General features: G+C 44.2%; 4 protein-coding genes across 8 annotated transcripts in view; 2 read left to right on the top strand and 2 right to left on the bottom strand.

The window, feature by feature from the left end:
* LOC132834014 (nectin-2-like) overlaps nucleotides 1–12,657 on the bottom strand; it is a 76,458-nt gene extending 63,801 nt beyond the window's left edge. The window contains exon 1 of one of the 2 annotated variants that reach the window (XM_060852727.1): nucleotides 12,362–12,657. In XM_060852727.1, the coding sequence (XP_060708710.1) occupies nucleotides 12,362–12,413 (52 nt within the window). In that variant the 5' untranslated portion in view covers nucleotides 12,414–12,657. The remainder of the gene's footprint in view (nucleotides 1–12,361) is intronic. The other variant, XM_060852726.1, reaches the window with a different exon arrangement.
* A 29,165-nt stretch (nucleotides 12,658–41,822) lies between these two features.
* Nucleotides 41,823–43,727, bottom strand: dhrs4 (dehydrogenase/reductase (SDR family) member 4). The gene has a single exon (XM_060852490.1). The coding sequence runs from the start codon at nucleotides 43,521–43,523 to the stop codon at nucleotides 42,759–42,761; it is 765 nt and encodes a 254-aa protein (XP_060708473.1). The 5' UTR covers nucleotides 43,524–43,727; the 3' UTR covers nucleotides 41,823–42,758.
* Nucleotides 43,728–43,910: 183 nt separating this feature from the next.
* Nucleotides 43,911–94,187, top strand: LOC132833880 (uncharacterized). Of its 4 annotated transcripts, XM_060852535.1 has the most exons (15): nucleotides 43,911–44,915; nucleotides 46,005–46,077; nucleotides 68,008–68,161; nucleotides 72,592–72,705; nucleotides 74,676–74,789; nucleotides 76,762–76,875; nucleotides 78,434–78,535; nucleotides 80,939–80,986; nucleotides 83,064–83,139; nucleotides 83,257–83,458; nucleotides 88,145–88,273; nucleotides 90,439–90,601; nucleotides 90,692–90,789; nucleotides 92,099–92,168; nucleotides 93,477–94,187. In XM_060852535.1, the coding sequence occupies exons 3-15, from the start codon at nucleotides 68,014–68,016 to the stop codon at nucleotides 93,488–93,490; spliced, it is 1,392 nt and encodes a 463-aa protein (XP_060708518.1). In that variant the 5' UTR covers nucleotides 43,911–44,915; nucleotides 46,005–46,077; nucleotides 68,008–68,013; the 3' UTR covers nucleotides 93,491–94,187. The 4 variants fall into 4 exon arrangements, with proteins under 4 accessions (XP_060708518.1, XP_060708516.1, XP_060708515.1 ...); XM_060852533.1 differs by having other exon boundaries at nucleotides 43,911–44,090; nucleotides 92,099–94,187; XM_060852532.1 differs by having other exon boundaries at nucleotides 92,099–94,187.
* A 15,139-nt stretch (nucleotides 94,188–109,326) lies between these two features.
* LOC132833970 (uncharacterized) lies at nucleotides 109,327–133,381 on the top strand. The gene is made up of 4 exons (XM_060852675.1): nucleotides 109,327–110,092; nucleotides 113,051–113,200; nucleotides 130,919–131,162; nucleotides 132,930–133,381. Exons 1-3 carry the CDS (start codon nucleotides 109,327–109,329, stop codon nucleotides 131,149–131,151), a joined length of 1,149 nt encoding a protein of 382 aa, XP_060708658.1. The 3' UTR covers nucleotides 131,152–131,162; nucleotides 132,930–133,381.
* The last annotated feature ends 10,798 nt before the right edge of the window (nucleotides 133,382–144,179 follow it).

Genomic DNA, 144,179 nt, shown 5'->3' with positions numbered 1-144,179 from the left:
GAGACTGTCGACAACTCAAAAGGAAACAATGTTTATATATATCTTTAGAGCACCAATTGGAGCTGGTTTCAAGATCTTTTACTGGAAAGGGGCAGCAGGTCAGGCAGCATCCAAGGAACAGGCAATTCGACGTTTCAGGCATAAGCCCTTCTTCAGGAAATTTCTAGCTACGAGGCACATTGTAGCACAGAAGTAATGGGCTGGGTGCTGGCAGGTGGGACTAGATTGGGTTGGGATATCTGGTCAGCATGGACGGGTTGGACCGAAGCGTCTGTTTCCATGCTGTTCTATGATTCTAAATTTAAACCTAACGTTCGAGCTCTCACCTCCTTCTCTCTAGCTGCTCCAGCAACACACCCAACTGATCAGACTATAGTTCAGTTCTGGATTAAAGTGCTCTGGTGAAGAGCTGCGAAAGGGTTTAATCATGTTTAAAGAAACTACTTAAATGCAAACGTTGTAGCAGAAGTAACAAAAAGATCGGAGGCTAACACTACAGCTACTTCAACCAAAAATATCCAATCTAGTCACGTGGAGAATAACAACATGACTACCTTCCCAATTTTAATCATCGAGTCCAGTACCCGATTATTATAGCAACACACTGCACAGCTGCACGGTCCGTTTCTGTGCAGAAAATATTTGTGGAATATTACGCTCACTCTTCCCCAATTTCCAAAAGTGGAACTGGGTGGTTGAGAAATACACTCCTCTGTTGCACCAAACAGATTTAGCAACAGTCCACTTACAGAACACTCCAACCAATGTGGTCAGTGATCACTTTGGTTTGATTCTGCGAAAGGGGACCGAAGGTGGCTTCCTTTAAAGTGATACCAGTCTAACAGTAGCATTAAAAAGGACCACTGGGGGTAACCGCAGATACGTCTCTCTACCACAACATTGAGGAGAAAGTGAGGTCTGCAGATGCTGGAGTATCAGAGCTGAAAATGTGTTGCTGGAAAAGCGCAGGTCAGGCAGCATCCAAGGAACAGGAAATTCGACGTTTCGGGCATAAGCCCTTCATCAGGAATCACCTGATCATCATTCCTGATGAAGGGCTTATGCCCGAAACGTCGAATTTCCTGTTCCTTGGATGCTGCCTGACCTGCTGCGCTTTTCCAGCAACACATTTTCAGCTCTACCACAACATTACCAAGCAGCAGTAGCAGCCCGGAGCCAGACTGAGCCGCAAGATCCCAAACTCCAGCCCCTGGGAAATTTTGAGAGTCGGGGTGTGCATGTGGCATGAACGGAAGGAGGTAATGCAGAGAGAAAAAGGGGAAATGAGCCGGGCATTTGTTGGAATTCTGAAATGGCTGCACTCCTCTCATTGAGATGAAGCAAACTGGTTTGACAGGCAGTGCAAGTTTGGGTGTGTCTGCTTGGGGTGGAAACACAATGTTACCTCATGAGCATACAATAGATATAGATCTATTACTGCTGCTTAATGAGAGCTGGAAATGTGGGACACAAGAACTTTAACAGCAAGTAGTAAATCTGACCAGAGATGGCAACAATTAAAACTTCAGTGAGTGTAGAAAGGAGAGAGCGCGCAGAAGAGCACTGTCAGGTTTCGCTCAATGCACACTCCCTCCTCAGCACTCACTCCAATGCTTTGAGCATGGAAACCTGGCAAAACACATTTCAGTCCCATACCACTCAGCTGGGTCAATCGTTCAGAGGAGACACTAAAACAGGGCTCAGAGAGAATGGCATAAACGCTGGGCTGCCCACAGTGAAAAGGTTAATCCTTAACCAACAACCCAAAGCAATGAGCCAATTGTTCGATTGATTCCTGTTTGTCAGAGGTTGCCATCTGCCAATTGGCTCCCATTTGCCTCCTCGAACCAGTCCCCTCACTTTGGAAGGTCTTGGGGATAGCCCCGGGCTGGGCTATACAAACCGCAGGCATGGCCCACTCCTTCAGCCAATCACATGATGTGGCCTGCTTCAGTCAATCACTTCAGAAAGCTCCCAACTGCAGCACTCAATGCTGTCTCAACAATTACCACAGTGCCTGTGGGCTATCAAGGGATGTGGGCTGGTGGGTCTTGTTGAGTGACAAGTCACTAACAACACAGATGAATAGCCTTGAGGAGCCCCATTCTCTCTCAGTGGTGTCTAACCACCCAGCTTCTTACACCTTGCCTTCTGATTTTCATTGTCCCACCTCCAGTCCTCATGGTTTGGAGGCCTAAGCTCACCTTATTCGCTTTCACAAACCTCTCTCTATTTCCTCTCTTAAAATAGATTCAGAACTGACTGGTGTTTTGCTAATATTAACCCACACTAACATCACTTGTGGCCCAGAATTAGATTGCTCTATGACAGGTTCAAATGCATTGTACAAATGTCAGCCAAAAACCCTGTACCTTAATTGCATTTGGAGAGCATCAGAAACCACACCAGTAAGCGTCAATAAACAATCAGACTTTCATTATTTTTTAAAACAAGAGCATCATGTGTTAGACCTCTCTGTCCAGGACAACGTGTCACGTTCACAGTACAGGAACCATGATGTTAATCAAAGTTCCTCAAGTCTTTACAGGTTAGGAAGTTCAGCTAGGTTGATTGCATAACATTCAAAGCTGAAAATGTGTTGCTGGAAAAGCGCAGCAGGTCAGGCAGCATCCAAGGAACAGGAGAACTGAAGAAGGGCTCATGCCCGAAATGTCGATTCTCCTGCTCCTTAGATGCTGCTTGACCTGCTGCACTTTTCCAGCAACACACTTTCAGCTCTGATTTCCAGTATCTGCAGTCCTCACTTTCTCCACATAACATTCAATTCCACTTACCTACCTTTAATTTTCATTCCTCTTATTGATCAAAAATCTGTCTATCGCTGCTTCAAATATACTTAACAACCCAGCCCTGGCAGTCCCAGGTGGTGAAAAATGCCACACATTCACCAATTCAAGTCACAGTCTTACTAGACCATAGGGCTGCTTTCTCATTAGAAAGTGATGACTGGTGGTGGTGTAACCCGAGTGTCATCCTTCCTCAGGTGAGGGTAGAGGTTGAGGAGGAGAGCCCTTCATGGCAACCTCAGTCGGTGTGGGAATTGAACCCATGGTGTTGGAATCAAACCGCTTTGCAGACCAGCTGTCTGGCCGACTGAGCTAAACCAAACCCCTACCCCAGACATTCGCCATCCTCAGAAGAAATTCCTCATCTCTGTGGGGCCCTTAGCTTGAGATGGTGCACTCTGTTCCTCAAGTCTCCCGCAAGGGGAAGTCAACCTCTCCGCACCTACCCAATCACACCTCCCAAACATCTTATGTTTCAATAGAATCGCCTCTCATTCATCTAAACGCCAATGAGTAACTGGGCCAATCAACTTCTCCTCCATAAGATGGTCTCTCTGTATCCAGGACCAGCTGATCCTGATCCAGAACCTTCTTCAGACTGCCACCAATGCCAGTCTATCTTTCCTTCAATAAAGGAGACCAGAAGTGATCAGAGTTTCCGAGCTGGGGTCGGGACGGTTTCCGAGCTGGGGTCGGGACGGTGTTTTGTACAGTTTTAGCAAGACCTCTTCATGATATACTCCATTCTCTTTGTAATAAAGGCCATCATTTTATTTGCCTTCCCTATTAGCCGCTGAACTTGGATGCTAGTTTTTTTTAATGATGCACGCACAAGGACTCCCAGTCCCTCTATTTAAATAATATTCAGTTCCTTTCCTCTACCTGCCAAAAAGTGTGTAACGTCACATTTTAACTCCGTCAGCCAAGCATTTGCCTGCTCACTGAACCTGCCTTTTTCCTATTGTAAAAATCAAAAAGAACTGTAAATCAGAGACAAAACAGAAATTGCTAGAAAGACTTAGCAAGTCTGGCAGAATCTGTGGACAGAAATCAGAGTTAGCGTTTCAGGTAGGGTGATCCTTCCTCAGAACCCTCAATTCCAGCAACTTTGGTCTTTGTTCTACTTGTGTCACCCTCATCACTTGCTTTTCCACTATTAATGTCATCCACAAACTTGACGACACTTTCATCATCCAACTAATATACAAGACAGAGACAGACAGAGACAGACAGAGACAGACAGAGACAGACATTTAAAAAAAGGTGACCCTTAGCACTCATCACAGGTTACCAAAATCCAAAAAATGCCCTCCTGAGCTCAACTCCCTGTCTATTAGTTAGCCAATTCACTATCCTTGCTAATATACCAACCCCAACATTATGGTCCGTAATCTTATTAAGTAGCCTGATGTGTGGTAACTTATTTAACACCTCTTTAGAAATGAAACTCTAGATTTACTAATTATGCTTCATCTATCTAGATTGTTACCTCGAAAATGAAGCGAGTGAATTAGTCAGGTAATGCACTGTCACCAATCATCTGGAGAGGACTATAAAAGCAGGGATATACTTCGGAGACTTGATAAAGCTCTGGTCAGAGCACATTCAGAGTATTAGGAGCTATTTCAGGCTCCATACCTCAGGAAAGACGCATTGGACCTGGAGCAGGTCCACAGGAGGTTCACCAGAATTGGGAAGATGTTTCCAGTGGGTGGAGATTGAGAGAAATGTCTCTGGCCAGAGAGTGGTGAATCTATGGAATTCAATGCCACAGAACAGTGTGGATGGCAGATCATTGAGTATATTTAAAACAGAGGTAGACATGTTCTTGGTTGCCATGGGGATCAAAGGTTACGGGGAGAAAGCTGGAAAATGGGGTTGACTTATTAGATTTTTAAAAATTAGATTCCCTACAGGCCCTTCGGCCCAACAAGTCCACACCGACCCTCCGAAGAGTAACCCACCCAGACCCATTGCCCTACACCTAACACTACGGGCAATTTAGCATGGCCAATTCACCCTAACCTGCACATCTTTGGACTGTGGGAGGAAACCGGAGCACCCGGAGGAAACCCTCACAGACACTGGGAGAACGTGCAAACTCCACACAGACAGTTGCCTGAGGCAGGGATTGAACCCGGGTGCCTGGCGCTGTGAGGCAATAATGCTAACCACCATGCCACCCACTGAGCCACCGTGCCGGGGCAAATACAATGGGCCGAATGGCCTAATATCTGCTCTTATGATCATACGGTAAGATTTTCCCCTCATGAAACCATACGGAATCTGCTCAAGTTTATCATGTACAGGTATCCCCCGCTTTTCAAAAGCTCATTTTACGCCACTTCACTTTTAAGACCTACATTAGTACCTGCTTTCACAAACAAAAAGAAATCCGAAGAGGATTGTAGCTTTTATGAGAAAAAGCAAACTTTTTTCCCATATAAACTCATGTTTATTCACTTTACGCCATTTCAGTTTACAGAAGGTTTCATAGGAACACTCTGTGGGCAGGGTGCATTTCTAACATAACTGCTCTGATATCCTTTTTATTTTCCATTTACATTCACCCAACGACAGAGGTTAAGCTAAGTCAGCCAGGACGGTTGCACAATTGTTGGCACTTTATTCCTTCATTAGAGACGTGGACAAATTCATCCTTTACCGTTCAATTTCCTCCTTGAGACTGAATGGGACTGCACTCAAAAAAAAAGTTGCATTTTTAAACAGAGAGTCCTTTGTGACCTCAGAACATTCCAAGGGATTTCCTATAAAAAAGACTAAGTTAAGTGCATTTGAGGTGTCCATCACTGCTACGATGCAGGAAATGCTGCAACCAATTTACGCACAGCCAACTCCAGCAAACTGCAATTGGACCAGATTGTCCATTTAGCAATGTTGGTTAACGGGGTGAGGGCACAACATCCACTTTCTTTCCAGAGGGATTGTCCTTATTTATCTCGTGGTGGGGTAAGGAATATGTGTCTCAACGTCACATCTCACCCTGCAAGACAACATTCCAGTCCTATAGCTCTTTGTCCAGCGTAAGCAATAGCTTACTTGGCCTATCTGCACTGGTTAAAGGCATAACATGAACAATATCCCAAACTGCAGTTTGTCTGCTATTCCTGCAATGTCAGTTTATCGCCCCCATCTGTGAATCAAAGAGTGAGGGTCACCGCGGTCAGATCAAACAAAGTTATAGTGAAAATAACTGCATTTTAAAAAAGCAGTTCTCAAAGTGTTATGGTGTGATGGCATTACACACAATACAAGGCTACAGGGAGAGAAGGTAGTGCTGAAAAAAGGGCCGAATTACCGCCTCCTGTGCTCCAACACTGCTGTCATAGCAATAAAAAAGGAGAAATCTCCTCCTTCCTCCCAACAGATACAGAAACCTGTTCACAGCGTGAGAGGGAGGGGATTCTCTCTGATGATTAAACAAACATTCCTTGGGACAGCAAAAAGGGCTGCTCCCCCATGATTAGATTAGATTAGATTACTTAGTGTGGAAACAGGCCCTTTAGCCCAACAAGTCCACACCAACCCGCCAAAGCTCAACCCACCCATACCCCTACATTTACCCCTTACCTAACACTACGGGCAATCTTTGGATTGTGGGAGGAAACCGAAGCACCCAGAGGAAACCCACGTAGACACGGGGAGAATGACTGTGTGGAGTTTGCACATTCACCTGAGGCGGGAATTGAACCCAGGTCTCTGGCGCTATGAGGCAGCAGTGCTAACCACCGTACCACCATGCTGCCCATTGATAAAAGCATCTGCTTGGAGGCAGATTCATCCTGATTGCCATATGCTGTTCACCGTGAAGAGGTCAGGCCTTGGTCAAATTGTGGAGGAAAGGAGCTTCATACAGATAAATATATTAAATATACTCAACGATCTAGCCTCCACAGCATTCTGTGGCAATGAATTCCACAGATTCACCACTCTCTGGCCTAAGAAGTTTCTCTCAATCTCCATTCTAAAAGGTCTTCCCTTTACTCTAAGGCTGTGCCCTCAGGTCCTCGCCTCTCCTCCCATTGGAAACATCTTCTCAATATCCCAGGCTGTTCAGTATTCTGCAAGTTTCAGTCAGATCCCCCCATATCCTTCCAATATTATATGTAGCCCCAGAGTCCTCAAACGTTCCTCATGTGTTAAGCTTTTCATTCTGGTCAACCTCCTCTGGACCTGCTCCGGGGCCAATATATCTTTCCTGAGGCATGGAGCCCAAAATAGCTCCTAATACTCTAAATGTGGCCTGACTGGAGCTTTATAAATCCTCAGAAGTATATCCTTGCTTTTATAGTCCTCTCCAGATGATTGGTGACATTGCATTACCCAATTAATTCATTCACTTTATTTTTGAGGTAACAATCTAGATAGGTGAAGCATTCATTTATGTTTCCCCTTTCATGAGTTAAGCACTTTACAATCAATGCAGCACCGTTTTTTTCTGTAGGAGCGGTGGCCACAACTGTATCGCAGGAAACACAGTTGTAGGTCTGAAGGGGTCAAAGACATTTATTTTTTAAAAGCTACCGGAGGCGCTGGTGTTTTCTTTCCTTCAAACTTCTGTCCACCCCCATAGAGGATGGTGAGATTCTGAAATGGACTGCCAGAGGTAATGATGGAGGGGAGTACAATTTCATCATTTATGAAACATTTGGACAGGTCCATGGATGGAATAGGTATAGAGGGATGTGGACCCAATGCAGGGAAATGGGATTAGGTTAACTGCGAAAATTGATTGGCATGGACGAGTTGGGCCGAAGGGTCTGTGATTATGACTACACAATCATGACCAGGAGCTCAGTATCCCAGGATGATGAAGAGCCAATCGACAGGGGTCCTGGTGTCAAAGGGAACCTCAAAGCCCCTCTGCTCTTAAATATACAAGATCCAGAAGGAACCTATCAGATTGGATGTTAAATGGACATGAACTTGTCTACAATTAAAAATTAAAGGATTCTCCTTTAAAGACAAAATTATTTTTCACTCTGCAAGTGTAATTACTCTGCAAAATCCTATACCCTAAAAACCAGGAAGTCAGAGGTAATAAAAAAACTGATCAGTCAGTTTGTTCTTGGCTTGCAGAACAACTTAATGATCTTTTGGTCCTCCCAGTCTGTATTCTTCCAATAGCAGCTGTTGGATTATTTACACTAATCTGAAAGAGCAAGGTCATAGAAACCTTACACAGTGTTGAAGCAGACCATTTGGCCCATCGGTTCCACACCGACCCTCCAAGGAGCATTTTACCCAGACCCACCCTTTCCCCGTAATCCCACATTTCCAAAAGGTCAATCAACCTAACCTGCACCTCTTTGGACTGTGGGAACACCTCGAGGAAACTCCTCACAGACACTGGGAGAACGTGCAAGCTCCACATAGAGAGTCACCCCCAAGAGAGGAACCGGGAGACAGCAGGACTAGCCACTGAGCCACTCAGTGGAGGCCTGACACAGCAGTGAACCTGAATTCTATTCGCTGTCAGGGAGCTCGATCAGGAGCTAGTGCTATCCAAATGAAGCAAAGCCAATACTCGAAACATCTTAGAAAGCAGCCTTTTAAAAAGGGAAAAAAAAATTCCCACATGCTCCAGCCTTCCTTATCACACTAGATTAGATTAGGTTAGATGACATACAGTGAGGAAACAGGCCCTTCGGCCCAACAAGTCCACACCAACCCGCCGAAGCGCAACCCACCCATGCCCCTACATTTACCCCTTACCTAACACTACGGGCAATTTAGCACGGCCAATTCACCTGACCCGCACATCTTTGGACTGTGGGAGGAAACCGGAGCACCCGGAGGAAACCCACGCAGACACAGGGAGAACGTGCAAACTCCACACAGTCTGTCACCTGACTCCACCGGTTTACAGGAAGATGAAAGGGCACTCATCATAAACGTATGCTAGCCAGAATTCCTCAACGGCACAAGAATGCTGTTATCTTTAATCACGTAATCGCTCCCATTCTCTCTCTCCCCGATTGTTTCCGGGATGGGAGAGTGGTTTCTGGGAGGGGAGTGGGGTTTCTGGGAAAGAAGAAGTGGTGAATTGGGTTAAGTTATTTCCAAAACTAACCACATGAGTCATGTCAGAGGTGACGTATGGAGACTGCAATAGATTTAGAAGGAACTTTGGGCCTATGACCTCCGAGCACAGGAGGGGCTTTCCATCCTGTGAGAGTGAGTCTTCTGCAGGTTGACAGATAATGATGACAGAGAGAAAAGGGATTATGGGTAATAACTCTATTATGTCCAAAGTCCAAAAATATGCAGGTTAGATGGATAAACCAGACTAATTTGCCCCATTATATCCAGAAATGTATAGGCTAGGTGGGTTAGCCATGGGTTACAGGGACAGTGTAGGGGGTGAGTCTGGGTCGGATACTCTTCAAGCGTTGGTGTGGACTCAATGGGCCGAATGGTCTGCTTCCACACTGTAGAGATTCTATGATTCTGGTTATGACATGAAAGCTAGATACTGAACAAAGTTAAATCTCCAACTCCAGTTTCCATTCATTCAGAGTTCACAGAATTGAACTAAGTCATTTTAGCCCCTCTGCAGCTGTCTTTTACCCCACCCTTTATTGCTACTTGCATCCTCTCTACTGAAAACCTCTCTTCCACATTAAAGGCTATGAACACCCAATGCCAGACTTGGTAATCTTTCAGAACTGTTGACTCATTTCTTAAAGTATCGACATAGAGAAACACAAGAAATAGAGGTATGCCCTTTGACCCTGTATCGCCATTCAAAGAGGTCATATTGATCCAATTGTGGCTTTAATTCCACATCACTTTCTGTCCCCAAATACCAATTTAAAAGAAAGAAATCTACCTAACTCATGCTTGAATATGATCAATGGCCCATCTTTTACTGCTAACTGGGGAAAGAGGAATCCAAACATGAACGAAATCATTCCACACTCCCACTTCGATCGGGAGGCTACTAATCTGTGGCCCTTCATTGCAGACTTTCCCACAACGGGAAACATCATCCTAGTAACAGCCCCAGGATTTTACTTTTCAACGAGATCATCTCTCCTTCTTCAAAAAGTTCAAGTTATTTAGATTAAATTAGATTACTTACAGTGTGGAAACAGGCCCTTTGGCCCAACAAGTCCAGACTGACCCGCTGAAGCGCAACCCACCCATACCCCTACATTTACCCCTTTACCTAACACTACGGGCAATTTAGCATGGCCAATTCACCTGACCCGCACATCTTTGTGACTGTGGGAGGAAACCCACGCAGACATGGGGAGAACGTGCAAACTCCACACAGTCAGTCGCCCGAGTCGGGAATTGAACCCGGGTCTCAGGCGCTGTGAGACAGCAGTGCTAACCATTGTGCCACCGTGCCGCCCAAATGGGAATAGGCCCCAACTGCAGCGATTCAAGAAAGCAGCTGATCACCACTTTCACCAAGGGCAACTAGAGACGGGGCAATAAATGCTGGGGCCAGCTGGAAAAGTGAATAAAAATAAACCATTAGACCTGTTTCCTATGAACTAACCCCTTCATTGCAGGTCTGCATCAAACTGCTTTGAATTCCACTGCATCCTTTCTTCAATAAAGAGATGAAAACTGTGCACAATATTCCTGATACAATCTCACCAAGACTCTCATTTAATCACATCCTGGGGGAGATGTAGACTGGCAATTCAGAATCCCAGGGTTAAATGTTCCTGGGGGTTGGTTTGAATCCCAGCAGTGGTGGCTAATTCTGAATCCAGTTTAAAAACCTAGATTAAAATGACAGCCTAATGATGAACAAACCATGTCGAACTTCATTAAAAAAAAAACTCAACTGGGTCCTTTAGGGAAGAAAGCTGTCATCTTTATTGATCTGTCCTACATGTGACTCCAGATCCACAGCAATGTGTTGATTTTTAACTGCCCCCTGGGCAATATACACTGGCCCCAACAAATGTCCACATCCCATGAATGAACACAAGTAAAGCAACAACCTAACTTGATATAGTGCCTTTAGCTTCGCTTAGTTTCTTACAAGGGGGAGAAATGCTGGAGATCAGACTCGAAAAACTGTGGTGCTGGAAAAGCACAGCTGATCAGGCAGCATTGAAGGAGCTGGAAAGGCGATGTTTTGAGCATAAACTCTTCCCCAGGAACGTTTCTCACAAGGGCACCAACCATTTGACATAGAGCCCAAGGTATTAGAGCTTAGTCAGAGGCAGTGGTTGTAAAATGTGTGTTGTAACCAGGGACAGGGGTGGATAAGGGAGGCATGTTCATAGCACAGGACCCCAAGTGAGTGAAAGCCATGCCTTCCCATGCTGAACGAATGCAGAAGCAGAGAAGGTTCTGGAGCTGGAGGAGGTTACAAAGACAGGGACGGGCAAAGCAAAGAATGCATTTGAAAACAAGGATGAGAATTTTTTTTTTAGTTAATGAAAAGAGGAGGCAATGGTTCACCAAACACAGGAGAGTATGGCGGTGTGGGGAGCAGAGGTAGAAAATGAGCAGAGTCTCAGACCCCAATCTGAGAGTAAGGGGACAAGACAAGGCGACAGAATGGGAGGGTGGGGGTACTGGGTGTAGGTGTGTTTATTTAATAATAATAATGCCTCTATCATAATTACTCTCCATTGACAACAACAACTCCACCCCAACTGCACCAGGATCTGGTTCCCTTCTGTTCTAACACAGTCAGGACTCTAGACTTCTCACACAACACACTCCCACCAAACTAATCCTCCAATTGTCTCCCATACGCTCTCTTTCTCTCTCAAAAACTGAAAGAAGCAAAAATGCAAAACAATCACCGGCCAATTCAAAGGCTTGTATGTTAAAACAAAAACATTAAAAAAACAAACTCCCTTGAACTGTGTAAACCTGCAGTGAAAACTAAGTTACCCGAAGGAGGGAGGGTCTAAGAGACAGATAAAAGTGCACTTTGGAAATCAGATATTCTCAAAGGTCCACGCCCTTTTACCCGTCCAGAAAAATACCTTTGTTTCTGGAGGGCTGAGACACACAAAAAAGAGACGACGCCTAATTCCTTTTAAAAAAAACCCTTTCTCTTCTGTTTTGAAATGGCGAGGGCTGGAGTTGGATTTTAAAATTAATTCAGTTGGTTGTGTGTGTGTGTGTGTTATGGGAAGACAGAAAAAGAAAACCTGAGCTCTTCCCTCTGGGTAATCCGAGCTCAACCTTTCGCTTTAACTTTATACCAGGAAAAAAAAAGCTCCAGTTCAGCCGTGACCATAGAGAGGGGGCAAGGAATTTAACTACAACTGGTTTAAGACGAGAGAGAGAGAGAGAGAGACATATCTCGGCAGAAGGACAAAAGTGTAGACATTTCAAATTTAATTCCCTCTTTCCCAATTTGAAATCATTTACTAAGGCCAGTGAACATACACAGACCTCCCCATCTAGAACAAGCCACACCTAAATAATGGCGATCTTAAAACAGGGGGCCCCTTTTTTTCTCTCTCTCTCTCTCTGCTAGGACAGCGTGTTACTTTTCCTAGGAAGCCAAATCTAAATGTGCTACAGTTAACGTTGCGAATCCTTACCACTCCAGGTTTGAAGTAACAAGACGAAGGGAATCAGATACAACGTAGCCATTGCTGAAGGAAATGTGCAGGTCGATAGATTTCACACGACAAGAGCTTCCAATGAAATCGACTCAGTCCTTCTGAAGATCTTGATCGGTCTGTCGCGAATCTCCCCTGTTCCTTTTTTTCTGTAGTGCTGCACCCTCGATACTTCCCAATTAAAAAAACCCTTCGTTTCCCAGTATCGATTAAAAAGACTCCTCCCTCTTTAAGGGCTGTCTCTCTCTCTCTCACTGACTCAGACACGATTTGTCCTCCCCACCCCCCTCAGAAACCGAAAGCAGGTTCCCCACTGAACGAAGGAAGATTTTTCAATGTATTACAGAGAAGGGAGTAGGGGGGTGGGAGGTTGAGTGCAGTGAAATGGGAGTCACCACATTCCGAGCTGAAATCTCAGTGTTTCTAGTTAAACAGGCTCGTTTCACAGCGATTTATGTCCAGAGCTGTGTTCACCAGTTGTCACAGCTTCCAGCACCCGCTGAGGGAGCACTGCACTGCCATTGGCACCATCTTAGAAGTGGAGGAGAAAGTGAGGGCTGCAGATGCTGGAGATCAGAGCTGAAAATGTGTTGCTGGAAAAGCGCAGCAGGTCAGGCAGCATCCAAGGAGCAGGAGAATCGACGTTCTGGGCATGAGCCCTTCTTCAGGAATGAAGAGAGTGTGTCCAGCAGGCTAAGATAAAAGGTAGGGAGGAGGGACTTGGGGAGGATGCGTTGGAAATGCGACCTGAGGTGTGCAGTGAGAGAGGGAGGAAGAGAGCTTCTTCAAGGAAGGCATCCTTGCAAGAGGATTCGCAATAGGTTAAAATCTTCAAGGGGAAAGTGAGGACTGCAGATGCTGGAGATCGGAGCTGAAAATGTGTTGCTGGAAAAGCGCAGCAGGTCAGGCAGCATCCAAGGAGCAGGAGAATCGACGTTTCGGGCATGAGCCCTTGGAATGACATTCCTGTTTCAGGCATGAGCCCTTCTGTCATTCCTGAAGAAGGGCTCATGCCCGAAACGTCGATTCTCCTGCTCCTTGGATGCTGCCTGACCTGCTGCGCTTTTCCAGCAACACATATTCAACCATCTTAGAAACGCAGTGTTAAAAAGAGTGTTCGACGAGGCTTGTTTCGTTATTCCTCGGCCAGTTTGGAGTATGAAATGGGAAGTTTCTACATATGTCATGGAGAAAATATTTATTCTTCAATCAGCAGCACTTAAAATATTCCAGGATGTGGTATGTTGCTACTCCTCCCACATTACCACAGAAAGTACACTTGGCAAAGAAATGTCTTTGGCTCTGCCAAGTTTTGTGGCATCCTGAGATGTTGAAAGGTGCTATAGAAATGCAGCTTAATCCTCTCCTGGCGCCAGTGTGATTCCAGTTTCCTGGAAGTTACGAGTGTTTGTCCCAGTTGGTGACGTCGCTGGGCGTTGCCTTATAGATGCTGTAAAAGTCAGATTGGATTGTGTCATTTATAGCTGCTTGGCCATTCAATGTGATCGTACCTCCTGAGATTTCAGCGCACATTTCTTGGCTGACCTTGGAGTGGTAGCACTGAGGGAGTGCTGCACTGCTGCCTCTCCCTCCTTGGACGTGTTGTTAAACCAGGGCCCCGTCTTCCCTCGGATAGTGTGTCCTAGTTTACTGTCCAATGTCTTATCTGTGCAGTTAGTGTTCCTGGCTGTGGGATCTTTCTGTACGAGAACGATGATGAATCCACAAAACAACTCCATCGTTTGGCAAATGCTTCGGGACGTCCCGACGTTAGGAAGGGTGCTATGTGTCATTTTATGATTCACAATGCTGCATCTAAACTCGAAACCAAGAACTGCTGGAGATTCCGGAGCAAAAGCAGAAATTTCTGGAGAAGCTCAGCAGGTCTGGCAGCACCTGTGCGAAGAAAGTTATCGCTTTCAATCCAACGACTGATGAAGACTCTGCTTTTGACCCCACTGATGCTGCCAGACCTGCTGAGTTTCTCCGGCAATTTCTGCTTTTGTCCCATGTTGCCTTGTTCCCGAATGACTGAGTTTTCCCAGCCTTCTGAGGGAGTGAATCCCAAAGATTCACACCTCTCCCCGTGAAAAAGAATTCTGTCCCCTCTTGGTCATAAATGGGCTTAAACCTGAGACTGCGACTTTCACCTCTTCCCCTAGTCCTGAATTCTCAAGCCAAGGGTGAATAACATCTGAACATCTATCCTGGAACTGCCTCAAATTATGGCTCCAAGCCCCTCATTGACCTGTAGTGATTTTGATTCAGCAGTACCTCAATTTTTAAACAACATTTATTTGTTCCCAAAACCTCCGTCTCCCTCAAGTCCTCCAGCCTTACAAACCTATGTTCTCAGCATGCCCTCTTCCCATTTCAAGCTGTTGCATATTTCTATCACTCCCAACGTAGGAGGGTGTAATGTAGCCCATCTGTGCTTGTACTGACAAAAAATGACTGTTTCAAATCTACATTCGGGTCATAGAGATAGAGAGTACGGAAACAGACCCTTCAGTCCAACCCGTCCAGACCAACCAGATATTCGAAATTAATTCAGGGTGAGCCCAGGTAGCTCAGTCAGTAAACCATCAGAATTTTAATGCGGGTGTCCAGGGTTCATGTCCCTGCTCAGGCTGTTGTTTTTGAGATGGTTCAATGGTTAGCACTGCTGCCTCACAGCAGCAGGGCCCTGGGTTCGGTTCCAGCCTCGGGTCACTGACTGTGTGGAGTTTGCACATTCTCCCAGTGTCTGTGTGGGTTTCCTCCGGGTGCTCTGGTTTCCTCCCACAGTCCAAAGGGAGGGTGAATTAGCCATGCTAAATTGCCCATAGTGTTCAGGGATGTGTAGGTTAGGTGCATTAGTCAGGGGAATTTATAGGGTAGGGGGAATGGGTCTGGGTGGGTTACTCTTCTGAGGGTCGGTGTGGACGTGTTGGGCCAAAGGGCCTGTTTCCACACTTTAGGGATTCTGTGGAATCTAGTCCCATTTGCCACCATTTGGCCCACTCCCTTCCTGTTCATGTATCCGTCCAGATGCCTTTTAAATGTTGTAATAATACCAGCCTCCATCACTTCTTCTGGCAGCTCATTCCACACATGTACCAACCACTGCATGAAAAAGTTGTTCCTTAAGTCCCTTTTATACCTTTCCCCTCTCACCCTAAACCTATGCCCGCTGGTTCTGCACTCCCCACCCTGGGGAAAATATCTTGTCTATTTATCCTACCCATGCCCCTCATGATTTTAAAAAACCTCTCAGCCTCCGACCCTTCAGGGAAAATGGTCTCAGGCTCTCCAAACCCTCCCCATAGCTCAAACCCTTCAGCCCTGGCAACATCCGCGTAAATGTTTTCTGAACCCTTTCACATTCCTATAGTAGGGAGACCAGGATTGAACTCAGTATTCCAGAAGACCCACTTTCATATCCTTGAATATTACAACATTTCAAGTGTTCATCCAAGTGCTTTTTAAATATTGGGAAGTTTCCTGCCATAACTACTTTCCCAGGCAGTGCAGACCAGACACTCACTACCCTCTGGGTGAAATAAATTTCCTCAAATTCCCTCCAAACCTCCTGCCTTTCACCTTTAAAATTAAGGCCTTTAAGATGCTTAATAAAGCCTACTGTCATAGAGATGTACAGCACGGAAACAGACCCTTCGGTCCAACACGTCCATGCCGACCAGATATCCTAACCTAAACTAGTTCCACCTGCCAGCACCCGGCCCATATCCCTCCAAACCCTTCCTATTCATATACTCATCCAGGTGCCTTTTAAATGTTGCAATTGTACCAGCCTCCACCACTTTCTCTGGCAGCTCATTCCATACACGTACCACCCTCTGCGTTAAAAAGTTGCCCCTTAGGTCTCTTTTATATCTTTCCCCTCTCACCCTAAACCTATGCCCTCTAGTTCTGGACTCCCTGACCCCGGGAAAAGACCTTGTCTATTTACCCTGTCCATGCCTCTCATGATTTTGTAAACCTCTATGAGGTCACCTCTTAGCCTCCAAAGCTCCAGGGAAAACAGCCCTTGCCTATTCAACTCTCTCTACAGCTCAAATCCTCCAACCCTGGCAACATCCTTGTAAATCTTTTCTGAACTCTTTCAAGTTTCACAACTTCTTTCCGATAGAAAGGAGACCAGAATTGTACGCAATATTCCAACAGTGGCCTAACCAATGTCCTGTACAGCTGCAACATGACCTCCCAACTCCTGTACTCAAGACTCTGACCAATAAGGGAAAGCATACCAAACGCCTTCTTCACTATCCTATCTACCTGCGACTCTACTTTTAAGGAGCTATGAACCTGCACTCCAAAATCTCTTTGTTCAGCAACACTCCCTAGGATCTTACCATTAAGTGTATAAGTCCTGCTAAGATTTGCTTTCCCAAAATGCAGCACCTTGTATTTATCTAAATTAAATTCCACCTGCCACTCCTCAGTCCATTGGTCCATCTGGTCCAGATCCTGTTGTAATCTGAGGTAACCCTCTTCGCTGTGCACTACCCCTCCAATTTTGGTGTCATCTGCAAACTTACTTACTGTACCTCTTATGCTCACATCCAAATCATTTATATAAATGACAAAAAGTAGTGGACCCAGCACTGATCCTTATGGCTGCCTTTCCCTTCTGTAGCTCTTTTTCGATATTTGTGGTCAGTTCCCTGTGAAGTGCTTTGTTAAAAATGTAGTCATTCATGGGATAAGGGTGTCACTGGCTAGCTCAGCATTTATTGCCCATCTCTAATTGTCCAGAGGGCAGTAAATAGTCAACCACATTGCTGTGGGTCTGGGTGTAGGCCAGACCAGGTAAGAATGGCAGTTTCCTTCCCTCAAGGACGTTAGTGAATCAGGTGAGTTTTTCCAACAATCGACAATGGACTCATGGTCATCATTAGACTTTTTAATTCCAGATATTTATTAAATTCAAATTCCACCATCTCATGTGGCAGGATTCAAACCCCAGTCCCCAGAGCATTATCTGCATCTCAGGACTAATAGTCCAGCGATTATATCATTGTGGGTCATTGCCTCTCCAACTGCATGCTACCCGAAAAAGTGACTTCTCCACCTCCTGATGCTGCCTGCCTTGCTGTGTTCTCCCAGCCTCCTGCCTGTCCCTCCTGATGCTGCCTGCCTTGCTGTGTTCTCCCAGCCTCCTGCCTGTCCCTCCTGATGCTGCCTGCCTTGCTGTGTTCCTCCAGCCTTCTGCCTGTCCCTCCTGATGCTGCCTGCCTTGCTGTGTTCCCCCACCCTCCTGCCTGTCCCTCCTGATGCTGCCTGCCTTGCTGTGTTCCCCCAGCCTCCTGCCTGTCCCTCCTGATGCTGCCTGCCTTGCTGTGTTCTCCCAGCCTCCTGCCTGTCCCTCCTGATGCTGCCTGCCTTGCTGTGTTCCCCCACCCTCCTACCTGTCCCTCCTGATGCTGCCTGGCTTGCTGTGTCATTCCAACCCTCCTTCTTGTCTACTTTGGATTCCAGCATCTGCAGTTTTTTTTCTCTCGAACTTAAATGCAAGGATCTCTCTCGACTGCGAGCCCCTGTCATTGCCACTTTCAGACCATTGGAGCCCTCCAACCCCCGAAAGCTGTGGTGTTTGTGATGGAGTGAGAGCATTGATTTAAAGGCGCTGCTTGAGTTTTGGCTGTGATTAGGTTTTCTCTCATTGACAGTCAGGGTGGAGGAGGGGCTGGGCTGGAATGGGCTGGGCTGGGTAGACTGAATGGAGGTTTGTGATTGGGGCTGGCTTTGTATAACTCCTGGCAGCTCAACACTGTTTCTTTAGGATTCATGGCTATGCAGCTATCTGACTGCTGTTGTACCCGCCTGTCTCATTGTACAGACTTTATTTAAGCCTAGAGCTCTTTCGGTGTGTTTAAGAGTTTTGTTTTTGACTCATTCATGGGATGAGGTAGGTCAGCACTCACGGTCCATCCCAGAGGGCAACCCACGTTGCTGTGGGTCTGGAGTCACATGTCGGTCAGGTTGGGCCAGAATGGTAGTTTACTTCCCTGAAGGCAACATCCTTCTGCTGCCTCTGCCACCTCAACACGACCTGACCCTCCACCTATCTTTGTGTCATCTGCAAATTTAGCAAGAGTGCCCTCATTCCTTTTTCCAGATCATTCATGCGTGGCGTGAATAGTCGTGGTACTGACACTGACCCCTGCAGACGTCCACGGGCTGCCAGTCTCAAATAAATACCAAGAGGTTAGATTAGATTACCTACAGTGTGGAAACAGGCCCTTCAGCCCAATAAGTCCACACCGACCCGCCAAAGCGCAACCCACCCATACCCCTTCACCTAACACTACGGGCAATTTAGCATGGCCAATTCACCCAATCGGCACATCTCTGGACTGTGGGAGGAAACCAGAGCACCCGGAGGAAACTCACGCAGACACTGGGAGAATGTGCAAACTCCACACAGTCAGTCGCCTGAGGCAGGAATTGAACCCGGGTCTCTGGCGCTGTGAGGCAGCAGTGCTAACCACTGTGCCACCGTGCCACCCTTTATCTCTTGATCTCTGCCAGTCAGTTGATCCTCCATTCAGGCCAGCATAGTAGGCCTCCCGCCGTACCCATGGGAGAAATGTTCCAGGACCTACTGCAGAAGCTCAAAGCCGTGGATAGGAGTGAACACATTCATTTAACTGAGAAACGTACCTTCCCGGCAGCCTCCTGGTCCCTGGTTCTGGAACGTTCCCTCTTATATGTTCTGGCCATGGTAAAACATGGGTAAGTGAAACCATGAAAAATGATTCCGTGGTTACGGGAGTTGCCCTGTACGTCGCCCCTAACACCGTGGGCTTTTATTTAGCAGCCTCTTGTGCCCCACCTTGTCGAGGGCCTTTTGGAAATCCAAATAGATCACATCCACAGGATTTCCTTTCTCTAACTTATTCATTACCTCCTGAAAGAATTCTACCAGATTATCAGGCATGATATCCCCTTAACAAAGCCAAGCTGACTCAGCTCTGTTTTACTATCCACTTCCAAGTGCTTTGCAATCCCATCCGTAATAATGCACTTTAAAATCTTACCAACAACCGAGACCAGGCTAGCCTGCCTATCGTTTCCTATTTCTATCTCACCATTACATTAGCCATTTTCCAGTCCACTGGGACCCTCCCTGACTCCAGTGATCACCACCCATGTCTCTACAATCTCTTCAGCTTTCTCCTTCAGAACCCTGGGGTGTAAGACCACAAGACCATAAGACATAGGAGTGGAAGTAAGGCCATTCGGCCCAGTGTAGTCTATCTGTTTCGGGTGCTTTATCCACCTTCAGACCTTTCAGCTTCCCCAGCAACTTAGTGATGGCTACTCCGCTCACCTCTGTCCCCTGACTTCCTTGAAGTTTTCCCAACTGTGAAAATTCATGCAAAGCACCTGTAAAATTCCGTCGCCAATTCTTTGTTCTTTGTCCACTTTTGCATTTCTCCTAGTTTCTAGATTTCTAAAATATCTTCTATTTTATTACAAGCTCATTTATCTACTCCCCCTAAGTGCTTTTTTTTTTAGCTATTCTCTATCAAATTTTAATGGCCCCTCAATCATCAAGATTCCCACTCATCTTCACCACGTTATCTGGAGGAAATATCAGGGATTGACAGAGATTTCAGGACTGGAGGAAGTTACGGAAATAGGGAGGAATGTAGAAACTGGAGGAGGTTACAGAGATAGGTGGGGTGAGGGGGCTGAAGGAGGTTGCAGAGATAGGAAGGGATGTAGGGGCTGGAGGAGGTTGCAGAGATAGGAAGGGATGTAGGGGCTGGAGGAGGCAACAGAAATAAGGAGGGATGTAGGAGGTTATGGAGATATGGAGGAATAAAGGGACTGGAGGAGGTTAGAGATAAGGAGGGGTGTAGGGGCTGGAGGAGGTAATAGAGATAGGGAGGGATGGAGGAGCTGGAGGAGGTTACAGAGATAAGGAGGAGTGAAGGGTCTGGGGGAGGTTAGAGATAAGGGGTGTAGGGGCTGGAGGAGGTAATAGAGATAAGGAGAGATGTAAGCACTGGAAGGGGTGACAGAGATAGGGAGGGGTGTTGGTGTTGGACGGGGTTACAGAGATAGGGAGGAATGTAAGGGCTGGAGGAGGTGACAGTTAGGGAGGTGTGTGGGGGCTAGAAAAGGTTACTGACCTGAGGAAGGGGTAGGGGCTAGAAGAGGCTTCAGAGATAGGGAGAGTGTCAGAAAGTGTTAGAGAGATAAGGAGGGATATAGGAGCTTGAGGAGCTTACCGAGGTAGGGAGAGGTGTTGAGGTTTGGGAAGGTATAGGGAGAGTGAGCTGATGGATCAGTGATGGAATGATTTCAGCAGGACCTGCCAATGCTGAACTGTGGGTCAGTGTCGATGAGTGGGACAGGGAGATGTTGAGTGAAAGGGAGTTGATTCATGTTCAGCACACACCAGGGGCTCTGGAATGTGGACGATGCCTGGAGACTACTGGAGTTATTGAATCTGGAGGAAACCAATCCAATGGATTCATACAGTTCAGTAGAACCACAGAATCATACAGCACAGGAGGAAGCCATTCAATGCACCGTCCCTGCTCTGGCTTGATCTTAGACCTCTCCCATTTGTTCCACTCACCAAAGCTCTGCCCCCATTCTATCCCCATAGTCCTGGGAATGTTTTCCCTTCCAGTATTTCTCTGGTTCCTCACTGCTGAAAGCTCCTGTTGAATCTGTTCGCACTGCCCTTTGAGGCCCGCATCACAACAGCTGGCTGGGTCAAAAAGAAACAAATTTTCCTCCTCTCCCCATCTCTGGTTCTTTTCCCAATTCCCTTCAATCCCTGTCCCTCTGGTGACGGAACCTCCTACCCCGGGATTGGTGTCTCCATCATCGACTCGATCTAAACCCTCCCTCAGTGATTGTGAATGCCTTGGTTAAATTTTGACAGAATAAGGGTTAAAACAGACGGAAGGGGGATTAGAACCTAAGTCGATAACAAGCTCTCGGTAAAACCTACAAAAGCAGTATTTTTCAACTGACAAAGAACATGGTTTCCCCCCCCCCCCACTATGCTGTGTAATTGCTGACAAAGTTTATATGCAATTATAAAGGAAGCAGATGCAGAATTCCTGAGCTGATAACATCAGATAAGGGAAAACCACAGTCTGATAAAGAAACGCTCAGTCCTAAGACTCATTGTCTTCCTGAATACAAATCCTTAACCAAACAGATCGGGCAACAAAAGATCAAGTCACTGTAGTCCTGCCCTCTCAGTAGAAGGTCACCACACCCCAAGCTGGAATGTAGGAACTTTGTGGTCACTTCAGCTGGTGTGGGAATTGAACCCACACTGCTGATGTCACTGTATCGCAATCTAGCCAGCTGAGCGTGTACCAAAATACAGTGAAAAGTGTTCGTTTTGCCTGTTTTTCGCAAAGAGTTGCCATGCTCTGAAGCCATCTTGAATCTGTTTATATCGCCCACCATTACAGCGATAGCTCTGATATTTGGAACTCTCTTCCAAAATCAGTTGTTAATTTTAAATCCGAGATAGTCACACTTCTGTTAAGCAGAGGGATATGGAACAAAGGCACGTCTATGGAGTTAGGCCTCATGATCTCATTGAATAGCAGAACAGGCTCAAGGGGCTTCTCCTGTTCCTCTCTCACTCACATGGGATAATAATCATTGATTGAATGGCTGTCTTCCATTTTAACACCTTAGCACCAAGAAGTATTATTAAAACATCTCAACATAGTTTGAATGATTAGTTTGGTCAGGGGAGAGAGAGGTTAATGTCAGTCACTTATGTATCAGATGACTGATTCTAAACCTCATGGGTCTCACTGCCTTGGGATAACACCTTTGATGTTTGACTCTGAATTTATTTTAAAAGTCTCCATCGTCCCGTTATCTCATCATAGAGAGAGAGAACTGGTGGTGAGTTTAACCTGTAGGTCACTACACCTCATGCTAAGAGGGGGGGATGTGGAGAAGGTAGGATATTTTGGTAACCAATCAGTCATTGGAAATGGACCCACACACTGCTGGCATCACTCTCTATTGCAAACTAGCTTTCCAAATCCCAGTCTCTTTTTTTGAAGAATTGTATGATATAGAATTTGACTCTAGGATTCTCTTTCAGAAATACAAGGCAGTTGTCGTTTTGTGACATGATTCAACTTTGCAATTTATATTTTTTTGTTCAATCAGCAAAATTGAATAGTTTGAAGCATTAAATTAAAGGACTAATTCAAATTTGAATTGCCTCATCAAGTTTTCTGTATCAAATGCTCAGTGAAACTTAACCTCGTATCTGGATAGTGTTCATTATTTTCACCCACACCCTAATGATATCCGGGGAGATTGCAATCTAGCGACAAAACAATTGCATTTTAGGCCATCAGAAAGAAGGCAACACTTTCAGAGGATTTTCTTCCTCTGAATTAGGGGCTAGTTAGACACTGCAAGCCCACATTAGATGTTATACAGTCTATCTCGTCTGCCTTAGGTTCTGGGGAGTTATTGAGGTACTGCTAATCCGACTCAGTTATGTTTTTAAAAGACACCACAAATTATCACCCTAAACCTTTTCTGCTCTGAGATTAAAACACAATCCCAGATTCGTCAATCTCTCCACAGAATTTGTGGTCCCTCTTGCTTCATACCATCCAAAGGAATCACCTCCACACCTAAACTTTGATGGGATTTGGGGGATTGTCAGAGTCCAGGGAAAGGGGATGTTGACTGAACTCGAGAGGGTGGCTAAGAGTGAAGCATCATTGGTGATTCTGAATTCTCACTTTCACCTCTGTACATTGCGTACTGAACATCGTAATCAACTTTGCAAAGCAGTAATTATACCCATTGCAAAACAGGAGTAGCAGAAGGCTGGGTGATAATGTGTCAAAGTCAGCTCCCAAACACTATATGATTTGCTGGAATGATGATTACAGCAGAGGTTTTCTGTCCATCTGGCAGCCAAACCGGAATTTAAACAAAGTATAACTCATGTTGTTGCAGCCTCCAGACTTCTCAAAGTGCCTCAGGTCTCATCAGGTAATTTGTTTTGAAGTTTAACTGTGATGTCAGAAACATGAAGGCCTAGCTGTGTTAAACAAAACACTCAAAAATCACACTGTGGCCATCTCTCAGACATGATTTGGAGGTGCCGGTGTTGGACTGGGGTAGACAAGGTTAAAAATCACACAACACCCAAGTTATAGTCCAACCTGATGAAGGAGTAGCGCTTTGAAAGCTAGTGCCTCCAAATAAACCTGGTTTTGAGTGATTTTCTTTTAACCTTCTCCCAGACAATTAGCTTTTTCAAAGGATGATGGTTTTGTGTTAACTGGTGACCCCTGAGAGACTGTACCAACTCTTCCTCACATTAGTGGTCTTAGGACGTTTCCATTGTTTCAGTTTCACATCTCATTCAGAAGATAGCTCAGACAAAACCAAGACACTGACAGTGCGTCGCTCCCTCAGCACTGACCCTCCAACAGTGCAGCACTCCCTCAGTACTGACCCTCCGACAGTGCAGCACTCCCTCAGCGCTGACCCTCCGACAGTGCGGCACTCCCTCAGCACTGACCCTCCGACAGTGCAGCACTCTCTCAGTACTGACCCTCCGACAGTGCGGCACTCCCTCAGCACTGACCCTCCGACAGTGCAGCACTCTCTCAGTACTGACCCTCCAACAGTGCAGCACTCCCTCAGTACTGACCCTCCGACAGTGCAGCACTCCCTCAGCGCTGACCCTCCGACAGTGCGGCACTCCCTCAGCACTGACCCTGCAACAGTGCGGTGCTCCCTCAGCACTGACCCTCTGATAGTGCGGTGCTCCTGCAGTACTGACCCTCCGACACTCTCTCAGCGCTGACCCTCCGACAGTGCGGCGCTCCCTCAGCACTGACCCTCCAACAGTGCGCGATTCCCTCAGCGCTGACACTCCAACAGTGCGGCGCACCCTCAGCACTGACCCTCTGATAGTGCGGTGCTCCTGCAGTACTGACCCTACGACAGTGCGGCACTCCCTCAGCACTGACCCTCCGACAGTGCGCTACTCCCTCAGTGCTGACCCTCCGACAGTGCGGCACTCCCTCAGTGCTGACCCTCCGATACTCCCTCAGCACTGACCCTCCGACAGTGCGGCGCTCCCTCAGCACTGACTCTCTGACAGTGCGGTGCTCCTGCAGTACTGACCCTACGACAGTGTGGCACTCCCTCAGCACTGACCCTCCGACAGTGCGCTGCTCCCTCAGTACTGACCCTCCAGCATTGATGTCAATAAGAGACTGAAATCTCTGCAGTGTGAGTTGTGACCTCCTGACTTTGAGATGAACATTATATCCTGTAATTCACAATTGAAACAATGAATCACATGTTTATTATTTCCTGTGAGGTTTCCAAACGTGATATTTGATTTGTGTGAACGATGAAACACAGCAGTGTCTGTTATGGAAGGCACGATATTTACTGTGTCCTATCATTAATATCTGGACATTGGAACACGAGTCAGACAATACTTTCCCATCTCGTCAGAGATTCCAATTGTATCTACCTCACACAAGTCCAATTCCTGTTTACCCTGAAAAGGAAAGACTTTCTCTGAGGACAGTCAGAGATGGTCTTACAGAGAATAAACACCAGTCTCCAGCTGCAGTTGTAAATAGCACAGTATGTTCACTGTTATTATTAATCAATACGCAATATTAATGAGGCATGATGTTCCAAAGTGATCTATGGGCAGGTTATGAGAGAAAGTAACTTCTTGCTACACATAATGATCTCCCAACAGCAAATTCTGTTCAAAGTATTCACTGTCCCAGCATACATTACTACTGACTAGAGATGAGGTTTTGATTTGTGTACATTGTTTGTGAGATGATTATTTTGCTTCTGAGATGTTTTTTTATTCACTGGATGTAAGCTTGGTTTGCCGCTGTGTAACCCCCTGGACATGTGGGGAATTAATTTCATACAGGGTCAGGTGATAGAGGTGGACTCTGAGCAACTGTTTGGATGAGAAGAAGGTGTCATGGGCTGGAGAGGAATAAAGTCTTTCGATAGGATAAAGTGAATGGGCCAAATGGCCTGAACGATGTTCACAGAATTTCGTTCTGATCTGGAATGGCTATTGGAAGCAACAAGAGTGCTGAGGGAGCACCACACTGTCAGAGGGTCAGTGCTGAGGGAGCACCACACTGTCAGAGGGTCAGTGCTGAGGGAGCACCACACTGTCAGAGGGTCAATGCTGAGGGAGTGCCGCAGTGCCGGAGAGGATCAACGCTGAGGGAGTGCCGCACTATCGGAGGTCAGTACTGAGGGGGCACCACAGTGTCGAAGGGTTGGTACTTAAGGAGCGTTGCATTGGCCGAGGGGCAGTACTGAGAGAATGCTGCACTGTCGGAGTGTCAGTGCTGAGGGAACACCACACTATCAGAGGGTCAACACAGTGCAAGAGGACCAGTACTTAGGAAGTGCCGCACTGTCGGAGGGTCAGTACAAAGTGAATTCCGCACAGTTGGAGGGTCAGTACTGAGGGGGCACCACAGTGTCGAAGGGTTAGTACTTAAGGAGCACCGTGCTGGCCGAGGGGCAGTACTGAGAGAATGCTGCACTGTAGGAGGGTCAGTGCTGAGGGAGCACCTCACTGCCAGAGGGTCAGTGCTGGGGAGCACCGCACTGTCAGAGGATCAATGCTGAGAGAGTGCCGCAGTGCCGGAGGATCAGTGCTTAGGAAGTGCCACACTGTTGGAGGTCAGTACTGAGGGGGCACCACAGTGTCAAAGGGTTGGTACTTAAGGAGCACCGCATTGGCAGAGGGGCGGTACTGAGAGAATGCTGCACTGTCGGAGGGTCAGTGCTATGGCAGCGCCGCACTGTCGGAGGGTCAGTACTGAGGGAGTGCCACACTGTCAGAGGGTCAGTACTGAGGGAGTGATGCATTGGCCGAGGGTCAGTGCTGAGGGAATGCCACACTTTTTCTGTGTGGTGTGACACTGTTGCCCGTATCTGTCCCTTCTGAGAGAAATGAAAGATGCATTGATTTGAAGGAGAAAAGAGTTGTTCTCCCCATTGTTGTGTGGTTAATATTAGAGAGCCAGTACCTGCAAGTGGTTTATGGAGTTTGCCATTTCATAGCAACCTTTCCTACTTTACAACAACAAGCATGCTTCAGAACAGCTCTTTACAAGCTGTAAAGCACACAGGGATATCTGCTGGTAGTGGAAGGTGCCATAGAAATAGGAGGGTCAGTACTGCAGGAGCACCGCACTATCAGAGGGTCAGTGCTGAGGGAGTGCCGCACTGTCAGAGGGTCAGTACTGAAGGAGTGCCGCACTGTTGGAGGGTCAGTGCTGAGGGAGTGCTGCACTGTCGGAGGGTCAGTGCTGAGGGAGTGCTGCACTGTCAGAGGGTCAGCGCTGAGGGAGTGCCGCACTATCGGAGGGTCAGCGCTGAGGGAGCGCCGCACTGTCAGAGGCTCAGTGCTGAGGGAGCGCCGCACTGTCAGAGGCTCAGTGCTGAGGGAGCGCCGCACTGTCAGAGGGTCAGTGCTGAGGGAGTGGGCACTGTCGCAGGGTCAGCGCTGAGGGAGTGCTGCACTGTCGGAGGGTCAGTGCTGAGGGACCGCCGCACTGTCAGAGGCTCAGTGCTGAGGGAGCGCCGCACTGTCGGAGGGTCAGTGCTGAGGGAGTGCTGCACTGTCGAGGGTCAGTGCTGAGGGAGTGCCGCACTGTCGGAGGGTCAGTACTGAAGGAGTGCCGCACTGTCGGAGGGTCAGTGCTGAGGGAGTGCCGCACTGTCGGAGGGTCAGCGCTGAGGGAGTGCCGCACTGTCGGAGGGTCAGTGCTGAGGGAGCGACACACTGTCAGTGTCTTGGTTTTTTCTGAGCTATCTTCTGAATGAGATGTCAAATTTGGAGGCAGTGAACTGAAGACCCCTGTTTGGGTAATGATGTTCTTCATATTCAATGCAATCCGATTCATAAATATCCGAGAGACATATGCTCAGTTTCATAAGAAGAGTCAAGTAAACATTAAAGAGCGTTTTAAATACAGAATATAAGAGCATGGTGTAGATTTGTGGAAGTATTATGAGCAAAAACATTAAAAAGTGGAATTTTTGCTCCCAATTTTGAAGTCTGAGAGATTAATCTTCCTCACAGGAACCAAATTCAGTTGACATTCTGAAACTCATAAATGGTGGGCAGGTAAAACATCTAATCAAGAACAAATCATCAAAAAGCTAAGGGGAGTTCGTCTTTATCTGGGGTGGCATGGTGGCACATGGTGCCAGGGACTCTGGTTCAATTCTAGCCTCGGGCAACTGTCTGTGTGGAGTTTGCACATTCTCCCCGTGTCTGTGTGGGTTTCCTCTGGACGCTCTGGTTTCTTCCCACAGTCCAAAGATGTGCAGGTTAGGCACGTTGTGTAGGTTAGGTGGATTAGCTTGGGAAATGCAGAGTAAAAGGAATGGGGTAGGATTCTCTTTGGAGGGTTGGTGTGGGCTGAATGGCCTGTTTCAACACTGTATGGTTTCTATGTGCATCTTTCTTGGATTTGAACAATAAAGCATTAATGTTTTACTTAATTTATACAGGGCGACAGTGAGACCACATTGTGAATACTGTGAACAGTTTTGGACTCCTTATTTAAAGGATGTAATTGGATTGGAGCTGGTTTTGGGGATTCCCTGGAGTGAGGGAGTCTCCTCCAAGGAAAGTGTTGGGCTGAGAGTTTGTTTCCCCTGGAGGTTAGGGAGTGAGAGCTGACATAACTGAAGGGAGCAAAATCCTGAATGGTCTAACCAAGGTGGATGGGGAAAAGATGTCACGTCTTGTTAGTCAGTCCAGAACTGGGGGGAGCTATTTTCAAAGTGGGGGTCACCTTGTCAGAGATGCAGATAATTGAATACTTTTAAGGTGGAGTGAGACAGATTCTGGATAGGCAGTGGGGTCAAGGGTTATTGGGGTTCAATGGGAATGTGGAACTCAACACACAAGATAATCAGTTATGATCTAATTCTGTGGCACAGTAGGCTTGAAGGGCTGAAAGGCCCTTCTTAGATTAGATTACTTACAATGTGGAAACAGGCCCTTCAGCCCAACAAGTCCACACCGACCCGCCGAAGCGCAACCCACCCATACCCCTACATTTACCCCTTTACCCAACACTACGGGCAATTTAGCATGGCCAATTCACCTGACCTGCACATCTTTGGACTGTGGGAGGAAACGTGTTGCTGGTTAAAGCACAGCAGGTTAGGCAGCATCCAAGGAACAGGAAATTCCACGTTTCGGGCCAGAGCCCTTCATCAGGCTCTGGCCTGAAACGTCGAATTTCCTGTTCCTTGGATGCTGCCTGACCTGCTGTGCTTTAACCAGCAACACATTTTCAGCTCTGATCTCCAGCATCTGCAGACCTCACTTTTTACTGTGGGAGGAAACCGGAGCACCCAGAGGAAACCCACGCAGACACAGGGAGAATGTGCAAACTCCACACGGTCAGTCGCCTGAGTCGGGAATTGAACCCGGTCTCTGGCGCTGTGAGGCAGCAGTGCTAACCACTGTGCCACTGTGCCGCCCACTGTGCCACCATGCCGCCCACCATATCTGGTTCATATCTTTGTATAAAAACAGAACGAGAGGGGCATAGGTTTAGGGTGAGAGGGGAAAGATATAAAAGAGACCTAAGGGGCAACTTTTTCACGCAGAGGGTGATGCGTGTATGGAATGAGCTGCCAGAGGATGTAGTGAAAGTTAGTACAATTACAATGTTTAAAAGGCATCTGGATGGGTATATGAATAGGAAAGGTTTGCAGGGATAAGGGTCAAGTGTTGGCAGGTGTTCCGAGATTGGGTTGGGATATCTGGTCGGCATGGACGAGTTAGACCGAAGGGTCTGTTTCCGTGCTGTATGACTCTGTGACTCATCAGGTCTGGCAGCATTTGTGAAGAGAGAGAAACAGAGTTGAAGTTTCAAATCTGATATGCTGTTGCTCAGAACTGAAAGGGGCTGGACAGTGGTGAGTTTTGTGCCGTTGGAACAGATTGTGAGAATGCCCAGTGCTAAAGACAAAGGGAGTGTTAATGGTGGTTAAGGAACAGTAGAGATGTAAAATAAATGTTAAAGCAAAGCCCACAAGACACAAATAAGATCCGGCTAGAAGAGGGTGAGAGATGGATGAGAAATGGAAGAGAGAGTTTATATCCTGATGTTGTGAAACTCAATGGTGAGTGCTATTTAAAACTGTTTCCAATTTAGATAGCAGATTTAGAATTGGAGACCAAGTGTGTGTCAAAGATCGCAGATGGCACTAAGATGAGTAGGACAGCGAAGTGTGCAGAGGACACTGAAAGTCTGCAGAAGGATATATGTTAAGTGACTGGGCAAGGATCTGATGGATGGAGGACCATGTTGGTAAATGTGAAGTCGGCCATTTTGGTAGGAACACAACAAAATGGACTATTATTTAAATGGGGAAAAATTGCAGCATGCTGCTGTGCAGAGAGATCTGGATGTCCTTGTGCACGAATCTCAAAACGTTGGTTTGCATTTGCAGCAGGTAATTAAGAAGGCAAATGGAATATTGTTCTTCACTGCGAGAGGGATGGAGGTTAAAAACAGGGAGGCTATGCTGCAGCTGTATAGGGTGTTAGTGAGGCCACACCTGGAGTAATGTGTACAGTTTTGCTTTTCTTACTTGAGAAATGATGTACTAGCACTGGAGAGAGTGCAGGGGAGGCTCACTAGGTTGATTCCGGAATTGGGACATTTGGCTTATGAGGAGAGATTGAGTAAATTGGGACTGTACTCATTGGAACTTATAAGGAAGGGGAGACATTATAGAAACAAATGCAGATTATAAAATGTTGAAATGGAAAATGAGCTTGTGCTTGTTCCTTGAGCTTTTGTGTTATATTTCATCGGAACATAGCAACAGTCCCAGGACAGAAATCATGGCATGGGAGCAAGGTGGCTTATTGAAATAGCGAACAACCAGGAAGTCAGGGTCATTCCAACAGACACAGTGGAAATAGAGTCATAGAGTTGTACAGCATGGAAACAGACCCTTCGGTCCAACCCGTCCATGCCGACCAGATACCCCAACCCAATCTAGTCCCACTGGCCCATTCCCTCCAAACCCTTCGTATTCATATATCCATCCAAATACCTCTTAATTGTTGCAATTGTACCAGCCTCAACCACTTCCTCTGGCAGCTCATTCCATACACATACCACCCTCTGCGTGAAAAAGTTGCCCTTTAGGTCTCTTTTATATCTTACCCCTCTCACCCTAAACCTATGCCCCTCTAGTTCTGGACTCCCCCACCCCAGGGAAAACTTTGTCTATTTATCCTATCCATGCCCCTCATAATTTTGTAAACCTCTATAAGGTCACCCCTCAGCCTCCGACACTCCAGAGAAAACAGCCCCAGCCTGTTCAGCCTCTCCCTGTAGCTCAGATCCTCCAACCCTGGCAACATCCTTGTAAATCTTTTCTGAACCCTTTCAAGTTTCACAACATCCTTCCAATAGGAAGGAGACCAAAATTGCACACAATATTCCAACAGTGGTCTAATCAATGTCCTGTACAGCCGCAACATGACCTCCCAACATGACCTCTCAACTTCTGTACTCAAAACTCTGACCAATAAAGGAAAGCATACCAAACGCTGCCTTCACTATCCTATCTACCTGTGACTCCACTTTCAAGGATCTACGAACCTGCACTCCAAGGTCTCTTTGTTCAGCAATACTCCCTAAAATCTTACTATTAAGTGTATAAGTCCTGGTAAGATTTGCTTTCCCAAAATGCAGCACGTCGCATTTATCTGAATTAAGCTCCATCTGCCACTTCTCAGCCCATTGGCCCATCTGGTCCAGATCCTGTTGTAATCTGAGGTAACCCTCTTCGCTGTCCACGACACCTCCAATTTTGGTGTCATCTGCAAACTTACTAACTGTACCTCTTATGCTCACATCCAAATCATTTATGTAAATGACAAAAAGTAGAGGACCCAGCACCGATCCTTGTGGCACTCCACTAGTCACAGGCCTCCAGACTGAAAAACAACCCTCCACCACCACCCTCTGTCTTCCACCTTTGAGCCAGTTCTGTATCCAAATGGCTAGTTCTCCCTGTATTCCATGAGATCTAACCTTGCTAAATGTTCCATAAAATGGTCAATCTACTTTGATATTTAAAATGATGCCATGTGTGGTGACATTATGCACTTTTCACTGTACTTGAGTACATGTATAATGAAATCTAAATCTGAAATAACAAATTCCAACCAATTTGTTCAGAGATTTTATCTCCTATCTCTGCAGCAGGTGAGGCCTGAACTTAGACCTCCTGGTTCAGACGTAGAGACACTACCACTGCACCATTTCGATTAGATTAGATTCCCTACGGTACGGAAACAGGTGCTTCGGCCCAACAAGTCCACACTGAGTCCCCAAAGAGTTATCGACCCAGACGCAGTCCCCTGTTAACCCCTGACTAATGCACCTAGCACTATGGGCAATTTAGCATGGCCCATTCACCTGGCCTGCACATCCTTGGATTGTGGGAGGAAACCCACGCAGACACAGGGAAGAATGTTCAAACTCCATGCAGACAGTTGCCCGAGGTGGGATTCAAACCCAGGTCCCTGGAGGTTTGAGGCAGCAGTACTTGCCACTGTACCACCCCACAGTAGCACTAAGATGAGTGGGACAGCAAAATGTGCAGAGGACACTGAAAGTCTGCAGAAGAATATAGGTGAAGTGAGTGGGCAAGGATCTGATGGATGGAGTCCAATGTTGGTAAATGTGAGGTCATCCATTTTGGTAGGAACACAATAAAATGGACTACTATTTAAATGGTGAAAAGTTGGGAGTGACATGGTAGCTCAAATGGTTAGCACTGATGCCTCATAGAACCAGGGACCCAGGTTTGATTCCCGCCTCGGTGATTGTGTGAAGTTTGCATATTCCTCACGTGTCTGTGTGGGTTTCCTCCTTTCAAAAATATACTTTATTCATAAAATAATTTGATGGTCTGTACAGTTGGTCATGCCATACATATGTAATTACATATGCATTCAGGGATCAGAATTTATCATTTGTATATACAGGTCTGTATGTTTATCAATCATATGTCCATATATTTAGCTGAGGCGTCAGCAGAGCCTAAAAGACTGCGTGGGCCCCCTGTTCTTCTTAGGCAGGCAGATGTTACACAGTGGTCTTTCCCCACCTCACCCTGGCAGCAGCTGCCCCAGGCTTGAGCACGTCCTTCAACACGTAGTCCTGGACCTTGGAATGTGCCAGTCTGCAACACTCAGTCTGGGTCAACTCCTTCAGCTGGAAGGTCAACAGGTCTCAGACCGCCCAGAGAGCGTCCTTCACCAAGTTGATAATCCTCCAGGCACAGTTGACGTTCGTCTCGGTATGCGTCCTGGGGAACAGACCGTACAGCATGGACTCCCGCGCCACGGAGCTGCTCGGGACGAACCTCAGCAAACACCACTGCATAATCCAAGATGTGTAGGTCAATGAAATAGCACTGCTAAATTACCTATAGTACTAGGTGCATTAGCCAGAGGGAAATGGGTCTGGGTGGGCTACTCTTCAGAGAGTCAGTGTGGATGTGTTGAGCCAAATGGCCTGTTTCCATACTGTAGGGAATCTAACCTGCACCACAAGAACCCATACTAGTAAAAGAATGATTTTTGTGCAAGAGAAAGCAATGAGTGCCACTATGGAAACACTTAATGTTGAATAAATAAACCCATGAGCAGCAAAATGATGCAATGGAATTAGCTGCTTTGGTGGTACAGCACCACCATCTGGTGGAAAGCTTCAATTGCATATTAATACAGATGATGTGGTGGTGCCGGTGTTGAACTGGGCTGGACAAGCACACAGCAGGTTATAGTCCAACGAGTTTATTTGTAAGTACTAGCTTTGGGAGCACTGCTCCTTCATCAGGTAGTAACCTGATGAAAGTGCAGTGCTCTGAAAGATAATGCTTCCAAATAAACCTGTTGGACTGTAACCTGGTGTTATAATTTTTAATATTAAAGTGCACTTTTCACATGGTGTCCCAACGAACCTCCACCGCCAAGAATAGGAAATAGCCAGGGGATTGTTAGAAGAGTCAGGACCAGAGCTAACAGAGGCAGAGTTGAGCTTAAGCAGGGGAAAAATTACAGTGATGTTAACGGATTTGGGGATTATTTTAGAGATGGTACAAAAAAGGGGAAAGGAAATTGGTTTGGGATCAGATGAAGCAGCAAGGACATATTGCTAAATCCACAAGGACTTAACCACTTTAGTGAAAGTGCAGACAAAATTTAATAAAATATTGCCAAACCTGGAAATTGAGAGCTTTTGCCCAAAACGTTGATTTTCCCACTCCTCAGATGCTGCCTGACCTGCTGTGCTTTTCCAGCACCGATCTAATCTAGACTCTGGTTTCCAGCATCTGCAGTCCTCACTTTTGCCTGAATATTGAAACATGTCCTCATAGCTACAACAGATTCAAGAACAGCTTCTTCCACACTATTCTTGGACTTTCAAATGGACTTCACAAATATTAAAGTTAATCTTTCTCTGCACTTTCCCTGTAGCTGTAACACTATATTCTGCATTCTGTTCTGTACTCATGTAAAGCACGATTTGCCTGGATAGCATGCAAAACAATATATTTCACTGTATCCCAAGACGTGACAGAAATAAATCAAATCAAAAATGACTGGTGAGGTTGGGTTTGTTCTCCTTGGAATAGAGAAAGCTGAAGGGTGACAAGATTGAGGTATACAAAATTGTGAAGAGTACAGATAGAGTGAGACAGGAGGAACCTATTTCCCTTGGCAAAACTAGGGGTCATAGATTCAAGCTAAATCACAGAAGAATTAGAGGGGACATGAAGGAAAACCTTTCCACGCATGCAGACGATGGTGAGTGTCTGGAATTTGGTGCCGGAGTTGGTTGTACAGGCAGGACCCTAAATTTTTTTTTAAAAAGTACATGGATCTACATCATAAGCACAGGGCAGTAGGCCATGTGCAGGAAGATGCGGTTCAAAAATTACATCTCGGTGTCTTTGGACAAGTTGGGCTGAATGAGCTCCTCCTGTGTTGTATCATTCCTGTGGTTCTATGGTTGTAATCTCAGGGTTAGAGTGGTGCTGGAAAAGCACAGCAGTTCAGGCAGCATCCGAGGAGCAGTAAAATCGACGTTTCGGGCAAAAGCCCTTCATCAGGAATACAGGCAGAGGGCCTGAAGGGTGGAGAGATAAATGAGAGGAGGGTGGGGGTGGGGAGAAAGTATCACTCTCAAACATTCCAGTAGATTCCCTCGGCCTCTGGAACTGCTCGGACGCCATTAGCCATGTGGCTGGTGCAGCCATCATCCCCACGCTGATTGATGATGTCACTTCCGCCCCCAACATGGCCACTTCCATAGCCACTTCCGCCCCTCACAATTCCTTATGCACCACACGTGACATCACTTCCGCCTCTCAGATCATCGCTAATATCACACGCTCAGTGACTTGTGCCCCCCCCACTGCCGTGTTTGCCACCACTTCCGCCCCACCGCCACTCACCTGCATTCTGCTGACATGCCCCCCCACAGATCCTACTGTCAGCATCCCTGCCCCCCAGAACCCTGAGGGGAACACCACCCCTGCTCATGACTCCACCCCCGCTCATGACTCCACCCCCATCCCCCCAACCACCACACCCACTCCAGTTACTGGCTCCGCCCACACTCTCAGCTCCACACCCACAACAGATCCCAGCTCCCAGCCCTACCATGTTTTCACCATCCCTCCAGACCTCCCCCTCACTAAGGACAAACGATCAGTCCTCAGCAAAGGACTCACCTTCATCCCCCTCCGTTCACGCATCAATGAATTTAATACACGCCATGACGTTGAACACTTCTTCTGCCACCAAGCTTATTTTCATAATCAGGACTCCCGCCCACCTTCAGAGCGCCCCTTCGCCCACCTCCAACACATTGCATCCACCTGGACACCTATTACCAGCCCTCGACCTCTTCATTTCCCAACTGCCACCGGGATATTAACCGCCTCAACCTATCTAGCCTCATCCCCCACTCCAACCTCTCACCCTCACAATGCGCAACCCTCCAATCCCTCTGCTCCAATCCCGACCTCACCATCGAGCCAGCAGATAAAGGGGGTGCAATGATAGTCCGGCACACGGGCCTCTACACCACTGAAGCCAGACGCCAACTTGAGGACACCTCTTCCTACCGCCCCCCCCCCCCGACCATGACCCCACCCCCCATCACCAAACCATCATCTCCCAGACCATACAGAACCTCATCACCTCAGGAGATCTCCCATCCACAGCTTCCAACTTCATAGTCCGGGACCCCGCACCGCCCGGTTCTACCTCCTTCCCAAGATCCACAAGCCTGACCACCCTGGCCGACCCATTGCCTCAGCATGCTCCTGCCCTACTGAACTCATTTCTACCTACCTCGACACTGTCCTATTCCCCCCTAGTCCAGGAACTCCCCACATACGTTCGAGACACCACCCACGTCCTCCAAGACTTCCGTTTTCCCGGCCCACAACGCCTCATTTTCACCATGGATATCCAGTCCCTCTACACCTCCATCCGCCATCTCTAGGGCCTCCAAGCCCTCTGTTTCTTCCGCTCCTGACGTCCCCAACAGTACCCTTCCACTGACACTCTCATTCGTTTGGCTGAACTGGTCCCCACCCTTAACAATTTCTCCTTCAAATCCTCCCACTTCCTCCAGACCAAAGGGGTAGCCGTGGGCACCCGTATGGGCCCCAGCTATGCCTCTCTTTGTTGGCTACATAGAACAGTCCATCTTCCATAGTTACACCTGCACCACTCCCCACCTCTTCCTCCGCTACATTGATGACTGCATCAGCACCACCTCGTGCTCCCACGAGGAGGTTGAGCAATTCATCATCTTCACCAACACATTCCACCCTGACCTTAAATTTACCTGGACCATCTCTGACACCTCCCTCCCCTTCCTGGACCTCTCCATCTCCATTAATGACGACCGACTTGACACCGACATATTTTACAAACCCACCAACTTCCATGGCTACCTGGATTACACCTCTTCCCACCCTACCTCCTGCAAAAATGCCATTCCGTATTCCCAATTCCTCCGCCTCCGCCGTATCTGCACCCAGGAGGACCAGTTCCACCACAGAACACACCAGATGACCAGATGGCCTTTTTTAGAGACCGCAATTTCCCTTCCCACATGGTTAAAGATACCCTCCAATGCATATCATCCACATCCGGTACCTCCGCCCTCAGACCCCACCCCTCCAACTGTAACAAGGACAAAACGCCCCTGGTGCTCACATTCCATCCTGCCAACCTTCGCATAAACCAAATCATAGAACATAGAACAGTACAGCACAGAACAGGCCCTTCAGCCCAGATGTTGTGCCGATCACTGATCTTCATGTATGCACCCTCAAATTTCTGTGACCATATGCATGTCTAGTTGTCTCTTAAATGTCCCCAGTGACCTTGCTTCCACAACTGCTGCTGGCAACGCATCCCATGCTCTCACAACTCTCTGTGTAAAGAACCCGCCTCTGACATCCCCTCTATACTTTCCTCCAACCAGCTTAAAATTATGACCCCTCGTGTTAGCCATTTCCACCCTGGGAAATAGTCTCTGGCTATCGACTCTATCAATGCCTCTCATTATCTTGAATACCTCAATTAGGTCCCCTCTCCTCCTCCTTTTCTCCAATGAAAAAAGTCCGAGCTCAGTCAAGTTCTCTTCATAAGATCAGCCCTCCAGTCCAGGCAGCATCCTGGTAAACCTCCTCTGAACCCTCTCCAAAGCATCCACATCTTTCCTATAATAGGGCGACCAGAACTGGACGCAGTATTCCAAATGCGGTCTAACCAAAGTTTTATAGAGCTGCAACAAGATCTCACGACTCTTCAACTCAATCCCCCTGTTAATGGAAGCCAAAACACCATATGCTTTCTTAACATCCCTGTCCACTTGGGTGGCTATTTTAAGGGATCCATGTACCTGCACCCCAAGATCCCTCTGTTCCTCCACACTGCCAAGAATCCTATCCTTAATCCTGTACTCAGCTTTCACATTCGACCTTCCAAAATGCATCACCTCGCACTTATCCAGGTTTAGCTCCATCTGCCACCTCTCAGCCCATCTCTGCATCCTGTCAATGTCCCGCTGCAGCCTACAACAGCCCTCTACACTGTCAATGACACCTCCAACCTTTGTGTCGTCTGCAAACTTGCTGACCCATCCTTCAATCCCCTCATCCAAGTCATTAATAAAAATTACAAATAGTAGAGGCCCAAGGACAGAGCCCTGTGGAACACCACTCACCACAGACTTCCAGGCAAAGTATTTTCCTTCTACTACCACTCGCTGTCTTCTGTTGGCCAGCTAATTCTGCATCTAGACAGCTAAGTTCCCCTGTATTCCATTCCTCCTGACCTTCTGAATGAGCCTACCAAGGGGAACCTTATCAAATGCCTTGCTGAAGTCCATATACACCACATCCACAGCTCGACCCTCATCAACTTTTCTAGTCACATCCTCAAAGAACTCGATAAGATTTGTGAGGCATGACCTGCCCCTCACAAAGCCGTGTTGACTGCATTTAATCAAGCCATGCTCTTCCAGAAGGTCATAAGTCCTATCCCTCAGAATCCTTTCTAACACCTTGCAGACGACAGACGTGAGACTTACTGGTCTGTAATTGCCTGGGATTTCCCTATTTCCTTTCCTGAAGAGAAGAATTACATTTGTCTCTCTCCAATCATCCGCCAATACTTCTGCCACCTCTAAACGGACCCCACCACCATGGATATATTTCCCTCCCCACCCCTTTCCGCCTTCTGCAAAGACCATTCCCTCCGTGCCTACCTGGTCAAGTCCACGCCCCCCCTCCCCCCCGTCCTGGCACCTTCCCCTGCCACCGCAGGAATTGCAAAATCTGCACCCACACCTCCATCCAAGGCCCTAAAAGAGCCTTCCACATCCAAAGTTTTACCTGCACATCCACCAATATCATTTATTGTATCCGTTGTTCTCGATGCGGTCTCCTCTACATTGGGGAGACTGGACGCCTCCTAGCAGAACGCTTTAAGGAACATCTCTGGGACACCTGCACCAAACAACCACACCGCCCTGTGACCCAACATTTCAATTCCCCCTCCCACTCTGACGAGGACATGGAGGTCCTGGACCTCCTTCACCGCCGCTCCCTCACCACCCGACGCCTGGAGGAATAATGCCTCATCTTCTGCCTCGGAACACTTTTATGCTACTTTCTCCCCACCCCTACTCTCCTCTCATTTATCTCTCCACGCTTCAGGCAATCTGCCTGTATTCCTGATGAAGAGCTTTTGCCCGAAACATCGATTTTCCTGCTCCTCAGATGCTGCCTGAACTGCTGTGCTTTTCCAGCACCACTCTAACCCAGAATCTGGTTTCCAGCATCTGCAGTCATTGTTTTTACCTGGTTATAATCTCAGATGGCTGCCAGGGGCAAGTCTTCAATGAGGGTCAGGAGAATGCTGAACAAAAGAATGGGTTACATTATCCTGCGAGTGACAAACTCTTTATTGATCTTGCACTTACCTAGACATTGTCCATTGTGTTTTTGAAATAGCACATTACTGACAGTTCAGAGGCCCAAACGGCACTGCATTTTCTGCAGGGTGTTTTGGAAGTGTGTGAACAGCGTGCTCTGCCTCCTTCTCCAATCAGTTTGAATGAACAAAGTCAAAACCAGAGATTAATTAGAATATTTATATAAGGCCAAAAATAGATTTGACTAAAACCTCGATGGTGTTGGAGAAAGCAGGACACTGCAGGAAGATTTGGTGGAACAACATTCAGTCTGCAAAAGTGAGACTCATGGAGTCAAACAGCATGGGAACACACATTTCGAATTCATCCAAACCAATCAGATTTCCCAAACTGAATGAGCCCTATTTGCCTCCATTTGGTCCATATCTCTCTGAACCTTTCCTATCCATGCACTTGTCCAAATATCTTTTAAATATTGTAACTGTATCAGCCACTACCACTTTCTCTGGCAGCTTATTCCACACACGCACCACACTCTGCATGAAAATGTTGCTTTTCCGGTCCCTTTAAAGTCTTACCCCTCTCACCTTAAACCTGTGCCTTCTCGTTTGAACTCCCCTACCATTGGAAGATGACCTTGGCCGATCACTTTATCTATACCTCTCATGATTTTATAAACCTCAATAAAGGTCACCCCTCAGCCTCTGAAGCTCCATTGCCACAGCCTAGACCCCAGCCTCTCCTTATAGCTCAAACCACCCCCCCCCCACCCAGTCCCAGTAATTGGAAGGTTTTACCATACCCTTTCTGGTTTAACATCATGTGGTTAGTACGTTTGTCACATGGGATCCAGGAATAGCCAATTGGATACAAAATTGGCTTGAATGCATTTTGTTGAAATTGCACATAATCTGGAGGCAGTCAGTCAATGTAACATTTTATAAAATACCTACTTTGGAAATAAAACCAATCTGACTCCAGGATGGGACAGACTCTAACCTCATATCCTTAATGCATTGTCTGAGTTGAGATATCAACTTTTTATGAAATAACTTAAAGTCGTATCAGTATATCTCGGGGCAGTGCTATGAAGAAAATTCTGGGATTTACATATTAATCAATCGAAACCTTCATCCCCATTCTAAGTGATTAAAGACTTAACAGCCACCTAGGTTTGTCTAATACATTGCAAGATTTGTATTTCACTTTGGTTTTTTTACTATAAATCGTATCCTATTTATCCTGTCCCACTAGCTACCTGACAAAGGAGCAGCATTTCTTTTTTTGAAAATTTGTACTTTTAAATAAACCTGTTGGACTATGATCTAGTGTCATGTGATTTTTGACTTTGATGGTAGAAGAGAGGGAGGATAGGGCCCTCTCTGAGCACAGAGGTTGTGTCCCTACCATGTGCTCAAACGGTGCCGACTGAAAGGACATAGGCAAGACGATGCACCAGATGGGATCACTGTTCTACAAATTCAGTACTGTCCACGCAAGGGAATAACTTTCTACCAACCATTCTAAAGTCAGCGATAGTGCTTTTGGTGACCTTATGTGATCGATCTCAAGGGGGTGGACCATGTTGGGATCCACACTGTCTATTGAAGGCAGAAATAAAAGGTGGATTGCAGTGAACCACTTGGTCCAGAGAAGCCAAGCCACTACGTGGGAACAGAGCATAAAGCAGAATGAAAGCTTCTGGAAGCTCATACTCATTAATTGGTGCTTGGATTTCTTGGAATCTATAGGGCACAGAAAGCAGCCTCTCATCCCATTGTGTCTAAGCCAGCTAAGAAAAAAAAAACAACCAGCCTAATCCCCCATTTTCCCCAGCCACGGTATTTTCCTTCCCTTCACCGCAGCACTGCTCCCCAGTGGATCCAAGCAAAGGCAACCCACTCTTGGCTTGATATCAATTACTGTCTTTAAACTGGCTGATCGCAATGTCAATCACCACCAGGGCACTGGAGACCCTGCTCATTCCAACAGCTCAGCAAGTAAAGCTCCCATACACAACATGGTCGTTTGGCAGAAATGACAACAAGCCCGGGGGTGTGGTCGGGCTGCAACAAAATAAGACATTTAAAGTCAGCACCTGAAAAGGAGATTAACGAAGGCAACGTTAAATTCTTCAATAAAATCAGAAGAATAAAGTTGGAAATAATCAAGAAAGTAGATTGCATCTGCACAGAGGAAAAAACTGAGTCAACATTTTTGACTGACGACCCTTCATCAGAAACAGTTCCTCCAGTGTTGGTTTTAGGGATACTATTTCTCAGAAAAGGACAAAAAAAATGCAATTCCTTCATTAACCAACACGAACAACAGAAGCCATTGTGTTACCAAATGGATGAAGCATAGAGATGTTTGTACTTAGAAAGATACTCCATTGTAATGGCAAATAAATGATGTTGGAATGTATATGACACAGAAAGCAGCCTCTCGCCCCATTGTATTAAAAGAAAGGCTTCTGTTAATATAGTACTCTTCACAACCTCAGGACATTTCAAACTGCTTTATAGACAATAAAGTACTTTTCCCAAGTGTTGTTCTTGCCTTAATGCAGAGAGTTACTCCTGGGCAATCAAACATTTGACTGTCTCTGACTCAGACGGCAACTAAGTAACCCAGGGAAACATCCATAATAGAGAGCAGCTAGTAGGACAGAATCATTCTTTTTAGAAGGTAAGAGGGATAAAGCAATGTCTACCATGAAACTTATATTCATATTATGTAGCATCGGTTTGTTCGGGTTAATATTTGGGATTGTATAGACAACACCTTTCATAAGGGTGAAAAAAAGAGAATTGATATTTAAGAATTGAAGGGAGAATGATCAGACTACAACATTGTAAAATCCAGTAAAGTGAGTGATTTATTGTTCCTTCAATTTAGAACAAATTAGTTGTTTAAATATAAAAATATAACACTTGGTTAATTCCTGTATCAAACATTTGTTTGAATGGTGTGTAAATAATATTGTTTTGTAGCCAATCTACTTTGTACAACATACTTGAAAATGAAAATGCTTTTTTGGATTAAATAGCTCATTCAATTCCTTCTCCAATCCCGACTGAATGGAAGCAAGATTTTAATACATTGTAGTAGCAAACCTTCAGCTGATTATGGTTTATGTTTATGTTAGGAGCTGAAAGATCCTCAAGATCGGATGAGTTGCACTCTCAGGTTCAAAGAGGTAGCTGTAGAGATACATGCACTTGCTATGATTTTCCAAAATGCTCTATATTATAGAATACTCTGAAGGAATTGGAAATTTGAAACAATTGATTTGCCCAGCCATTTCAGACAGCAATTAAATGTTATACAGTTTTAAGACTGGAATCACATATTACAACATATTTCGATAACCTTTAACATTGTAAAATCTCAGGCAATATTTTACAGGACAAAATATCAGATACAATTAATTAACCAACCCCTGCCACCCCCAAGATGATATCAGGAGAAGCCATTGAAAAGTAGGTACTGACGAGCATCTTAATGAAAGAGTAAGAAAAGAGTTTTTGGGAGGGAATTGCAGAAGTTAGACAATTGGAGGCACAGCCAACAATGGAAGAGGTGAGGAAATTCAAATGCTCAGAACAAGCGGATTGAGGAATCTCAGGATTGTAGAGGCATTGATTTGAAGGGGTTGAGTGAAGGATTGGTGTAGGAGTACAAAAATGCATTTGTGTTTTTTTTAAGACAAGCAGAATGTTATAAAGATGAGAGAAGCATGAATATGCCTGGAAGGCAACTGGAATGAAAGTTGAGGAAAGTATTCCTATAGCCCAAACATTAGTTTAAAGACGACAGTGTAAACCTCCAGCTACTACTATTGTCTCCCCAGTGATGTATGCTGCATCCTGTGAACAGAGAAAGGAGACTGTGCCAGCACACTCCTCTGGCTCCCCAATCCGGCGCATGGCGATAGTTCCCTCAGACTCTTGGCGCAAGCTGTCATCTGACCATAACGCAGAGCTGAACTTTGTCTTGATGATGCCTGGGGCCAAGCAGTTAACGCGGATGTTGGCAGGGGCCAGTTCAGTGGCTAACACTTTGGTTAGGCCCAGGAGAGCCGTCTTACTGACACTATAGGGCCCAATGGTAGCGAAGGGTTGGTAGCCAGCAGCAGAGCTCACCAGCACAATGGAGCCACCGCCTCGTTGCTCCATGTGAGGCACAACCAGCTTGGCCAGGAGGAAAGCTGCTTTCACATTAATTTCGAAAATTTTATCCCAGGCTTCCTCAGAGCAGTCAAGGGCCTTCCCTGCAAAGGGATTGGCTGCGGCGTTGGACACCAGGATGTCGATGGCTCCATGGCGCTTCAGCGTCTCGCTGACCAGGGCCTCGCGATCCTCCCTCTTGCCCACATGGCAGACAGTGCCCGAAACAGAAAGACCCTCCGCCTGCAACTGCCCCACCGCATCGCAAACACTTTCCTTCTTGCGACTGCTAATCACAACCTGGGCTCCATCCCGGGCTAAGCGCCTGGCAATGGCCAGTCCAATCCCTTGGGTAGAGGCAGTGACCATGGCCACCTTGCCACTCAACACCCCGAGTTGCATGGTTTGAAGCTTTGGGAAGGAAAGCAGGAAGTGCTCCAAATGTCCAAGCTACCCAATCCAATATCTCTCCCTCTGCAATGGTCAGGAAGTAGGATCCCAGGCACGGCGGCTCACGTGACACGGGGTGAAGTTCACTTTAGAGGTCACGTGCTGAGCGTATTACCACTCCTCATGTCCTCGGGGAAAGTCTGAGGCGAGGAAGCGAGTGGGAGGGGCGGGGCGCACAGTCCAGCCAATCGGAGCCCTGATTAAAACGCGCGGCCAATCAGCACATGAGTCGGGCTGGTCCACGGTCACAAGACTGGATTTCGGTTCAACGATTGGTCCAGGGACAAAGAAGGTGGTGGGGGGGCGGGGAAACAAGAGACATCACGGAGTCACCGGCGGTTGGTCAATGAAGCGGAGGGGCTGGATTGGGGGAGGTGCGGGATACTCTGACCCCCATGGTACTCTCTTGGAAGGGCTCGCGGCGTTCCGGTCTAATTAGCATAACCGTCGTCTCGTTAACATAACGGTCACCCGATTAGCATAACAGTCGCTGATTTGCATAACGGTCGCTGGGTCCAGGTGAGGTTTGAGTCTGAGGGAGATGTTTCTATTGACGCGAGAAAGTACCGAAAGGAATTGAGAAAAAACGCAAGACAAGCCGGACTAACATCTCCATTTTTGGTTTTTATACACATTTTCTTTTTTTCTCGCTCTAAAATATGGGAATTTCCTACACATGAACCTCGGCGATTTAAGAACCATCTTCAGTTCATGGATACGCTGTTTCGACTACTTAATGAGACGACAATTCCTTCTTGGATGCTGTTTCTCCACTTGGAGTGACTCAAACCAGAAAGACAGGAATGAATGGTGCACCAGGAGATGTGTTATCGTTGTAGGGGGTGGGCACTGGTTTTTACCAAACGAGAATGAGCTACAACAAACAGAAACAGTAATTCCTGTGGGTGGGGGGGGGGAGGAAGTCAGGCACCAACAGTGGAAAGACAAAAAAAGTTAACATGTCCATTCCAGTGACCCTTCTGCAGAAGTCACTAAAATGACCTACCACCAGTTTGGCCATTTGTCTTTCAACTTCTACAATGATCATGACATAAAGTAGAATGCACAGAGTTGATCTTCCTGTACAAAGTGTTTGAAAATGGCTGTATAATTTTTTTGCACCAGAGCGTCCACTGCGTGTTGGACCTATGTATATTGTTGGTGTGAAAGAGATGCTTGTTGCTGTAGCGTTGTGTAGCTCACCTTTCCTCCAGGCCAGCATAACTACTGTTTATTGAAGGTACTACCTTGACTGAGAACTCTGAGGCATAGAAAATGATTTATCTTGTGCCAGGTTTGCCCATGTCTCAGTATTAAAATGACATCCTCCCCTGAGACCTTCGAGTATCCTTGAAATATTAACTTTGGTCTCTCTGTGTCAACACTCTTCAATTAATTGCTGCAGAAGAGCTTTTTCGGACGAGCCCTCATCTGACAAAACATCCTGTCCCAATTCTTTGATTTCTCTTTAGTAGCTTGTTGGGGATGTCAAGCAGGGTCAGAGGCTGAATTGTAGGAGAAAATGAGGAATGCAGATGCTGAAGAGCCAGAATTGAAAATTGTGGTATTGCAAAAAGCACAGCAGGTTAGGCAGCATCTGAGGAGCAAGAGAGTCAACATTTCAGGCTTGAGAGACCTTCATAAAGTCTGTAAAGGGGGAGGGGGACTGAGAGATAAATAGTAGGGTGGGGCTGGGGGAAAACTTGGTGTGATGGCAATAGTTGGATGCAGGCAGGAGGTGATTGTGGTAGGTTGGTGGGAAAGGTGGAGCAGATAGATGGAAAGGACTTGGACAGATAGGTCAAGAGCCCTGATGAAGGGCTCTGGCCCGAAACGTCGAATTTCCTGTTCCTTGGATGCTGCCTAACCTGCTGTGCTTTAACCAGCAACACATTTTCAGATAGGTCAAGAGGACAGTGTGGGGTTGGAGGGTTGAATCTGGTATGAGGTGGGGGTTGGGGAGATTTGAGGTGGTGTATTGCTATTTGATCTGGGATAATCATAAAGATGTACAGCACGGAAACCGAACCTTCAGTACAACTCATCCATGCCGACCAGACATTCTAAATTAATGTAGTCCCATTTGCAAGCATTGGCTCATATCCTTCTAAACCCTTCCTATTCATATATCCATCCAGTTGCCTTTAAAATGTTGTAATTGTTCTAGCTTCCACCACTTCTTTATTCTCAAAAGGTTACTGTTTTTGCATGCCTATCCCTCACAAGCCTGCAAGATCATGGGGAAAAAAGTTCTTCCAGAACAGTACTGTCCCTATCTTTTGCGTGAAAAGCCAGAATGCGTCATAACATGTCTGAAGAGGTGATTTATAAATATCAGAGTGTAGGAAGAAAAACCATTCTGTATATTTTGTCTTTCTGGGGAAAAAAAAACAATTCCTCGTTATCCTTAACAGTGTTTTGTTGCCTCTGAAGCAATATAGTAATTCTGACGTTGATGTCCAGATCATTGTGAATAACTCTGGAGAGAAAGAAGAGTACTGCTGAGGTTGGTTAATTTGTCAATAGCTTCTGGTCTTGGACTAATTTCTGTACTAGTTGACTTTATGTATTACTTCTATGTGATATCGTGGTCAATATTTTTCAATAATTGTGAGGTAAAAGTTATGTATAGATTTCCAAATACCTGTAAATGTGCTGGGATTTGCAGATGGTGGCGAAAAATACACACAACAGATGATCAGGATGATTACATTGAATGGTGGAGCTAAATAACCTGTTCCTGACAAATGCTGAGAAATGATTTAGGCAGCTTCCAGAAAACACAAAGAATATCATCCTTTATAGGACAGGACGAAACGGTGGGCGGCACGGTGGCACAGTGGTTAGCACTGCTGCCTCACAGCGCCTGTAGACCCGGGTTCAATTCCCGACTCAGGCGACTGACTGTGTGGAGTTTGCACGTTCTCCCTGTGTCTGCGTGGGTTTCCTCCGGGTGCTCCGGTTTCCTCCCACAGTCCAAAGATGTGCGGGTCAGGTGAATTGGCCAAGCTAAATTGCCCGTAGTGTTAGGTAAGGGGTAAATGTAGGGGTATGGGTGGGTTGCGCTTCGGCGGGTCGGTGTGGACTTGTTGGGCCGAAGGGCCTGTTTCCACACTGTAAGTCTAAGTCTAAGTCTAAGACGGCCTTGCTTCACTCCATTCGTGATTAACAAGTCTTTAGAAAATTCTTCACTCTTTAAGGTGCTTACAATCATGTGGAATTTGATGGGGCTTCTTAACTGCTGCCAATCACCCACTATCACAATGCAGGAAAGAACAACACCATGCACACAGTAGTACCAAAGAAGTCTGCTCAAGAGTCTGAGGTTCAGAACACTGGCACATTGGGGAAGGAGAAAGTTACCTGAACACTTTTTTGTTTTGTTTCCGCTATGGTTAAACACTTCAAATTTAGTCCGTGACTAAGGCAGGCAGGTTGACAACAAGTACGGGAATCCCGAAAATGGCATTTGTCCAATAGACTTGAGATTTTTGGAGCCTTGGGAAGAATGGGCAAACTAACAACTGTATGTATTAGAGCCAGTTCAACTATTATGACCATTCTGAAATTGTCTGCATTTGTAGGGGACCGTCAAATTACAGGAAGAGATAATCTTCTCTCCAGCTGGGAATTTCAGTCCTGAAGTAGGGATGACTTGCCCTGTGCCAAGGCTGAGAACATTGCAAGGTTGGAAAGGAATTGGGAGCGGTTAGGGAATGATCCACATGGATCCAATGATCCACAAGACTAATAACTTTAATTTACAATAAAAACAGACTAGAACAGTGGTAATCTGCAGATTGCAACAAATAAATTGGCATAGAGCAAAAAAGGTTAGAGTTCAAAGATTGATATGGGAGAAATGGTTTCCAGTGTGATATTGATGCTAGCACTGAGGAAAGAAGGTGCTGATACACTGAGACAGGCTTAACTTGAATCACAGTAGGTCGAGTCTCTTAACAGAATGTGTAACTCGAATAACAACGAGGGTTTTTTAATTGGAAGGGTGGCAAGGGTGTTCATGTGAGAGAGGATTATTAACTTTCTGAAGAATGATCAAGGCATTAGTGCAGAGTTTCAATATGCATAAAGACAGAATGTGAAAGCAACAGAGCATACAAACATAACCGAGCATCAACCAACAAGACAAACAGGAAAAATGTTGAAAATAGAGTTAAATGCTCTTTGAATGCAGATGTTGTTCATAGCAAGATGGATGAAAAAGTAGGACAACTACAATTAGATAGATATAACATTATACAATTGCTGTGACATAGTTGTAAGGTGACCTCTGCAAGGAGTTGAAATGAATATCATGATGCAACAGAATAGGATTCAACAGCGACATGGCATCTTCCTGATCCTTTGAATTACTGATTGTAGATTTATCCACTACTGGATGCCATTGTACCTTTGCTGGCTTTTTGGTAAACTTACAATCAGTTCCAAAGCCCAGCTCTTACCCATAGTTGTATAAATAACTTTTATGAAGGAAAGGAGACAAATAATTATCAATGATGCCGGTTTGAACACGTTGTAAGCAATGCATGTCAGATCATATTCTTGACCCAGACATAAGACTTCTTGAGTTAGAGATATGTGGGGCTGTCATAAGATCTTTTTCCAAAAAACTTCTCATTCCTGCCTCTGATACATTTCCAGTTATTACAGGAATCTATTAATCTGTAACTTCATTGCATAATCTGAAGTGCTATCTTTGTGACATTGTGGAGAGCATAATGGACTGACCATCTTCTTGCTCCACATGTAGCAATACCATCTAGGACACAACAAAGGCTACCTTGATGTTAATGTTGCCCCAGGCCTGTTCTGGACAGTCCAATGTTTCTCCTCCAAAGGAAATGATTGCAGCTTTTTACACTAAAATGTTGATGATTCAACAGAACTCAGCAATTTGTTACTCTGTACCTCCTGGCCCTCCCTCTTACCCTCATGGAAGGCAGTACCCAGATGCTCATGCTACCCATCTCTGGTCCTGTCTCATAACCCTACTTGCAGATGTTGACCACTATTTGGGTATTGACCTTGGCCAGATACAGTCAATTCTGCTATCCCATGTTTATTCAACATGATTGAAAAATTTAGACCGTTATTTGGAGAATGCAAATTTGAATTGAATTGAATTTATTGTCATGTGTACTGAGGCACAGTGAAAACCTTTGTCTTGTGAGTGATACAGGCAGAGCACATCGTTAAATAGCATGGATAAGTAAATAATCGGTAAACAGCAGCAAAACAAAAACACAGTACAGATGATTGCTAAGAGTTTGTGAGTCCATCCAGTATTCTAACAACAGTAGGGTAGAAACTGTTTTGAAACCAGCTGGTGCATGTGTTCAGGTTTCTGTACATTCTTCCTGATGTTAGAGGTTATAGAAAAGCATTGCCAGGGTGGGATGGATCTTTGAGAATACTGACAGTCTTTCCTCGACAGCGGGCCTGGTAGATGGATTCTATAGATGGAACATTGGCCTATGTGATTGTCCGGGTGAGTTCACCACTTTCTGTAACCATCTCTGATCTTGAATGGTACAGTTGTCATACCAGGTAGTGTTACACCCAGATAGAATGCTCTCGATGGTGCTCCTGTAGAAGTTGGCATTTGCTGTCATGCCAAATTTTCTCAGCTGCCTGAGGAACAAATGTTTTTGGGCCTTTGTAACCAGTGCCTCCACATGAGTCCAAGAAAGCTTGTTGTTGATGACCACTCCCAGGAGCTTGACAATCGCCACTCATTCCACCTCTGTGCTGTTAATGTTTATGGGGGCATGACTAACATCCTGCCAAAAATCAATAATGAGTTCTTTGACTTTGCCGGCATTGAGAGCTAGGTTGTTCTCTACTGAATGGAAGCAAGATTTTAGCTGAATCTTTTCTGTCAATGTTAGAGGTGAAAGATGCTCAGGGTCTGATGATTTGCATCCTAAGGTTCAAAATGAGCTAGCTGTGAGACTTCTGCACTTAAGATTTTCTAAAATTCCCTGTACTTTAGAATACTGCCATGAGTTTGAACAAATCAATTGTTTAAAATTTCCAATCATTTCAGAAAGCAATTAACTATCAGCTATCCTGTTTTAAGGCTGGAATCGCACATCACAACACAGAATCATAGAATCCCTAATATATGGAATCAGGCTCTTTGGCCCAACAGGTCCACACCAACCCTACATAGAACATAGAGCAATACAGCACAGAACAGGCCCTTCGGCCCACAATGTTTTGCCGAACATTTGTCCTAGCTTAAGCACCTATCCATGTACCTACCCAATTGTCACTTAAAGGTCACCAATGATTCTGGCTCTGCCACTCCCATAGGCAGCGCATTCCATGCCCCCACTACTCTCTGGGTAAAGAACCTACCCCTGACATCCCCCCATACCTTCCACCCTTCACCTTAAATTTATGTCCCCTTGTAACACTCCGTTGTACCCGGGGAAAAAGTTTCTGACTGTCTATCTATTTCCTTGATCATCTTATAAACCTCTATCAAGTCACCCCTCATTCTTCGCCGTTCCAATGAGAAAAGGCCTAGCACTCTCAACCTATCCTCGTACGACCTATTCTCCATTCCGGGCAACATCCTGGTAAATCTCCTCTGCACCCTCTCCAAAGCTTCCACATCTTTCCTAAAGTGAGACGACCAGAACTGCACACAGTACTCCAAATGTGGCCTTACCAAGGTCCTGTACAGCTGCAACATCACCTCACGACTCTTGAATTTAATCCCTCTGCTAATGAGCGCTAATACACCATAGGCCTTCTTACAAACTCTATCCACCTGAGTGGCAATTTTCAAAGAGCTATGAACATAGACCCCAAGATCCCTTTGTTTCTCCACCTTACTAAAAATCCTACCATTAACTCTGTATTCCGCATTCTTATTTGTCCTTCCAAAATGGACAACCTCCCACTTGACAGGGTTGAACTCCATCTGCCACTCCTCAGCCCAGCTCTGCATCATATCTAAGTCCTTTTGCAGCCGACAACAGCCCTCCTCACTATCCACAACTCCACCAATCTTCGTATCGTCTGCAAATTTACTGACCCACCCTTCGACTCCCTCTTCCAAGTTATTAATAAAAATTTCAAACAGCAGAGGACCCAGAACTAATCTCTGCGGAACTCCACTTGTAACTGAGCTCCAGGCTGAATATTTACCATCTACCACCACTCTCTGACTTCGACCGGTTAGCCAGTTCTCTATCCAACTGGCCAAATTTCCCACTATCCCATGCCTCCTGACTTTCTGCATAAGCCTACCATGGGGAACCTTATCAAATGCCTTACTAGAATCCACGTACACTACATCCACTGCTCTATCCTCATCCGCATGCTTGGTCACCTCCTCAAAGAATTCAATAAGACTTGTAAGGCAAGACCTACCCTTCACAAATCCGTGCTGGCTGTCCCTAAACAAGCAGTGTCTTTCCAGATACTCATAAATCCTATCCCTCAGTACCCTTTCCATTACTTTGCCTACCACCGAAGTAAGACTAACTGGCCTGTAATTCCCGGGGTTATCCCTATTCCCTTTTTTGAACAGGGACACAACATTCGCCACTCTCCAGTCCCCTGGTACCACCACCGTTGACAGTGAAGACAAAAAGATCATTGCCAATGGCTATGCAATTTCGTCTCTTGCTTCCCACATAATCCTAGGATATATCCCGTCAGGCCCAGGGGACTTGTCTATCCTCAAGTTTTTCAAAATGCCCAACACATCTTCCTTCCTAACAAGTATCTCCTCTAGCTTCCCAGTCCGTTTCATACTCTCCTCTTCAACAATACGGTCCCTCTCATTTGTAAATACTGAAGGAAAGTACTCATTCAAGACCTCTCCTATTTCTTCCAACTCAATGCACAGTCTCCCACTACTGTCCTTGATCGGACCTACCCTCATTCTTGTCATTCTCATGTTTCTCACATACGCATAAAAGGCCTTGGGGTTATCCTTGATCCTACCAGCCAAAGATTTTTCATGCCCTCTCTTAGCTCTCCTAATCCCTTTCTTCAGCTTCCTCCTGGCTGTCCTGTATCTCTCCAACACTCTGTCTGAACCTTGTTTCCTCAACCTTATGTAAGCCTCCTTCTTCCTCTTTACTAGACATTCAACCTCCCTCGTTAACCAAGGTTCCCTCACACGACCATCTCTTTCCTGCCTGACAGGTACATGTATATCAAGGACACATCATATCTGTTCCTTGGAAAAAGTTCCACATTTCAGCGATATCCTTCCCTGACAGCCTATGCTCCCAACTTATGCTCCTCAGATCCTGTCCTGCAGCATCGTATTTACCCTTCCCCCAATTGTAAAACATACCCTGTTGCACGCACCTAGCTCTCTCCATAACCAAGGTGAAAGTCACAGAATTGTGGTCACTACCACCAAAATGCTCACCCACTGACAAGCCCATCACTTGTCCCGGTTCATTACCAAATGCAATATGGCCTCCCCTCTGGTCGGACAATCTACATACTGAGTTAGAAAAGCTTCCTGGGCACAATGCACAAACACCACCCCGTCCAATCTACTTGATCTAAAGAGCTTCCAATCAATATTTGGGAAGTTGAAATCGCCCATGACTACTACCCTGTGGCTTCTGCACTTTTCCAAAATCTGTTTCCCAATCTGTTTCTCCACATCTCTGCTGCTATTGGGGGGCCTATAGTAAACACCCAACAAGGTGACTGCTCCTTTCTTATTTCTGACTTCAGCCCATACTACCTCCAAAGGCAGATCCCCCTCGAACTGCCTTTCTGCAGCCATTTTACCATTTCTAATTAGCAATGCCACACCCCCTCCTTTTTTTTTTACCACCCTCCCTAATCTTACTGAAACATCTGTAACCAGGAACCTCCAACAACCATTCCTGTCCCTTATCTATCCACGTTTCCATGATGGCCACAACATCGCAGTCCCAAGTACTGATCCACGCCTTAAGTTCACCCACCTTATTTCTGATACTCCTTGCGTTGAAGTATGCACACTTGAAACCATCTCTGTGTCCGCAAGTATTCCCTGTCAGTGCTACCTTCTCCACAGCCTCCCTACATTCTTGGACATCTTGAAAAACAGCTAACCTACTTGCTGGACTACAAGTCCGGATCCCATCCCCTTGCCAAATTAGTTTAAACCCTCCCAAAGAGTGCTAGCAAACCTACCTCCTAGGATATTGTGCTCTTCTGGTTCAGGTGCAACCCAACCCTCTGATCAGTAACCCACCCTGACCATTCCCCTACCATAATATCCTATATTTACCCCTGACTAATGCATCTAACCCACATGTCCCTGAACAGTATGGGCAATTTAGCACAGCCAATTCACCTAATCTGGATATCTTTGGATTGTGGGAGGAAACAGAGCAACCGGAGAAAACCCACACAGACACAGGGACAACATGCAAACGTCGCACAGTTAGTCATCTGAGGTTGGAATCAAACCCAGATCCACTGTGTTGTGAGGCAGCAGTGCTAACTGCCGTGCCACTCATATCTCGTCTTAAACATTGTAAAATCTCAGACAACATTTTGCAGGAGAAATTATCAGACAAAATGAATTACCACCACACATTTATATCAGGAGAAGTAAGAGCTTTTGGGAGGGAATTGCAGAAATTAGATAATTGGAAGCTCAGGCAGCAATGGAGGATGTGAAGGAAATTCAAATTCTCTGAACAAGAGAAATGGAAATCTCGGAGAATTATAGGGACATGGAGATAGTGGAAAGTGAAGGAGTGGTATTTACGTACAATGAATGCATATATGTCAGTTATAGAGCAGCAGAAGCCTACAAAGGTGAGGGAAGAATCAATATTTCTGGAAGACAACTGTATTGAAATACGAGGAAAGTATTCCCATAGACTGAACATCAGCTCAAAGCCAGTAGCAAAAACCTCCAGCCACCATGACTGTCTCCCGAGTGATGTATGCTGTGAACAAAGAAAGGAGACATGCCAGCACACTCCTCTGGCTCACCGATTCAACCGTCCCCTCAGTCTGTTGGCACTTGGTCTTGTCTGACAACACAGAGCTGAACTGAATCCTGATGATAGCTGGGGCCAGGCAGTTGATATGCTTATTGGCAGAGGACGGTTCATTGGCCAGTACCTTGGTTAGGCCCAGCAGAGTCATCTTATTGATGCTGCAGGGCCTAATGACAGAGGAGAGCTGGTAGGCAATAGTGCCACTGTGTCGTCACTCCATTTGTGGCAAAGCCTGCTTAGCCAGGAGGAAAACTGCTTTCATGTTAACCTCAAATATTTTGTCCCAAGGCTTCCTCTGAACAATCCAATGCCCTCCCCAGAAAGGGCTTGACTGTGGTGTTTGAAACCAGGATGTCAGTGGCTCCATAGTACTTCACCTTCTCACTGACCAGCGCCTCATGGTCCTCCCTCTTGTCCACGTGGCAGGTGGTACCCAAAACACAGAACCTCAGCCTGCAACTGTTCCACAGCCCTATCACATTAGCCTCCTTGCTGCTGATGATGACAACTATCTGTGCACTGTCCCAGGCCATGCAAAAGATGATCACCAGCGTGATCCTCTGTGTCGAAGCAATGACCACAGCCACTTTATCACTCAGCAAACCCACCTCTGCCATGTGAGGCAATGGAGAGGAATACAGAAAATGCTGCAACTATTCAGTAGATCTAACAAGATCTATGAAGGGAGAAATCAACACAAGAGAGAAAGTTTCCAATCGATTTTGCCTGCCCTGCCCTGACCAGGAAGGAGAATTCGGTGCTTGCTTTACGTGACTCTAATATGTTGGATTTTGGACCTATGTGCATTGTTGATGAAAAAGCGATGCATGTGGCTGTGAAATTGTGTAGCTCACCTTTCCTCCAGGCCATTGTAACTGCGCTGTTTATTGAGAGTAGAATCTTGACTCAGAACTCTGGGTGAGTTATCTAGTGCTAAGTTTGCCCAAGACCTAGTTCTAAAGGTGAAATTCTTCCCTGAAGCCTTCATGTATTCTTGAAGTACTTAACTCTGGTCTCTCCATGTTAACATCTTCCAATTAACTTGCCATAGAAGAGGTTTTTATGGCAAGCCCTTGTCTGGCAATATATTCTGACCCTATTCTTAGATATCTCTTTCGTAGAGTATGGGTATTGGGTATGTCAAGCAGGGCAAGAGACTCAATTTTGGGAACCAAATAGTGCCATTTTATCTGGCGCATTCTCAAAAGGTTGCTTTTTTGCATGCCTGTCCCTCAAAAGCCTACAAGATAATAAGGAAGGTCCTTCCAGAACAATACTGTCCCTACATAGCAGCAGGAGGAGGCCATTCAGCCCTTCAAGCCTGCTCTGCTTTTCATCACGATCATGACTGATCATCCAACTCAATAACCTAATCCTACTTTCTCCCCTTAATCTTTGATCCTTTCGGCCAAAGTGCTATATTTAACCGCCTCTTGAATACATTCAATGTTCTGGCATTGAACTACTTCCTGTGGTAATTAATTCCACAGGTTCCACTCTTTGAAGACGGAAAATGAAAGATTAACATAAAATTTGTACTGAGCCTTGTTTTGCAAACTATAACGTGAGACTTGCTGCAAACAGACTGTTGCAGGAGGACCTGAGACAGCCATAACTTCTGCTTGTTATTACTAAGCAAAACCACAAGGCCTTCTGAGCTCAAACTGCATGTGTGTCATGTGATTATCTTGTGGTTCTGTATAAACCTTGACACTTGCATGTAATCTGCAAAAGCCGAGGTCTGACTGCAATGTGATCAGATGCTTATGCTCTCCCAAAGGACTTTGTTCACTAAATGACTTCTGATTGACATCTAAATTTGTAATGTGGCATTATTGTACTTACAACAGTGTGAAGAAATGTCTCTGCATCTCCATCCTAAATAATCCAACCCGTACCCTTAGACTTGGTCGCTTGCTTCTGGGTGCACCCACAATAGGGCACATCCTCCCTGCATTAACCATCCAGTCCTGTGAGAAATTTATAAGCCTCAATGAGATCCTCCCTCAATCATCTACCTTTTGTGTCCGAAGCCAGAATTCATCATAGCATGCCTGAACAGGTGATGTAAAAATACGTACAAGAACATAGGAAGAACAACCATTCTGTATACCTTCTATCATCTCTGGAGAGGCCAATTCCTAGTTACAAATGACAACGTTTCATTGTCTCTGAAACAATGCTGGCATTAATACAGTAATTCTGATATTGATTTCCAGATCATTGTGAATAACTGGAGAAAAATAGAGTGTTGTTGAGGTTTGTAACTGTGTCAATGGCTTCTGATTTCTGTACTTTTTGACTTTACATATTTCTTTTACGTGACACAGTGGTAAATATTTTTCAGTAATTTTGAACTGAAAACAAAATAGAAGTTATCTATAGATTTCTATATACTCATCTTGTGGGATATTGAGAGTGTGGTGCTGGAAAAGTGCATCAGGCCAGCAGCATCCAAAGAACCGGAAAATCGATATTTCAGGCAAGAGCTCTGCATCAGGAATGCGACTGCCTCATTCCCGATGAAGGGCTCTTCCTAAAACATCTACTCTGCTGCTCCTCAGATGCTGCCTGACCTTCTGTGCTTTTCCAGCACCACGCTCTTGACTCTGATCTCCAGCATGTGCAGTCCTCACTTTCTCCTATGCATTCTCCTATGAATTAGAACATTACATTGGACAGACGGGCAGGAAACTAGCCACCAGGACACATGAGCACCAACTAGCCACCAAAAGACATGACCAACTATCACTAGTATCCATACACACAGATGAAGAGGGGCATCTGTTTGACTGGGACAATACATCCATCTTGGGACAGGCTAAACAAAGATACACAGGAATTCCTCGAGGCCTGGCATTCAAACCTGAACTCCATTAACAACCATATCAATTTGGTCCCCACTTACCAACCTCTCAGAAAAAGAACCAGAAGTGATATCACCCGCCACAATAGATCAAGATACACAAATAGCAAGCTTCATCAGAGGCTTCATCAGAGGCTCATTGATGTTACCTAGCATAGTGACAAAACGTCTGAGAACAAACTACTAGCTCAGCAAGCAAACTGACTATCTGATCCACAACCTGAGCTACAAATCTTCTCTAAAATTGCAAATGTAGATGGTGTTGAGGAAAAAGACATGAAAGCAAATGATCAGACTTGTTTATATTGAATGGCAGAACAGGATTGAGAAGCTGAATTGCCTGTTTCTATGCTCCTTACACATGCTGAGACATGGTCTATGCATCTTCCCGAAAACACAGCAAAGACCATCATGCTGAACAGGATAGGACAGAACAGATGGCCATTCTTCACTATCCAGAATGCTTGCAATCAATCCATATGGCATTTGATGTATTTTTCAGTTCTTATATTTTGCCATGAGTTGAAGTTTTTTTTGCAATAAAAACATTGTGTTGATAGTTGGGGGAATTATGACATGCGGGATCTGTGTTTTAATATTGAAATAAATGCTTAAATTTTATTCTTTGTTTAGTAGGCAGCTGCTTCACACGAGATCAGTTGCTATGTTCAAAGTACTGGGAGAAGTCAGTTCATGGCAGATGAAGAGCACAACAAGTGAGCAGCAGGGAATGATCAGGGATGCCACCAGGGAGCTGGATTTGGAGTGAGCAACTGAGAGGGTATACTGACATTAACCCCTTTTGTGAGGGCAGGTGGCTCGCAGAAGAAGGAAGATAGCAATCCAGGTTGAGGAAAGGTGGAAAATATTGAAATATCCATCGTGAAATTTCTATAAAAATAAAATTTGTAAAAGGGAAAACTAAAATCTAGATTTGTCGGCTCCACTGTGAAAATTGTGAAGCCAGAAATAAATTGCTGCTGCTGTTTTGTTGCTTTGAACTAAGTGAATGGCCACAATTAGACTTGCAGAGAACTGGGTAATTATTGGTGGTTCATGAGAAGGAAAGTTCTACCAATTTATATTTAAACTAAGTAAATGATCAGAAGCAACCAAAGCTTGTGATCAAAGGTGGTTGAGGTAGAGTATTTCATTTGAATTTGAGAACTAATTTACAGTGAAAAGATATATGAACTGAATAGAAGAGCAGATTTGCCTCTAAGTCAGGAGGCTTGGTGATCTTATCACTCAACTATTAATCCAGAGACCCAGGTAATATTCTGGGGTTCCAGGTTCAAATCCTGCCACAGAAGATTGTGGAATTTGAATTAAATTTTTAAAAATTCTGGAATGAAGAATCTACTGATAACAATGAAATCATTGTTGATTGTTGGAAAAATTCATCTGGTTCATGGATGTCCTTCAGGAATGAAAATCTACTATCCTCACTTCACCTGGTATGGCCTATATGTGACTACAGATGCACAGCAATGTGGTTGACTCTCAATTGCCCTCTGAAATGGCCAAGCAAGCAATTCAGTGATACCAATTGCTACAAAGTCTCAAGAAATGAAAGTGGATGGATCACCTTCCATCAAACTAGGCACTGGAAAAGACAACAGCAGAAAAGGCCCCAGTGACCCTGAAAAGTCCACATCACTAACGTCCAGAAGCTAGTGCCAAAATTGGGATAGTTGTCTCACAGACTTGTCAAGCAATAGTCTGACATAGTCATACTCACAGAATGATACCTTGCAGTCAATGGCCCAGACAATACCATCACCATCCCTGTCTCACTGGCAGGACAAACCCAGCAGAGGTGGTGGCACAGTGGTATACAGTTGGAAGAGAATTGCTCTGGGAGTCCTCAACTTTGACTCTGGACCCCATGAAATCTCATAGCTTCAGGTTAAACATGGGAAAGGAAACCTACTGATTACCATGTACCATCTTCCCTTAGCTGATGAATCAGTATTGCTCTATGTGAGCAACACTTAGAGGAAGCGCTGAGGATGGCAAGGACATAAAATGTACTTTGGATGGGAGTTTCCCATGTCCATCACCAAGAGTAGCTCAGCAATAATACTACTGATCGAGCTGGTAGGGTCCGAAAGGACAAAGCTGCAAGTCTGAGTCTGTGGCAGATGATGAAGAGAGAGAAACATGCTTGACCTCATTATTATCAATCTGTCAGCTGCAGATACTTCTTTCCATGACAGTATTGATAAGAGTGACCACGGCACATTCTTTGAGGAAATATATTTATAAAAACCCTTTAGATTCTCCTTAACCCCAACAGACATCTGAATGGATATATGACTAGGAAGACTTTAGAGGGATATGGGCTAAATGTTGTCAACAACAGGAATGTTGTCAGTAGCCTTTGCAGTATCCAGTGCCTCCATTTCTTGGTATCACATGGACTGAATGGAATTGGCTGAAGACTGGCATCTCCAAGGACCACAGGAGGAGGCTGAGATGGATCATCCACAGATTACTGCGAAAGCAATTCACATTGAGAATAACTTCCATCGTATTGTGTTACATCTGACCATGCTAAATGAGACAGACTTCAAACAGATTTAGCAATTCAAGACTGGGCATCTATGAAGCATGGGAGGCCATCAACAGCAGCAGAGTTGAACTCCAGCACAATCTGTCACCTCATAGACCAGCATATCCCTCACATATACATTATGGTGGGTCAATGGTTAACACTGCTGCCTCATAGCACCAGGGACCCAGGTTTGATTCCAACCTCGGGCGACTGTGTGGAGTTTGATTTTTCACTCCATGTCTGCATGGGTTTCTGTCAGGTGCTCTGGTTTCCTCTCACAGTGCAAAGATATGCAACTTAGATGCATTGGCCATGCTAAATTGCCCATAGTATTCAGAGGTGTGCAAGTGAGGTGCATGTGCCATAGGAAATGCAAGTTTACAGGGATAGGGTAGGGGGATGGGTCTAGGTGGGATGCTTTTCGAAGGGTGGGTGTGGACATGTTTGGTAAAATGTATGGCTTGGTCAGGAGTTGGTTAATAAGGAAGTGCCAGATCTCTAGAATTTACCTGTGTGGGTATGTTAAAGTACTTATTTGAGATGGCTTGGGAATCCCTGATGGACCTGACCTATAGCCTCTCTTGGTTCGTCCCAGCATTCGTACTCTGTGGCAGTCCGGAATATAAAACTCTTAGACAGTTTAGTTTAAATAATTACCTTTTATTTACCAATGGCATCAATGTTACACGAGAACATAGATACCTACAAGCCAGTCTTGAGTTAAGGTTCCAAAACCATTAGCAGAGTAGTGGCACAAGCTCTTACCCCTAAGAGGTCTCTCAGGCTACTCTCCTTATTGCTGCAAACAAGCTGTCAGTATGCAGAATTTGGTATTAAAATTACAAAAATGACACATGTCCTTAATCAGATGAGCAGCAATAAAATGGTTAAAGTTTGCAGAGGAAGAGAAACTCATTGACAGGTCAGTGTACACTTGACTAATTAAGCTACATGCAGATCAAAGTGAGAAACTCTGGATCAGGCCAGGCCAGATTAGTTAATTGCTTTGGCTCGTGCATCATAGCGAGAGACTAGTCGAGCTGAGAATGAAGCCAGGTTGTATAGGAATATTGTACAATGAAGTTAATTAGAAATGGGGAAAGATACAATGTATTTGGAAATTGAATAATCGAGTTACAATGATGCTGATTGAAAAACAGTTATTGGAAGAATGTCCTGATTATCGATACAATGTAGCGTCCTGATAGTATCAATGAGTTTGATGGAATCAGGAGATTCAAGTTCTCCTTGCAGGTAGGTGAGAATGTCTCTTTTGAAACAGTAAGGTGTTCCCATTTTTTCTGTCCTGGGTGCAAGGTCCTTGGTGGTGCCTCTCCATCTGACCTGTTCTTTGTGTAGCTTTGGTACTGCTGTGTTATGAGACTGCCCTCGAGGCTTTGGGACAGCTGTGTAGACCTGGTATTGTTAGTGTGTTGTGGGAAGTGTATTCCCTTGTCTGCGAATGCTGTCTGGTTTCGCTTGTCAGCCTGTTTGGTCACTGCTGAGGCATTCTGGGCGTATCTGGTATAGTTTGGCCAAGTTTGTTTTCTTATGTTCTGTGTGAGCCAGGGTGGCAGATCTTTTCCCCACACCTGAGGGGTGACTTTATAGAGGTTGATAAAATTATAAGGGGCATGGATGGGATATACAGACAAGGTCTTTTCCCTGGGGTAGGGGAGTCCAGAACTAAAGGACATAGGTTTAGGGTGAGAGGGGAAAGATATAAAAAGGTTCAAAGTTTGTGCGAAGATTTGTAGCTCGGGTGCTTGTTGTAGTGGTTCTGTTCGCCGAGCTGGAAGTTTTTGTTGCAAACGTTTCGTCCCCTGGCTAGGAGACATCATCAGTGCTGTGGAGCCTCCTGCGAAGTGCTTCTTTGATGTTCCTTCAGGCATTTATAGTGGTCTGTCCTTGCCGCTTCTGGGTGTCAGTTTCAGCTGTCCGCTGCAGTGATTGGTATATTGGGTCCAGGTCGATGTGTCTGTTGATGGAATTTGTGGATGAATGCCATGCCTCTAGGAATTCCCTGGCTGTTCTCTGTCTGGCTTGCCCTATGATAGTAGTGTTTTCCCAGTCGAATTCATGTTGCTTGTTGTCTGAGTGTGTGGCTACTAGGGATAGCTGGTCGTGTCATTTCGTGGCTAGTTGGTGTTCATGTATGCGGATTGTTAGCTGTCTTCCTGTTTGTCCTATATAGTGTTTTGTGCAGTCCTTGCATGGTATTTTATACACTACATTAGTTTTGCTCATGTTGGGTATTGGCTCCTTTATTCTAGTAAGTTGTTGTCTGAGCGTGGCTGTTGGTTTGTGTGCCGTTATGAGTCCTAGGGGTCGCAGTAGGCTGGCTGTCAGTTCTGAAATGCTCCTGATGTATGGTAGTGTGGCTAGTCCTTTTGGTTGTGGCATGTCCTCGTTCCGTGGTCTATCTCTTAGGCATCTGTTGATAAAGTTGCGCGGGTATCCGTTTTTGGCGAATACCTTGTATAGGTGTTCCTCTTCCTCTTTTTGCAGTTCTGGTGTACTGCAGTGTGTTGTAGCTCTTTTGAATAGTGTCCTGATGCAGCTTCGTTTGTGTGTGTTGGGGTGGTTACTTTCATAGTTTAGGACTTGGTCTGTGTGTGTTGTTTTCCTGTGTACCCTTGTGGTGAATTCTCCGTTCGGTGTTCTCTTTACTATCACGTCTAGGAATGGGAGTTGGCTATCCTTTTCTACTTCTCTCGTGAATCAGATGCCTGTGAGTGTAGCGTTGATGATCCGGTGTGTTTTTTCTATTTCCGTGTTTTTGATGATTACAAAAGTGTCATCGACATATCTGACCCAGAGTTTGGGTTGAATTTGTGGTAGGGCTGTTTGTTCTAACCTTTGCATAACTGCCTCTGCTATGAGTCCCGAGATTGGTGATCCCATGGGTGTTCCGTTGATTTGTTCGTATATCTGATTGTTGAATGTAAAGTGTGTAGTGAGGCATAAGTCCAGTAGTTTAAGTATGCCGTCTTTGTTGATAGGTTCCGCCTCCTGTTTTCTGTTATGTATGTCCAGTAGGTTGGCTATTGTTTCTCTGGCTAGGGTTTTGTCAATCGAAGTGAACAGTGCAGTCACGTCGAATGAGATCATGGTTTCTTCTTTGTCTATGTGTGTATTCCTGATGGCATCCAAGAATTCCTGTGTTGATTGTATGGAGTGTTTGGATCCGCTGACCAGGTGTTTCAGTTTCTGTTGTAGTTCTTTGGCCAGTTTGTATGCTGGTGTCCCTGGTAGTGATACTATGGGTCTGAGTGGGATGTCTGGTTTGTGTACTTTGGGTAGTCCATAGAATCTGGGGGTGTTGTTGCTTTCCGGTTTCATTCTTCGTAGGTCCGCTTTGGTTATCTGTCCGTTTTTTTGTAGATTCCTTAGAGTGTTATTTATTCTATTAGTGAGTTGTGGTGTGGGGTCCGAATCTCGGATACCCGCGCAACTTTATCAACAGATGCCTAAGAGATAGACCACGGAACAAGGACATGCCACAACCAAAAGGACTAGCCACACTACCATGCATCAGGAGTGTTTCAGAACTGACAGCCAGACTACTGCGACCCCTAGGACTCATAACGGCACACAAACCAACAGCCACGCTCAGACAACAACTTACTAGAACAAAGGAGCCAATACCCAACATGAGCAAAACTAATGTAGTGTATAAAATACCATGCAAGGACTGCACAAAACACTATATAGGACAAACCGGAAGACAGCTAACAATCCGCATACATGAACACCAACTAGCCACGAAACGACACAACCAGCTATCCCTAGTAGCCACACACTCAGACAACAAGCAACATGAATTCGACTGGGAAAACACTACTATCATAGGGCAAGCCAGACAGAGAACAGCCAGGGAATTCCTAGAGGCATGGCATTCATCCACAAATTCCATCAACAGACACATCGACCTGGACCCAATATACCAATCACTACAGCGGACAGCTGAAACTGACACCCGGAAGCGGCAAGGACAGACCACTATAAATGCCGGAAGGAACATCGAAGAAGCGCTTCGCAGGAGGCTCCACAGCACTGATGATGTCTCCTAGCCAGGGGACGAAACGTTTGCAACAAAAACTTCCAGCTCGGCGAACAGAACCACTACAGATATAAAAAGGACCTAAGCGGCACAGAGTGGTGCATGTATGGAATGAGTTTCCAGACGAAGTGGTGGAAGACACGTACAATTACAACAGTTAAAGGTATCTGGATGGGTATATGAAAAGAAAGAGTTCAGAGAGACATGGGGACAAGTGCTTGGAAATGAGAATAGATTCGACAAGGATATCTGGTCAGCATGGACGAATTGGACCAAGGGTCTGTTTCCGTGCTGTATATCTCTATGACTCTATAACTCTAAAAGAAAGAATTGGTCTAACATTAACTTTATTAGAAAACTTAACAGAATAATAGATTACTTAATTACAAACCGGCTTCTGTTCCAATATAGTAATGTGCCATAAACACACCCTTGGCAAAGGCAAATTCAGTAAAACAGATTGTCTCACATGCAGGATTTCTCCAATCCAGGAGAGAAGAGCATCAGGAGAAAAATCTGGCAGAGGGGGAGCTCAAGCGTTTTGCTGTGGAAGGGAGAGATGTATGGCAGCTTCAAAACCCCAACAATAACTGAAGGCTAAACTAAAACCCTGGTTTTGTGGGAGACTGACTCTACCCATTCATACTGCTTCTATTACATCACTACAGCACAGTACAGGCACTTCAGCCCTCTATCTTGTGCTGGCCTTTTATCCTACTCTGTGATCAGACTAACCTACACACCCTTCATTGTATTATCTTCCATGTACCTATCCAAGAGTCGCTTAAATGTTCCTAATGTATCTGACTCTACTACCACCTCTGGCAGTAAATTCTATGCTCTCACCACTCTCTGTGTAAAGAAACTACCACTGACATCTCCCCAAACCTTCCTCCAATCACCTTAAAATTATGCCCTCTCGTGATAGCCTTTCTGCCATGGGAAAAAGTCTCCAGCTATCCACTCTATCTCTGCCTCTCAACATCTTGTATACTTCTTTCTGGATTAGTGGTGCTGGAAGAACACAGCAGTTCAGGCAGCATCCAAGGAGCAGCGAAATTGACGTTTCAGGCAAAAGCCCTTGCCCGAAACGTCGATTTTGCTGCTCCTTGGATGCTGCCTGAACTGCTGTGCTCTTCCAGCACCACTAATCCAGAACCTGGTTACCAGCATCTGCAGTCATTGTTTTTACCTCGTTTATCTTGTATACTTCTGTCAAGTCACCTCTCATTCTTCTTCATTCTAATGAGAAAAGCCCTAGCTCCCTCCACCTTTCTTGATAAGTCATGTCTTCGAGTCCAGGTAGCATCCTCGTAAATCTCCTCTACACCCTCTCTAAAGCTCCCACATCTTTCCACATAATGAGGCATCCAGAATTGAACACAATATTTCAAGTGTGATCTAACCAGGATTGTATAGGACTGCAGCATAACCTCATGGCTCTTAAACTCAATTCCCTTGGTAAATGAAAGCCAATACACCATTCACCTTCTTAACAACCGTATCAACTGGGTGGCAACTTTGTGGGATCTATGGACTCCAAGATCCCTCTGTTCCTGCACACTGCTAAGAATTCTGCCTTTCACCCTGTATTCTGCATTCAAATTCAACCTTCCAAAGTGAACGACTTCACACTTTTCCAGGCTGAACTCCATCTGCCACTTCTCAGTTCAGTTCTGCATTCTGTCAATGTCTCGTTGCAACATACAACAGCCCTCCACACCATCCACAACTCCACCAACCTTCGTGTCATCGGCAAACTTACTAACTCACCCTTCCACTTCCTCATTCATTTATAAAAATCACAAAGAGTAGAGGTCCCAGAACAGATCCCCGTGGAACACCACTGGTCACCGAGCATCAGGCTGAATACTTTCCATCTACCACCACACTCTGTCTTCTGTGGGCCAACTCATTCTGACTCCAGACACACAGGTTTCCCTCTATCCTATGCTCTTTACTTTCTGAATGAACCTAACATGTGAACCTTATCAAATGCCTTGCTAAAATCCATGTACACCACAACTACTGCTATATCTTCATCAAATGTTTTGTCACATCCTCAATGAATTCAATAAGACTCATGAGGCATGACCTGCCCCTCACAATGCCATGCTGACTATCTCTAATCAAATTATGGTTTTCCAAGTAATCACAAATCCTGTCTCTCAGAATCCTCTCCAATACTCTGCCCACCACTGAACTAAGACTGACTGGTTTGTAATTCACAGGATTATTTCCTTTCTTGAACAAAGGAATAACATTTCCCACCCTCCAATCACGTGCATTACTCCAGTGGACAGTGAGGACACAAAGACCATTGCCAAAGGCACAGCAATCTCTTCCCTTGCTTCCTGTAGAAATAAAGGGTATATCCCGTCTGGCCTACGGTATTTATCTATCCATACATTTTTCAAAATTTTCAGCACATCCTCCTTCCTTACATCAACCTGTTCTAGCATATTAGTCTGTTTCCCGCTGTCCTCGGAAACGTCAAGGTCCCTCTCAGTAGTGAATACTGAAGCAAAGTATTCATTAAGGACCTCCCCTACTTCCTCTGACTCCAGGCGCTAGGTCCCTTAACTATCCCTGATCGGCCCTAACCTCAATCTGGAAAACCTCTTGTTCCTCGCATAGGTTTAGAATGCCTTAGGGTTTTCCTTAATCCTACAGTGTGGCACAGTTGCTCAGTGGTTAGCCCTGTGGCCTCACAGCACCAGGGACCTAGGTTTGAATCCAGCCTCAGGTGACTGTCTGTGTGGAGTTTGCACCTTCTCCCTGTGTCTGTGTCGGATGCTCTGGTTTGCTCCCACAATGTGCAGATCAGGTGAATTTGCCATGCTAAATTGCCCTTAGTGTTAGATGCATTAGTCAGAGGGAAATGGGTCCAGGTGGATTACTCTTCGGAGGGTCGGTGTAGACTTGTTGGGCCAAAGGTCCTGTTTCTGCACTGTAGGGAATCTAATCTACCTGCTAAAGCTTTTTTATGCCTCCTTCTAGCTCTCCTAAGTCTATTCTTCAGTTCCTTCCTGGATACCTTGTAACCCTCTAAAGTCCTGTCTGATCCTTGCCTCCTCAACCTTAAGTAAATTTCCTGCTTCCTCTTGACTAGATGTTCCACATTCCTTGTCACCCAAGGTTCTTTTAACCTTCCATCCCTTCCTTGCCTCAGTGGGACAAACTTGTCCAGCACTCTCAGCAGGTGCTTTGTAAACAACCTCCACATTTCTGTTGTGCATTTCGAAGAATATCTGTTCCCAATTTAGGTGCCCCAGTTCCTGCATAATAGCATTGTAATTCCCCATCCCCCAATAATTTCCCATACCCATCTGCTCCTATCCTTCTCCATGAATATAGTAAATGTCAGGGAATTGTAATCACTATTACCGAAATGCTCACCCACTGAGAGATCTGACATCTGGCATGTAAGTATTCTTCCAACTTTAAAAGAAACCAAGGCCTCAAGTTGTTTATTGGCTTGGAACAGAGCAATCATTACATTTGTCTCAATCTCTCTTCATAAAAACAAATAAGACAAAGTAAACCTCTTAAAGCCATAATATTGTCACGTTCCCTCTGGCCTGACTTTCCAACAGGCCCAAGGCAACCTTGTACATGTGACATAAATATAATTCTTATGAGTTCTGCATAAGCAATAATTTGAGAGTTCTGAGTTGTTGAAGCTCAGACCACATCTGCAAACTACAATGGAAGTATTAACATAAAAAATGTGGATGCATAAGTCAGGGTAGGGGAATGGGTCTGGGTGGATTACTCTTCGGAGGGTCGGTGTGGACTTGTTGGGCCGACGGGCCTGTTTCCACACTGAAGGGGATCTAATCTAAAAAAAAATGCATTATTTTAGCAGGTTACAGGTGTGCAGTGCCACTTTTTAATCTTACTTTTTATTTTTATTTGCTCATGGGGTCTGGTTGTCACAGATAATGCCAGCTTTTGTTTCCATACCTAACTGCTGTTCAGAAGACATTACTGAGCTATCTTTTTGATCCACTGCAGAATATGCCATGCAGATACTCTCAGTTTTCACAAGGGAATGAAGGATTTCGGGTGTAGATTTGCTCGCTGAGCTGTAGGTTTGATATCCAGACGTTTCGTTACCTGGCTCGGTAACATCATCAGTGACGACCTCCAAGTGAAGTGAAGCTGTTGTCGCCTGCTTTCTATTTATATCTTTCTCCTGGATGGAGTTCCTGGGGTTTGTGGTGATGTCATTTCCTGTTCGTTTTCTGAGGGGTTGATAGGTGGCATCTAGGTCTATGTTTTTTTTGGCGTTGTGGTTGGAGTGCCAGGCCTCCAAGAATTCTCTGGCATGCCTTTGCTTAGCCTGTCCCTGTGTTGTCCCAGTCGAAATGGTGGCTTTTTTCATCCATGTGTAGGGCTATGAGGGAGAGAGGGTCGTTTTTTTTTGTGGCTAGCTGGTATTTGTGTATCCTGGTGGCTAACTTTCTTCCTGTTTGTCCTATGTAGTGTTTGGATATCAAACCTACAGCTCAGTGAGCAAACCTACACCCTAAATCTCAACCTGAGCTACAAACCGTCACAAACCTTGCAAAGGAATGAAGGATGTTTCACTGATTTGCCCACACTGTACTTCTATAAGGAAGAATAGGAGGTTTCACTGGTTTACACACAGTGCCTTTGTATCAGGTCCAGTTGTGTTAATATCAAATTCCACGAGCATAAAATTGAACTTGATTAATAATTTATTGAAAATTCACTCACTACCCTAATTTTGTACTATGTTGTCATTTCTTCACTGTCCCTGGGTCAAAGTTGAACTATAACCTGGTGTCATGTGACTTGTATGGGTCAGAGTCTTTGTGTTCTATTGCCAACATACGGGTCAGAAATCACAAACTTTCTGAGCATGTACAGGGCAGGTAGTCACATGACTCAGCCAATATTATCTATATCATACATTGTAGGGAAGGATGCCCTCAGGCATGATACATTGGCGAGACCGAGCAGAGGCTGCGGCAACGGATGAATGGACACCTCACAACAATCATCAGCCTGTAGTGTTCCTTCCTAGTTGGGGAATACTTCAGCAGTCCGGGATATTTGGCCACAGACCTTCAGGTGACTATACTGCAAGGTGGACTTCGGGATAGGTAACAATGCAAAGTGGCTGAGTAGAGGCTGATAGTCAAGTTTGGTACCCATGGGGATGGTCTCAACCAGGACCTTGGGTTCATGTCGCACTACAGGTGATCCCACTGCACTGCACTCTCACACAAGCGCACGTGCATGCATCCTACATACCCACATACCTACGCAGACCCTTTCTCTTACACAAGCACTCTCTCATAGCTCACACATACACCCCCCATACTTGCAAGCGTACATGCACCCTCTCAGACTTATACCCCATTTCATTCACACAGTCTCTCACAGACACTCAAACCCCTCACCCCACCCCCTCCCACACACACATAAATTTGTGGGGTGAATTTGTACTTACAGAATTATATTTTATTTTGTAAAAAAAATGCAAAAATCCATGTAAAATTCTGTAAATCCCACTTCAGAAATAGAATTAGTCTGACCTAACATTGGATCATGGACAAACTTTAACTCACACCTTCAATGCATGATCTAAGATAGCACTCATTGCTAAAAGCTATCTTGAGAATGTAACTTTTAAAAAAGTTCTGGGATTTAGATATGAAGAAACCAAAACTAACATGATCATTCTCAAAGATGAAAGACTCAGGTTAATTTTGTTTAATATTACATTCCATGACACTACAATCCTGTTGGTATAAATTCTGAGTCGTACGATTCTGCTCCACAACTATCTGATGAAGAAGCAGTGCTTCGAAAGCTACTGCTCCAAATAAACCTGTTGGACTACTAATTGGTGGTGTGTGCTTTTTGACAATGAACACTGCTACTTGGTCAGGTGAAGGAATCGGGCAGGCCACTTGCCCCGTATCCAGCCTCGACAGACAATCAGTGATTGGCCGACTTGCCTCTGAAGGACAGTTTTCCTGTCCAATGAAAGAGGTGTTATGTTCCTGCTCTGTGACATTCGAGAGGAAGAGAGTTGCTTTCACTTTTTGATGTTCATGTGTGTCTCTCGGACTTGGAGAAACAGGTATGGGCAGCTCCTCCAGTACGGAATCGGACCAGTCTGCCAATTGCTCCCGGTCGGAGGTTCAAGGTAGGTGAACGTATCTGGGACCCCGATCCTGGAGAGATGCCTCCGCGGTTCTGCCGTGTGACCCGATGATGGGGATAACTACTCCTGTCCTGATGTAACTGTCCCTTCCCCGAATTACCGGTGTGACCCAGCGACGGTCTCTCTCTCTCCAACCCCGCCCCCATTGCCGGTGTGACCCAGCGACGGTCTCTTTCTTGCCCCCATCATTCCCGGTGTGACCCAGTGACGGTCTCTCTCTCTCTTCCCCCCCCCCCCCCCAATTCCCGGTGTGACCCAGTGACGGTCTCTCTCCCCCCCCCCCCCCCCCAATTCCCGGTGTGACCCAGTGACGGTCTCTCTCTCTCTTCCCCCCCCCCCATTCCCGGTGTGACCCAGTGACGGTCTCTCTCTCTCTCTCTCTATCCCCCCATTCCCGGTGTGACCCAGTGACGGTCTCTCTCTCTCTCCCCCCCCCCTTCCCGGTGTGACCCAGTGGCGCCTGTCCCTCCCACTCCCACTGTGACCCTCCACCTTCACTGTTACCTTTCCTCCTCAGTAACTGCCAGCAGCGGTCGGTGCAGTTATTGCGGAAATAGACGAGGAGTTTCTCCTCTGGTCTCTGCATGAGAGTTAATAACCACTACAGAAGGCAATTCCGGAAAACCGCTGAGTAATTGTGCAACAAAGAAATCTGCGATATAAATTACTGTCCGGTATTCTCCCGCCACGATTCCCTGTTCATCCCCAATGTTCCGCCATCACATTCCGCTTTTTTTCAAAAATTACCCTCCCACCATCCCATCATGGCTGGACGTAGAACTTCGCTTGTGCTGATATTCCCCGTTGGCAGGCCAGGTCAAAATCCTCTCCAGCACTTGCTGTCTCTCTGAAGAAAGGATGATATCTTTTGGCAGATGGACAGACAAACAGAACTATTTCAGAGAAACACTCACTATGCATGCGAGAATCCGGTAATAGAACCGCAAGAGGGTTCAAGAGAAAAGGTGTCCCCTCCTCTATTTGTCTTTCTTGGCGTGCTATTTCCACACAATAGCAACATCACAGCTGGAGGGGGGAATGGAAGTTGTTAGTGGTAGGATGGGATATGGGATGGGTGAGAAAGCAATACAGAACAGTACAGCACAGCTAAACAGTTATCCCAGGATGAAGTGTTCTCTGTTACACTTGAATCAGGTTACACACAACTCCGACCAGAATGTTATGAAGGAGTTTGCCTAGGTGTCCCACAATACCAAAGTGATCAAATGAAAATGAATACACACCAGTACCAATACAAAATAGTCCCAACTTTAGGAACAAAGTTACAGTAATCTTTAACATGAAACTAAGCTTTAATACTATTTCGCATGTTACAGTTACTTGCCTAGTCTCTTGTAGATTTACACAGTTGCTGTCTCTCTGGCTCTACCTCTGGGTCTGTGAAGCTGTTTTCTTGTTCTGTCTCCCACTCGCTCTTGCTCTCTGGATGAGCAGGGCTTGTCCATGTCTTCACCCAGATACATTGCACAGCCATGGGGATCCAATTTGCATCCCAATATGACAACATTTTTGTGCACAAGTTCAAGCAAAACCTCTTTGCTGTGCCGGATCTCAAACAGATGCTATACATCAGATACTTTGACGACATTTTCTTCCTTTGGACTCACGGTGAGAAATCACTGTAATAACTACACAATGATACAAATAAGTTTCATGCCATCATCAGACTTACCATGTTCTACACATCAGAAATCAGTGTCATCTTTGGAAATATACACCTCCATCAAAGATAGTCACCTCAGTACCTGATTTTACTGCAAGCCCACAAATAACCTCACGAGGGTGCACTTCTCTAGATTCCACCTGAAACATGTTAAAGAAGCCAGCCCCTATAAACAAGTCCTGTCCATACACAGGATCTGCTGAGATGAGGAAAGCGACAAACACCTGAAGATGCTGAAAGACACCCTTACCCAAGAACGGGATACGACGCTCAACCATTGATCGCCAGTTCAGACTGGCCAAACCGTAGAAACCACAATGACGTCCTCAGAAGACAGACACAGGATACACTCGATAAGAGTACTCTTCATCCTCCAGTAATTCCCCAGAGTGGAGAAACTATGCCATGTTCTTCGCAGGCTTCAACATGCCATCAGTGGTGAGAAATATCTCAACAAGATAGCCCTATGCCTCCACTTAATGCCATCAAACAACCACCAAGTCTGAAACACACCATTGTTTATAGCAAACTACTCAGCCTCCAGATAAACATAAACCACAACAGCACACGACCGTGCCACAGCAACCTCTGCAGGACTTGTCAGATCATTGACATAAATACTACCATCACACATGGGAATGTCACCCACCACATACATGGCAGATACTCATGCGATTTGGTCAATGCTGTCTACCTCATAAGCTGCAGGCAAGATGCCCCAAAGTATGGTATATTGGCGAGGCCATGCAGATCCAATGACAATGGATGAATGGACAGCACACAACAATCACCAGACAGGAATGTTCTCTCCTAGTCAAGAAACAATTCAGCAATCATGGACATTCAGCCTCTAATCTTTGGGAAAGTGGCCTTCAAGATCCATAACAACACAATCACTGAGTGAAAACTGATAGCCAAGTTCTGTACCCATTAAGACGGCCCCAACCATGATTTTGGGTTCATGTCACGCTAAACGTGACCCCACCAAACTGTACTGTAGTTGTAAAATCTTCCTTCCTGTCCTGTTTTGACACCATTACTTTCATAACTCATTATGATCTCTCTAATTAGCTTGTACAGTTATAGATGACTTGTTACTTTGGCTAGAGCCTTGGGCGTGCGACTCATACCTATCATATTATTTCAACCATTTGGTTTCTTTGGTCTTACCTGCTGTGCAGCTGTTGACGCTTTACTCATGCCATCTGACACTCTTGATTATCTATAGAGATCTATTATTTGGCTTGTCAACACTCTAATCACACTATTTGTATGTCCTTTTGATCTCTCAGATTATGAATTCTGTGTCTGAGTGCTTCTCTTCACTTCACCTGATGAATGGGCAGCACACAGAAAGCTTGAGATTTCAAATAAGCCTATTGGACAATAACCTGTTGTGATTTCTGACCTTGTCCAATCCAGTCCAAAACCAGCACCTCCACATCAAGGCTCCCAAAATATGGTCACTTGAGACATCTAAAAACTGCCTGTACCAGCCACCTTCCAGTTTCTGACACTTGTGTATTTCCTCTGGTAACAGAGTTGTCAGAGAGATAGAGAAACTATTGTTCTCCATAACTACCAACTGTATCCACAACAGGCAACCAGCAAGTTTGTAATTAATGCCTGCTTCTTCATTCACAGATGAGTCTCTGACTGATCCCTTCAGACTAGACGGTGATTCTCAGTCGAACTGGTGGAAAGTGTCGACTGATTCAGAGGACAGCTCAGAAAACAACGATGCTAACCTGGATAAATGTAAGTGAGAGCAGAGTGTGCTGAAGTTGGGGCTCTGTGATGGGACTAAGAAGCATACACCAGAGGGTCTGGGTCACCAGTGCAGAAAGCTCTTGTTTGTGGTGTTGATGGATACCTATGGCTTGAGTGTCATTGTTTGGTGCTGGGAGCTCCAAAGGTCTCAGTGCACTGAAACTTCCATCTGTACAGCTCCATGGAGTTCCCTTCCTGATCTAGTACGGGGTTTCCCTGTCCCTTTGTGACCTGGTACTGGTTCTTCTACTCCTCCCAGTGCCAGTGTGTTCTGATGATAATCTTTCTAGTCCTTGTTGTGTTGCCTCTCCAGCTACCAAGAACAGTTGTTAAAACTTCTTTGGAAAGTGAGTGGTTCCCATCCTGAAACAGTACAGTGTCCGAGACAATTAGAGGATCCGTAAGAATAGGTCAAGGTAATGGTATTCTGGTCCACAGTGGCTGTCCAGCCACTGCGTGAATTAATGCTGAGGAAAATGGTTCCACAATGTGATTGGGAGTGTTTCACAGTTGGAGGTGGAAGTTGGGGAGACTCAAGAATTCAATACCCCATCAGTTATCTTTCCTGGAGGAAAGGTGGGCTCCCAAAACTCCAGCGGACCCTGAAATTGATTTGGATATCCAGATTCAGATACCTGAAAAATATATGATGAGGAAGTAGGAGAGAAATCAGGTAAAATACAACACAGCATGTGTCTGCTCAGAATAGAAAACAGAGGAACCTCTATTATCTGACCGAGATGGGCGGGAACTATTTTGTTGAGATAATTGAATATTCGGTTAATTGATTCAATGCCTTTCCTCTGGGTCTCGGAGTTTCTGTTAGGTCTGGTCCCCGTTCAGGACACTAGGCAGCAGCACACTGTACGAGCCTTCTGCCCCATCCAACCCTGCCCCCCAACCCTGTCCAACACCGCCCCCACCCCAGCCCTCTAACCTCGCTCGTCGCTCAACGCCTCCCTGCCTGCCTCCCGACCACCCATAGCCCCTCTCCAGGGCAGCCAGACTGGACACCAACATAACTGCCTTTTGGGGGTTGAGTTTCCAAATAGCGCGCGCGCGGACACAACTTTATGACAGGTTCCGTCTTTGCCCTGTACACGACAATGTTGGAGAGAATATTTGGGGAAGGGGGGTTGAGAGTACACATCTGTGTAGAACTCAAGGGAAAGTGTGCGAGGAGAGAGAGGGCGGAAAGTCAGTCATTTGGAGACGGTCCCCGGGTTCCCATCACTCCAGGACTGTTCCTGGCAGCATTTCAGTAAGCCCAGTTCAGATTTAATCACTGTAAACAAAAGATGCCAACAGTGTTGGAAACACGTCTTTGATATAATGTTTCTATCGAGACCTCGCGGTCTCCTTTGCATAATCCGATATTTGGATAATACATGTTCGGATAATCGAAGTTCCTCTGTAATGATAAAATATACGGGATAAATCCACAATGTACTGGTCTTCGAGAGATATAAAAACTGCTCTGTTTGTCCCCCCCTGCCATTTTCACAATGCCCAGCCATAACATTTCTCATTGAAATACACTTCTTTCAGATATAGAAGATCTTCAACACTCTAATCACACTATTTGTATGACGTTTTGATCTCTCAGATTATGAATTCTGTATCTGAGTGCTTCTCTTCACTTCACCTGATGAATGGGCAGCACACAGAAAGCTTGTGATTTCAAATAAGCCTATTGGACAATAACCTGTTGTGATTTCTGACCTTGTCCAATCCAGTCCAAAACCAGCACCTCCACATCAAGGCTCCCAAAATATGGTCACTTGAGACATCTAAAAACTGCCTGTACCAGCCACCTTCCAGTTTCTGACACTTGTGTATTTCCTCTGGTAACAGAGTTGTCAGAGCGATAGAGAAACTATTGTTCTCCGTAACTCCCAACTGTATCTGCAATAGGCAACCAGCAAGTTTGTAATTAATGCCTGCTTCTTCATTCGCAGATGAGTCTCTGACTGATCCCTTCAGACTAGACGGTGATTCTCAATCGAACTGGTGGAAAGTGTCAACTGATTCAGAGGACAGCTCAGAAAACAACGATGCTAACCTGGATAAATGTAAGTGAGAGCGGAGTGTGCTGAAGTTGGGGCTCTGTGATGGGACTAAGAAGCATACACCAGAGGGTCTGGGTCACCAGTGCAGAAAGCTCTTGGTTGTGGTGTTGATGGATACCTATGGCTTGAGTGTCAATGTTTGGTGCTGGGAGCTCCAAAGATCTCAGTGCACTGAAACTTCCATCTGTACAGCTCCATGGAGTTCCCTTCCTGATCTAGTACGGGGTTTCCCTGTCCCTTTGTGACCTGGTACTGGTTCTTCTACTCCTCCCAGTACCAGTGTGTTCTGATGATAATATTTCTAGTCCTTGTTGTGTTGCCTCTCCAGCTACCAAGAACAGTTGTTAAAACTTCTTTGGAAAGTGAGTGGTTCCCATCCTGAAACAGTACAGTGTACGAGACAATGAGAGGATCCGTAAGAATAGGTCAAGGTAATGGTATTCTGGTCCACAGTGGCTGTCCAGCCACTGCGTGAATTAATGCTGAGGGAAATGGTTCCACAATGTGATTGGGAGTGTTTCACAGTTGGAGGTGGAAGTTGGGGAGACTCAAGAATTCAATACCCCATCAGTTATCTTTCCTGGAGGAAAGGTAGGCTCCCAAAACTCCAGCGGACCCTCAAATTGATTTGGATATCCAGATTCAGATACCTGAAAAATATATGATGAGGAACTAGGAGAAAAATCAGGTAAAATACAACACAGCATGTGTCTGCTCAGAATAGAAAACAGAGGAACCTCTATTATCTGAACGAGATGGGCGGGAATTATTTTGTTGAGATAATTGAATATTCGGTTAATTGATTCAATGCCTTTCCTCTGGGTCTCGGAGTTTCTGTTAGGTCTGTTCCCCATTCAGGACACTAGGCAGCAGCACACTGTACGAGCCTTCTGCCCCATCCAACCCTGCCCCCCAACCCTGTCCAACACCGCCCCCACCCCAGCTCTCTAACTTCGCTCCTCGATCATCCCCCATGGCCTGCCTCCCACCCACCCATACCCCCTCTCCAGGGCAGCCAGACTGGATACCAACGCAAGACTGCTGCTGCCTTTTGTGTTTTGAGTTTCCAAATAGCGCACGCACACACAACTTTTTGACAGGTTCCGTCTTTGCCCTGTACACGACAATGTTGGAGAGATTATTTGGGGAAGGGGGGTTTAGAGTACACACCTGTTAGAACTCAAGGGAAAGTGTGCGAGGAGAGAGAGGGCGGGAAGTCAGTCATTTGGAGACGGTCCCCGGGCTCCCATCACTCCAGGACTGTTCCCGGCAGCATTTCAGTAAGCCCAGTTCAGATTTAATCACTGTAAACAAAAGATGCCAACAGTGTTGGAAACACGTCTTTCATATAATGTTTCTATCGAGACCTCGAGATCTCCTTCGCATAATCCAATATTTGGATAATACATATTCAGATAATCTAGGTTCCTCTGTACTGATAAAATATACGGGATAAATCCACAATGTACTGGTCTTTGAGAGATATGAAAACTGCCCTGTTTGTCCCTCCCTGCCATTTTCACAATGCCCAGCCATAACATTTCTCATTGAAATACACTTCTTTCAGATATAGAAGATCTTCAACACTCTAATCACACTATTTGCATGTCCTTTTGATCTCTCAGATTATGAATTCTGTGTCTGAGTGCTTCTCTTCACTTCACCTTGAATGGGCAGCACTCAGAAAGCTTGTGATTTCAAATAAGCCTATTGGACAATAACCTGTTGTGATTTCTGACCTTGTCCAATCCAGTCCAAAACCAGCACCTCCACATCAAGGCTCCCAAAATATGGTCACTTGCGACATCTAAAAACTGCCTGTACCAGCCACCTTCCAGTTTCTGACACTTGTGTATTTCCTCTGGTAACAGAGTTGTCGGAGAGATAGAGAAACTATTGTTCTCCATAACTACCAACTGTATCCACAACAGGCAACCAGCAAGTTTGTAATTAATGCCTGCTTCTTCATTCGCAGATGAGTCTCTGACTGATCCCTTCAGACTAGACGGTGATTCTCAGTCGAACTGGTGCAAAGTGTCAACTGATTCAGAGGACAGCTCAGAAAACAACGATGCTAACCTGGATAAATGTAAGTGAGAGCAGAGTGTGCTGAAGTTGGGGCTCTGTGATGGGACTAAGAAGCATACATCAGTGGGTCTGGGTCACCAGTGCAGAAAACTCTTGGTTGTGGTGTTTATGGATACCTATGCTTGAGTGTCATTGTTTGGTGCTGGGAGCTCCAAAGATCTCAGTGCGCTGAAACTTCCATCTGTACAGCTGCATGGAGTTCCCTTCCTGATCTAGTATGGGGTTTCCCTGTCCCTTTGTGACCTGGGACTGGTTCTTCTACTCCTCCCAGTACCAGTGTGTTCTGATGATAATATTTCTAGTCCTTGTTGTGTTGCCTCTCCAACTACCAAGAACAGTTGTTAAAACTTCTTTGGAAAGTGAGTGGTTCCCATCCTGAAACAGTACAGTGTCCGAGACAATGAGAGGATCCGTAAGAATAGGTCAAGGTAATGGTATTCTGGTCCACAGTGGCTGTCCAGCCACTGCGTTAATTAATGCTGAGGGAAATGGTTCCACAATGTGATTGGGAGTGTTTCACAGTTGGAGGTGGAAGTTGGGGAGACTCAAGAATTCAATACCCCATCAGTTATCTTTCCTGGAGGAAAGGTGGGCTCCCAAAACTCCAGCGGACCCTCAAATTGATTTGGATATCCAGATTCAGATACCTGAAAAATATATGATGAGGAACTAGGAGAAAAATAGGGTAAAATACAACACAGCATGTGTCTGCTCAGAATACAATACAGAGGAACCTCTATTATCTGAACGAGATGGGCGGGAACTATTTTGTTGAGATAATTGAATATTCGGTTAATTGATTCAATGCCTTTCCTCTGGGTCTCGGAGTTTCTGTTAAGTCTGGTCCCCATTCAGGACACTAGGCAGCAGCACACTGTACGAGCCTTCTGCCCCATCCAACCCTGTCCCCCAACCCTGTCCAACACCGCCCCCACCCCAGCTCTCTAACTTCGCTCCTCGCCCAACCACTCCCCCCGCCTGCCTCCCACCCACCCATACCCCCTCTCCAGGGCAGCCAGACTGGACACCAACACAAGACTGCTGCTGCCTTTTGGGGGTTGAGTTTCCAAATAGCGCGCGCACGCACACAACTTTTTGACAGGTTCCATCTTTGCCCTGTACACGACAATGTTGGAGAGATTATTTGGGGAAGGGGGGTTTAGAGTACACACCTGTGTAGAACTCAAGGGAAAGTGTGCGAGGAGAGAGAGGGCGAGAAGCCAGTCATTTGGAGACAGTCCCTGGGCTCCCATCAGTCCGGGCAGCATTTCAGTAAGCCCAGTTCAGATTTAATCACTGTAAACAAAAGATGCCAACAGTGTTGGAAACACGTCTTTGATACAATGTTTCTATCAAGATCTCGAGATCTCCTTTGCACAATCCGATATTTGGATAGTACATATTCAGATAATCTAAGTTCCTCTGTACTGATAAAATATACTGGATAAATCCACAATGTACTGGTCTTTGAGAGATATAAAAACTGCCCTGTTTGTCCCTCCCTGCCATTTTCACAATGCCCAGCCATAACATTTCTCATTGAAATACACTTCTTTTAGATATAGAAGATTTTCAAATGACTGACTCAATATTGCACATAAAACCACAGGATCTGACTGAAATGGGGGTAAGAGTGATACCGGAGACCGTTGTGAATGAAGGTAAGTAATATACGGGGGGGGGGGGGCGTGGTTTGGATTTGTTATCTTGTATTTTGGGCTTGTTGTTAGGGTTTGGAATGGGGCTGGGCACTTCTCATTTGGTTTGTCACTGGCTGATGTAACATACCATGGCTATGCTTTGGAGACAGGTTAATGTCTTGATGAGTTGATGAATTTACCTGCTATAATTTTATGGAAGCCCCTGTTTTGGTGCCTATCCCCATCACCACCCCTGTCTGACACAGACCTGTTCCTCAGTTATGATCGAGTGACATACTCTACCCAACTTCGCTGGGAAGGAAATTGTAAACTGGGAGGCAGCAAATTAGAATTAGGTTTGTAAAATTGTAAAAATTGTAAAATGCTAAAGGGGTGTGAGTGGGGGGAGCATAATGTGGGCCATTTGAAAGATGGTGATTTTTCTATGTGTGGGGATTTAAATGTATGAATGTATGTGGCCGTACAGTTAGCAGGCGAAGCAACGATTTTTACCAAGATGCCAGTCTTTTCAATTTAGCCAGTTTGAACTAGATACTTAAGATACCAAAAGCCTATTAAATTTAAATCTGATGGTTTTGACAACATAGGACTATCCTATTGTAAGAAATATTGATATGTCATCACGGGTATAAAAGGAGGAGGCAGTTGGACATGGAGCCAAGTGCTAACTGTCATCTTCAAGAATTAAACACAATCAGTGCTTGAAATAGATGATTGTGCGAGCCACTGATTCTGTGTCTTAGAAGAAGGACCATCCAAATAACAATGGTACCAATGACAGAGGAGGCATTCCTGACAAAAGAATCAATGGAAAAGGCACAGAACATGCTGGAAGACACATAAACTGGCTGTAATTTTGAGAGACTAAATTCTATTGTTTTGTTTTATGAGTGGGACTTGTATTTATTGGAACAGTATACCGTTAGATTACTTACAAATAGTTAGTAGTTAGAACAAATTTATTTGGTTTGTTAATAGCTTAGTTAAGTTGTTCATTGGTAGAGTTAGATAAATGAATTGTATTTGTTGATTTATTTTGTTTCACTACTTGAAATTGCTGAAAAGCAGGTTACACCACTTTTCAAACACTGTTTACAGATTATAGGGAGAGGTACCCCTCCTTGGATGTTTCAGTTTTTTTAAAAAAGAGGGAGTCAACCTCTGCTTTATAATACAGACCCAGTGAGCAGTCTCCCATATCTGTTGTTTCTCTTTGTCAATCTTTGCAGCTTTTTTGGAAAGGTGAGTGGTTCCCATTCTGGCTTCAGCTATACCGAAGTGGTACACAGTCAAGACAGGTTAACAATTATTCTAGTTCATGATCTGCCTCCACCCAGGGTGTGGGTTATTATCAGGGTAAATGTTTCCACACATTAATGGGGTAGATTTAATGTGACAGCTGAAGATCAATATTTGTAAATCAGCACAGAACTGTGCACCTGGTCAACTACCATTCAGCAGAAAAAGGAGAATACTGAAAACTTTAAGCTCTCAAATTGATTTTGGTTTTCTTGGGATGTCAGCCTGTGCTACTCCTGATTCTGATATTTTGGTCTCTCGTCCTAGACTCTTCCACAAGAGGAAACCAACTTATCCACATTTACTTTGTCAAGTTCCCAAAGAATCTTTTATCTTTCAATAAGGCCTCTTCTCATTGTTTTAGACACTAATGAGTACAGATCCAACCTGTTCAACATCTCCTCATAAGCCAGTTCCTTTATTCCCAATATCAGCCTCGTGAATCTTGTCTGCAGTGCTTCCAATGCCTGGATATCTTCCCTTCAATAATGGGCTGAAATTGTTCTCAGTATTCCAGCTACGGTCTGATTAGTTCCTTGTGTATTTTTAGAAAGATATTCCCATTTTTAAACTCCATTCCCTTTCCATTTGCCTTTCCTATTACCCTCTCAACTTGGATGCTCATGTTCAGTGATTTCTAATTGCTGTCTGCTCCTCAATCCAGTGGCTTTCTGGATGTTTCCAGAAGCTAGTTAAGAATCATCCACAATACCGTGGGCAGTCTGGAGTTGCCATTAGGTCAGAACTGGTAAGGATGACCCATTTCTTCCTAAAGGATATGAGTAAGTCAGATTTTTAAAATGGCATCAGTTGTCCTAGTCACCAATACTGAAATGAGTTTTTCATTCCAGATATTATTAATTGAATTTAAATTCCAACAGCCCGCATGGTATATTGGGACTTGAGTCAAATCAGGAAAAATACAAAAAAGCAAATGTTTACTAAGAGTTGAGGGCACCTTTTAAATTACACAATAAAATTCCCAATACACTGTCATTATTGAGGCAAAAAAACTGCCCTATTCTCCACAACTACCAACTCTTGCCACACGTCTCAGCAACAGCTTCCTAATTCACATCTGCTTCTTCCCTGAATCTCTGACAGATTCGAGCTGGGGCGAAGACTCAACTGATTCTGAGGTCAGCCTGGAAGGTAAGGTGGAAATCTGGATGGACATAAGTGACAAGAACAACAAATGTTGCTTGGATGTTGAATAGATTCAGAGGGCTGGGATCCCAGTGCTGAAAACTCCTGTTATTGTGCTGCTTGATAAAGTTAACAGTAATGTTCATATTACCAGCTCAATTTCTGGCCAATTTTAAGATTCAGTATGACATGCAACCTCATAATTTCTGTTAAATGATGACCTAATCACCACTGTGGAGACAATTGCTAAAATATTTGTTCATTTGAGTGTTATAACCCATGCAGAAAGAGAGAGGGACATTGGTATGGGTTCATTCAGAGAGAAAAAGTCAACAACAGTACAGCTGCTTTTAGTTTAGCAGTCTCCAAATAGTCAGGGTAGAAGGGAGAAGTCCTGAGTTACTCAGAAAAAAACTCCAGAAGCAGACGGCCTTTGTGGTGTCAGAAAGGAAGAAATCCTCTCAGGATGTTAAGGTGAGTTTAAGCGAACCTTGACTGATATGAATACTGAGCATAGGTGGCAGCTTGTTTAAATGTCACTGGGGAGAGACATTAATTGAAGATAATTGCATTAAATGAGTACACAGAACCTTGTGAGAGTGGAAACTGCTTACAGCCAAACAAATCAGGAACTTTTAGCATGGAAATACAGATGACCCTTTACTGAGTTTGAGTGTCTATAAGGTGTTTAAAGAGTTTGTTTCAAATACTTCTTGGATAGCTTCGCATTCTTGTGTAATTCTTTTATGTAATCATCTTTGATGTCCTTTTGTTAAAAGTCCTTTGGAAACTTCTTGTGAATATGTTCAGTGACTGACTCGTAAGTAAATGAAAGGTAAACCTATGATCTATCAAGCTAAGTCTTGTTCTGTGATCTGACTTGTCCAGTATTATCATCAGCTGAGATCATACTTGCATAAAAGAAAAACATTTGAAAGTTATTAAATATCTCTTTAAATATCTGCTACTCTTACGTTCTAATCTGTGTTTTCCAGTCCATTTTAGGACCTCAGTATTCTTTGAATTACTGTATCTTTATTTATGTTTGAGACACCAGTTTTGGCTGAAGTTTCTCATGGTCAAACTGAGTGTGAAATTGTACAGCGTTGTGATCATTTATACATGGTGGGAATTTTGCTAGATGGTTAATCAATTCATTTGTATCATATTCGACCAGGTTTAAGATGTCTATTCCCCAGTTGGTACTAAAACATGGTATTCTGAGAAGCTGTCCTGGAAATACACAATGAAATTGTCCTCAAGATTACATTTGATCAGTCTGATTTTTATGGAGATTAAAATAGCCCATGTTTGCTCTTGTTCCTTTCTTACAGGTTTCCATTATTTTTTGAAATAAGCTTTGAGGCCCAATAAACTGCTCACACCAGTGCCTAGATTTCCTTGGTATTTCCCATTTCCACCCAAACTTAATCGCACATTGTCACCTTCTGAGTCATTAACAGTTCTCACTCCAAATCATTCTCTTAATGAACAATGATTTTTTTCTTTATTCTTCAAAAGGATCAAATAACTTTTGAATATTCAATTTCTAGTTTTGGTCACTTTGCAACCATGTCTCCATAATGGCTACAAAATAATAACAATTTATTTGTATTTGCACAAAAAACTCGTTAATCTTGTGATGAATAACATAATTGTGTAATAATTTCCAATTGTTCTCAAACAAGCTCAATCTTGGTCAAATTTGCGAGTCAAAGCACTGGATACTAATTCTATGTGCATCTACAATTATGTCAATCATGGCGAATATCTCTGAGAAAGCTGCCTGATCTACACAAGTGCGAATTCTGCCTGCTGGAGGCCATGTGCCTGATAATGTCACCCTGTGAAATATGCCTGGACATAAATTGCAGTCCATTGTCAGCGTCATTTCTAAAGGGAAAATTAGTATTAAGTCAATTTGAATTATTTCAAAGCCTGGACACAAGTTATTTAATTCTTTTGCATGTTATGGATTTTGTAATTATAACTGAATGCTGACGTGGGAGGTTGTAAGTGTGCTGTTTCTGCATCCCACTGATATTTAAGAGGTAGAATTTAACGTAATAAATTTTAATTTCAGATTTTTCAAAGCAGAAACATCCACCTACTTCATATCCAAGGTATCATATTGTTCGCCGTTTAACTAGTAACCATAGGTAAGTTGCCTTGATCAGAAACTGTGTTTCCAAACCAGATACAAGAAGAATAATGTTTACTTTATTTGAACAAATTCACCCTAAGATCTAACTCCTTTGATTCTTGTTCTTTGACAGTGTCTTGGAAGCTCTGAGGTGCCATCTGTGTACATACAACCCTCCCACAAAATGTGGGCACTGTGTAAACATCTTGCTGGTTGGCTTGGTGGGAGCTGGTAAATCAGCCACCATTAATACATTTCTCTCAGCTCTGAATCCAAATAGAAGAACTATAAGCTGTGTCCCAACTGGAGTCCATCCTGATTCTTTCACAACCAAGGTACCCTCTCCCACCTATTTTTGAAATTAAATCCTTAGAATGTGGGCATTGTAGCCAAGGCTGGTACTTAGTGCCCACCCTTTCTCACCCAGATACAACTGGGGGACAACTAGGTCTCCATAGTTAAGAATCAACCAATTTCCCTTCACTTGGCCCGTATTTTTCTAAACCTTTCCTCTCAATATATTTGTTGAAATGCCTTTTAAATGTTGTCACATCGAGACACGGTCCTGTCCCCCTTAGTCCAAGAACTCCCCACCTATGTTCAGGACCACCCACGCCCTCCACTTCCATGATTTTCGCATCCCCAGCCCCCAACGCCGTGGACATCCAGTCCCTATACACCTCCATCCCTCATCACGAAGGCCTCAAAGCCCTCCGCTTCTTCCTTTCCCGCCGACCCAACCAGTACCCTTCCACAGACACCCTCCTTCGACTGACTGGACTGGTCCTCACTCTGAACAACTTCTCTTTCCAAGCCTCCCACTTCCGCCAACCAAAGGAGTAGTCATGGACACCCGCATGGGCCCCAGCTATGCCTGCCTCTTCGTCAGATATGTGGAACAGTCCATCTTCTGCAGCTATACTGGCACCACCCCCCACCTTTTCCTCTGCTACATTGTTGACTGTATCGGCGCTGCCTCGTGCTCCCACGAGGAGGTTGAACAGTTCACCCACTTTACCAACACCTTCCACGCCGACCTCAAATTTACCTGGACTGCCTCAGACTCCTCCCTCCCCTTCCTAGACCTCTCCATTTCTATTTCAGGCGACTGACACAACACGGACATTTACTATAAACCGACCGACTCCCACAGCTACCTAGATTACACCCCCTCCCACCCTGCCCCCTGTAAAGAAAAAAACGCCATCCCATATTTCCAATTCCTTCGCCTCTAACACATCTGCTCCCAGGAGGACCAATTCCAATACTGAACAACCCAGATGGCCTCCTTCTTCAAAGACCGCAATTTCCCCTCAGACATGGTCGACAATGCTCTCCACCGCATCTCCTCCACTTGCTGCTCCTCCGCCCTTGAACCCCACCCCTCCAATCACCACCAGGACAGAACCACTGGTCCTCACCTACCACCCCACCAACCTCCAGATACATCATATCATCCTTCGTCATTTCCGCCACCTCCAAACAGACCCCACCACCAGAGATATATTTCCCTCTCTCCCCTATCAGCGTTCCGGAAAGACCACTCCCTCCGCGACTCCCTCGTCAGGTCCACACCCCCCACCAACCCAACCTCCACTCCCGGCACCTTCCCCTGCAGCCGCAAGAAATGCAAATGGCCTCCTCTACATTGGGGACACAGGCTGCCTACTTGCGGAACATTTCAGAGAACACCTCTGGGACACCCGCACCAACCAACCCAACCACCCCGTGGCTCAACACTTTAACTCCCCCTCCCACTCTGCCAAGGACATGCAGGTCCTTGGCCTCCTCCATCGCCAGACCATGGCAACATGATGCCTGGAGGAAGAGCATCTCATCTTCCGCCTAGGAACCCTCCAACCACAAGGGATGAATGCAGATTTCTCCAGCTTCCTCATTTCCCCTCCCCCCACCTTATCTCAGTCCCAACCCTTGGACTCAGTACCGCCTTCTTGACCTGCAATCTTCTTCCCGACCTCTCTGCCCTCACCCCCTCTCCAGCCTATCACCCTCATCTTAACCTCAGTCCACCTATCGCATTCCCAACACCCCTCCCCCAAGTCCCTCCTCCCTACCTTTTATCTTAACCTGCTTGGCACACTTTTCTCATTCCTGAAGAAGGGCTTATGCCTGAAACATCGATTCTCCTGCTCCTTGAATGCTGCCTGACCTGCTGCGCTTTTCCAGCAACACATTTTTCCACTCTGATCTCCAGCATGTGCAGTCCTCACTTTCTCCACATCGAGACCCGGCTTGGAAAGAATGACAGTTGCCCTTTCCTTCGGGCAGATTAATGACACGGTTAGATAATTAACACAATCCAATAGCATCAGTTACTGAGACTGGCACTTAAAAGATTTTTAAAGCTGATGTTCAGTATTAAATTGGGTGATTTTTACCCTTTGAAACTTCATATTCTTGTGATTCGGTCCTTATCAGTGCAAGATGAAAAGCTTTAATGGCATATCTGTTCTCTTTGAACAATATAAAAGTTTGAAATGACCAAGGGTATTTTGCTCAATTTGGAAAGTGTGATTTGAACTCACAGCTTTTGCATTATTAGAGAGTCCACAGCAAGGAGACAGGCCCTTTAGCCCAAAATGGTCCATGCCAACCAAAATGTCCATCAACACTAACCCCAGTTCCCTGCACTTGGCCCATATTCTTCTAAACCTTTCCTATCCATGTATTTGTCTGAATGCCATTTTTAATGTTGTTAATGTACCTGCCTCAACCACTTACGCTGGCAGCTCATTCCACATGCGTACCACCTGCTGTGTAAAACAGTTGCCCCTCAGGTTCCCTTTTATTCTTTCCCCTTGAACCTTAAACTCTAGTCCTTGATTCCCCGACCCTGGGAAAATGTCTCAGCGCATTCACCCTATCCATGCCTCTCATGATTGTATACACTTCTATAAGATCCCCCTCTCAGTCTCGTACGCTTGAAAGAAAAATGTTCTAGTTTGTCCAACCTCTCCTATAACTCAGACCCTTAAGTCCTTGCAACATCCTTGTAAATTTCTTCTGCATTCTTTCCAGTTTAATAACATTTTTCCTGTAGCAAGGTGACCAAAACAGAACAGAATCCTCCAAATGTGGCCTCACCAATATCTTTAACAACTGTAACATAACTTCCCAGCTTCTATGCTCAGTGTCTTGACTGATAACTACAGACCAGTAAGCCTGACATCAGTGGTGGGAAAGTTGCTGGAGAAGGTACTGAGGAATAAAATCTATTTATATTTGGAAAAGAATTGGCTTATCAGTGATAGGCAACAGTTTTATGCGGGGTAGATCGTGCCTTACCAACTTAATAGAGTTCTTTGAGGAAGTGACCAAGTTGATAGATGAAGGAAGGGCTGCAGATGTCATATACATGGACTTTAGTAAGGCATTTGATAAGGTTCCCCATGGTAGACTAATAGAGAAAGCAAAGTCACATGGTGTGCAGGGTGTTCTGGCTAGGTAGGTAACAAACTGGTTGAGCAACAGGCCACTGTTGTTTGTAATATACATAAATGATCTGGAAGAGGGCATTGTTGGTCTGATCAGTAAGTTTGCAGGTGACATAAAGATTGGTGGAGTAGCAGAAAGCATAAGGGACTGTCAAAAAATACGGGAGAATATAGATAAACTGGAGAGTTGAGTGAAGAAGTGGCAAATGGAGATCAATCCAGGCAAATGTGAGGTGACGCATTTTGGGAAGTCTAATTCTAGAGCAAACTATACTGTAAATGGAAGAGCCTTGGGAAAAGTTGATGAGCAGATAGATTTGGGAGTTCAAGTCTATTGCACCCCAAAGGTGGCTGCACAGGTGGATAGAGTGGTCAAGAAGGCACATGGTATGCTTGCCTTCATCGGACGGGGTATTGAGTATAAGAGCTGGCAGGTCATGTTAAAGTTGTACAAGACATTAGTTAATCGTATTTGGAATACGGTGTACAGTTCTGGTCGCCACATTACCAAAAGAATGTGGATGCTTTGGAGAGGGTGCAGAAAATGTTTATGAGGATGTTGCCAGGTATGAAAGGTGCTAGCTATGAAGAGAGGTTGAGTAGGTTAGGTTTGTTTTCATTAGGAAAAAGGAGATCGAGGGGGGACCTGATTGAGGTTTATTAAATCATGAAGGGTATCGACAGGACAGATAGAGATAAGCGTTTTCCCAAGGTGAAGGATTCAATACCGAGAGGTCATGCTTTCAAGGTGAGAGGTGGAAAGTTTAAGGTGGATATGCTTGGCAAATATTTTACATAGAGGGTGGTAGGTGCCTGGAATGCGTTGCCAGCAGAGGTAATGGAGGCAGGCATGGTAGATTCATTTAAGGTGCATCTGGACAGATGCATGAGTAGGTGGGGAGCAGAAGGATACAGATGCTTAGGAATTGGGCAATAGATTTAGATAGTGGATTTGGATCGGCTCAGGCTTAGAGGGCCGAAGGGTCTGTTCCTGGGCTGTAAATTTTCTTTGTTCTTTCTGATTAAGGCCAGTGTGCCAAAAGCCTCCTTTACTGCCCTGTCTACCAACCCTGCACCTGAACTCCAAGGTCCCTTTGTTCCACGACACTCCTTAAGACCCTGTTATGTAGCTTGTACATGATCCTATCCCTAAATTTGATTTTTATACGTATAGTTATTTTTATTGAAGCAGTGCATTAAGCCAGATGTTTGAGATTTGAATTCTGTTTCAGCAGTTTGAATATTAATTCAGACACTTCCAATGAAGTGTCATTTTTAGGAAAAGATGTTAAAACAAACACTACAGAAGCCTTCACTGATCCCACAGCCATTATTTTGAATAGCAGAGGTGGTCATCCTAATGACTCGGATCAATATTTGTCCTCTGACCATGTTGAAAACAAATGATTTGTTATTTAACTCATTGCTGTTTGTGGGTGAAATTGATTCTGATATTTTATGTATAGCAGCTGTGAACAGATTTCAAAATGTTGCTTCACTGACAGTAAAGCTAAGGATGTGAGAGGAACTGTATAATTGTAAATCTTTTTCAAAATTATTTAACAGCTCAAATCCTACAAGTCAAACTCACTGCAGTTCTGGGATACTGCTGGCTGGGATTCATTGAAAGATGTGGACAAGAGAAAGGAACTATTAACAATGATACTGGAAGGAAGGGTGCCACCAGGAACCGATGTAAGTTTACAAAACAATTTCATACTTGTAAAACTTCAGACAATTTCACTAAATTCAAGCTCTTCTTTGGAATGAGAGGCAATGTTTACACATCAAAGCTTCGTATCTGACAGCAGAAGCTAAACTGGTAGCACTTCCATCTCACAGCAAGTTGGTTGTGTGCTCACTTTAACTTCAGAGACCAGGGCACATAGTGCCAGAACTGAAAAAGTGTTGTATTTCTCAAAATACTAAAGCGATACTTCTGTCAGCCTTTTCCACTTTGTAAACTATGCACATTGTTAGCCTGTGGCATGTAGCACCATGCATTGTTACAGAATTCTCCAAAGTACTCTCCGGTACATAGGGTCCCTCATTTTGTCACTCAAATGAATTCTGCACATTAATCATTTTAACCAATGACTGTGATCTATCCCACATTCTTGGATACCGTACAGACCAACAATGCGCAGGTCTACAAGTACTATCTGACTCTGTGGTGGTGCCAGTGTTGGACTAGAGTGGATAAGGTCAAAGTCACATGATACCAGGTTATAGTCCAACAGGTTTATTTGAAATCATAAGTTTTCTGAGCATTGCTTCATCACCCTGATGAACGAGCAACACCTTTGGAAGCTTATGGTTTCAAATAAACCTGTTGGACGATAACCTGGTGTCATGTGACTTCAGGTCTTCTTAATCCCCTCATACCAAAGGCTTTACTTTAGACTGAAAGGAATATCTGTCAAAACAAAGTATGTGCTCAATAGCCCAAAACACAAAGGTTATTATAAAGCCAAGAGTCAATACTGTATTGGTAGGTTCTCAAGTTAGAATATTATGTTTAACAATGCAGAAAGCACAACAAATTCCTGCAAAACAGGAAAGTGATAAATCACTAAATTGTTGTTTCAAACTGCTGATGGGAGCCTTGATTTAATATTTCACACAGAAGATGAAACTAAGCCAAGTCTGAAAGTAAGAAAATTTTGCATAAATCTACTGCTACAATAAACTACGTCAATACAATGTACAAGAATGAAATCAGTTAAAGAGATTTGTAACTGGGTATATACCGAAATATCTGAAGAAAATATGGAAGAGCAATGCTATATGTAAAAAATGTATTTATTCTGAGACCACAGAAAATTGAAAATACCTTTTCAGACTCCATGTTAAAAATGAATAGTGAAGCATTTGAATTAAGCATTCCAAGATAGATCTGTACGTCAAAATATATCAGTGGAAAATGTGTAATTAATGGAAAAATCAAAAGTAAACACAACATTGGAGCTGGGGAGGCAGTGGTACGGTGGTAACATCACTGGATTAGTAACGCAGAATCCCAGCTAATGTTCTGAGGATATGGGTTGAATACCTTGGAAGATTCAATAAAAATCTGGTGTACAAATCTAACCAAGGGCAATCATGTGATCACTTGGTTTACTAATGTCCTTTTAAAAGGAAGGAAATTTGCTGTCTCTAACTGGTCTGACTGACATGTGATTCAAAACCCACAATGTGGTTGGCTCTCATCTGCCCTCTAGGCAAGTAGGGATGAGCAATAGTTGCTGGCCTAGCCAGTAATGCCCATTTCCCTTGAATGAATTTTAAAACCCTGTAATAGAAAATTCTAGAGAATAATCGAAGAATAATGCATAGGATAGCGTGACTAAACACAGAATAGTCCAAGAATAACACACAAGGACAGAGTATTAAAGAACAGACTAAGCAAAGTAACCGAAGAACATATAACTGAAATGTAAAGAATCGTCTAAATGCACAAAGAAAATGAAACATGGAAAAATAAATCTATTGTGAAGAATACACTGTTCTGGTTTCATGGAGAGTGAAGGCAACCCTTTCAGTATGGGGTCAATCTTGATTTCAGTAAGATTGGTGAATAAGATGAATGGGTCTTGTATGACACAAATGGGAGAAAGTGAGGATGACAGATGCTGGAAAGTCAATCAAAATGTGTGGCACTGTAAAAAGCACAGGTCAGGCAGCATCTGAGGAACAGGAGAGTTGATGTTTTGGGCATAAGGTCTTCGTCAGGAATGTTGTGGGGAAAAAAAAGAGGGGCTGATAGGAACCCCTTCAATCAGCATTTTCCTTAATAGAGAATAGTTATGAACATTTATGGTAGCTTTCAGTATAAAAGGTTTATTTTTCTTCACCTTTAGTTGCAGGATTTCAATCCTTATTCAGATGGTGCACAGAATCCAGTCATTCCAGAAAATGTAATTCATGCTGTTGCATTCATTTTTGATACTTTCACTATGGAGGGCATTAATATGGATTTGATGAAGCAATTTCAGGAACTACAAACCATTGTATCACAGAAAGGTAAGCTTATTTTGCTGTCTGCTGATAAACCTTTGTTATCGCTCCGTTTTACATTGAACATTCGTATTTTCAACTATTGTCTCTTTTCAGGTATTTACAATATTGTGATTGGGACCAACTTTGATCGATTGAGGATACCACAGAGAAGCTATAATCGCATTTATGAAAACAGAAAACTAAAACGGAAGGTAATTGAAGGGTTTTCATTTCTAGAATCAGGTGCACTATACAATCTAAGAACATATAAACAGGTGTGATGACAGTAAAAGAAGAGTTATACATTTCCTCATAAGATTTTAAGGATTGGAATATAGAAGACAGAAAATTTGGGATACAGAGGGCATTTCCAGGAAGGTTAAATCTGGAACGAGTGGTGTGTCATAGGAATCAGTGCTGGAGTAACAATTATTGACGCTATACATCAATGACTTGGATTAGGAACGTGAATGTCCGATCACCATGTTTGCAGATGAGACAAAAATAGATGGGATGGCAGAGGGGTAGGCACACAAAGAGAGTGACAGAATCAAAATGATATTACTGAAGGGAAGCTGTATCAACAAACTTTTGGGGAGCTTACGTCATTTTTATTCTTTCATGGGATGTGAACAACAAAGCATGGCTAACATTTGTTACCTGGCCCTAACTGCCCTTGAGAAGGTGTGGTCAGTCACGACCTTGAACAAAGTCTGCACTCTGTGTGATTACATCTGAAGTACTGCTTGGAAGGGGGTTTCAGGATTTTGACCCAGTGTCATGATTCAAAATGACTTAGAAGTCATGAGGCTATACAGCACGGAAACAGGCCCATTGGTCCAACTCATCCACACTGACTAGACCTCCCAGTCTGATCTAGTCCCATTTACTAACATATGGCCAATGTCCCTCTAAACCCTTCCTATTCATATATCCATCCAGATGCCTTTTAAATGCTGTAATTGTACCAGCCTCCACCTCTCCACTGACAGCTCGCTCCATTCACAGTACCACAATTTAAATGAAAAAGTTACACCTCAGATTCTTTTCATTCTTACCCATTTCACCTTTAAACCTATACCCTCCAATTTGAGCCCCCTACTTTAGGGGGAAAACAAGACACTGCCTATTTACCCTATCCATAGCTGCCATGATTTTATACACAAGGTCAACATTTCAGCCTCTAATCTTCCAGCGGAAAAAAGCCCCAGCATTTTCCAGCCTCTTCCAAGATCTCAAACCTTCCAGTTCTGGTAACATCCTTGTAAGTCTTTCCCACACCCTCTCCAGTTTAACAACAGACTTAAATGAGAATTGTTTTCATAATCTCTGCATTTCCCAAACATTTCACAGCAAGTTGCAATACAGGAAACACAGCAGCCAGTTTGTAGACAGCATGCTCCCTCAAGCAGCAATAAGCCAATGATCAGCTAATCTCAGTAAGTTTTATGGGTGATGTAGAATATAATCACCTCAACCCATTTGGTATCAATTTACCTGTCTCCTTTTCTCTTTCCTTAGTTTGCAATGTTGTCCGATTATACTGGGATGAAAAAACGCACCATGTTTGCTATTTCGAATGAGTGGAAAGGTGATAAGATTGAGAAGACAAAATGTATTCTTGCTTTGTACGCTCTGAAAAATATAGTCAAAAACATAGACCCATCGATAAAGCTTAAAAGGCAAAATACTGCAGAGGCTGGAAATTTGAAATGAAAACAGAAAAATGCTGGGAACACTGACAGCAGCATCTTAAAGCCATATTTCAGGTTCAGAAGGACTATTCTTCAGAACCTCCAGTTCTCCTCCTTGACTCAAAACATTTACTCTGTTTCTCCCTTGACAGATGCTATCGGACTGTTGCGAATCATCAGAATTTCCCAGTATTAATTGATTTAAAGATGGTTGGCATTTGAAGGCCTAATGTATAAGTACTCTGTATATTCTTGATCCACAGTGGCTGCAGTCACAGAATCAGTTAGCATTGAAAAAGACCATTCCGTCCCCTTGTATGTGCTGGCGCGTTGAAAGATCCATTCAATCAACTCCACTCCCAATTGCCTCTTCCCCATAACCTTGCATATGTTTATTATCCAAGTATTTATCAAATTCACCTTTGAACGCTCCTCATGTATCTGCTTCCACCACTCGTGCACACACTGCATTCCAGATCACAGCAACTCATTATGTAAAGAAAACAAACAAAACATTCTCATTTCCCCCTCTCGTTGTTACATCTACAACTGTCTGGGTAGCAACCATTTTGCCACTGGAAACGTTTTCTGCTTATTTAGCGCTGCTGAAAAAAAGGCAAATTTTGCTGAACCTTGTCCCTTGCATTCATCAGGTCAATTTTCAAGACAGACAAATGTCAGTTATATCTTTTGTGGTATCAAAATCACACCCTGCTCCAGGTGTCTAATTTTCCCCTGATTTCATGATTCCTCACGTGAGTATCACTGACCAGGCCAGTATTTGTTTCCCATCCCTTGTTGCCTTGAGAAGGTGATGATGGGCTGCCTTCTTGAAGCACTGTGATAGGAAGACCCACACTGCTTTTTGGAAAGGTGAGAGTGTTCCACATTTTTGACCTGGCAGCGGTGAAGGAACATTGATATTTCTAAGTCAAAATAGTACATGACTGTGAGGGTAGCCCAGCAGTGTCATCTTATAATGGCGTCACAAGATTGGTAGTCTTATGTAATAAATAGTTTAGATGTGTTTTGCTCTCTATTTTATTTTCATTCTTTGTAAAACATAAAATTTTAATTATAAAAGCAATACCTGGTGCTAATTGGATGGATGCAAAGCATGTTTAATAGTAAGGTAAACTCAATGCTGCAATCGAGTCAATGAAGTTTTGTCACAAACATATTTTTTTCTGTGATTTTCATTGCAGTATGGACACAGTAGATCCAGTGGCCTCCAGTGCTACAATTGTTCCATGATTCTACTGGCAGAGTCCAGCAAAAAGTTTTCAGTTCAATTAGTATCATTGTACATTTAAGAGGGACTGGTTCTGTCCTCTTTCTCTTTAAGAGGGGTATTGTAAATCTGGTGCCAAGGTTTCTGCTGCTTGGAAAATCAAAGTCTGGAGCATTTTTTTTCAGTTTAAAAATGAATGTGTGTGTGTGTGTGTGTATGTATGGAGTCAGGCTCAAACAACCCTGGATTTTAGTTTTGCTTTCAGCTATTGACGTTGGGGTTGTTGGAGTTGAAAATACCAGACACAACTCTCTCTCTGCTGCTAGATTCTTTCTGACAGTGTTCCTTCTCCTGGACTGGAGGAGATAGGAAAGGAGGGAAATCGGTTTTGCTGAATTTGCCTTTGACAAGGCATTGTTTATGAGATGCTGACATATTGGATCAGTTGATAACTAATAGTTAAATCATCTATTACATTTGTTAACTATTTTGATATAATTAAAGTTATGCCAATTCTTATTATAACTGTAGTGTAAGGATAAATTTTATTTTGCTTAAAATCTAGTAGTTTGACTAAACAAATCACATCTGAAATGCAGTGCCTTACATTTGCCTTTTAAAAAGGATAAGAGAGAGAGGATTGGCTATGTTTTGAAGGGGTTTGGTCTGGTCCATAACATCACTGTAACAGTTTTTCTGTAATTAAAGAATAAAAATCATGTATTTAGAAAGATGAACAGAATCTAAACTTGTTTGTTGTCAATATGCACTGGATAAGAAACAGCTGTTCCTTATGAGTGTTTGAAAATTCTAAATTCATGATCTGCTTAATTATTCCAAAGCATATGAAAATGTTTAGACTTACAAAAGGTGCAAAAATATTGCAAAAGGTGGTGCAAGCTGAGAAGGTATTGAATGTGGGTTTACATCTCCTGAAGTAGACAACCATCATCCAAAAGACTCAATTTAATTGCTGCAATCCAGTGGGAAGAGCATATGTTTTCTCAACTGGGAAGTGATTGAGTTACTGAAAATGCATGCTACGATCAAATGTTGTTTATCTTGTATGATGTGTACGAGCGTCAATAATTATTTGCTTTATCCTTCCGAGACTACATGAAATCTCTTATCAACAAATTTTTTTTTGTTCATGGTTAAGGGTTTTATTGTCAACTTTGCCTTTGATTTTGCCATTTTAGGAGGGGAAGCCAAACTCCTGGAGTAAAGGATGAGTACGTGCTGGCAAGTGCTTTTTGATAAAATTGCTTTAACTCTGAGGAAATATATTATTCTTATTCACGACAGCATTGCACATCTTTCCATTTTTGAAACATCTTCATCTGACTAATAGAAATTATGAATGTTGTCACAATGCAAACGCCTGAGAAATAACAGAAACAGTAAACTGTACGACCCCTCAAATTTATCCAACTATTCAACACAATCATGGTTCATCTCAGAGTCATAGAATCATACAGCAGACAACCAGACCTTTCAGCTTACCATGTCTTTGTCAACCATCAAACACAATAATCCTATTCACCTGCACTTCTTTCTCTGACAAAAAAATCTCAATTTCCTGATTCTACCATCTTCTCCCAAACCACCTGCCATTACCAAGTTGTTCAGGGGCTGGGAAAATTTAGCCCCTGACAAGCAAGAAATCGGCATCAAAATAGCACCTTTTGCAATCTCACAATGTCTTAAAGCTTTTCAATAGACTAAATGTACTCAAATTGTGGTCACTTTCCCTGATATGGTCACCCACTGTCACTGACCAAACAGATGCAAAGTATTTATTCAACTCCCTGACTGTTCCTCATTACTATTTCCTCAGCATCGTTCTCAAAGTGGCCTCTTTTCACTATGGCCTCTCCATTCCTTTTTATAGACATTTAGGGTACTTTTACTGTCCATTTTTACAGCCAGTTTACACTAAAGTTTATTTAACAAACCATGGCTCCAGAAAGCATTACAAATTGTTCATCAAAACCCATGATACACACAGGTCCCAAACCCACCTCCACTAAATCAAATTTCAAACTCTAAAATAAATACATATAAATCTCACCTTACCCGACAGCCTCCAGCTCTCCAGTTACAGAATTTGCTCCCTAGGCTGCTTGCATCTTGAAGTTGTTCCTGATAAACTATGTTTGAAGATAGTTCCTTTCCAACTTATTAAATAAAACAAATAAACATGACTTCCTTACCATGTGGCTTGTCGTAGTTTCAATTCTTCTTCCAAATATGCCTCTCCCTGCATCCCCCATCCTGGATCATTGTTTGATTACATTCACTTTGAGACAATCATCATTTCTGTTGGAGAATGACCCATTCGAGTCAGAAATATCATTTGGATCTTAACAAGGAATGGGAACAGCAATAGTTACCATTTGCAATTTATTTTTGGTCTTCTTCAGACAGGGCGACCGTTTCAAAAACGCAGATGAAGTCATATATCACTGGAATGGCACTCTACACCGCTGAAGCCAGACGCCAACTCGAGGACACCTCTTCCTACCGCTCCCTCGACCATGACCCCACCTCCCATCACCAAACCATCATCTCCCAGACCATACAGAACCTCATCACCTCAGAAGATCTCCCACACACAGCTTCTAACCTCATAGTCCGGGAACCCCGCACTGCCCAGTTTGACCCCCTTCCCAAGATCCACAAGCCTGACTACCCTGGCTGACCCATTGTCTCAGCATGCTCCTGCCCCACTGAACTCAGTTCTACCTACCTCGACACTGTCCTATCCCCCCCTAGTCCAGGAACTCCTCACATATGTTCGAAACACCACCCTCGCCCTCCACCTCCTCCAAGACGTCCGTTTCCCCGGCCCCCAACACCTCATCTTCACCATGGATATCCAGTCCCTCTACACCTCCATCCGCCATGACCAGGGCCTCCAAGCCCTCCGTTTCTTCCTCTCCCAATGTCCCCAACAGTACCCGTCCACCGACACTCTCATTCGTTTGGCCGAACTGGTCCTCACCCTTAACAATTTCTCCTTCGAATCCTCCCACTTCCTCCAGACCAAAGGGGTAGCCATGGGCACCCATATGGGCCCTAGTTATGTCTGTCTCTTTGTTGGCTACGTAGAACAGTTGATCTTCTGTAATTACACCGGCACCACTCCCCACCTCTTCCTCTGCTACATTGATGACTGCATTGGCGCCACCTCATGCTCCCGTGAGGAGGTTGAGCAATTCATGAATTTCACCACACACTCCACCCTGACCTTAAATTTATCTGGACCATCTCTGACACCTCCCTCCCCTTCCTGGACCTCTCCATCTCCATGAATGATGACCGACGTGACATCGACATCTTTTGCAAACCCACCGATTCCCACAGCCACCTGGATTACACTTCTTCCCACCCTACCTCCTGCAAAAATGCCATCCTATATTCCTAATTCCTCCGCCTCCACCGTATCTGCTCCCAGGAGGACCAATTCCACCACAGAACATTCCAGATGGCTTCCTTCTTTAGAGACCACAATTTCCTTTCCCACGTGGTTAAAGATGCCCTCCAACACATCTCGTCCACATCCCGCACCTTCGCCCTCAGATCCCATCCCTCCAACCGTAACAAGGACAGAACATCCCTTGTGCTCACCTTCCACCCTACCAACCTTCGCATAAACCAAATCATCCACCAACATTTCCGCCACCTCCAAACGGACCCCACCAACAGTGATATATTTCCCTCCCCACCCCTTTCTGCCTTCCGCAAAGGCCATTCCCTCCATGCCTACCTGGTCAGGTCCATGCCCCTCCCACAACCCACCCTCCCATCCTGGCACCTGCTCCTGTCACCGCAGGAATCGCAAAACCTGCGCCCACACCTCCTCCCTCACCTCCATCCAAAGCCCTAAAGGAGCCTTCCACATCCATCAAAGTTTTACCTGCACATCCACTAATATCATTTATTGTATCCGTTGCTCCCGATGCGGTCTCCTCTACATTGAGGAGACTGGACGCCTCCTAGCAGAGCACTTTAGGGAACATCTCTGGGACACCCGCACCAATCAACCACACCGCCCTGTGGCCCAACATTTCAACTACCCCTCCCACTCTGCAGAGGACATGGAGGTCCTGGGCCTCCTTCACCGCTACTCCCTCACCACCCGACGCCTGGAGGAAGAACGCCTCATCTTCTGCTTCAGAATGCTTCAACCCCAGGGCATCAATGTGGACTTCAACAATTTCCTCATTTCCTCTTACCCCACCTCACCCCAGTTCCAAACTTCCAGCTCAGCACTCCCCATGACTTGTCCTACCTGCCTATCTTCTTTTCTACCTATCAACTCCACCCTCCCCCCTGACCTATCACCTCCATCACCACCCCCATTCACCCATTGTACTCTTTGCTACCCTCCTGTCTGACCTATCACCTTCATCCCCTCCCCCACTCACCTATTGTACTCTATGCTACTTTCTCCCCACCCCCACCCTCCTCTCATTTATCTCTCTACCCTTCAGGCACTCTGCCTGTATTCCTGATGAAGGGCTTTTGCCGATCCTCGGATGCTGTCTGAACTGCTGTGCTTTCCCAGCACCACTCTAATCCAGAATCTGGTTTCCAGCATCTGCAATCATTGTTTTTACCTTTGAAACTTGTCAGGTGTCCATTTTGAAAAAGGAAAACTTGGTCCAATAGATTTGATTGTCATCAAATTTCATGTTTTTCAAGTTGCACAGAAAGTGTGCCGTTTGTAGGTGGGACACATGACACATAAATATCTTGTTTGGATCAGATATTGAGTTGGTAACAGAATAGCTCCCGTCCACACTTATCAGTTGGTGACAGTGGAACCGCTCTTCTGCATTTTGATGAAACATAAAAACTGTTTTTCTTCCCAACACTGATTTTATTTTTTTGACTTCCTCTTCCATATTGGAAGATAAGGCAGAAATAGTAAAGAAAAAGATAAGCAATATAAGAGAAATTGCGGATGAACTCCAAAAAGATGAAGGATGGGGATGGGGTGAATGGAGACTGACCGGTTGGGGAAAATGATTAGTTAATTTAGGCATTTATGTATTACTAATAATTGTAGGTCTACTGACAGGATTTAATGTGTTAAAGTGGATAATGACTAAGCTGGTAATGTCTTTGGGAGGACAACAATCAATAATGGTCATGATAATAGCACAAGCGCAAGAAAGAGAGAGTAGCAGATTACTCTTAGAGTTTGAAAAAGACAGACTTAGAAGGACAGAAATAGCAATCTCGGAACCATAGGGTGAAAAGAGGGCAGAAAGTAAAATTGCAAAAACAACAAATGTTTAAAAAAAAAGAAAATGGGGGAGTTGTAAGAAATGGAGAAGTGCGTTGTTTTTGTAGATATAGAAAAGCAAGAGTGTATATGTGCAGAAAAGAGGTAAAAAAAATCACCTAAGCAAGCATTAGAGAAATGTTTCTTAATCCTTAATGTATAATTGTGGATAATTGAATACTAACTTTACTGCAGAATTATTAAAGTAAATAATTTCTTCGTAACGTTTGAAAGAATAGTCTCAGCTAAATAGTTGAGATAGCTGAAACTCATAAACTAAGCACTAAAACGTATGTTCAGGAATGGAATATACCTATGGACAATGGAAGATGTTACAAGTAAAGTGAAGAAGGAACATCAAGATACAAGTTTAGCCTTGTGTCAGCACTTACAGAGGGAAAGGTTGCCAACTTAGAGAGAAGGAGGCAATAAGGGTGGAGCATAGCTGGGCAATGGCAGAATACTAAGAAAGATTGGGTAATGTAGGAATCGGGAGAGATGACCTCACGTAACTCAAAGGTATAACTGTGTAGTACTTTGTATTCTCTTTGCTCACTTGCTTCTGCAATTGATGCCCTTACTTGCAAGTTCATAATAAATTGTCTTGTTTCCAGTTTTGGTGGTCTTGTCTAAATTTTATTAAGTTTATTTCTTACAATTATCAAGCCAAAACATTGAACTGTTTTTACCTCAATTTCTGACCGTGATCGTTATTCTAATGAGGCGACTGTTATGGTAATGAGATGACTGTTATTCTAATGTTATTCTAACAACAGCAGGTGTGAAGATGGTCCTCGCGCAGTAATGGGCAGGGCCTCCACCATCGTCAACCAATTGCAGCTCCATGCGGATGATTGACAGCGAGGAAACAGGCGGGTATCTTCGATGGACCGGGAAAGAGACATCTGTGTGTGGAAACCCTTCGAATATCCTGAGGGAAGGGGGTCAACACTTGACCAGAAGTGTTCGAAACAAATTTAATAAAATTTAGACGAGACCACCAAAACTGGAAACAAGACAATTTATTCTACGATCTTGCAAGAAAGGTCATCAAATGCAGAAGCAAATGAGCAATGAACATTCAAACTAGTACACAGTTATACTTTTGAGCTGCGTGAGGTCACCTCTTCTGACTCCTACATTACCCAATCAACTTTATTCTCTGACTAAGTTGTGATCCGCTCTTATTATTTCCCCCCTTCTCCAAGTTGGTGACCCTTCCCTTTGTTTAAGTACTGACATAATTTGCTAAATTTGGATCTTGACGTCCCTTTCACTTTATCTGTTTTGCTTGTAACATCTTCCATAGGTGTTCATAGCTACATTCCGTTCCTGAATATACATTTTAACAATGTTCTTTTCTTGCCAAGTTTATGTGTTTCAGCTATCTCAGCTATTTTGCTGAGACTAAATTATTTAACCTATCGTGATGAAAGAAATGATTTACTAGAATAATTATGCATTAAAGTTAGTACTCAATTATACATTTCCGTTGTGCTTGCTGATTTAATCATTGTCTGCAGCTGCTCTTCACACTCAATTTATCAGCACAATACTTAAGCTTATTATCACTACCTTTTTGCGAAAACAACACACTTCCCCATCTCTTACAGAAGGAGTCAGTTCAAGACCCATTTCCTGACACCATGGAACTGGGCTCACTGAGGGGCAAAGTGCAAGTTGTTTCTAACCAGGGGATCAGGCTGGCCATCGCATGGTGCCCATGTCCAGATGAGAAGACATAAGGAGGCCAATGTAGACAGGGCCCTGGAACAGCTGTAGGCTGTTTCAATCACCATCTGCCATGTGGGCAAGAGGGTGGACTGTGAGGGGATTGTGATGGAGATGACATGAAGCCTGGTGACCAGCACTGCAGTAAACCCCTTCGTTGGAGGCTGTTGGATTGCTCAGAGGGTGCTTGGGACAATATCTAAGATCAACATGAAAGCAACCTTCCTCCTGGCCAAGCTGGTTGTGCCACACACAGACCAACGAGGCAGTGGATCTGTGGAGCTGGTGGACTCAGGCACTACTTCTTACATTTTGCCCACCATCGAGCCCTAACAATGTCATTAACATGGCTCTGTTAGGCCTGATCAAGGTACTGCCAGGTAAACTGGCCTCTACCAATATCTTAGTCGAGAGCATGGTGCGGGAAAAGCACAGCAGATCAGGCAGCATCTGAGGAGCAGGAGAATCAATGCTTCAGGCATAAACCTTTCCTGATGAAGGGCTTATGCCCGAATGAAGGGCTAATGCCCGAAACATCGATTCTCCCGCTCCTCAGATGCTGCCTGACCTGCGGTGCTTTTCCAGCACCACACTCTCGACTCTGATCTCCAGCATCTGCAGTCCCCACTTTCTTCTACCAATATCTTGGTCTACTGCCTGGGCCTGAGATCTCATCAGGACCCACTTCAGCGCCATTGTGTTGTCAGAACAATACCTCGTACCAATGGCTTGATGAAACTGTTGCTATGCATGGGATTAACGAACCTGAGTAGTATGCAGGTCCTGTTTCCTTCCTCTGTCGACAAGACACAGCCTACATCACAGGGAAGACCATCATGGTAGTTGGAGATTTTCACTGCTGTCTTTGAGCTGCTCTTTGGTCTAGGGATGCTCTCCATGATTTCTGTTCCACTTACCTTCCAGAGTTATTCATGCCTCCCCTCCTTTTGCTGTCCTGTTACCATCCTTTAACCATTGCTTCTGCATACCCATTGAAGAAGATTAATGATTATACAGATGTATATTTCTCCTGAATTACACTGCTTAGATCCAATTAAATTAATATTCTGAAAATAAAAATATTTTCTTCGATAATGACACTTATAAACTATGGATAATATAGTCTTCAGGTGGTGATACCAATGACAATATTGTAGCTGCTGTTCAATGTTCCTTAACCGAGTGGAGACCAAAGACTTGGTCTTTGGTTTAAAAACAATTTTTTGTTGGAGAAACTCAACTGGTCAAACATCATGTGTAGAGAAAAAGCAAAGTTAACGTTCTGAGACTAGTGACCCTTCTTGGTTTTGTATTCTTCTACACAGGAATTTTAACAGGAAGTGTACAATGACTGCAGTTATGGTCACATTCATTTTTCAACTCATTTTCACTGCATAAGTCCTTAAAAGGCATGACTTATAGAAGACTAATCGCTGGGCAGAAATAGGAAGGTGGAGAATGCAGCCTTTCCTTTTGTGTTGTGTGATGTTCCTTTTAGGTTTCCCTGTAAATTACATCACGGCTGCCTCACAGCGCCAGAGATCTGGGTTCCATTCCACCCTTTGGCGACTGACTGTGTGGAGTTTGCGCATACTCCCGTGTCTGCGTGGATTTTCTCCCGGTGCTCCAGTTTCCTCCCATAGTCCAAAGATATGTAGATTAGATGGATTGGCCATGCTAAATTGCCTGGGTGGATTGGCCATGGGAAATGCGGGGTTACGGGTAGGGATCTGGATGGGATGCTCTTCAGAGGGTCAGTATGGGCTTCCACACTGTAGGGGTTTGCGTCCAGTTGTTCAGCTGATTTTCTTTACAGCATTTTCTGTTTTATTCAATACATCTTACTGTTGTCCTGTTTATATATCCATTTCTATTCATGCTAACATCAAACAGTGCAACTATCCCATTCATTAAAGGGTGGTCATAACCGACAACTCATGATTGTCAGCGGTAGCCCATAAAACCATATGAAATAGGAACAGGAGTAGGCTTTTTGGCCCCTTGATCCTGCTCCACCATTCAATAAGATCATAGCTGAACTGACATTCCTCACATCCTTCAGTCTGTTCCTTATCCTAACAAAAACAGAAATATGATGTGAAGAGAGAATATAGTGTGAGGAGTGAGGCAATGTGAGAAGATGAGCGTACAGAGAATGTGCAGAGAGGGAGTGTGAAAAGAGCAGTGGTGGGACAGAACTTAAAAAGAGGGGAACCCAGTTGTTGTATTAGGAATGAATCCTGCTGCTCATCATGTTTTACAAACTCTCTGCATCATTGTGCAATATAACATAGATTTGCTGCCACTGTCCTCTTTTAGATAGGTCTGTGGTACCCAGTTGGGTGATGCTAATAGCCTTAGAACCCTTACGCAAATTTCTCCTGGACCAAGGTTTTCTTCCATTATGATATTTACACTTTCATGTACATAATTACTATTTCCACTTCTGTATCTCTTCCCAAGACTCTGACTTCACAAATTCGGGTGGGTTAGAAGTACTTGTTTTCCCACAGTGTGTTCTTGTTGGGTGTGAAAGATTTGGAGATCTCTACACTGACGACTTGACTTTAATTCTGTTTCTGACAACGCGAGCTCTGAAAGTCCCTTTAAACAGCTTGAGTTTGGAGCCATAGAGGTGAGTAACATAGAAAAAGGTCCCTTTGGCTCATTGAGTCCAAGCCAATCAAATAAGAAACGTTACCTAAGTATTTATTTAATTTTTTAAATCTTGAATATGGTTGAAGACAGACAATTATTAATCCACTGGCAAGGTTGTGCTCAAGTGTGTTGACTACTTGTGCTTTAATTAATCCTCAGCTTTGCACTACTTGTGAAAGCAGCATGCTTTCTTCCTCATCCTACTATTTGAGCATTGCTTATTGTTTTGCATGCTCTCAAATATTCTTTAGATGGGAGTGGGGGAGGGGGGAAGAGACTGCAGAAAGCTGCAGCACAAGGATTTGGGAGTCTGAGTGCATGAATCACAGTAAATTAACATCTATGTGAATAATAGGGAAGGCAATTGGAATATCAACCAGTATTTCAAAGGGAACGGAGTATAGAGAAGTCTCACTAAAGCTGTACAACACACTCATCAGACCACAGCTGGAATACGATGAACAGTTTTGGTCCCCTTATCTCAGATCACAGAATCCCTACAGTGTGGAAACAGGCCCTTAGGCCTAACAAGTGCACACTGACCCTTCGAAGAGTAACTCACCCAGAACCATTCCCCCTACCCCATACTTATGCCTAACTAATGCACCTAATCTAACATAGGTGAACACTATGGGCAATTTACCATGGCCAATTCACCCTCATCTGCACACCTTTGGACTGTAGGAGGAAACCAGGACAGGGGAAGAATGTGCAAACCCTACACGAACAGTCACCTGAGGTTGGAATTGAACCCAGACCCCTGGCACTGTGAGGCAGCAATGCTAACCACTGTGCCGCCTGTGTACTGGCATTGGTGACAGTCTAGAAACGGTTCACTGGATTGATCTTGGGTATGCAGTAATTTTCTTATGAAGAGAAAATGAATCAGTTCAGCTTGGATTGTTTGGAATTTAGGAAAATGAGAGATAAGATATTGAAAGATCCAATATTCTTATCAGACTTTCACAAGGTAGATGCAGAGAAGTTGTGGGAATGTTTAAGACCAGAGTGTATAAGGTCACAGTTAGGAGTCATCATTTAAGACAGTGATGAGGATTTCTTTTCAAAGGGTATTGGATCTGTGAAATTCTTTACTGCAGACAGCTGTCCATGTTCCGTTTTAGATTCAGGACTGAGATAGACAGATTTTTAATCATTGGGGAATTGAGGGTTATGGAATAAGGCAGGAAAATGGAATTGGGATTATTAGATCAGCCATGATCTCAATGAATGGCAGAGCATATATGATGGGCCAAATAGCCTGCTTCTGTGTTCCTGTGTCTTCTGGTCTCCAATGGCACTGAGGATCTTTTCTGTCAGGTTTTGGACTTGCCTTCCATGTGGGACCCTGTCAAAGACCTTATTGAAATCCATGCAAACCACATCAACTGTACTACCCTCATCAATATATTTTGTCACCTAAATCAAAATCATTCCCCTACACACTACCCAATACCCTTGATTTCTTTTGCGATCATGATTCTCTCAATGTTAAATAGATTCAGTGATGGAGCATCCGCAATCCTCTGGGGTAGAGAATTCCAAAGATTCAAATCCACTGGGTATAGAAATTCTCCCTAGGTCCCAGCTAAAAAATACCATTTCCCATGGAAAAATAAAATTTTTCAGAGGCGTTCAGCATCACAAGACATCTGGGCACTGTAGGTGGAGAGAAACTGTTCCCATTGATCAATCATCTGCAAGACTCACTGCAGTAACTCACCAAGGCTCCTACAAAGGTAGCTTCTGAACCATGTGACCTCTCCCACAAGACTAACAGGAACAGACATACAAGACACTCACTTGCAACATCCTCTCCAAGGCATAAACTGTCTTGACTTGGAAATGTGTCACGGTTCCTTTACTGTTGCTGGGACAAAATCTGGAATTTCCTACCTAATAGCATTGTGGTCTATCTACACCACATGGACTGCAGTGCTTCAAGAGGTCAGCTCACGATAGGCAATTAGGAATGGAGAATAAAGACTGGCCCATCCATGTTCCATCCTCATTCCATGAATGAATTTTAAAAATTGATGAATGTTATGAACTAGGCCAGACCACTCAAAACATTCTTCACCAGGCAGCCCAAACCGTAAGTTTGCAATTTGTTTTGGTAAATGTATAGTGAAAATTACCCAGAGTTAGATAGCTAAGTTGACTCCTAAATTTTAAAACAGACAAAAAATTTATTCACAAATTGACACAATGAAACACAAAGAACAGAATGAAGAACTCCGATAGAACTCAACCTATCCAGCTAGACTTAATTATGCTGTTCCGAATACACACAACAGTCCCAATAAAGCAAGACTCCCTTTAAAAACCAGTATAGATGGAACACACGCTATAGGTTGAAGTTGAAGGGCAGAAAAGAGAGAGAGTTTCCGCACAGCTCCCTGTTGAACTTTCCAGTTCAAGACTGAACTAAAAACAGCTCAGCCCAGCTAGAGAGCTGACCACTCCCTTTGTTTATGCAGGTCACTTCTAAAACATGACCGTTTTGGCCTGAAGTCTCATCTGTTTGTACGTACACAAAATGCCGCTCAAAATCCTTTTCATCTCTGTATTCAAACAGACTGATTGGAGCCTGGCCTCGTTTATTGCCTGAAAAAAAAATCAAGGATAAAGTATCCTTAAGCCAAGAAACAGCTTTTAGAAAAAAAAAGGAACTAGGTTATGACAATGAATGAGTTGAGAACGAGACCACACAGATTTGAGGTAACTGGTAGAAACAATGGCAACATAAACTACAGATAAATGAACAAAAATTGCTGGCAAAATTCAGCAGGTCTGATCTAGTGTCACTGGACTAGTGATGTTAACTCTGCTTTCTCTGCACTGACCTGCCAAGTTTAACGAGCGATTTCAGTTTTGTTTCAGATCTCCAACATTAATTTATCTGCAACAAAACAATCAAGATTGAATAGCAAATACATGAAAAATAGACCATTCACCAGTGAGATTCTTATCTTGCTGTTCAAACCTCGGATGGAAAATTAGACTTTGTTTTCTCTGGCAAGAATCTCACTTTTCCACTATCACCACATTCTCCCAGTTGACTTGCCATTGCCGAGTTGTTTAGGAACTGGGAAAATTCATCCCCTAATAAGCAAGAAATTTGCATCTAAATAGCACCTTTCGCAATTTTAATGTTTTAAAGCTGACAGGTGCTTATATTATGTAACTGTGATCACAACCCCTCTAAAATCAACATTGTGGTGGGAGTGGAACACAGATTTCGGTGTTTAATGGGCTTTGAGATGCAGCAGTTTTCGATTAAAGGTATCACAGCATTGGGATATTCTAAAAGGCGACTGATAGTTTATGGAAAAGACAGGATCATTGGCAGAGGGCGCTGTGCTGAAAATTGTAACAGTATGCGATAGTAATTATGAGTGTGTCCTTGATAGGCTTGCAAGAATAAGTCAGCTTGTGGTGGTCATTGCGTGTTTTAAAGTTGAATAAGGAAAGCGAAAAGCTGAGGAAATTGGAAAAATAGCTGCAGTGTAAAACACATTACTAATAGGAATGCAACATACCCAGTATGCATTACTCCAGGAAAAAGCTGCAAGTATATTCAGCACTGTGACTGTACAAACCATATAATGATGTTGAAACTGATCACGAAACAGACGTCTCTCCTGATATAAGTAAAATCAAAACATGCCAAGCAGAAGTCAGTGAACAGCAGCAGAGACGGCTATTTCATAAAACAAGGCAGACAACTTTGGGAATGTAGTTGAGCTCGTTCCCCTTATCTCAGGAAAGATGTATTGTTGTTAAAGTTAAAAAGCAAGACTTTTTCTACACTGCGATAAAAGACTATTGTGGAAGCATAGCAGTAAATTCCAAAAACACGGAGAATGAAGTTTCCAAATTTAAAGCAAACGTCTAATGCAACTAACAATGAATTTGAAATGGTTTAGCAAACTTTTTTTTTACATGTGGGCACATGGACAAGAATCTGGAAGTGCATATGAAGCTCATGGAGGTTGCTTTCATGGTAGAGTTTAAAAACCACTTCCTCCAGACCAAAGGGGTAGCCATGGGCACATGTATGGGCCCCAGCTATGCCTGCCTCTTTGTTGGCTACGTAAAATAGTCGATCTTCCGTAATTACACCGGCACCACTCCCCACCTCTTCCTCCTACATTGATGACTGCGTTGGCGCCACCATGTGCTTCTGCGAGGAGGTTGAGCAATTCATCAACTTCACCAACACATTCCACCCTGACCTTAAATTTATCTGGACCATCTCTGACACCTCCCTCCCCTTCCTGGACCTTTCCATCTCCATTAATGAAGACTGACTTGACACTGACATTTTTTACAAACCCACCGATTCCCACAGCTACCTGGATTACACCTCTTCCCACCCTACCTCCTGCAAAAATGCCATCCCACATTCCTAATTCCTCTGCCTCCGCCGTATCTGCTCCCAGGAGGACCAGTTCCACCACAGAACACACCAGATGACCTCCTTTGTTAGAGACCGCAATTTCCCTTCCCACATGGTTAAAGATGCCCTCCAACGCATCTCGTCCAATCCCGCACCTCCGCCCTCAGACCCACCCCTCCACCCGTAACAAGGACAGAACGCCCCTGGTGCTCACCTTCCACCCTACTAACCTTCGCATAAACCAAATCATCCGCCGACATTTCCGCCACCTCCTAGAAGACCCCACCACCAGGGATATATTTCCCTCCCCACCCCTTTCCACCTTCCGCAAAGACTGTTTCCTCCGTGACTACCTGGTCAGGTCCACGCCCCCCTACAACCCACCCTCCCATCCTGGCACCTTCCCCTGCCACTGCAGGAATTGCAAAACCTGCGCCCACACCTCCTCCCTCACCTCTATCCAAGGCCCTAAAGGAGCCTTCCACATCCATCAAAGTTTTATCTGTACATCCAACAATATCATTTATTGTATCCGTTGCTCACGATGCGGTCTCCTCTACATTGGGGAGACTGGGCGCCTCCTAGCAGAGCGCTTTAGGGAACATCTCCGGGACACCCACACCAATCAATCACACTGCCCCGTGGCCCAACATTTCAACTCCCCCTCCCACTCTGCTGAGGACATAGAGGTCCTGAGTCTCCTTCACCGCCGCTCCCTCACCACCAGACACCTGGAGGAAGAACACCTCATCTTCTGTCTCTGAACACTTCAACCCCAGGGCATCAATGTGGACAGTTTCCTCATTTCCTCTTCCCCCACCTCACCCTACTTCCAAACCTCCAGCTCAGCACTGTCCCCATGACCTGTCCTACCAGGCTATCTTCTTTTCCACCTATCCACTCCACCCTCCCCCCCTCACCTATCACCTTCATCCCCTCCCCCACTGTACTCTATGCTACTCTCTCCCCACCCCCACCCTCCTCTAGCTTATCTCTCCACGCTTCAGGCTCACTGCCTTTATTCCTGATGAAGGGCTTTTGCCCGAAACGTCGATTTTGCTGCACTTTGGATGTTGCCTGAACTGCTGTGCTCTTCCAGCGTCACTGATCCAGAACTTAAAAATACACTACCGATTGCAATAAGATTTATTTTGAAGACCAAAAGCTTGGGCCTGCTGGACAAGCAGCGGACGGTCATGAACGTATCCCTTAACCTAACACTATTTAATAAGAATGAATTCGACTTTCAGTTGCTTAACATTTCAATTCATCACTTGCGTCTCATGGTCTGTACATTTCTGCCTAATCATGTTTCGGTGAAGCTCAACACAAGCTGGGAGGGAGAGCAGCTCATCTTCTGACGAGTCACTTTACAGCGTCTGGGACTCAATGTTCAGCATGAGATTTTCAGACCATGAACTCTGTCACCCGTTGGTCTTGCTGAGTGCTGGTCTTCATCAAGGTTTTCTATGTGTCATGCTTACACAGGGCTATCCGTTATCTTCAGATTCACATTCCCTCTGGATACATTCTTGATGCTTTTTAGTAAAGGTGATTCCTACACAGTTTGTTCCATGTTATCTTCAACTGGCGGAGAGAGTAAAGAGGAGGCGTGTTGGTCCTTATCCACCAAACCCCTAATTGGCAACTCTCCCGGTGTCGACAGCCAAAGTCCAGGAAAAGCGGAGGGAAAGTCCGTCAGAGGGAGAGTCGGATCCTGGAAAGAGGCGTCCAGTGAAAATGGCAGGACGGTCGCATTCTGGAAAACCGTTTCAAACAGCAGCAGAGAGACACTGGGAATCCGAGTACTTCGGCCGGACATGGGTCACGGCAGTTATCATGCTGGTCATTGCCATTTTCTTATACAAACAGAAGGGACCGTCAAATCCCGGAACACAACTCCCAGTCAAACCGGAGGGAGAGTCGGATCCGGGAACACAATTCCCGGTGAAAGAAGAGGGAAAGTCGGATCCTGGAACACAATTCCCGGTGAAAGAAGGAGAGTCGGATCCGGGAACACAATTCCCGGTGAATGAAGAGGGAGAGTCGGATCCTGGAACACAATTCCCGGTGAAAGAAGGAGAGTCGGATCCGGGAACACAATTCCCGGTGAAAGAAGGAGAGTCGGATCCGGGAACACAATTCCCGGTGAAAGCGGAGGGAGAGTCGGATCCGGGAACACAATTCCCGGTGAAAGCGGAGGGAGAGTCGGATCCGGGAACACAATTCCCGGTGAAAGCGGAGGGAGAGTCGGATCCGGGAACACAATTCCCGGTGAAAGAAGAGGGAGAGTCGGATCCTGGAACACAATTCCCGGTGAAAGGGGAGGGAGAGTCGGATCCGGGAACACAATTCCCGGTGAAAGAAGAGGGAGAGTCGGATCCTGGAACACAGTTTCAAATAAAGTCAGAAGGACATTGGGAAAACCAGTACGTAATCGTGATCGTCATTATTCTGGCCATTTTCTTATACAGACGGTTAAAGCACCGGAACCTGAGGTTCAGAGGTTGGTAATCAAGGTGGAGGCAATTTGCTCTTATTCCCCCCCTCCCCTCCCCCGAGCTCAGAATCACAAGCCCAGAGAGAAGGAAGGAGGTAGAGGTGGCTTCAGAGGGGAGAAGGCAAGGGAGAGGTATTGCGAGAATTTGTTCGAGAGACAGTGCGGGGACAGTGAGAGGTTGTGGAAGGTTGAGAACAAGGAAGAGATAGAGAGTGCAGTGGGTAAGAAGGACTCTGAAAGTATGGGAGGGTAATAGGGAGAATGTGTGGGAGGGAGGAGAGGAAAGGGCGATATGGGAGAATGCACGATGGAGAGGGAACACAGAATCTGGAGGTTGGAAAGTGTGAGTTGGTGGAGATGAGGCGATGTGGTTATGGGGCGGAGGAAGTACTACAGGGAGGTTGGACAGTGAGGCCTGTCAAAGATGATACCAACATAATAGGCAGAGAAGTTGATCAGTCTTCAATGGGCAGATTTGAGAAGTCCACTTTGTTCATGCAATGTCTGTGTGTAGTCACTGATTAAACCAGTACTATCACTCTGTCTCCAGTTGGTGAAGGTGGTGCTGAGCACTCCTGTAGTCCATCTGTGTGACTACACTGACACTTTCCTTCACCATCCCTGGAATTGGGCCAGGGATGATGAAGGATAGTGATGTAGTTCCTCATTGTAATGGACTTCGAGGGTACTTTCAGTTGGTGTAAAAAATGAGGTCTGCAGATGCTGGAGATCGCAGCTGCAAATGTGTTGCTGGTCAAAGCACAGCAGGCCAGGCAGCATCTCAGGAATAGAGAATTCGACGTTTCGAGCATAAGCCCTTCATCAGGAATCATCTTTCCTGATGAAGGGCTTATGCTCGAAACGTCGAATTCTCTATTCCTGAGATGCTGCCTGGCCTGCTGTGCTTTGACCAGCAACACATTTGCAGCTGTACTTTCAGTTGGTGCCTCCCCCTCCGTTTGCTGTGCTTGTTCTTAAAAGGTAGCAGAGATCGTGGATAGCGATGGGACTGTGAAGGAGCTGCAGGATACCTTGGAGATGGTTCATAGCGCTGCCATTGTTGGTCAGCTGTGAAGGGAGTGGCCAGTGAAGGTGATGGATGGGATGCCAATCCAGGTGTGAAGATATATCTTTATTTTTCTGTATTTTTAAATTGAGGAGTGAAATGGTAAAAGAACTGTTTAAAATTAACTATTGTTGAAAGATTATTGCAGTTTTTTTAAGGCAAATGACCGGATACTCACGGTAGATGAGCTGGAGCCAGGGGGTATTTTTTTTTCTCTTTTTTTATGTGTGTGTGAGACACAAAGAGCACAAATCTTTATTCAATTTCCACCACCAGGAGGACAGGAAAACACCCAAGTGGCCTGTGACAAGCAGTGCCCTTCACATCAGAGGGCAATGCTGTGTGATCAAACAGTGAAGGGAAGGTTGGGGATTAAATCAAAATAGAGTTGGAGGGGGAAATAATGCACTCCACTCCCTGCGGCGCCCACCTCTCCCCGAACAACTCCAGGGTGTTGGTGGAGACCGCGTGCTCCTTCTCCAAGGACACCCGGGCCCTAACGTAACCGCGGAAGAGGGGCAGGCAGTCAGCCCTAACGACCCCCTCCACGGCCCGCTGCCTGGACCTGTTTATGGCCAGTTTGGCCAGGCCCAGGAGCAGACCTGCCCTCCCTCCTCTGTACCGGGTGCCCGAAGATCAGGTGCGTGGGACTGAAGTGCAACCAAAAGCAAAGGAGGAGGTTTTTGAGAAAATCAAAGAGGGAGTGCAAATGCCCACACGCAATATATATATATGGTCCACGGACTCCACAGAACAGCAGTTGGGCTTGGACTCCGTGAACCACCGCAATCTGTGGTTGCAGGGGACCGCTGCGTGCAGCACCCTCCATCCTAGATCCCCGAGAGAAAGCGGGAGGACTCCCACATAGAGAGCCCTCCAATGGGGATCCCCACCGCCCGGTGGTGAATGGGCACGCCAAAGCGTGTCTGGATGGTGGATGAGGGAGAAGAGGTGGACGGTGTGCAGCAGCAGTCGATACAGGGCTCTCCTTTTTATGTCCTTAAAAAGGACAAAACTAAAATTCCGGAGGCGGCTCAGGTTGTGGGGCATAGGCTCCCGCGGGAATTACAGGACCTTGGGACCAATGTGAAATTCCGTCCAGGCAGGGGTAAACACAGATGGGATTCCACCGCACATCTGAGCATCCTCCAACTGGTGCACTACGTCAGGTCCGAGCACCGCTGTTTTAAGGCATCGGATTGGATGGTGGGCTAATGACTAGTTATTGATTACAAAGGTCATTTGCCTGTCAAAGACTATGTAATTGGTTCTTGGGTTAATGAACAGTTCAGAACGTTGAAGAAGAAGCAGAGAAGCCATTTGATCCCCACCAGCCCAGGAACTGTTACTGTTCACTAAAATATCAGTTTATTTTAATTTCAGCAGTTGATGCAAGCTGGGACTTTGAATTAGTACGTCAGGGACACCTTTCATAAATACAAACCAGTCACCCTCTGCTTGATTTCCAGCACACGACCCCAGTAAGGCTTAACAAAGTGGGCTGCTCTTTTTCCTTTATAGTGTTGAGTTTCTTGATGGTTGATGGACCTGTACTCAGCCAAGAAAGTGGAATGGATGGGGGCGATGGATATTGGGGGAGTGTGAAAAAAAATTGAAGGGTTGACGAAGAGAAATGGAAAGTAGTCTGGAGAAGGGAGAGGAAGTGGACAATTTTAGGGGAGATATGTATGAGGAGGATGGTGGATGAAAGAGGATCATATTAGCAATGAGCAAGAAGGTTGAATATGAGAACAAGCTTAATGTGATTAATGGCCAGCAACTATAAATTTAATCCCTCTTTTTCTCTTGGGCACTTGAGAATTTTGTTCCTGCTGAAATTGAGTAAGCACTCGTCATGTATCATGATGACTGATTTATTATGTGGTCTCTTCTTCCAGTGGTATGTTATGGACAAGGGGATGTACACAAAGATATTCTGATGGGCAGTTCCATGTCTGAAGAGGATCGTGACATTCCATATGTTCTGTATGTTTACAAGGTTTCTCGTGAACTCATGGATCTCCGCACAGCCCTACGATTTGTTGAAAGTAATATTTTTAATTTCTTGTCAATTATCTCCTTGTAATTTTTCACTCTAATCTATTAGAATGAAATTAGCAACATATTTGAGACTGGTGTTCCCAAAGTAGGGTGAAAGGACTCCTGCATTGTCACATGCGCATAATGAGATATTTAGAGTGATCCTTTTTGGGCTCGATCTTGATCAGGGTCAGGGGTCTTGATCAGCTGTGAGTGGGAGTCCTAAAGGCAGTGTTGCATGTTAGGGACATCTCCCCGAGGCTGGAGAGGAATTTTAAGAGAGAGACAGGTGAAATACAGTCATTATCATCCACATTGGTATCACCAACATTGATGGATCTAGAAAAGATGTTTTACTGAAAGTCTTTGAACACGGAGTGAAATTAAAAATCATTACTTCAAATGAAGAGCGTCCAAGGTAATAATTACTAGATTGCTACCTGAGCCATGGGCAAATCAGCATAGAGTAATTAAAATCAAGGAGTTATTTGCATAGCTCAGACTGGTATGGGTAGAATGGACACAGACACCAGGACTGGGGTAAAAGGGGCTGTTCTGGTGGGATAGGCTTCACTTGAACTGTGCTGGGACTAGATTCCTGGTGAGTTGAATAACTAGGACTGTAGAGAGAGCTTTAAACTAATTAAGGAAGGGGGGATGAATTTGGGAGGAGGGGAATGTCAGCTGACAAAGCAAGAGCATATGGCAGCATTACAGGGCAACTGTTTGGATAAGTATAACCAGAGGAGAACAGGATAGGACAGAATTTGCAAACAGGAAAACAACTGTAAATTGGGTCCAAAGAGGGGAAAAAAATGGCAAAAAAGCAAAATTAATTCTACTTGAATGCATTTAGTATTCAGACCAAAGTAATGGCATCATCACAGATTAATGATTACGTGATCAAAGGATAAGGTGATCAAAGCTGGAAACTAAAATGTTCAGAGTATGGTGACTTCTGAAAAGGATAGGCAGGAAGGAAAGGGTGGTGGGGAAACATTGTCAGTACAGGATGGAATAAACATGATAGCAAGAAATGATCTTGAATCAGAAGATGCAGAATCCATACGGGGTGGACAGCAGAAGTAAAAAAGGAAAAGACAACACTGGGAGGAGTAGTCTATAGGCCCCCTAACAGTAGTGAGGCAGGGCGAGAGAGAATAAATCAGGAGAAAACAAGGGCATGTAACAAAGACAGGAAATGTAGATTGGGATAGTCAGGTTGGCAGAGGAATTCATGAGGAAGAACTCATAGAATGTATTTGCTATAGTTTCCTAGAACAATACATTGTGGATTTAACCATGAATTAGGCTATTTTGGATCTGATGATGTGTAAAGTTTAATAAATGATGTCAGATATCTCCTTGGAAACAGTGACCCTGATATGATAGAATTTAGTACTCAGTTCGAGATAGAAAAACTTGGGTTGGAAACAACTGTGCTAAGCTCAAATAAGGCAAATTATTCAGGCCAAGGGTGGAACTGGCTGGAGTGCACTAGGAATGGAGTTTAGCAACAAAGGTAGTTGAGGAACAAATGGCAGATGTTTAAGGTAATAATTTGTGGCTTACAGCAAAGACCTATTCCAGTGAGGAAGTTGAAGATAGCACAAATAGAAAGGAAAACACATACATGAAATGGGGCAAATGTTGATAAGTCAGAGGACTGGGAAAGTTTGGTCATCTTTTGTTGGTTTCCAAAAATAGGGAGAAAGTAAACTTGAAGGCTAAGCTCACATGTAATATCAAAATGGACAACAAGACCCTCTTCAAATACATAAAAGGAAGACAGAAGCCAACAGAATCAGATAAGTTAATTGTTGTTTTAAGTCTGTCCAAGAGAAAAGCTGCAGTAGTGAGTATAGTGGATTCTTTCTTGATTATATGTTTTTGGAGATAAGTCTCTTGATTAAACTTAAAATATAACTATTAATTGAACCTGGGGCAGTGTTTGTAGAGGAATAAGACGGTGTTATTTTCTGGGTCTGTAGATTGTGAAGGAGCAAAAATGGCCTTTGCAGTGATATGTACTTCTTGTCAGATGTGGGAGTTTAAAGAGAGTTTAAGGGTTACTGCAGATTATATCTGCCACAAATGCTGTTGGATGCGAATCTTATCAGATCAAGTGGATCGGTTGGAGAGACTGACAGGAGCAATGAGGAATTTGCAACAGCAACAGTATGTGATAGATGGTAGTTATAGGAAGGGGGAGAAAATCTCAAATACAGTCACATAGATGGGTTAACTCCAGGAAGGGTAAGAGAGGTAGGCAGCTACAGCAGGAATCTTTTGTGGATATACCCATTTCAATCAGGTATGCTGTTTTGCAAAATGTAGGGGGTGATGGATTTTCAGGGGAAAGTAGCACAAACAGCCAAGTTTCTGGTATTGAGACTGGCTCTAATGCAATGAGGGGTACGTCGGCTTCCAAGAGATCAATTGTGTTCGGGGATTCTGTAGTCCAAGGTACAGACAGATGTTTCTGTGGCCAGCAGAGAAAAAGCAGAATGGTGTGTTGTTTCCCTGGTGCCAGGATCAAGGATGTCTCAGACAGGGTGCAGAATGTTCTCACGGGGGGAGAGGGGCCAGCAGGAGATCATTGTCCACATTGGAACCAACGACATTGGAAGGGAAAAGGTTGAGACTCTGAAAGGAGATTACAGAGAGTTAGGTAGAAATTTAAAAAGGAGGTCCTCAAGGGTAATAATATCTGGATTACTCCCAGTGCTACGAGCTAGTGAGGGCAGGAATAGGAGGATAGAGCAGATGAATGCATGGCTGAGGAGCTGGTGTATGGGAGAAGGATTCACATTTTTGGATCATTGGAATCTCTTTTGGGGTAGAAGTGACCTGTACAAGAAGGACGGATTGCACCTAAATTGGAAGGGGATTAATATACTGGCAGGGAAATTTGTTAGAACTGCTTGGGAGGATTTAAACTAATAAGGTGGGGTGGGACCCAGGGAGATAGTGAGGAAAGAGATCGATCTGAGACGGGTACAGCTGAGAACAGAAGTGAGTCAAACAGTCAGGGTAGGCAGGGACAAGGTAGGACTAATAAATTAAACTGCATTTATTTCAATGCAAGGGGCCTAACAGGGAAGGCAGATGAATTCAGGGCATGGTTAGGAACATGGGACTGGGATATCATAGCAATTACGGAAACATGGCTCAGGGATGGGCAGGACTGGCAGCTTAATGTTCCAGGATAAAAATGCTACAGGAAGGATAGAAAGGGAGGCAAGAGAGGAGGGGGAATGGCATTTTTGATAAGGGATAGCATTATAGCTGTGCTGAAGGAGGATATTCCCGGAAATTCATCTAGGGAAGTTATTTGGGTGGAACTGAGAAATAAGAAAGGGGTGATCACCTTATTGGGATTGTACTATAGACCTCCCAATAGTCAGAGGGAAATTGAGAAACAAACTTGTAAGGAGATCTCAGCTGTCTGTAAGAATAATAGGGTAGTTATGGTAGGAGATTTCAACTTTCCAAACATAGACTGGGACTGCCATAGTGTTAAAGGTTTAGATGGAGAGGAATTTCTTAAGTGTGTACAAGACAATTTTCTGATTCAGTATGTGGATGTACCTACCAGCGAAGGTGCAAAATGTGACCTACTCTTGGGAAGTAAGGCAGGGCAGGTGACTGAGGTGTCAGTGGGGGAGCACTTTGGGGCCAGCGAACATAATTCTATTCGTTTTAAAATAGTGATGGAAAAGGATAGACCAGATCTAAAAGTTGAAGTTCTAAATTGGAGAAAGGCCAATTTTGACAGTATTAAGCAAGAACTTTCAAAAGCTGATTGGAGGCAGATGTTCGCAGGTAAAGGGACGGCTGGAAAATGGGAAGCCTTCAGAAATGAGATAACAAGAATCCAGAGAAAGTATATTCCTGTCAGCGTGAAAGGGAAGGCTGGTAGGTATAGGGAATGCTGGATGACTAAAGAAATTGAGGGTTTGGTTAAGAAAAAGAAGGAAGCACATGTCAGGTACAGACAGAATAGATCAAGTGAATCCTTAGAAGAGTATAAAGTAGGAGTATACTTAAGAGGGAAATCAGGAGGGCAAAACGGGGACATGAGATAGCTTCGGCAAATAGAATTAAGGAGAATCCAAAGGGGTTTGACAAATATATTAAGGACAAAAGGGTAACTAGGGAGAGAACAGGGCCCCTCAAAGATCAGCAAGGCGGCCTTCGTGTGGAGCCACAGAAAATGGGGGAGATACTAAATAAATATTTTGCATCAGTATTTACTGTGGAAAAGGATATGGAAGATATAGACTGTAGAGAAATAGATGGTGACATCTTGCAAAATGTCCAGATTACAGAGGAGGAAGTGCTGGATGTCTTGAAACAGTTAAAGGTGGATAAATCCCCAGGACCTGATCAGGTGTACCTGAGAACTCTGTGGGAAGCTAGAGAAGTGATTGCTGGGCCTCTTACGGAGATATTTGTATCATCGATAGTCACAGGTGAGGTGCCGGAAGACTGGAGGTTGGCAAACGTGGTGCCACTGTTTAAGAAGGGCGGTAAAGACAAGCCAGGGAACTATAGACTGGTGAGCCTGACCTTGGTGGTGGACAAGTTGTTGGTGGGAATCCTGAGGGACAGGATGTACATGTATTTGGAAAGGCAAGGACTGATTCGGGACAGTCAACATGGCTTTGTGCAGGGAAAATCATGTCTCACAAACTTGATTGAGTTTTTTGAAGAAGTGACAAAGAAGATTGATGAGGGCAGAGCAGTAGATGTGATCTATATGGACTTCAGTAAGGCATTCGGCAAGGTTCCCCATGGGAGACTGATTAGCAAGGTTAGATCTGATGGAATACAGGAGAACTAGCCATTTGGATACAGAACTGGCTCAAAGGTAGAAGACAGAGGGTGGTGGTGGAGGGTAGTTTTTCAGACTGGAGGCCTGTGACCAGTGGAGTGCCACAAAGATCGGTGCTGGGCCCTCTACTTTTTGTCATTTGCATAAGTGATTTGGATGCGAGCATAAGAGGTACAGTTAGTAAGTTCGCAGATGACACCAAAATTGGAGGTGTAGTGGACAGTGAAGAGGGTTACCTCCGATTACAACAGGATCTGGACCAGATGGGCCAATGGGCTGAGAAGTGGCAGATGGAGTTTTAATTCAGATAAATGCGAGGTGCTGCATTTTGGAAAAGCAAATCTTAGCAGGATTTATACAATTAATGGTAAGGTCCTAGGGAGTGCTGCTGAACAAAGAGACTTTGGAGTGCAGGTTCATAGCTCCTTGAAAATAGAGTTGCAGGTAGATAGGATAGTGAAGAAGGTGTTTGGTATGCTTTCCTTTATTGGTCAGAGAATTGAGTGCAGGTGTTGGTAGGTCATGTTGCGGCTGTACAGGACATTAGTTAAGCCACTGTTGGAATAATGCGTGCAATTCTGGTCTCCTTCCTATCGGAAAGATGTTGTGAAAATTAAAAGGGTTCAGAAAAGATTTACAAGGATGTTGCCAGGGTTGGAGGATCTGAGCTAAAGGGACAGGCTGAACAGGCTGGGGCTGTTTTCCCTGGAGCGTCGGAGGCTCAGGGTTGACCTTATAGAGGTTTACAAAATTATGAGGGGCATGGATAGGATAAATAGACAAAGTCTTTTCCCTGGGATCGGGGAGTCCAGAACTAGAGGGCATATGTTTAGGGTGAGAGGGGAAAGATATACAAGAGACCTAAGGGGCAACTTTTTCACGCAGAGGGTGGTACATGTATGGAATGAGCTGCCAGAGGATGTGATGGAGGCTGGTACAATTGCAACATTTAAGAAGCATTTGGATGGGCATATGAATAGAAATGGTTTGGAGGGATATGAGCCGGGCGCTGGCAGGTGGGACTAGATAGGGTTGGGATATCTGGTCGGCATGGATGGGTTGGACCGAAGGGTCTGTTTCCATGCTGTACATCTCTATGAATCTATGAACATTGGCTCCCTCAAGAACGAGCTCAGGAAATAACAACGGGGGGAACCGGGAAATGACAGAGAGTTGAATAAATATTTTGCATCAGCCTTTACAATAGAAGACACTAATACATTCCGAAATTACTAAATTTTCAACATATGAAGTGAAAAGGAAATAAATACATTAAATATCTCAAGAGAAAAGTGCCAGGTAGAGTCAATAGGTCCTCTGTATCTGATAGGTAAAAACAATGACTGCAGATGCTGGAAACCAGATTCTGGATTAGTGGTGCTGGAAGAGCACAGCAGTTCAGGCAGCATCCGAGGAGCAGAAAAATTGACGTTTCGGGCAAAAGCCCTTCATCAGGAATACAGGCAGAGAGCCTGCAGTGTGGAGAGATAAGTGAGAGGAGGGTGGGGGTGGGTGGAACTGGTCCTCCTGGGAGCAGATACAGTGGAGGCGGAGGAATTGGGAATACGGTTTGGCATTTTTGCAGGAGGTAAGGTGGGAAGAGGTGTAATCCAGGTAGCTGTGGGAATCGGTGGGTTTGTAAAAAATGTTGGTATCAAGTTGGTCACCAATGGAGATGGAAAGGTCCAGGAAGGGGAGGGAGATGGTCCAAGTAAATTTAAGGTCAGGGTGGAAGGTGTTGGTGAAGTTGATGATTTGCTCAACCTCCCCTCGAGGTGGCGCCAATGCAGTCATCAATGTAGCGGAGGAAGAGGTGGGGAGTGGTGCCGGTGTAATTACGGAAGATCGACTGTTCTATGTAGCCAACAAAGAGACAGGCATAGCTAGGGCCCATACGGGTCCCCATGGCTACCCCTTTGGTCTGGAGGAAGTGGGAGGATTCGAAGGAGAAATTGTTAAGGGTGAGGACCAGTTCAGCCAAATGAATGAGAGTGTCGGTGGAAGGGTACTGTTGGGGACATCGGGAGAGGAAGAAATGGAGGGCTTGGAGCCCTGGTCATGGCAGATGGAGGTGTAGAGGGATTGGAGATCCATGGTGAAGGTGAGGCGTTGTGGGCCGGGGAAATGGAAGTCTTGGAGGAGTTGGAGGGTGTAGGTGGTGTCTCAAACATATGTGGAGAGTTCCTGGACTAGGGGGGGATAGGACAGTGTCAAGGTAGGTAGAAACGAGTTCAGGGGGCAGGAGCATGCTGAGACAATGGGTCGGCCAGGGTGGTCAGGCTTATGGATCTTGGGAAAGAGGTAGAACCGGGCAGTGCGGGGTTCCTGGACTATGAGGTTGGAAGCTGTGGGTGGGAGATCTCCTGAGGTGATGAGGTTCTGTATGGTCTGGGAGATGATGGTTTGGTGATGGGGGGGTGGGGTCATGGTTGAGGGGGCGGTAGGAAGAGGTGTCCTCGAGTTGGCGTTTGGCTTCAGCGGTGTATCTGATGTAATGGATCCTAGGACATTAAAGGAAATAGCTACAGAGATAGTGTATAAACTCATGGTAATCTTCCAGGAATCCTTAGATTCTGGAAGAGTCCCAGAGAATTGGAAAACTGCCTATGTAACATTTCTATTTAAAAAGGAAGACATAAAACAGATGACTATAGACAGTTAGCTTAATGTCTATGATTGGGAACATGTTAGAATCTACTAGAAAGGACATGATAGCAGAGCATTTACAAATACCAGGATGATCAAGCAGAGCCAGAATGGCTTCATGAAGGGGAAATCGTGACTGACAAATTTACTCAAAATTCTTTGAGGAGGTAATATGCAGGAAGCAATGGATGTAATATATTTGTATTTTCAGAAGGCATTTGACAAAGTACAACACATGAGGCTGTTCAAAAAGAGCCCAAGATGTTGCAGCTAGTAGATGATTGGCTAACGAATAGGAAAAAGTATTGGATAAGGGGGACATTCTTAGGATGACAACCTGTCTAAGTGATGTGTATAGGGATTATTGCAGGGGCCACAATTAGTTAAAACATGCAATCATGACTTAGATGAAGAAAACGAACATACTCTACTATGGATAGGTTTGCAGATGATGCAAAAATGGATGGGAAGGCCCGTAGTGAGGATGATAGTGTCTGCAGAGAGAGACAGAAAGGTGAAGTGTGTGGGCCAAAATTTGGCAGATGGAACATAATGTGGAGAAATATGAAGTTGAGCACTTTAGTGGCAAGAATATAAGAGCCTAATATTATTTAAATGAAGAAATACTGCAAAATCTACAAAAGAAAGGGATTTGGGAGTCATGTTCCATGAATTACAAAAAGCTAGCATCAGGTTCAATTGGTAACAATGAAGGCAAATGGAATATCGGATTTAATTTCAAAGGAATGGAGTCTAAAATTAGGCAGGCTTTGCTAAAATTATGCAAGGCAGTAGTCAGACCACAGCTAGAATACTGTGAAAAGTTTTGAGTCCCATATGTTAGGAAAGATAGACTGGAATTGAAGGCAATCCAGAGGTGGTTCATCCGGTTGATATCACACCTGAAGGAGAAAGTGAGGACTGCAGATGCTGGAGATCAGAGCTGAAAATGTGTTGCTGGAAAAGCGCAGCAGGTCAGGCAGCATCCAAGGAGCAGGAGAATCGACGTTTCGGGCTTGAGCCCTTCTTCAGGAATGAGGAGGATGTGCCAAGCAGGCTAAGATAAAAGGTAGGGAGGAGGGACTTGGGGGAGGGGCGTTGGAAATGCGATAGGTGGAAGGAGGTCAAGGTGAGGGTGATAGGCCGGAGTGGGGATGGGGGTGGAGAGGTCGGGAAGAAAATTGCAGGTTAGGAAGGTGGTGCTGAGTTTGAGGGTTGGGACTGAGACAAGGTGGGGGGGGAGGGAAAATGAGGAAACTGGAGAAATCTGAGTTTATCCCTTGTGGTTGGAGGGTTCCTAGGTGGAAGATGAGGCGCTCTTCCTCCAGTCGTCGTGTTGCTATAGTCTGGCGATGGAGGAGTCCAAGGACCTGCATGTCCTTGGTAGAGTGGGAGGGGGAGTTGAAGTGTTGAGCCACGGGGTGGTTGGGTTGGTTGGTGTTCTCTGAAACGTTCTGCAAGTAGGCGACCTGTCTCCCCAATTAAGAGGAGGCCACATCAGGTGCAGCAGATGCAGTAATGATGTGTGTGGAGGTGCAGGTGAATTTGTGGCAGATATGGAAGGATCCCTTGGGGCCTTGGAGGGAAGTAAGGAGGGAGGTGTGGGTGTAGGTTTTGCATTGCTTGCGGTTGCAGGGGAAGGTGCCGGGAGTGGAGGTTGGGTTGGTGGGGGGTGTGGACCACCCCGACCTCAAATTTACCTGGACCGTCTCAGACTCCTCCCTCCCCTTCCTAGACCTCTCCATTTCTATCTCGGGCGACCAATCAACACGGACATTTATTATAAACCGACGACTCCCACAGCTACCTAGACTACACCTCCTCCCACCCTGCCCCTGTAAAAACACAATCCCATACTCCCAATTCCTTCGCCGCATCTGCTCCCAGGAGGACCAGTTCCAATACCGTACAACCCAGATGGCCTACTTCTTCAAAGACTGCAATTTCCCCCCAGACGTGATTGATGGTGCCCTCCACCGCATCTCCTCCACTTCCCGCTCCTCCGCCCTTGAGCCCTGCCCCCCCTAACCACCACCAGGCCAGAACCCCACTGGTCCTCACCTACCACCCCACCAACCTCCGTATACATTGTATCATCCGCTGTCATTTCCGCCACCTCCAAACGGACCCCACCACCAGGGATATATTTCCCTCCCCTCCCCTATTGGCGTTCCGAAAAGACCACTCCCTCCGTGACTCCCTCGTCAGGCCCACACCACCCACCAATCCAACCTCCACTCCCGGCACCTTCCCCTGCAATCGCAAGAAATGCAAAACCTGCGCCCACACCTCCCTCCTTACTACCCTCCAAGGCCCCAAAGGATCCTTCCATATCCGCCACAAATTCACCTGCACCACCACACACATCATTTACTGCATCAGCTGCACCCGATGTGGCCTCCTCTATATTGGTGAGACAGGCCGCCTACTTGCAGAACGTTTCAGAGAACACCTCTGGGACACCTGGATCAACCAACCCAACCACTCCACCAAGGACATGCAGGTCCTTGGACTCCTCCAACGCCAGACCATAGCAACACGACGACTGGAGGAAGAGCGCCTCATCTTCCGCCTAGGAACCCTCCAACCACAAGGGATGAACTCAGATTTCTCCAGTTTCCTCATTTCCCCTCCACCGCCCCCCCCCCCCCCCCCACCTTGTCTCAGTCCCAACCCTCGAACTCAGCACGGCCTTCCTAACTTGCAATTATCTTCCTGACCTCTCCACCCCCACCCACACTCTGGTTTATCACCCTCACCTTAACCTCCTTCCACCTACTGCATTTCCAACGCCCCTTCCCCAAGTCCCTCCTCCCTACCTTTTATCTTAGCTGGCTGGGCACACTTTCCTCATTCCTGACGAAGGGCTCATGCCCGAAACGTTGATTCTCCTGCTCCTTGGATGCTGTCTGACCTGCTGCGCTTTTCCAGCAACACAGTTTCAGCTCACACCTGAAGGGACTGTCTTACGAGGAAGGATTGAGGAACTTCCCGTGGTCATTGGAATAAAGGAGCATGAAAGTAACACTATTGAAAAATACAAGATTCTTCGAGGTTTTACAGGATAAATGTAGAAAGCTTGCTTCCCTCTATGGGACAGTCTAGAGTCAGAGAACAGAATAAAACATCACACATTGAAGACAGATAAGGAAGAATTTATTTTCTCATAGTTGTGAATCTGTGCAGTTCTTTACCACAGAGGGATTTTCAGGCTAGGTATTTCAGCAGATTCTTTGAAGAGAAAGACAGAATTTTAAATCAGTAAGGAAATCGAAGGGAAGAAGGAAAAGGTAGGAAAGGAGTTGAGGATCATCAGCTGAGCCATTAATGCAGTGAAAGGTGGCAAAAAATGCAATGGGCTGAATGGTCGACTTCTGCTTTTGTTCTTACTGAAGAAAGTATACACTCTGCTACTGAGCATCGGCAAAGAGAGTGAATATTTGTAGATGAAATGCCCATTAGCGGGCTTCTTTGTCCTAGATGGTGTCACGTTTCTTGAGTGTTGGTTGAGCTGCAATGATCCAGGCAAGTGAGAAGAATAACACTACTGACCTGTGCCTTGTCGATAGTGACTAGGTTTTGGAAAGTCAGGAAGTGAGTTATTTGCTGCAGGATTCCTTGCTGCTCAGTTATTCCATGGCCACCTGTATTTGTATGGCCAGCTTAGCTCAGTTTAACTGGTCAGGGTTGACCCCCAAGAATGTTGATAGTGGAGGATTAGATGATGGTAATGCTATTGAATGGCAAGGGGAGATGGTTACATTCTCTTTTGTTGGAGATGGTAATCGCCTCACACTTGTATGGCATGAATAGAACTTACCACTTGTCAGATCAAATATGAATATTATTCAGCTCTTGCTGCATTGTAACACAGACTGCTCCAGTACCTGAGGAGTCGTGAATGGTGCTGAACATTGTGCAAACTCTCTGCTGTTTAGAATCATACCTGGTACATGGGCAGATGGTTGTGGTTGTTACAGGTCAGTCATCTCCGCTTCAGGGAATCTCTGCAAGAGTTTCTCTGATGACACCACCATAGTCAGTCACATCTGAGATGGCGACAAAACAGACTACAAACAGGAGGTGGAAAACCTGGAAAAATGGTGCACTGTGAACAACCTAACTCTCAATGCCAGCAAAACCAGGGAAATCATTATTGATTTCCGGCGGGATGTTACTCATTCCCCCCTACATATTAACAGCACAGAGGTGGAATGAATGTAAAGCTCCTGGGAGTGGTCTTCAACAACAAGCTTTCTTAGACTCTTCATGTGGGTGCACTGGTTACAAAGGCCCAACAACGTCTCTTCTTCCTCAGGCAGCTGAGGAAATTTGGCATGACGGCAAACAACCTTGCCAACTTTTATAGGTGCAACATCAGAGCATTCAGTCTGGATGTATCAGTACCAGTATGGCAACTGTACCATTAAGATCGGAGACAGCTACAGAGAGTGGTAAACTCGGCCCCAACAATCATAAAGGCCAACCTCCCATCTATCGAATCCATCTACCAGAGCCGCTGTCAAGGAAAGGCCACCAGTATTCTCAAAGATCCATCCCACCCTGGCAATGCTTTTCCACAACCTCTACCATCAGGGAGAAGGTACAGAAGCCTGAACACATGCACCACCCAGGTTCAAAACAGTTTCTACCCCACTGTTGTTAGAATACACAATGGATTGACAAACTCTTAGCATTCGCCTGTACCTGTGTTTTTGTTTTGCTGCTGTTTACCTATTATTTACTATCTATGCTATTTAACGATGTGATCTGCCTGTATTGCTCGCAAGACAAAGCTTTTCGCTGTGCTTTGGTACATGTGACAAGTTCGATTTGATTGACTGTTTTCTAGACCCAACATCTTCAGCTGCTTCATCAATGAATTTTCCTCAATCATTAGATCAGAAGTGAGGGCGTTCGTTGATGATTGTACAGTGTACAGTGTTCAGTATCATTTGCGATTCCTCAATTACAGAAGCAGTCTATGTTCAAATGTAAAGATCTGGTCAATATCCAGGCTTGGGCAGGCAAGGGGCAAGTAATCTTTGTGCCACATAAATGCCAGACTATGGCCATCTCCACTAAGAGACAATTCAACCATCATCCTTGATATTCAATGGTGTTACCATCACTGAATCTCCCACTATCAACATCCTGAGGGTTACTAATGAGCAGAACTGAACTGGCTATATAAACACTGCATAGACACATAAATACTGTGGGAAGTGACTGACCTTACTTCCCAAAGTCTGTCCACCATTGACAAAATAGCCTGCTTGATCAGCATGAAATACACAAGCATCTACTCCCTCCACCAATGATGCTCAGTAGCAGCAGTGTATACTGTAGACATGATACCCTGCAGATATTTACTAAAGATTCTGAGACAGCCACAAACATTTTCATCTGGAAGGAAAAAGGTAGCAGATATATGGGATAATGACCCCTGCAAGTTCCCTCCAAGCTACTTACCATCCTGACTTGGAAATAAGTTGCCATTCCTTTAGTTTTGCTGGGCCAAAAGCCTGGAATTTCCTCCTTAAGAGCATTGTAGGTGAACCCACAGCAAGTAGACTGCAGCGGTTCAAGAAAACAACTTGCTATCACCTTCTGAAGGACAACTAAGGCCGGGCAATAAATGCCGGCCCAGCCAATAACACCCATGTCACACAAATGACAAAATAAAAAGAGGATTGCTATTTCAAAGAGCCAATGCAGACATACAACATTCCATCTGCTAAGTAGGATTTATACATCATGAATTATCTAGAATTCACTGTCTTTCAAGGCAGTGGAAACAGACTCAATTGTAAAGTTCTAAAGAGAATTAAATAAACACTTAAAGGGCTTAATTTAAATTGCTTTGGAGTGTGAATAGATGGAAAAGTGGGATTAATTTAAGAACTCTTCAGAAGAGCTGGTACACGCATGATGGACTGAAAAACTTTTTGCATTGTATTGTCAGGTGATTCTTTAATCATAATCTGGGACATTGAAATAATTGCAATACAAACATATAAATGGGATAAGTGGTGCACCTGGAATGTCAAGGGGAGTAATTCACCAGTCAAAAGGAAGAAAATATTATCAAATCTCAGGAAAGAAAGAGTTGATATAGCTCTCCTATAGGAGACACACCTGTTGGATAAAGAACACTTGAAATTACGACAGGGTGGATTTGATCAGGCCTTTTTTTCTTCTTTTAGCTCAAAAAGTAGGGGAGTTGTTATTCTTATTCGGAAGAATTTCCCTTTCAAAATCCTAAATCAGATAAAAGATGAATCTGGACGATATATTCTGATTAAAGCCCTTAGAAATGGAGAGGAATATGAGATTTTAAATTTGTACTGCCCCCCGGAACACCTCTTTAAATTTATAACGGAAGCCTTCTCAAAATTGATGGCTCTTGGTGCCCGTCATACAATTATAGGGGAGCCTTTAATTGTATTGTAGATCCAGAAATAGATAGGATTCCCAAGAGTACTGCAAGAGTATCTCCCAGACCAAGACAATTGGTGGATCTGAACGAAGAATTAGAATTAGTAGATGTATAGAGATATCTTCATCCACAGGGCAGAGATTTTTCTTTTTACTCCAATTCACATCAGTGTCATACCAGAATTGATGTGTTTTTTGCCCCCTCGATTTTTTTAAATTCCATATCATCCTGTAAAATAGGTAGTATAGCAATTTCTGACCATGCTGCTGTATATATGGAAATCAAGGCAAGGAACAACAGGACATCCCCTTGGCATTGGCGTATGGACCCCTTCCTAATGAAAGATAGTAAATTTGTAAAGTACTTCTCTCAAGAGTTTAAAACTTTTTTAGAAATTAATTTAGGTACGACTAGCAACCCATCAATGATGTGGGAGACCATCAAAGCTTACACATGAGGTTTGATCATCTCCTACTCAGCGACCCAGAAAAAATTACAGGGAGAACAACAGCGTCTGCTCGAAACTCACTTCAAAGCAGCTGAAACAGCATTCGCTGATTGACCTTCTATCATCAAATTACAAAGGATTACGGCCCTTAGGATAGCTCTAAACACCACGCTTACCCAAACGGCTAAGAGGGAAATATTATTTCCAAACAAAGGTTATATGAATTTGGCGACAAACCAGGTAGATACTTAACATTTCTTGCAAAGAACAAAAAGGCCCCTCAAACTATCACATCTATCAAGGAAAGTACGGGTATTTGGACTCATGATCATAAAAGGATTAATGCAATCATTAGAAAATTTTATTCTGATATATATAAATCACAGGATTGTGAAGACAGGACTAGGAGGATGCAATCATTTTTAAAAAATTTGACCTTTCCGGGCCTAACTCCGGAACAGGTATCGGTCTTAAATGCTCCCCTAACAGTCCAAGAAATACTTGATGCAATCAGGCAACTTCAGAGCAGTAAGGCACCGGGCCCAGATGGTTTTCAAGCTGAATTCTATCAAGAATTTACAGAAATATTGGCTGGTCCGCTTATGGACATGGAAAGCTATGCATATAGTCAGGGCTGTCTCCCGCCTTCACTGAAAGAGGCAAATATCTCTCTTATCTTTAAAAAAGGAAAGGATCCAGAAGATTGTACGTCATACAAACCAATATTCTTGCTAAATGTAGATTTTAAAATCCTTTCTAAAATGTTAGCATTGAAGCTAGAAAGGGTACTGCCACACATCATAAAGGAGGATCTGACGGGGTTTATTAAGGGCCATAGATCATCCAATAATATTAGAAGGGTTTTGAATATGATTCAAGTCTGCCATCAGGGAAAGATACCAGGAGTAGTAGTTTCATTAGACGTGGAAAAGGCATTCGATAGGGTTGAATGGTCATATTTGTTTTACACATTGGAAAGGTTTGGCGTTGGAAAGGTGTTTACCAAATGGGTCTCAACATTGTATAGTGATCCCAAAGCAGTTGTGGTTACCAATGGATTAGGTTCGGATAGCTTCAGTGTGGGTAGGGGCTGCCGTCAGGGATGTCCTCTCTCGCCATTGTTATTTACGCTAATAATTGAACCACTAGCAGAAGCTATACGGGTTGATCTTAATATGACGGCCCCAAGGATTGGTACAGGTAAACATAAAATTACCCTTTTCGCAGATGATGTTCTTCTATTCCTCTGTAATCCTCTGATGTCCGTACCTCGCTAAATCCAAGTTATTAATACATTTAGCGCATTCTCAGTCTATAAAATTAATTTCTCAAAATCGGAGGTTATGCCAATGGGTGGCCTTGCTATGATACCCCATTAGTGGACGGATCCCATTTTCCCTTTCGTTGGTCCCTGGAGGGTTTCGTATATTTAGGCATTTTTATCACCCCAGTATTTGGTCAGTTATACAAGACTAACTTTGTGCATTTACTGGAAAAGATAAGGCAGGACCTTCAGCGATGGGGAGACCTTCCAATTTCCTGGCTGGGTAGAATAGCACTAATTAAAATGAATGTCCTGCCCCGTCTCCTATACCCTATGAGAATGCTCCCGGTGATGCTGCCGAGGGTGGCTCTACGTAAGTTATATGGCTGGCTGGGTTCCTTTACCTGGAATCATAGACGGCCCCTCATTAAGCTGAAGAAGCTACAGCTGCCACAGGCAAGGGGAGGATTGGACTTCCCATATTTTAGGAAATATCAGTTAAGTTCCCTATTAAGTTACATAGCTGATTGGGTCTTGTCTGATCCACAATCAATCTGGCTGGGCATCGAGGCTTCTCAAGTAAAATGCCCACTTATTAACCTTTTATTTTCAGACAAGAGGAAAATCATTGCAGATCACTGTAAAAACCCTATAATACTAAACACTATTAAAGCTTGGAATATAATGCCGTAAAATGAGGTTAATTTACATGAAACATCCCCCTATGCGCCGATAGTGGGAGCAAGGGGATTCCAATCGGGGTTTACAGACACCACTTTTAAATTCTGGAGATACAGGGGTATCTCATGTCTAGGGGACCTATTTAAAGATGGGGTCCTGATATCTTTTGAACAGCTGCGTCAGAAATTCGGATTACCTAATGGAGACTCTATCGATACTTCCAAATTCGAGATTATATACAGAAGAAGACAACGTTATTAGATAGTCTTTATAAATCAGATAGAGAATGTAGAGTACAATGACCAGTGGGGGTATCCTCCATCAGTACTATTTATCATTTACTACATGATGAAGTATCGGGAGATATGGACAATCTGCTTAAAACATGGGATCAGGAATTGGGACTAGAAATTGCTATAGAAACGTGGAATGACATTTGAGAAAACGCCAGGAGAATCACCATCTGTAACAGAACCCAGGCTATCCAGCTGAAGATACTTCATAGGGCCCATATAGCACCAGATCGATTGGCAAAATTTAAGGCAGGAGCATCTCCAATGTGTTCCAAATGTAAAATAGAGGTGGGCACTCTTGTACATTGCCTATGGACTTGTCATAAGATCCGTAGATATTGGATTAAAGTAGCAAGTACCCTGACAGAAATTTTAGGAACAGATATTAAAGTGGACCCTGTATCTCTCCTTTTGGGCTTTTCGAACTTACCCTCCCTGGATATGCATGGGAAGAGACTATTTTCTATTCTCTCTTTCTGTGCAAGGAAACATATTTTGGTGAACTGGGTGGCTGAGGGCCCGCCTGGACTTTCAAATTGGCACAGATTAATTGTGGAATGTATTCCCCTTGACTTCCTGATAAATATGGTGCACTGAAAGACCGAATTATTTTATAAAATATGGCAACCCTTCTTGAATTATATGAATACAGTTATTTCGGCTATCCTAACAAGGGCTTTTATTTAATTGAGATTACGAACCTGGATGGTCCGAGGCCCCTTGGGAGAGGAATCCCGCATGAATACGGGTTTTGTTACATTTGATGTTAACACATTCCGAGCATGTATCTCACTACCCAAGTTCTGTGTTATCCGTTGTTTTTTTTGTTTTTTTTCTCTTTCTCTTATTTGAATAATGTAAGTGACTTAAATATACACTCTGGTTAGCTGTAGGTTAGGTTAGTAGTTAGTTGAGTTTTGTTTTTTTTCTTTCTCGGTATTTTTCTTTTGTTAAATTTTGGTTATTATATATTTAAGATTTAATTGTATATCAATGTTTGTACTTGAGAGTTTTGTTTATCTCGGTAAACTTGTAAAAATGTTAAGTCTCTAATTAAAAAAATCTATAAAAAAAACATATAAATGGGAAAGAACTAATTCATGTTATTTCCATGACAGAGAAGCAAATGTTGAAAAGGAAAGACATATGTGCTGTGATTCTATTGGAGAAGGTGACGAATGCACAGAATAAGACGATCGATATTGATCACCAAGGCATCTTTGACGGCAAAACTGTGGTTGTGCGAATTTGCTGGGAAGAAAAGTGGTTCCTTTTTCCCAGGAAAGTTCAGAAGGGGCCTGGATACTGGAAAGCGATGGAAAAAGTAATTCAGAGCATCAGGGAATGGTAATACAAGTTAAGGTAACTATTATGAAATACGACTTAATGGCTATAGGCACACAGATGAATAGTTGATAATATGCTTCAATGCAACATTTAACATTTCTTCAGGACCAGAAAATCATTCAACTTTATGAAATTATAGAACAGGATTTATTTTCTTTCTTTAATCTCTATTCCTTTTATTAAAATTTGTCACATTTGTGCTTCCTAGACCTTGTTTCATTCATAAAAGGAAATATCAGCTCTCTGCTTAGCTGAATCAAACCTTTCGTAATCTTAAAGACTCTGATGAGATCACACTTTGTTTCTTTTCTCAAGAAAAATACCCCAAGTTGTTCAATCTGTACTGATAGGTTAAATCTGTCAGTTATGTCATTCCAACAAAACCTTACTGAATCTTTTCCAATGCCTCTCTAACCTGTAATTTTCCTGCTTCTCCATTCCATCCCTCTGGAACTGAATCCTTAAACCTCGTTTGCCTTTTTATAGCCTTGATAATTGCCTTATATTTTAAATATTGTGTCAACACCAGCAAGCTTGCATTTAAATCTTCCTCATGTTGATCTGGCCTTAACAGCTTGGGAGAGAGTAAGTTAGGCACTTACGTTGAACTAAAGCACAGAGCAAGCACGCCACACTCCAACCTCATAAACACACACACACACACACAATTATTTTGCATTTCAAACCCATCACAGGAGTCACTGCCAGACTTTAAGAACAATTGCTAAAAGGAGAAGATACATTAGATAAATGTCCATCATACTTACAGGTAGGAAGTGGGTGTGGCAAGTAGTTGACCCCAGTCCCAGCCATGTCGTTCTTCACATTACTCTCCCTTCTAGTGGTTGTGGGTGGCACAGTGGTTAGCACTGCTGCCTCACAGCGACAGAGACCTGGGTTCAATTCCTGCTTCAGGCGACTGACTGTGTGGAGTTTCCACACTCTCCCTGTGTCTGCGAGGGTTTCCTCTGGGTGCTCCAATTTCCTCCCACATCTCCAAAGATGTGCAGGTCATGTGAATTGACCATGCTAAATTGTCCATAGTGTTGGGTATAGGGGTATGGGTGGGTTGCGCGTCGGTGTGGACTTGTTGGCCTGTTCCTGCCAAGCAGCCACATTGTAAGTAATCTAAAAAAAATGCTGTCTATGATCAGTACTACAGAATTACAATTAGGACAGGTGCAATAATAGAGGGTATATGAGTGGTGGAATTAATTACAGGCAGGCAACAACAATATTAGCTTGTATTTATATAGCAACATGGTATAATAAGATATGATGGTGACAAAATTTGGTGTGAAACAACACAGGACAGATGATCAAAGGCTTAGTGAGGTAGCTTTCAAGGAGCATCTCAAAGGAAAATTTTATGAAGTGGCAGAGAGCTTTACAGAAGGAATCCCAAATCTTGGCACCTCCGTATCTTAGAGGGCATCTACTAGTGGCGAAAATGGAGAATGTAAAACAGGCTAGAGAATTTGAGGGGCTCGGAGATTGTGAAGGATTATACAGCTCGGGGTGGTTCTTGCAGGGAGAAGGGTAAGACCATGAGTTTGAACACTGATGAGAATTTTAAACTGATGGTGCTGGTGGATTGGGAGCCAAACCAGCTAGTTGAGAAATGGGAGAACCAGTGGCAGAAAGCAAGATGGGTGGCAAAATGTTAATTAGTGGAAAATTTATCTGCTTTTGCTCAAAGCTGCAATGTTCTTGCAGTTGGCCATTCTTCCAAGTGATAAATGTTGCACAACTTAATGAGCTCTTCTGTGTTTTACATTATAGGCCAAGAATAACATGGACTACATAACCACTGCGAATCTGCTGCACTTCAATGGCTTAAAATAGTGTTTCTGTTCATAAATTCTGTTCTATCATATAATAGTTGTTATTAATTAGGAGAACCTAAACAGTCTGAAGAAAGACTGACTCTATAAAGGCAAGCTAACTTTCAATTCCCATTAAATGTGTGTATAGTTGTTATGATACTTACAAGTGAGATACACACCGAGAACCAGGCTGTTCAGCATCAGAATTATCTCACTAAAGATATGTTACATTCTGTTTATATAATGCATATATTTTTGGTTATCAAATATCATGGACTTCAAAGATCCAGGAGAGTTACTTTGGGCCAAATGCCCTTCAGTACTGTATCATTCTACAGTTTGTTTTAATATTGATCTGTTTTGACAAAGAAATATTCTCAGCAAAAAAGAATAAAAGGAAAAGGTACTAATGCCACATTCTTAATTGTACAATAGTGAATTGCATTATTTCTGTCCTTTTCCAACCAATATTGCTCAGTCCTGCAACATACAACTTATGTTTTAATTCTTAAGGTCTTAAGAAAAAGAATCTATCTTTCAGATGCGCTGATGACCAAGTCTCCATTCTTTTCAGTTGCAATTAAAAGATCTCTTTGTAACTATTTGGAAGAACTGACTGCATTTCGTTATGGGAGAAACTCAGCAGGTCTGGCAGCATCCACAGACGGAGAAACATTAAATACTCAAGGCCAGTTTGATTCTTCTTCAGAAAAGTTCTGAAGAACAGTCATACCAGAATCGAAATGTTTCTCAGACAGACCTGCTTTGCTGTGTTTGTTGCAGATTTCCAGCATTTACAGTATTTTGTCTCTATTTGAGACTTTTCACAATGCCCTCTATTATACCTATTCCCAATAATCTGACTAAATAAAGATTATTGTTTGGTATAGTTCACTGCTGTTTATGGGAGCTTGCTGTATACAAATTATCAGGCATATGTTCTGCATTAAATTTCAGTATGAAGAGCTGTGATCTAAGTACTAATTTTTAAAGAAGATCCCATGGACTTATAAATGCTTTTGTTCATTCATAACAGTTGGGTGTGACTGGCTAAGCCAGCATTTATCATGTATTGTTAATTGCCTTCTGAAGTTAGTTGTGTTATAGTACATGTGGCACAGGTGCACATACAATGCTACTAGTGAGGGAGTTCTAAGATTTTGACCCAATGACAGTAAAAGAATGATGACAAGGTTCCAAGCAGTGTTCACCCTAATTTTACTTGGTCTTGCATGGACCTCCAAGTTGTAAGCATAGCAGTGACTTCCAGAAGTGGACAGCATGCTATTCAACATGCATGGGACTTCCCAATGCCCATACAGCTTTAAAGGAATATTGTTTGTAAGTCAGGATGATGAAAAGTTTGGAGGAGAGTTTGTGCACGTTGGTGTTCTGACCTAACTGTTATCCCTATCCTTCTAGGTTTTTTTGTCCTATAATGAGGGTAGAAGCTGAGTGGGCCTGGGTTGTGTTTTTTAAACATGGGCGCTGGGCTAAGGAAAAGACACTGGGCATAACAGCAACACTTTTCACCTGTGAGAAACTGGGAGGGAGTCCTATAGTCTGAAGAACCCTCAGAAAGAAATCACATAGGTAGTTTGTGAATGGAAAAAGACAATTGTATTTTTGAACGCACTGTTAGAGTGATTGAGACTACCTGAGAAGCAGGAGACCATTGTTCCTTGCTGTTTTTTGTGCCTCATCTCAGCAAAGTGTAAGAGCTGAAAACCCAACAGAAGTCATCTTTACCTTTCCCGATTGGAATCTACCTCATTGCCTGAAAGAAAGGGAATTCAGCCAACTACAACCAAATGGTAAGAGAAAAAAAAAACTGTGCTTGGTCATAACAAACTAAGTTGTCTGTAAAGGCCTTTACATTAAATCTTTAATCTTCTCAACATCAAACCCATCACGGCATCATAAGAACATTAGAGCATCATAAGAGCAGGAGTAAGCCATTTGGCCATTTAAGCCTGCTCTGCACTTCAATAAGATCATGGCTGGTCTTTTTGTGGCCTCAGTTCCAATCACCCGCCCTCTCACCGTATCCCTTAATTGTTCAGAAAAATCTTTCTTAGCTTAAAAAAACATTTAGCTGGGCAGGGAATTCCACAGGTTCACAGCCCTCTGGGTGAAGAAGTTCCTTCTCAATTCAGTCCTAAATCTGTTCCCCCTAATATTGAGGCTCTGCCCTCTTGTCCTGCTGTCACCCGTCAGTGGGAACATCCTCTCTATGTCTAGCTTCTCCATTCCTTTTATAATTTTATATGTTTCTGTAAGATAGCCCCTCAATCTTCTAAATTCCAATGAATATAATCCCAGTCCACAGTCTCTCCTCATAAGCCAACCCCTTGAACTCCAGAATCAACCTCCTTTGCACCCCCTCCAGTGCCAGGTACATCCTCTCTCAAGTAAAGAGACCAAAACTGCACACAGTACTCCAAGTGTAGCCTCACCAGCACCCTGTACAGCTGCAATATAACCTCCCTGCTTTTAATTTTATTAAACAAATTACAAAACAGTTTACAATAAACATTTACAGCTGTACAAGAGACAGCAATTTTACAAGGGAAAGGAGCAGCAAAGCTCGGCCCCAAACCCTACCGTTTGACCATTTTACAGGGAGATGAGGACAAACCTCAAATACCTCCCTGCTTTTATACTCAATCCCTTTAGTAATGAAGGACAAAATTCAATTTGCCATCCTAATTACCTGTTGTACCTGCAGACCAACATTTCGTGACTTATGTGCAAGGACACCTAGGTTCCTCTGCATTGCAGCATACTGTAACTTATTTACCATTCAAATAATACTGTTTTTACTGTTACTCCTACCAAAGTGGATAATTTCATATACATTAACATTGTATTCCATCTGTCAGACCTTTACCCACTCAAAAGTATCTATGTTCCTCTGCAAAGTTTCACAATCCCCTGCACACTTTGCTCTGCCACTCGTCTTAGTGTCATCTGCAAACTTTGACACACTACACGTGATCCTCAACTCCAAATCATCTATGTAAATTGTGAATAATTGTTCCAATACTGATCCCTGAGGCACACCACTAGCTACTGATCGCCAACCAGAATAGCACTCACTTGTCCCCACACTTAGCTAACAGGAAGCAAACTAATCCTCGATCCATGCTAATACTTTACCTGTAACGCCATGTATCTTTGTCTTACACAGCAGCCTCTTATATGGCACCTTTTTGAAGGATTTTTGAAAATCTAGGTACACCAAATCTATTGGGTCCCCGTTGTCCACCATGTTCGTAATGTCTTCATAGAATTTCAAAAGATTAGTTAATCATGACCTCCCCTTCATGAACCCATGCTGCGTCTGCCCAACTATGTCTAGCTAGATGCCTTGCTATCTCTTCCTTGATAATAGATTCAAGCATCTTCCCCACTATTGAAGTTAAGCTAACCAGTCTATAATTCTCCATCTTTTGTCTACCTCCCTTTTTAAACAGTGGCATCACATTTGCGGGATCTGCCTCAGAGACCAGTGAATTTTAGAAAATTACCACAAATGCACTTACTATTTCTCCCACCATCTCTTTTAGTACCCTGGGATGCAATCCATCAGGGCCAGGAAACCTGTCTATCCTTAGCTCCATTAGCTTGCCCAACACGACCTCTTCTGTCATAATGATCGTTTCCAGGTCCTCACCAACCTTAGTCTCTTTGTCAATTATGTCATTTTATTCATGTACTCCACTGTGAAGATTGACACAAAATACCTTTTCAATACCTTGGCCATTTCATCATATCCCATAACTAAATGCTCCTCTCTCATCCTCAAAAGGGCTTGCGTTACTTTAGCCACTCTTTTTTGTTTTATATATTTATAAAAATCTATGCTGTCTGCCTTATATTGTGCTAGTTCTTTCTCTGTTCTGTGTTTTCTTTATCACTCTTTTCGTGGTTTTCTGTTGACCTTTAAAGCTTTCCCAATCTTCTAGTTTCCTGCTAATCTTGGCCACTTTGAATGCCTTCTTTTTCAATTTGATAACCTCCCTTATTTCCTGAGACACCCAAGGCAGATTACCTCTTTTCCAACAGTGCTTTCTTTTCACTGAAATATATTTTTGTTGAGTGCTTTGAAAAATTGCTCTGAAAGTCCTCCATTGTTCGTCAACTGTCCTACCATAAATTCTTTGTTTCCAGTCGACTTTAGCCAAGTTCTCCTTCATCCTATTGTGGCCTCCCTTGTTTAAGCACAGGACCCTGGTGTTGGATTTTATCTTTACATTCTCCATCTGTATTCTAAATTCAACCATACTGTGATCACTCCTTCCAAGAGGATCCCAAACTATGAGGCCATTAGTTATTCCTGTCTCATTACATAGGTCCAGATCTAGGATAACTTGATCCCTCGTCAATTCCATTACATACTGTTCAAGAAAACTATCACGAATACTCTCAACAAACCCCTCCTTGTGGCTATCCTGACTGAGCTGGTTTGACCAATCGACATGTAGATTAAAATCCTCCATGATAATTGCCATACCATCAGGTGGAACAGTTTCAAGAAAACTGCCTGGTGATTACCACCTACTACCCCTCGCCATCTCTCAACTGATGAATCAGCAGAGCTCAATTTTCAACATCAACAGGGAGAAGCACAAAGACAGAAAATTAATCTGGGTTGAGGACTTAGATATTGACAATCAAGAGTAACTCAAAAGCAATACTTCAGAAGAACAAAGCTGCTAGACTGAACCGGTAGCAGGTACTGAGGGAACCAGAAAGAAATAAACCTACTTGGTATTGTCCTCACCAGTCTGCTTGTCACAGCTGCATCTAACCATGACAGGAAGTAGGTAAGTGTGACCATCACATTGTCTTTTTGGATTTTAATCTGTAATTTGAGGTTACCCTTCACTGTGTTGCGTGACACTCTCAAACAGACTAAATGGGATAGATTTCAAACAGATCAAAACTAGGCATTCATGAGGCTCAACCGGAGTCTGTAACCTTATTTTCCAGCTTATCAACCACTCTAACATTAACATCAAGCCAGAACTCCTCAACCCTGGTGCATTAGACATGCAGGAGAGTATACAAGAGCACCACCAAGCATACTTTCAAGTGAGGTACCAGACTGGTGAAGCTACCACATTGCACAAATAGCAGAAGCAGCATAAAATAGGTAGGACTATGTGATCCACCAATAAATCAAACCAAAGCTCTGTGGTTCTGCTACACCAGCTGTGAGTGGCATTGGGTAAATTAAACAACTAACATAAGGAGGAAACTCCAAAAATAATTCCACATTAGTGCAAAAGACACAGCTGAAACGTTTGTAACCATTTTCAACCAGACATGCTGAGTAGATAGTGCATGATGATAACAAAGTAGAGAGACAGGAGGGTAATAAGCTAAATAGTGGATGTTAGGACTTGAGTTTGAAGAGGTGTGATAAATTGAATTGAGAAGACAGAGCAAGAAAGCAACATGACCATCGAGCAATGATGGTCACAGCACACCAGGCAAGGACAACGAATGCACAAGCCTAAATAAATTCAACAGTGGATAAAATTAAAAGTTACAAAAATAATGCAGACTACAAAACAAGTGAATTCAGTGCAAACAGAAAAATGGTAGACATGATAGAGGGCTGATTAAAAGATGATCAATAAAACAAAGAACTGTGGCTGCTGTATTGGAAAAATACAAAAATCAAATTGCTGGAGAAACTCAGCTGGTCTGGCAGCATGTGGATAAATAAACAGAGTAAGTGTTTTTAGTCTGTTATGACTCTTCTTCAGAACTGTGAGTTGTTGGAAAATAAGTACTTTTTTATACTTTTGATAGAGGCAGAGAGGGAGCAAGAGGGAAGATGGCATAGAGGCCAATGCAATGGACAAAGGAATTGTTATTGGTGGATGTGAGAAGCACTTGTGAAGTTTGTTGTTTCTGAAAAAACCACAAGGCTAAGTCATGGGGGAGGGGGTGGTATATATTAAGCTAGATATGCTTGCACAAAGATTTACAAGTAGCTGTACTTGCTTCTGCAAAAATCGCAAGGCGGAATCACGTGGGTGTATCCCAAAAAATAACTCACTGTAAAGGGAGATGGTCGACTGGCAGAAACAGATGTACTGACATGACAGTTGCAATTGTCATGCACATAGGGAGTTAGTATGTTCAAGATAACCAAATAAGACCCAGTGTTGTGTCAGCAAAAGTAATAAGACTCAGCTATCAAGGGGGATGGTTACACGCCAACAACAGGCCATAGACAGATGTGGTAAATCGATTAGATTAGCAATTACACAGAGCAATACAACTATCACGTATGAGGTAAAAGGGGAGTACCAAGAGACTCAACTGAACTGTATAAATTGTAATGTAACCCCCTGATCAGGTGTGACTACATTGTGGCCACCCCGGCTTGCAAGTCCGTATGAATAAAGACTGCTTCAGAATTTGACTTGGACTGAAATTATTGAACAGTGAGCTTCGTTTCTCACAGTGGAGAAAAGAAAGAAAGATGAAAAAGGATGTAAATTAAGGTGTGAAAGGAAAAGAAGTGGTCATTTTTACTTAGTGTAAAGTAAACAAGACACAAATATAGGAAGGACGTGGATGGGGGAGGATGTAAAACACAATGAAGAACAGGCATCTTGCAATCTGTTTCTGAAGCTATTGCACTCAATACTGAGACCTCAAGGCTATAAAGTGCCTAAGCAGAAAGAGAGGTGTGTTCCTTGAGCTTGTGTTATGTTTATTGAAACATAGCAACAGGCCAAGGATAGAAATGCTAGCATAGACCAAGTGGTTTATTGAAACGGCAAGCAAAGTAGGGATCAGGGTCATTTCTACAGGCAGATCACACAGTCTGTGTTTGTAAAAGAGACCATGTGTGTCTTAAGCACATATTGAGAAATGTGCAGCTTCCCCGGTTAAGTAGGCAATATAGCAGTTACAGACAACATACAGTATTTTAACAATTTGTTTATTTTGTGTCATAATGTTCTCCGAAACTAGCCTTTCATAGTGAGGTTGATTAGTCCTGGCCTGTACTTTTGGAAGGATAAAGATTGTAAAGTAATCTTCCTCAGCCAATGTAAGGGTGTCTGACAAAACAGTTAGTGTAGCCCATGTGCCCGGTGTCCATTCTCCAATATTGATTGTCCTGGTCCATGACTTCCACAAAGTAAAATTATATGGTGGGGGTATTTTACTGTGGCTGAAATTTGGCCTGAAACATTGACTGTCCTGCTCCTTGGATGCTGTCTGACCCACTGTGCTCTTCCAGCTTCACATCTATCGACTCTGACTTCCAGCATCTGCAATCCTGACTGTCCATGTGATCGGACATCACTATACATCAGTGTTTTTGCACACAGCTGTATGTACACTTAAAGTACATAGATACGATGGAATTAGGATCAGGAGTAGGTCATTTCACCCATTGACGTTTGTTCCAAAATTCAAAAAGTTCATGGTTGATTATTAGTCACTTCTTCGTACAATTCACGTAACCTTCAACGCCATTGAGAAATGAGATTGATATCTCTTTTTAACTTAGACTCAGCGGTTAGAAGTCATGGGTCTGCAAGAATTTTATAAGCTTCAATGATACTTCTTGTTCATCAATATCCTAAAGTCAACAGATCCAGTTTCCTCAATCCCTAATAAAACAATCCCACCAGCAAGGGATTAATCGGGTGAACCTCCATTGCATTCCCTCATAATAATAACATCCTTCCTTAGGTTAGGAACCCAAAGCTGTACACAATCTAATATAGGCCCTATTCAATTACAGCAATTCACCCTTACTCCTTTACTCAAGTCCCATTATGATGGAGGCAATATGTGCTTTGCCTTGATATTTGCTTGTTGCATCTTTATGCCAGTTTTTTGGGAAGGACAAGTAGATCCAAATCCTTCCAGGCACCCATGATTTCCAGCCTTTCCCCATTTTAAAAAAAAACTTTTATTTTTGAACTACCGAGGTGAATAATTTTGAAACTATTCACATTATACCAACAGGAATTCCTCAGGGTAGTGATACCATCCAGGACAAAGCAGCCCCTTGATTGGCACCACTTTCACAAATATGCACTCACTTCACCGTTGACCTTCAGTAGCAGCAGTGTGTACCATCTACATGCTGAAATTCACCAAAGATCCTCAGACAGCACCTTCCAAACATAAAATATAGAACAATACAGTGCAGAAAATTTATAAAAATAATTTGTTGTATATTGTATATTGTACACTGATGCTGCACCGACCTGTGAACTAATCTAAGCCCATCCCCCTACACATTCCCATCATCATCCATGTGCTTATCCAAGGACTGTTTAAGTGCTCCTAATGTGTCTGTGTTAACTACATTGGCAGACAGGGCATTCCATGCCCTTAACATTCTCTGAGTAAAGAACCTGCCTCTGACATCCGTCTTAAATCTATCACCCCTCAATTTGCAGCTATGCCCTCTCATACAAGTAGATGTCATCATCCTACGAAAAAGACTTTCACTGTCGATCCTTTCTAATCCTCAGATTATCTTGAATGTTTCTAGTAAATCCCATTTTAGACTTCTTCTCTCCAATGAGAACAGACCCAAGTCCCTCAGCTTTTCCTCATACGACCTTCGCTTCAGAGCAGGCAACTGGGGGCGGCATGGTGGCTCAGTGGTTAGCACTGTTGTCTCACGGCACCAGGGTCCTAGGTTCGATTCCAGCCTTGGGTGACTGTCTGTGTGGAGTTTGCACATTCTCCCTGTGTCTGTGTGGGTTTCCTCTGGCTGCTCCAGTTTCCTCCCACAATCCAAAAATGTGCAGGTTGGGTGAATTGCCCATAGTGCTAGGTGCATTAGTCAGAGGGAAATGGGTCTGGGTGGTTGCTGTTTAGAGGGTCGGTTTAGGCTGAAGGGCCTGTTTTCACACTGTAGGGAATCTAATATAATACCATACATCCTGGTAAATCTCCTCTGCACCTTTTCCAATGCTTCCACATTCTTCCTGTAATGGGGCGACCAGATTGACACACAATACTCCAAGTGAGGCCGCACTTGTGTTTTCTACAGTTGCAGCATGACATTACAGCTCCAGAACTCAATCCCTCTACCAATAAAACCTAACACACTGTATGCCATGCCACAACTTCCACTTAGAAGGAAACTGGCTGCAGAAACATGGGAGCTCTACCACTTGCAAGTTCCTCACCACTCATCATCCTGACTTGGAAATACATTGCTTTTCCTTCACTGTTGCTGGGTCAAAATCCTGGAATCCATGCCTCCCCCACCACCTCCCCCCCCCGGCAAAGTCCCAACAGAATTATGGATTTACCTACAACACATAGACTGCAGCAGTTTAAGAAGGCAGATAACAACCACCACCACCTTCTCAAAGGCAGCCAGGCACTGGCAATAAATGCTGGCCAATCAGCAATGCCAACATCCCATGAACGAATTTTTTAAAAAAAACTCCATTGGCCATGCTCTTGACTTTCATATAGTCTTTCCAAATCCACTTGAAGACACATTGTATCTCCCTTGTTTCTCACATCTCCACCTAACTTTGTGTTATCAGCAAATTTTGAAACATTATATTTAGTACTCACCATCAAATTATTTTTATAAATTATGAATAGGGTCCAAGCACTGATCGTTATTGTCTCCCATTCGTAACAGCTTGTCATTCTAAGAATGATCTGTTCTCTATTTTCTGTCTGTTCACCAATTATCAATCCATGCCAATATATTACCTGAAGTCCTGTGTACTGTAATTTTATTTACTAACTTCCTGTCTGGAATTTTATCCATAAAACTTTGAAAATCTAAATACATCACATCCATTGGTTCTCCTTTATCTATGCTGTAAGCAACATATTCAAAACCTCAAGCATATTTACCATAGAATCCCTACACTGTGGAAACAGGCCATTCAGCCCAATAAACTCATAATGGCACTCTGAAGATTAACCCACCCAGATCCATTTCCCTACCCTATTATCCTACATTTACCCGTCTCATACACCTAACCAACCCATCCCTCAACACGATGGACAATTTAGCAGAGCCAGTTCACCAAACCTTGCACATCTTTGGATCAAACATGAATTCCATTTCATAAATCCATTGTCGAATCATACCATTGTTTTGTAAATGCCTAATTATCCCATTCTTAAAATAAATTCTTCCCTGTTGATATCAAACTAATAAATCTTAATCTCTAGTCTTCCTCTCCTTTCTAACGTAATTGGGTTACCTTTCCTGTTTTCAAGTCTGCAGGAACTTTTCCAGGATCTATAGAATTTTGAAAGATCGCCATCAGTGCATCCATTATCTTTATTTCCATGTTCTTAAACATTGATAGTAATTTCGTTATCTAATTTTTAGAAGTCCCTTGGTTTCTTATTATTTCTGGGAGATTTTCTGTACCTTTGTCCATGAAAATAGACAATATAACTGTTTAGTTGCTCCATCTTGGAATTCTTCGTGAAAAACGTTCCTATTTCTGCCTGCAATCGACTCATATTTCATCTTGTTAATATTTTCCCTTGCACATACGTAGAGACATTTTTACAGTCCACCTTTATATCATTTGCTATGATCTTGCTTCCAGCACCTTTTAGAGTTCCAACGACTCACAATTCTGATCATTTCTCTCTCTCTGTCATAAATGGGTGACCCCTGATTTTTAAATAGTGAGCCCTAATTTTACAGTCTACCATAAGATGAAACTTCCTCTCCACATCTGCTTTGTCAAGACCCCTCAGGTTCCTGTATGTTTCAATCACGCCACCCTGTAGTCTTTTACACTCCAACATATACAAGTCTAACCTGTTCAGCCCTTCCTCGGAAGGCAACCCACCCAGCCATATTCATCTTATAACTTTTCTCTGAACTCCACCAATGCATTTACATCTATCCATAAATAGGTAAAGCAATATAGTGCACAGAACACCAGGTATGCCTCAATGTTCTGCATAACTGAAGCATCAATTTTCTACTTCTGTATTCAATTCCCCTGGTAAAATGCAAGAAAAACAACATTTTCTGGTTTCTCAACAACTAGCTGTGTTTATTCACTAACCTTTTGTGATACAACTACTTGGACATCTAGATTCCTCTGCATTTCAGGTCATTACAATTTCTCATCATTGAGGCAAGGTGATTTTTATTCTTCTGCCGAAGTGGACACGTTTATATTTTCCCACAAGACCAGATCTTTGATCA

Source organism: Hemiscyllium ocellatum, chromosome 38 (genome assembly GCF_020745735.1).
Source record: "Hemiscyllium ocellatum isolate sHemOce1 chromosome 38, sHemOce1.pat.X.cur, whole genome shotgun sequence".
Classification (NCBI taxonomy): Eukaryota; Metazoa; Chordata; class Chondrichthyes; order Orectolobiformes; family Hemiscylliidae; genus Hemiscyllium; species Hemiscyllium ocellatum.
The sequence above is the reverse complement of the archived record's forward strand: the minus strand, read 5'-3'. Positions and strand labels throughout refer to the sequence as shown.

Bases quoted from the DNA above. Each gene is read 5' to 3' on its own strand.
- LOC132833970 (XM_060852675.1), top strand. From the start codon at position 109,327: ATGGCAGGACGGTCGCATTCTGGAAAACCGTTTCAAACAGCAGCAGAG. The intron at 110,093-113,050 runs GTTGGTAATCAA...CTCTTCTTCCAG, and splicing joins CCGGAACCTGAGGTTCAGAG to TGGTATGTTATGGACAAGGG. The intron at 113,201-130,918 runs GTAATATTTTTA...TTTCCATGACAG, and splicing joins AGCCCTACGATTTGTTGAAA to AGAAGCAAATGTTGAAAAGG.
- LOC132833880 (XM_060852533.1), top strand. From the start codon at position 68,014: ATGCCCTCAGGCATGATACATTGGCGAGACCGAGCAGAGGCTGCGGCA. The intron at 72,706-74,675 runs GTAAGTGAGAGC...CTTCATTCGCAG, and splicing joins CGATGCTAACCTGGATAAAT to ATGAGTCTCTGACTGATCCC. The intron at 90,790-92,098 runs GTAATTGAAGGG...CTCTTTCCTTAG, and splicing joins ACAGAAAACTAAAACGGAAG to TTTGCAATGTTGTCCGATTA.
- dhrs4 (XM_060852490.1), bottom strand. From the start codon at position 43,523: ATGCAACTCGGGGTGTTGAGTGGCAAGGTGGCCATGGTCACTGCCTCT.